General features: G+C 42.9%; 1 protein-coding gene across 1 annotated transcript; it reads right to left on the bottom strand.

Moving 5' to 3' along the window:
- Positions 1 to 26814: 26814 nt before the first annotated feature.
- On the bottom strand, positions 26815 to 98887 carry FER1L6 (fer-1-like family member 6). Its single transcript, XM_010576937.1, has 40 exons — positions 98824 to 98887; positions 95622 to 95748; positions 94943 to 94997; positions 94716 to 94847; positions 93926 to 93988; positions 89481 to 89559; positions 87804 to 87960; positions 86536 to 86722; positions 84727 to 84919; positions 83328 to 83677; positions 80045 to 80153; positions 78072 to 78252; positions 72217 to 72337; positions 70823 to 70923; positions 70091 to 70181; positions 69179 to 69298; positions 68034 to 68186; positions 66479 to 66665; positions 65787 to 65911; positions 63723 to 63857; positions 63014 to 63163; positions 59036 to 59146; positions 56680 to 56841; positions 54211 to 54394; positions 53826 to 54010; positions 52159 to 52281; positions 51988 to 52027; positions 50091 to 50206; positions 48826 to 48957; positions 47662 to 47787; positions 46504 to 46631; positions 44495 to 44665; positions 43153 to 43313; positions 39854 to 39996; positions 39190 to 39278; positions 37075 to 37173; positions 34432 to 34673; positions 33924 to 34087; positions 31285 to 31385; positions 26815 to 27041 (listed from the first exon to the last, which is right to left on the bottom strand). Exons 1-40 carry the CDS (start codon positions 98885 to 98887, stop codon positions 26861 to 26863), a joined length of 5538 nt encoding a protein of 1845 aa, XP_010575239.1. The 3' UTR covers positions 26815 to 26860.
- Positions 98888 to 144179: the final 45292 nt, after the last annotated feature.

A 144179-nucleotide genomic window follows, 5' to 3' on the forward strand; every position in this document is an offset into this window, starting at 1 on the left:
GTCACCGTTGCACTCCAGTGATGGATGAGTAGGTGGAAATCACAGCTGCATGGTTAACCATGGAATGACCCTTGACCAATATGTGAAGGAGAGCAATTTCCAGGGCTGGAAAACTGCTCCCTTTCCTGGAGACCACATTCACCGTGTTCTGAATGAAAGGCCTCGGAAAAGCCCCAGTCAGACCTCCTTACCATGCCTTTCAGAGGAACAGTGTGCAGGTGCAAACCTACCCAGGCTACAGGACTACCTGGCTTCTCTTATTAATAAAATATTCTCATCACTGAGTATGTAGTAATTACATTCAGTTCCACACTGTAATTTTTGGAGTCACCCTCAGACAGATGTAATGCCCTAAATCCAATTAATTATGATCACTCTTCTAGAGACAAATCATCCCTTTTAATGAGAAAGACGTCTATAATTTTTATATAACAATCCATTCTTGGACAGTTTGACAAAAGCAGCTTAAAGAGGCTGCCACCATCACAGTCCTTGGCAGAGACAGCCAGAGGCAATGGTCTTGGCACTGGATTTATGGCAGCTGGAGATACTTGAGATCTGGTACATGATACCTGAGATATGGCTGCATGGAGATGTACTTCTCCCCTGTCTGAAGAAGAACACTTCATGGAAATGCTTTTGGGTTATGGCTTTGATATTCAATAAAAGCAAACCCAGTAATATCGGGTTCCATAACATCAAGTGACATTACAAATCCACTTGAAGCCTTACTTAAGACCATCATTCCTGTAAATAAAACAGTCATTACTCAAATACCCTTTTTATCTGACACAAGTGCTCCAATTCCCAGGGGATGTTTTTATTCTTAGCTACTGTATATACCATGTCTCAGTTCTCAGTTGAAAGGGTTTATCTTTTACATATGTAAATGATCACTTAACCTGTTATACCATTGTTTAATTGGACAGGCAGAGATAACAAAGAAAACCCTAGAACCTTGTCATACAAGTTACATTAATTTATTGCTGGATTAGGGAAAGCAGAATAACAAAAAAATGTATTGTATGTAGGGGACGTCCCTTCTTGCTCAGGACCTCACTGGCCAAGCCTCCAGCCACAAGATGAGGGTAATTCCTGTAACATGCTTGATGGTCCTTCAACCTTCAGATCCAAGCCTCTCTTTTTACTTTGTTTTCCTTTCAATTTAAAATATTGTTAACATCCACTTGGTTATCTTTAAATGCCTTGACATGGTTAAATCTTAACTAAAGTGATTTCTGTCTACTGTTTAGGTCCTTTACTGAGAAATTTTGCATCTATGATGCTTTGTCACTTGCTGGTTGCAGTATCACATCTTTTGTTTTGCCTTGTCTCACACTTATTTGCTTACAGTATCCCAGCAACAGCAATCAGGGGTGTGACTGAATTTACATAATTTTCTATTGACATGGGGACACCAAAAACAACAGTGCTACGAGGTAATATGTCACCTGCTCATTTAAGCAACATGGAGTCTGCATACACAAAATGACATTATTTTAGCTATATTCAAGTCCACAGAAGCGGCTTTTTCTTATGAACCAAAGAAGAGAGTGCTTTATGACTGAGAAGCTGGGCAAAAGGAAAAACTCAGATTTGATTTTCAGCTACGGAAAAGAAAGAAAAAGGATTCATACCTCAGCCTTCCCCAGCTGAAGTGTTGCCGTCACAAGGTTATTGCTGCACTTAATGAGCGTTGGGACATGAACAACATCTTCCACCATTTTCCATGACAAAAGAATGTCCTGATTAAAGCATTAACTAAGGGAAAGTTTTATAGAGAAAGGTGCATTTAACCTGTCTCCTCCTCCCTGTCCCATGTCCTGCTGTGGCTTAGGGACTGCACCACTCTTATTTACCCCTGTGGCAGTTGCATAATACAACTCATGCATCACACTGAGAGTTTAGGTGTTGGGCTCAGGACTAGGGCTGCATAGATGGGGCCAGTGGCTTGAGTCCTGGTGCTGGGATGCTGTGTGCTGCCAGTTCTCTTCATGGACCTTACTCACTCATCTTTAAGACTCTTCCATGGTGAGTCACTCCCAGGGCTTGCAATATCCCATTTTTTTGTTCTTAAAAATCCCTTTAAACCTGAATTGTTATGTAGCTATATCCTTTTAATATCCACTTCAGATTTTCTTCTAGAAAACATAGCATCCATTTTACAACCAGTACGTTAATTTCTTCCACTAGTAGAAACCAGTTTCTCTTACACATTTCTTCTCTTCCGGCCTCTAGAATATTTTCATGCTGCATTGACACAGATAAAGAAACTGCAGTTCTCTGTAGAAAACATGGGAAAATATTAATCTTATTAAATAAATAATACATTAAAATAGAAATAGACTGTTCAAAAAGCTTCACTGGCTATGGCTAGTCAAGCTACAACCTCACACAGTGGAATGCTGGCATAGTTCTACTGGCTTTATAGCTGATTTACTTTGGATGGAGTTATGTTACAGAAATAAAAAGAACTGAGTGGAATTTTAAATGGGTTCAACAATCTTCCATTGACCTATTTCTGATCTAGAATGACTCTTAACTAAGTCCTTAATTTCTTTTCATTCACAGCTCTTTGGATAGCCCTTTATTGCACTGGAAGAGGGATCATGAAATAATTTGTAACAATAATCAATCTTCTGCCTAGCCTGTCACAAGTAATCCACTATTAACAGAAGTGGGAGGCTAAGTTTGCATTGGAGAGAGTCTTTGGGGGATACTGTTATGTGGTACATTTTGTGTCTGATCTACAAAGTTCACTTAATAATTGCAATCTCATCTGAGGTCAGGATAAGACATAGAATTTAGATGACATGCAAATAAGCCACATGTCTGCTCTTGGTTTCTGAAGTGTCCATGTTCTCTCTGAATCCTTACAGGAGCTTTTTTCTTGCTATCTCTTCTGTTCAGATTCTGCCTATAATAGTCCGCAAGGTCATTCTGTATATAATGATACATTGGTAAAAAAGATTTAGAAGTGCCCTGATACAATAAAGCATCTTCCATAGTTCCATGTGTTGTGCACATCTGTCCTTATGCTCCTATGCTACCCAAGCACCTTTCAAGTGAAAAGTTTTAAGAACAGCTTTATAGATCTGCTGAGATTAATGATGGGGAAAATAAACAGTTTCCTTTATTCCTTCTCCTGGGCTGGCTGCAGTACATGCCTATGAAACAGACAACAGAGTGACTGGACATGCCAACTCCACTACCTTACCCCAAGCAATACAGCTCGGCAGGTCACACCAGGCTAATTATTAAGGTGACTTTTGCAATTAGCCTACAAGGCCCCCAAGGTTTCCCTGCTGCCCTGTTCAGCATGGATGAGGTCTCAGCTGGAGCACTTGGGTCTATGCAGAGGCAGTGATGCAGAAACATTAAAAAGGTCTTGAAATACATGTCAGGTTCCTATGAGGGAGAAAGGAGTAATCCCCATTTCCACCCCATGATGGGCAGGATAAGAAGTAATCAAAGAAACATAGAAGCAGGTACAGACTGGAGAGCAGAAAACACTTTCTGTGAGATCAATAGATAAGGAATGACCTACTTGCCTGCTCTAGATGCAGGATCCTTCCAATTTGCCTTATAAGCATGTCTCCGATCACTTGTAATTTTGCTCAATTGTAACTGTTTAAGATGAAATTTCCCAGCCCGGGAAATCTCCTTGGACCTGAGCTTTAGCAAAACTTTCAGCCCAAGCAGCGACAAAGTTTCAGTTTCCACCACTTCTCTTGGTTCCAGTGCTGACTTGGGCTGGAAGGATTAGGTTTGCGAAAACTGGAGGGGCTACTTTGAAAAAACCCAAACCTTCTGTTTGTACATACCCAATAGAGACATTCGTATTTTGTGGTTATCAGACAGAAAGACTGCATTCAGGGAATCGAGCTCAGCCCCTAATGGCTCTTTAGATGAGTGACATTTGATCAAATGTTGGAGAAGTTCCTTCTATTGCTGCTTTTCACAGCGTGTGGAAGTCTCACAAGATGCCTTTAATGTATCGCATACAGATTTTTTCCCCCCTGTAAACTAAATGAAAAAGTGATGCAAGTGTGGCTACCTCTCCAAGAATTGGTATAGGACTTATCTCAGTCCCTTATCTCTGCTACCTTTAAACACTCTCCTTGAATTTGGAAACTGAGATGAAGCACAGGCCTCTGCCATCTACTTGATGTCAATCTTCCAGGGTGACTAGATCAGCTGTTTTTGTTGCTGTAGTGCTGTACAAAGCTCCTGCACCTTCATCTGCATCCTGCTGATACTTTCAGGGGAGAGGACCATTCAGATCCTGTTAGCCTTTCTGATCAGATCTGCTCCCTGCTGCTATTCATGGAACCAGCATCCAGCTTCTGGGCTGGTTTCATGATGAAATGGGCTTTTTTTTTCAGTCAAATACCTATTTGCAGCACGGTTTAATTCCTCAGCTAGTTAGCTTTAATAATAGTAATTAGCAGATTGGAAAAGCATACTTCATTTCTGAAGTCTCTGCAATGATTTTCCTGCTGATTACTTGAACAGTAATGCCCTCAACCTCGGGCAGGAGTGCGAGAAATGTCTATATCAGAACAGTTATGAAAATGCAACAGTGATACCACTGTTTGAAGAAAAATAAATAGGTATCTCATATTCTCAAGAAGAGATTGATGGATAAATGCCATGATGATAGCAGGATAATAGTATTTTCACTTGGTCAAATAAGGAGGTGAGATAGTTCCTCCTTTCTTCATGGTTATCTCAGGTAGGGTTGTGCCCCCACATTGGCTGAGGTGGGGCGATGCAGTCCATGTAAGGAGACAGATACACATGCTGGGGCAGTCGTGCTGGGCCTGCACTGTGATCTCAGCAGGTTCAAAACACAGAAAATAAGCTCTGAGGCAGGAAAGACCCAAGTGTTTTTGAAGACTGCCTAAAAAAACTGCATAAAACTTTCCATTCCCTCAGACAAGTGAGGTATGTAACAAGAGCAGATGAAGAGAGAAGGGCACCTGGAGCTGGAAGCTGTCCCTCAGCTGCTGGAGAGGGACTTCTGTCTGGGAGCTGGCACCAGGGAAGACCACCTAATGAACCTCCTTTAAAGCTCTGCAGGAGGCACGCCACCTCTTGTCCTGGGTGGCAGGTCCAGTGGTGCTGCCTGTGCACATCTCTAATTCGCCTTGTTACTGGGCAAATGTTACTTGTTACCAGGTGGCCCCTCAGTTTTAGAGTCTTCTTTGGCTGAGACTTTATTCTGCTGTAATGAGTCACACACTGTAAGATGCACTTATTGTACATACATTGTAGGCAACCCACCGTCCTACTGAGCTTTATCTCTCCACAGGGACCAAGAGTTACATCACTAATGCAGTGGATGGAGTTGTCCAAACTGTTCACTCCCACACCTGCCCCCACAGCTCTCGGAGGGCTCGCTGGGAAGTCAGTATTTATTTGTTTATTGTGCCGTGGGGTATGGGGGAAGCAGCTGAAGGGTTTTTTTATTACTTTGGTCACTACCCAAGAGCAAAACCTTTTCCTTGATTTAAATACCTATGAAGGGCTCTGTTGGCACACTTTCTGAATGCCTCAAACTCTTTAAAGAATTTTATCATCTCCCTGATACAATGTCAGATTTTACAGATGGAAACAGAAGTTGTAAGTATAAGTAATAAGGAGGCCGCACTGGAGGAGCACTGCCAACAGGTAGAGAGAGGTGATCCTTCCCCACTGCTCAGCATGGGTGAAACATGCCTGGGTGCTGCACCCAGGGCCAGGTTCCCAGTACGAAAGAGACATGGACATACTGGAGCAAGTCCAGCAAAGGGCAGTGAAGATGATTAAGGGACTGGACCATCTCTCTGGAGCTGGGACTGTCTAGCCTGGAGAAGACAAGGCTTTGGGGATCTTATCCATGTGTATAAATACCTGATGAAGAGGTAATAAAGAAGACAGAGCTGGGGTCTTTTCAGTGGCACCCAGTGACAGGACAAAACATAAAGGGCACAGTTTGAAATACAGGAACTATTTCTTCATTTTGCAAGGTCTCCCAGTTCCATGAACGGCACAGGGACTATTTGCTCCTGCATCCCCATAAAAATAAATATGCTGAAAAAGACAACCCAAAGCCAGGGCCATGTACCCGCTCAGAAAACACAAGGTGAAGAAAAGATTCAGTGTGACCAACCACATGAGGTCCCAAGAAGGGAGATGTTAATCACAGTTTAACATCTGCTTCAAAGGGACCACAAACAGCTGCCTAATGAGGGCACATAGAGCCCACTGTGAACACAGTGAGAGATGTGAGCAGGAAGGACATTAAGGACCCTCTGGACTCGGCCATTCCTCCTGTGCCTGGGAGCAACCCATCCTTGTGCAGCACTTAGAGAATGCCCCTTCTCAAAAAAACTATGTCCCACCACCAAATTTCTCTTTTTCTTCAAAAATTAGTTCACCAAAAGTGAATTTCCATACAGCAAGTGTGCTCCCTGAAATTACTGACCACCCAGAAATCCTATCTCCATCCCCTGTGCCCACCTCAGGCAGGCAGCTCACTGGGAATAGCCTTTCCCAACCTTACAAATTCTCAGCCCTTAAACGATCTGCAGGTACAAGTGTAACCATACAAACTTGATACATTTTTTAATATGGTTCCAGTAAGGTTAAACCAACCACTTCCATTCCCAGTAGCCACACAGGGGCATTGAGCACAACCCCCTAGCTACATCCTCTTCAGCTCTTCAGAGTGGATCTAAATCTTCTCTGAAAAAAATATGATGGGTTATGGAAAGATGCTATTTTAATATACATGATATTCAAGCAGTAGCAAAGTATACTGCATTCACATGCACACACACACTCTGTCTCTCTCTCCTGCTAAGGTAGATTCTTATATAAAGACTTTAAAAAATCTTCCTAAAATCCAAACTCTTGCTAGTTGTTCTCTCAAAAAAATGAATTAAGGAAACTTAAAAAACTTCTGCCAAATATAAGCCTGAGAATTAAAATTCATATCTTATTGCATACCAAAAATCAGTGGCTCTGTAGCAATATTGCTTTTACAGCACATGATTCTCTTCTCCCTGATAACCTCTCTGTTCTCCACATTTTCTACACTATCTTGCTTTCTCTTTCCTCAGGCAATATCTACCGCAGCACCTTTCTCCCCAGCCTATTAATGTCTTTCCACTTGAGAGGTACCAACCAACCACATTTCCTTCAGCAATGGTCTGATACACAGCTCATCAAACTGTGACAACTCTTCTCTGCTGTTATGTGTCTGTGAAGCTTCCTGCTTCTATTGCAGATCTGAAGAACCTCTTGTGTGCCCAAAAACTTGTCTAATTCTTCCTTTTGCACTGGTTGGTCTAAAAAGAGATGGTGTCTTAACTTACATACCTTGTCTTGACTTAAGAATTTTTATATTCTTTAGTTTTTTAAAGAAATGTTTACATAGGGATTTGCTTTAGGATGCCAGAACACCTGAGCTCGGTGCTGCAGTTTGCAGTGTAGGGAGTGACACATTTGCATCACCAACATCCTCATTAGGCCAGATGGATTTAGAATCCCTGCAGCATGGTAACTGTACTGGCATAACAGCTTTTCTGCTAAAGGACTTACTGAAAAAATATAACTGCATATAACAATGAATTACTTATTCTACAAACAGGAAATGAGGAAAAGGTAACTGATGGTAATACTCTGGGTAGGTGACTCAAATTTTGCCCTTTAACTAGTCACTTTATGCTTTACCAGTTGGGTTACGGCAAGTCAATATATAAACTTCCAGGGAGTTATGATGAGATGAGAGACTCCTGGCATGATTCTGCTGCATTTCAGTCAACAATAAGAAGTGATCAGTAAAAGCACAGCACAGATAATGGATAAAAATTAACATCCCAATGAAAATGTGGTGAAAATGATAGACGTGGTTGAAAATCACAAATGACATACTAGAATCTTCTTCACCTTATTAATTTGGTCATATTCTCTATTTTCACTCATTTTCAAACTGGTACGTTACTCATTCTTTTGCCACAGCCTAGAAATGATTGAATTAGATTCCTTTTTATCTTTTTATAGAATCATAGAATGGTTTCGGTTGGAAGGGACCTTAAAGGTCGCCTAGTTCCAACTCCCCTGCCATGGGCAGGGACACCTTCCACTAGACCAGGTTGCTCAAAGCCCCATCCAACCTGGCCTTGAACACTTCCAGGGATGAGGCATCCACAACTTCTCTGGGCAACCTGTTCCAGTGCCTCACCACCCTCACCGTGAAGAACTTCTCCCTTACATCTAATCTAAATCTACCCTCTCTCCATTTAAAACTGTTACCCCTTGTCCTATCACTACATGCCTTGATAAAGAGTCCCTCTCTGGCTTTCCTGTAGGCCCCCTTTAGGTACTGGCAGGCTGCTGTAAGGTCTCCCTGGAGCCTTCTCTTCTCCAGGCTGAACAACCCCAACTCTCTCAGCCTATCTTCGTAGGAGAGGTGCTCCAGCCCTCTGATCATCTTCATGGCCCTCATCTGGACCCACTAAAGCAAGTCTATGTCCTTGTTATGTTGGGGTCCCCAGATCTGAATGCAGTACTCCAGTTGAAGTCTCACAAGAGCAGAGTAGAGAGGCAGAATCACCTCCCTCAACCTGCTAGCCATTGGCAATTGGCTTTCTGGGCTGTGAGCACACATTGCTGGCTCATTTTCAGTGTTTCATCTGCTAATACCCCCAAGTCCTTCTCTGCAGGGCTGCTCTCAATCCACTCATCACCTAGCCTGTATTTGTGCTTGGGATTGCCCCAACCCATGTGCAGGACCTTGCACTTGGCCTTGTTGAACTTCATGAGGTTCTCACGGGCCCATCTCTCAAGCCTGTCAAGGCCCCTCTGGATGGCATCCCTTCCCTCCAGCGTGTTGACCACACCACACAGCTTGGTGTCATCCACAAACTTGCCAAGGGTGCACTCAATCCCACTGTCCTAGTCACTGACAAAGATGGTAAACAGCGCCGGTCCCAATACCGACCCCTGAGGAATGCCACTTGTCACTGCTCTCCACTTGGACGTGGAGCCATTGACTGCAACTCTTTGAGTGTGACCATCCTGCCAGTTCCTTATCCACTGAGTGGTCCATCCATCAAATCCATGTTTCTCCAATTTAGAGACAAGGATGTCATGCAGGACAGTGTCAAATGCTTTGCAGAAGTCCAGGTAGATGACGTCCATTGCTCTTCCCTTATCCGCCAACACTGTAACCCTGTCACAGAAGGCCACCAGATTTATCAGGCACGATTTGCCCTCAGTGAAGCCATGGTGGCTGTCACCAACCACCTCCTTATCTTCCATGTGGCCTAGCACAGTTTCCAGGAGGATCCGCTCCATGATCTTGTGGGGCACAGAGGCGAGACTGACTGGCCTGTAGTTCCCTGGGTCTTCCTTTTTTCCCTTTTTGAAAATGGGGGTTATGTTTCCCCTTTCCCAGCCACTGGGAACTTCCCTGGACTGCCACAACTTCTCAAATATGATGGATAGTGGCTTAGCCACTTCATCCGCCAGTTCCCTTGGGACCCATGGATGTATCTCATCAGGTCCCATGGACTTGTGCACCTTCAGGTTCCTTAAATGGTCTCGAACCTGATTTTCTGCTACAGTCGGCGGTTCTTCATTCTTCCAGTGCCTGCCTCTGCCTTCTGCAATAAAAGGACTGAAATCAGCAAAATAGGAAGGCAGTAGATTTGTCCACTGGCCCAGCCTCGCTCTGCTGAACTCTCTGGTTGTTAACCCAGCACCATCTCATAACCATGATGGTTTGATTGCTAGGTCTATTGAAGCACCTTGTTCTGGGTCCCTGCTGCAAAGCAATCTGAACTCAGGAGATCTCTCTCCACCATGACTCCTAATTGCCCCAGTGTGTGCTGTATGTTCCTTTTTTGCAGCACTGAAATGCTCTTGACTAGGAGGGTTCAATTCTGCAGCTACTGACCGCAAAAAATGCTTTGTGGCATCGCCTTCCCCATCTCAATATGTCCCTTAAGGTGTTATTTGCAGCAATAACTCATATCCAGGCTTGGAGAAGCATCTGCAGATCTCCTGGTGAGGATGGGCTGGTGAGGTCCTTGCGTCAGGTGCTGCAATGGGGGGTGGTGGGGTGAGGGCAAGCAGCTGACTGTCCTGCTTCTGCTCTGCCTCACAGTGCCTGTGCCACCATACGAGTGCAAATGGGGCATCTGATGTTAGTCCTGCCTTGATGTCTCTGTGGCGATGTTTCTACATGCCACCCACTGCTTCAGAACTGCACTCCATGATCCTGGATGGGCAAAACTGATCTCCAGGGCTGCAGTCACACTGCTTTTTTAAGAGAGGCTTGTCATTTGTGGTTTTTTTCATTTCCCCAGTCCTCATCTTGAGTCCTGCACAACAGAAGTCTGAAAATGTGAAATACTGAAGCTACTAGCAGCTTTATTATAATGGAGCATTTGATCACAGCGGCTTTCTTTACTGTGTGTTCAGTTTCCTCCAACATACAAAACTATCAGAAGCACATATATTTGATGAGAAGCAAGAGGTTTTTTCCAAAGCCTTCAGCAGCAAAGTTACTTACTCTCAATCTGTTGACCGAAGTCTAGAAATCTCAAGCCCTGCACACATCAGAAACAAAACTCCCACCGTGTTGTGCTTCTCCGTGTGATGCTTTGGTACACCAGGAGCTGAACACTGGCAGAGAGTCATTTCAGATTAATGTTTAAGATGTGCCGGGGACTGACCACACTAACCATATTCTCTGTTTGGTAATTAGCTGAGCATGAACACTCTGGCATGCCAATATTTCAGGAGCTCTGCTCTGATGGTGGGTCTCACCATGAGAGCTTTGCAAGGCGTGAGCAGGACGCACACTGGCTGCATGCAGCTCAGTAGATGACTTGCAACTGCACACGCGCTCTTTGGAGCCACATTCAGTTTGCTTCCCTTTCAGTGAGGTACGTGGTAGCAAGTACAACCAACCCACCAACCCTGTGTAAAAGACCTTATGACCCTGGGATGAAAGGTATTTTGATGGATTAAAAAAAGATCACAGTCATGCATATTCATAAGTCAAGAGCCCGGTGAAAGCTGAGTTAATGTAATTATAAGCAGCGCAATCAAAGAGGTCTCACGTATGGCGTACTTGCAAGCTGCCCCAGGTTAAAATAACATCTTTCACTGACAAATATGCCTTGCCTACTGCCTGTTTTTCTGAGACAGGGATCAACATTTATTTAACTCAGTTCCAAGAGAAACTGCCGGTGGTTTTGAATCAACCATAGCCTGTGAGAAACTTGCATAAAGACCTGCAAAAAGTACTGAAATACCATCAGACCCAGTGAGCTGAGCTGAGACCACGTCATGTAGGGGTGGGCTACAGTGCTGTCAGATGCTGATCCTGATCAGCGCCGAGGAGCCTCGGCAGCGTCGGAGCCTGTCCTCCATCACACACCCCACAGGGCACCTCAGTGCAGCTGGTAAGTCTGCTCCTGCTGTGCTCAAGCTGCTCTGAAACATGGAGGTAGCAGGACCAGCTGCGAAATTTGGAGCTGGTTCCTCCTCTGTGCTCCTGCTGTGGCTTGGGATGCACAGGAGCTGGCTTCCTGGTCTGGGTCTGCCAAACATTCTTGTAAAATGCACTTTCTGTAGCTCATTTTCACTTATTTCCAAGTAGGCTGCATGTTTCCCAGTCCCAAGGACTGCAGAGATGTGATCTACCTGCTTTTATCCTTTAATTTACTGAAGAAAGTCAATAACACAGGCTCAGTAAATAACATGCTGTGGGTACTCTGCACCACACAAAGCAATGATAAGCCCAGTTAAACCAGGTGTGCATCTACTTTTCATTGCTGGTGGAAGATAAGCTTGCTCCATCGGTATTTAAAATGAAAGAAGAACCCGCAAGGTTGCTTTCTTCCAAAGAGGGAATTACTTGTCTGCTCTTGCAGTACTGGGAACAGGTGGCACGGGGGAAAAGAAACAGGGGGTTTAGCCGATCACTTGGCAATGGTGAATGTTTAATTTTAGCAGTGAGTGAAAGCTGAATTAGAAACCTTGTTGTCTTGTGATCAGGGACTGCAGGGAAAGCCTTGTGCCCTTGAAGCATGCAGAGCAGAGGTCTGAAAGCAGGGAGTGACCCAAACATAATTAACGGGGAGGATTCATATTGCATGCTCTGTTCGTCCTTCAACCCTGTCAGATGGGATCAGTTAAAAAAGGAAGCCATGATCAGCAGGGCTTGTTAAATAGCACAGCTTTTCCAAGACTAGACTTCAATAGCAAATTGATATTTCTCTCCCCAGGTGTCAGTCCCCCAGCCTGTCTGGGGGGTCCTTGGATGCTCGTGGTGACGCCGGAGGAAATTCCTTGCAGGGGGAGCAAAATGAATGGGAGTAAATTCAGAGTCAATCCCGTCGTTTTTTGTGAAGCTACTGAAACGTAAGTGATGGCAGCAGTCAGCTTTTAGTTTTGTGTGCAGCAAGATAATTTTCTTGCCATGAATAAATTAGCATATTTGAATACTAACCAAGTGGAACAACCTTTCAGGCAGATGTCAGACCTTTTTTATTCTGTTCCTAAAAAAGGTTTTTATGCCTGGCATAAGCAGTGGAGTGTCTGGGGTCTGACACATGCCCAGATGCCACAGGGAATTCAGTCAGCAACCCAGCGACTACAGGTGCAAGTGATTTACAGGTGCAGCTTCCCTTTTTGGGTCCAGTGGGAAGAATACCTTGGATAATCTAACACCTGCTGGGAAATAATTTACCTGATGTAGTAAGAAACGGTGTTCAGCTGTGCAAGATCTGACAGCCTGGAGCATGTTTGTGGTACAGGCCCCCAAGGATTGACGCAAGAACTCAGCCTGGACTGTGCCCTTCATACAGCTTTGTGCACAGCTTGCCACCATCCCTGCTAGCTGCTGCTGGGTGGACAGCTGGCTTTGATGGCTTGTGGTCCAACCTGATGGAGCAGCCCCAAGTTCTCGTCAGTCTATGCATCCCTGTCCCTAAATCCAGCTGACTTCTCAAACCATTAAACAGGAATGGAAACACAAGCCAATCTATAAAATTTCAGCCCCAAAATCAGAGATGATCTGGGGGAAAGTGAGGTTCTTGGACATAAAGATGCTTTGGCTCTTGATCCAAGGGGGTGCGGGGGTTCTACAGTCACTGGAATTTTAGAGGGCTGTAATAGGATTTGAATGACAAACATAGCTGTTCCCAAACTTTCCCTTTTTAGCTGCCTACACAATCTTTTGGTTTACAAATGAAAAAGGCCCTGACCAAAGCCTGTGGAGTCAGTTAAAAGGGTTTGGTCTTTCCATCTTTCCTCTCCCTATCACAGATGTTACTGAAAAAAAAAAAAAATGCTCATAAATCATTGCAGCTTCACTTTTCAGGCTGAAAAACCTTTCACGTCCAAAACTCCAACAACTGGATGAGCTAATAAGTTTCTATTTCTGGAGTACATGTGTTGGCCCCACAGTCCAAAGGTCTGTTCTGGTGGGCAGTGAGCATCACCAGTGAGAGATGTTGACCCAGGATCACACAGACAGCACTGGAGAATGCAGATATTCAACTCTGTTAGTGGTCTACCATAGAATCATAGGATCATAGAATAGTTTGGGTTGGAAGGGGCCTTAAAGATCATCTAGTTCCAACCCCCCCTGCTGTGGTGTCCTGGTTTCAGCTGGGATAGAGTCAGTTTTCTTTCTAGTAGCTGGTATAGTATTCTGGTTTGGATTCAGTATGAGAGGAACGTTGATAACACACTGCTGTTTTCAGTTGTTGCTAAGTAGTGTTTAGACTAAGTCAAGGATTTTCCTGCTTCTGATGCGCAGCCAGCAAGAAGGCTGGAGGGGCACAAGAAGCTGGGAGGGGACACAGCCAGGACAGCTGACCCCAACTGGCCAAAGGGGTATTCCATATCATATGATGTCATGCCCAGTATATAAGCTAGGGGAAGGAGGGCAGATCGCTGCTTGGGAACTAACTGGGCATCAGTCAGTGAGTGGTGAGCAATTGCATTGTGCATCACTCGTTTTGTATATTCAATTCTTTTATTATTATTACTACTATTATTATTATTGTTATTATTATTATTATTGTCACTTTATTATTATCATTATTATTTTCTTCCTTTCTGTCCTATTAAACTGTTCTTATCTCAACCCTTGAGTTTTACTTTTTTTTTTTTCCCAGTTCTTTCCCCCGTCCTACTGGCTGGGGCAGGAGTGAGCAAGTAGCTGCATGGTGCTTAGTTGCTGTCTGGGGTTAAACCACTACACATGGGCAGGGACACCTTCCACTAGACCAGGTTGCTCAAAGCCCAATCCAACCTGGCCTTGAACACTTCCACGGATGGGGCATCCACAGTCTCTTTGGGCAACCTGCTCCAGTGCCTCACCACCCTCACCGTGAAGAACTTCTCCCTTACATCTAATCTAAATCTACCCTCTCTCCATTTAAAACCATTACCCCTTGTCCTGTCACTACATGCCCTTGTAAAAAGTCCCTCTCTGGCTTTCCTGTAGGCCCCCTTTAGGTACTGGAAGGCTGCTGTAAGGTCTCCCTGGAGCCTTCTCTTCTCCAGGTTGAACAACCCCAACTCTCTCAGCCTGTCTTCGTAGGAGAGGTGCTCCAGCCCTCTGATCATTTTTGTGGCCCTCACCTCGACTCGCTCCAACAGGTCCATGTCCGTGGTTCATGCTCCTGGGACAGAAAATCACAGTGCCTGGCTTCGAAACCCATCCTCTATATTGTCCCATTTTACACACCCAGTCCATAAGTGCTCCTTACAAAGACCTACTCAAGGTCCTTGTGCCAAGAACAGGAATACCTGGCCCCAGTACATCAAAATCCACTCATGTTCCCAGAACCATGAGCAAGCCCCCTTTGTGGTCATAGCTGCCAATGGGCCATCTGCATTAGCTGCAGCCTGTCAGGAATCAGTCAAAACAGAGCCTTGGACAAGCAAGCCATTTCTAAATAAAGATATTGAAGGAGGAGAAATGTGTGAACTGAGCAGAACAAGATGACTCTCACTAATCCACTGATTAACGGGTTTCTCTTATTATTAGTTTGCCTAATATATTGACTTTACTGTATGATATTCACTGCAGTTGTATTCCAAGGCTCTAAAATAGCCTTTGAAGCTGCTATAGTGTAGCACTTTCGCACAAGCTGTGCGCATCCATCTGCACTGTGACCAGCTCTGGAGAGCCATCGGTCGAAGGCAGAGCTGCTGTCTTGGGTGAAGCTATTCACACACCAAGAGCCAAGAACATAATGATGGTGTCAAGAGGCCACAGGCTTTTAAAAAGTGCTTTGTTTAGTGTTTCAGTGAGGTTTTATTGCAATGGTTAATTAAAAGTTCATCACATGCACCGAACGCAGCCAATGTTTATTTACTCTACAGTCATATTGACAGGCCAATGTTTTGTCGGTATATCAGAATTGTGTCCTTGTTTCTGGAGTGGATTAACTATCATTTATCTGTCGGGAAAAAGAAACATCACTAACAAATAAGTAAACAAAAAAATAAATACTTGTCTCTCATGACGTGCCAGCAGTCTTTGGAGTTGCTTTTGCATTTGGCTCTTTTTCCACTATTTTCCTGAAATCTGGCATGTAAGTTGCAGTGCAGAGCTAAATGGCATGGACCAGCAGGCCCTGGGCACGACAAACCTATCTGGATTTCCTTGTGCCTGAAATTTGTCCCTTAGCCTTGCAGCTGTAACCACTGCTCATGGATGCAAGGTGCTTTGATCAAGGATGAAGGTTTAAGAGGCAGGGCTTCCAAACAAAGCAGCTGGACTGGCTGTAGCCACTTAGGCTGCAGGTAGCAAAAGTGGGTGAAGGAATCCCCCTGAGGTGTGGTACGCCAGGGTGGCCAGCTGCCCTGGCTCAGGCACCAAGGGCACACAGAGACCCTTCTGGATGAGAATTGCAGAGAATGACAAAGAACTAGAGTAAAAGGAAACCACCGGAGGGAGGTGACGGCAGTATAACTGTACTGTTCAACCATCCCAACTAGCAATGTAGACATCTGAAGAGTTCTTGGTCTGTATTTTTAATATATTTTATATATATTACAGCATTTCCCAATATCCAATTGTCGCATCCCAAAGTTGGAGCAACTCAGGTTCGTGGATTTCCTTTGTCAGAATTAAGGTGAAATGACACCAGGGGAGTTCAAACATCAACATTTATTCAACCTAGCTAACCTTGCCCAAGTACAGTGAACTTATCAATATGAACCTTGCATCATGTCATTAAGCCACTGTTTGAAAAGAGAAGGGAGGTGTAGAAAAAGAAGCACAAAAAGGAACATGAAACTGTGTCAGAAGGAGATCCCTCCTGTCGAGTCACGAGGTTCAGAGTGGACCCCCTTGCTTTCTGGACTCCTTCTCAAAGAAGAGCCAGGGGTGGCTAGATCCACTCCTAGTCCCAGACTTGGTCATAGGTTTATGTTTAAAAGGATGAGGTGGAACTGTGGAAGAGAGAGAGGAAGAAAGAAAGAAGAAAAGGGTTTCACCAGTTCCAGGTCTAGTGCTAGTCCAGCCAGCCTAGAGATCCAATTCTGGAGGGTGCATGCTGAGAACTCGACCTCCCTTTCTTTACACCTACAGGGTCCTCCCCTGTGGGTGGGGGTTTGCCATCATTGAGCAAGCGCAGTGCGAGCTCAGGAGTTCCAGAAATGAGTCGGTGGTCTCAACATGCGCAGTTCACATTCCCGGGATTCTCTGGAAATGGGTCGGTGGGCTTGGGGGGGTTCATTGGGGAGTTGCTTCTCTCTCCCTGCAGGCATGACCACTTAAGATAGAAGCGCAGTCGCATCCTCTGTGGGGCCCTCTCCTCCAGGCGCATACACTGTGCTTCTTCTCATGGTCACTTAAGATAAGGAATTGCAGCTTTGGAGAAGCGTGATCCCACCCTCCATGGGGCCCTCTCCTCCAGCCACATTGTCCTGTTCACAAAACTCCAGAGCTTTTACAGAGACTGTCTTTTCCACCAAAGCTCTTTAACGAATGTTTGAGACATTGACTATAATTTGTCAGACCATCACACCAATGACCCTCAGTTTTGCCTACTAATGGATGCCAAATTTCTATACATGCTTTCTTAAAAGACATTTGGGGAAGAAGTCTTATAGCACCTGCAGATACCACCTGCAGGTCTGCCATGTTTTCAGTGCCTTAATGGTAAGGGAAAATGCAGGCTGTATGTCCAGCCGGACATGGAAATTGGAGATGGTTTCCTTCCCCTTCACTAAAGCTTCTGAGCCAGCAGTTGCATGCAGTGGACTTGCTGCTTTCCACCTTGCTCGCTGGCAGGAGCCAGCTGCTTGCAAAAAGAGCACCAGCCACCAGCACATCAAAAGTGGGAGGTATTGCTGGTAACTGACCTCCTGTGCTGGCAGGTCAAGCACAGACCTTTCAAGGAGCTGCAACACGAAAAAAGTTCTGGGCTGTGATGAGCAGGTAACTCTGAAAGGGCAGGGTGCTGGAATTAGCCCATTAATTAGCTGTCAGTGTCATCAGAGAGAGTTCAGCCAGGGCCACTCTTCAGTCAGTGGGAGAGAGAGAACAGCCAGAGATCTTTCCAGCTTGCTTTTAATGAAAGTGGCCTCCATTATTGCAGCGGAGTCCTGGAGCCATGGCAGAGGCATCCAGGAAGCAGACGCATAGTTTCTGCTAATTAATGTAGCTCTGATTAGTCTCCATATCTGCTTGCAGAGATGATTAAAAGAGACGCAGTCTGAAAGATTTTTATAAATCATCCTTTCTCCATCAGAAATATGTGAAAAGCTGTTATTTGTTTGCTTTTGAGATGGCGACTTAATTAGAAAGTGGAAGGGAGAGGTGGTTGTCATATACCAAGTGTCTGGGAGCCTGGAACCAGATCTTGGGTTGAGCTTTCACCAGTCACAAATAGCTGATAGAAAATGTATAAATTAGTCTGGAAGGAGACAGCACTCTGCACTTTGGAGCTGAAGGCAAACAGGCTATTCAGCCAAGCTCATAAATATCCCTTTTGGAGCTCACAGCCAGCACACAGAGCAATGAGGAGCTCCTCCTGGCAATCAAAAGCCATTTCTGTGACTAACATGTGGAGGAAACAAATTCTTGTATCACCTCATCAGGGGATTTGTTTCTTCCAAATGTAAAAGTCATTTTAACATAGTCATTAGTCACTACGAGACCAACCTGCTGGGTGCAGTGATGTTCGCGGGCTGGGAGCAAGGCACAGAGTATTCTGCAGAAAGCAAGTGTCACAACCCAGCCTGGACAGACCAGGGAGTCGTGTTGAGTTCAGAATTCCCTTGGGCTAAATTAACATGAAACAACACCAAACGATCAGTTAAACATTTTATTCATGGCAGAAGCAAGCTGAACTTGGGAGGCATAACATTAGGTGGCGGGGTCTCTCACAACAGGAATTGGCATGAAACCAACTCAGCAAACCATGTAACCCATGGTAACCACACACGTCAATTCAGGGAATAAGGAGATCCCTCCCGTTGGGTCACAAGGGTCAGAGCAGACCCCCTTGCTTTCTAGACTCCTTCTCAGAGAAGAGCCCACGGGGTGGCTGGATCCACTCCTAGTCCCAGGCTTGGTGAATGGTTTTATGTCTTAATGGGATGAGGTGTAGGGATTATGGAAAGGAGAGACGGGGAGAGAGACAGAGGAAAAGAAAAGAGAGAGATTTCACCAGTCCTGGGTCCAGCGATGGTCCAGTCAGCCAAGGGGTCCAGTTGCAGTGGGCGTGTGCACGTGGGGGTTCAGTTTGTGTCCTTTTATCATCCTTGCCCCTCCTTCAGGAGTTCATCATTATGCAGCTAATTAAGTGTCATGTGCGGTTTGTGCTTTCAGAACCTTTGGGAAACAGGTCGGTGGACTTGGGGATAACTTGCCCCACCACAATGTTTGAGACATTAACTCTTTCAGTCTCTCACAGCAGGGCAGGGCAGACCCCCTGCAGACCCCTCTGACCCTGCTGGCTTCACAACCCCGACCAAACCACCCTCCCAACAAACACCTCAGAAGCAGCAGCAACTGCAATGTACAAGATATTTCTGTGCTTTGTGGAACAATTCAGTGCACTGAGATGGAGATCTGATTTATAATACTCCATGTAGGATGGACACAGCTGTCTATTATCTATATGGACAGCAGAGTGCTGATAGTTAAACGTAAAAGGCTCTAGGGTACCTTTAGGTGAAGAATAAGATTTAAATGCCTGGATAATGCCTTCCATTTTCTGATACATCCTTAATATATCCTGGGTGGTGGTGACCACCCTTCTTTGTGTTGAAATCAGAGTGGAAGTGGAGGACACCTTGCACTTATTGCAAGGTGCCAGGACTGGCTTGAGATGGTCTAATGCATGCAGTGTAAAAAGGGGGACTTCCAGGGGGAAGGTGTAAAGGTAGGGAAACCCCCAGGAGTTGAACCTTCAGATAAACTAATCTCTGGAGCTATGATCACATGAACATCAACCATAGTGCCTTCAAACCTTTTCTGGGTAGGAAAGAAATCTATTTCCTGGTAAAATATCTTCAATTTGTCTTAACTTTAAAGAAAGTTTGGGAAAAAAAACCCCAACAACAAAACAAACCCCCAAACTAACAAAAAATACCCAACTCCCCAAATGCAGGAGATCCAGGCTATTTCATATTGGACTTAAAAAAACACAAAGAATTAAGTCTTCCAAGAGGCACAGAGCTGTCAAATTTGTTGCCTCAGAAGAATGATAACTGCAGGATAAAGATGTATACAGTTTGTTTTGGAGGTTAGCTTTTCCCCCTTGCTTTGCTTTGTAGGATAAATTGTTCTGCCAATCCACAAATTTAATGTTCAGTACATTAACGCAGTCTAGCTATGGATGGCCACTCTCAGTATGGTAATCCCACCAAAACTAACTGAGTATGCTATCCACAATTTCTGCCAGTCACATTGCTATCTTCCCTTTTTAAAATGTTTGCAAGAAGCTAAAAGAGTAAAAAGACTAGACTTTTATAAAAGCTGTCCCTTCCTTACAAACTGAAAATTGGAGGATACTTTTTTGAAAGCTGTCCTTTCACCTTTATCATAATTTGGGTGATATTTAGGCGTCTCTGCATGGGAATTTTTACAGATTTAATCAGTTATTCATTCTTTTCATGGTTTACATGAAAACCTCTCTGTTCCCTCCCAAAAGGCAAAGAGGAGTCCATGACAGAGCCAGGAAATTGTGTCAGATCTTTCTCTATTTGTGGTACTTCTCTATACAAAGAATTCAAACGCCAGCACTTGGCCTAACATGTGGTTATGTTCCTGTGTAGGAAAGGACTGCTTGACCTCTTAGGTAAAGCCTGGTTTATCTTGAAAGTTTTAGTCTCCCTGAAACATTTCAGGGATATGGGCCGATAGAGTAGCATGTTTTCAATCAGTCACAATTCCCCTGAATTGCTGAGCTGTCTGGTTTGCAACACTTCTGACATTTTGGAGCAGGTATGGAGGTGCCAGCTGCCACGCTGCAGCCACAGCTGTGCAACCACGGCCGTGCAACCACAGCTACACAATCACGGCTGCTGACTGATGCATTTGAGAGAGCTGTGGTTTGGCATGAGCACCTGGGGGTTCAGCAGCAAATTGGATGCTAACTGCTGCAATGGGGTGCGAAAGGGTTGGGGCAGTCAGCAAACACACGCGTTTCCATCGCACCCTCAAAAACACAAAGAACTCCATAAATGACAGCCAGCAAACCTTCCTTCTTCTGTGGAAAGAAATTAGCACATCTCTGATGGGAAGCACAGTGTGTGAGTTGCTGGAGTTGCTCCCAGGTGTGAAAAGCTCCTGCTTCCCTCCATGTCCTGCTCTTCCAGAGTCTGGGCAACGCAAGGCCAAGATGCCAGGCTGGGCTGGAGCAGGTCCTCAGAGCCTGCCAGCACCTCTCACAGTGGCTGCAGAGGCTCTCCCGAGTCCTCTGGCTTGTACTGGCAGGGAGGGAGAGGCGAGCACATACCGTCCTCAGAGCATGATGGCTCCCAGCACAGGACCTGGAAACATCGGTCCGTGAGGTAGGTTGTCAGAGAAGCCCCCCCACCAAAGCCCATTTATTTTGGGAGGGAGGCAGATGCACTGCCTCATTCACAGCAGAAGCAAATCAGCCCTTTGCCAAGATCAAACTAAGACAGGAGAGGGATGTACCTGCTGCCAAGGGGTCCGTGCCAGCGCCAAGGGGCCACACAGCAAAGAAAGGAAAACAAATCTTGAGAGCAGGTCTCTGGAGAGAATGCTAAGCTGCAGATGTGAGTGTAGCCCATCTGGATAACCCACGTACCAGCCTGGTCCTGCACACTGCCAGGATGCTACCTCACCATATGAAATGCAGACTGACTGCACAACACACAGAAACTGGCAGGGGCCTGGTGAGTTTTGCAGAAATGACTTTACAGATGATGGTAAGCGTGTCCTGGCTGGCACAGCATGAGCCTGGGCTTGGAACCTCATCCTCTAGCACAGCCTCAGGGCTGCATCTTGCCAGAGCCAGTGCTGCTTGGGATGCTGTTGTTGTCCTGGCTCTGCTGGGTGGCTCAGCATCAACACGGTTTTGGTGGGAACTTGGCTGACAGGCAAATCAGGTGCTGCTTTTCTCTGTCTCACTCAATGGGCAGGGAGGGGGAATTAGAAAATACGTTATTTTTTCCCTGATCCCTGTTTATCCTGTGGTAGAATAAGCTCCATAGATGTGTTGGCAGTGGAGGGAAGCCTATGCTTGAGTTTTCCTGAGGGTTTTGTGATGGGCTGGAATGTTATGAGTGGTAAATAGTGGATAAAGGGTGCTGCACATGGCCCCATCCTTAACTCCTAGTGAGTCTGGTGATCATTTCACACAATGGTATTTTCCAGATGAGCACACATAACCAGATGAACTTCATCAGCTAGGCTGGGGTAGCTTTTGCTTAGTCAGGTAAATGTTGGGGTTTTTGTTGCGGACTTCTGTAGCAAGAGTCAGGAACAGCAAGTGTATTCTTTGGGAGCTGCTACACTTTGCAGTGTGAAAGAAGATTTTTGTTTGTTTGTTCATTCTAATTAGCTATATGGGAATGCAAAATCGTCAAAAGAGGTCAATACTCATAAGAGTCACCTTTTACTGTCATGTACCTGGTCATCATGTAGCCAAATCAGTGATAATAGCACTTTTCTGTTCTTACAGTAGGAAATCGGGAAGATTCTGGTAAACCCTGCTGTGGGGGTACTGGTTACTGGTAACTGCTTTTACTGGCTGAGCACAAAACTTCTGCTGCTTCTTAAATGTTTCATGCTCTTGCTTGCCTGTAGAATTACCATGCCACTGTATGTTTCCGAACCGAGCCAATAGAAATGGCAGAGGTATAAATGAATAGATATTTTGCTCAAGGACTCACAATTCAGTAATCTGTAGGTGTTTTTTTTCAGTATTTTTCCCATTTATGGGAGGCCCTGACAGCAAAGATCTGATAGTGATTTTCTATTGCTTTCCTCCTGCTCTGGTAAAGTGAGTGGTTTCACATCTCTGCTCTTCAATGGCAGTAATGCTTCTTCCTTCTGACTCATGTAATAATGTCTTCTAAAGATTTCATTTTAGTGTGCCCATGAATATGCCTGGAGCTGAGATTTTTTTCTGCAGAGAACCATTCCTTTTCTAGTGGTTCACACTGTATCTTGATTAGGTTCTGCTTTGTATTTCCTTCTTAAAAGTAGATTTTCCATTTCCTTTCCTCGGATGTTCTTCAGCTGTATCACCAGAACAAGGCAGAAGTCCATCTTCCCTGGAGGGAGACTTTTTACAAGGGCATGTAGTGATAGGACATGGGGTAATGGCTTTAAACTGAAAGAGGGTAGATTTAGATTAGATGTAAGGGAGAAGTTCTTCACAGTGAGGGTGGTGAGGCACTGGAGCAGGTTGCCCAGAGAGGCTGTGGATGCCCCATCCCTGGAAGTGTTCAAGGCCAGGTTGGATGGGGCTTTGAGCAACCTGGTCTAGTGGAAGGTGTCCCTGCCCATGGCGGGGGAGTTGGAACTAGGTGATCTTTAAGGTCCCTTCCAACCCAAACCATTCTATGATTCTATGATTCCCCTTTTGCCCCATCTCTACCACTGTGCTGTTGGACATCTGCTGGTAGCATTTATAAACCTGTACAATTTCTTTTGGTGCAAAGTTTTGCCTCGTGATTGAAAATGCAGCACATCCACCTACAATGGCCACGTGCATGGGTGACACCAGGCCACTATTTGCTCTGTGTCCTCATGTGTCCTGTTGAAAGCAGCAAGGCTTTGGCACCAATACATGTTTCCAGGCTGGAGCTGGCTTCAGTCTGGTCAGCACAACCGTCTGATATGCCTGTCCCCTGTCACCCATCTTGATGTGCCCATAGGTTGAATCAGCTACAGCTGGAGCTAGAGCAGGAGGAGGTGATCAATGCCCAATTTGCTCCACAGCACTAAATCATGGTACTTTGTTCCCACTCTGCTCCTTAAATGCCAGCAGGAGGTGAGTTTATGTCTAAAAATCTGACACATGGTACCTGAAGTTGAGGACTCAGAAATTATTACTCCCCAACCTGGAGTCTGTCTTCAACAGTTCAGGCATAGGTCTCTCCCTCTTTCAGGTTTGCCCCCCAGAAGGATAACACCTGCTCTCACCTGAGAAGATTTTTGTATCCAGCAAGCAGTGTTTATTGTTGCAAGCCAAATGTCTCAAAGCAGGACATGCTTTTTTAGATCAACAGCAGTAGGCTATTATTTCCAAATATTTTGGGGATTCCTGGCTAGCCTTCCCATTCCAAGAGCACAATCTTATGTCTGTAGATCTCGTATTTGCCAATGGCAGCACTCAGCTATTTAATGAGCTATTTGTGGTCAGAAACCAGTTGATAAAACTCCAAGTGGTACCAGCTGGCCTCAAAATTGAGCCAGCGTAATTGCAGACTAATGTTGAGATAACTGCTCAGGATAAGGATCTCTTCTTTTTGTATGAAATAGGTAGGATCCTTTGACAATAATAACAATCCTTGGTATAAACCTCACTCCCTGTTAACCACAAAGCTCGTGTCACCATAAATTCACTTAAGATGCAAACCTGTCACATCTGGCATCTGTATGAGTAGTCCAGCATTGAGTGCTGCTATATTTTGTCTCTTAATACTTACTGACAGCAACTACCTCTCCAGCTACTTCGCAGCCATCTGGAAGATCATGAAAAGGTATTTCATTTAGCTTTGTCCCATAAGACAACGCTATCCAGCTCAGCCTACATGTGTTGAGTGTAGTGATAGGCAGTTTAAGAGTTGTGGAAGAGTTAGCGTGCTTGCTTTTTGGCCGCATGATGCCCTTTTTAGACCAGACTGCAGGGCTATGCAGGGGTAAGGGGACCTCAGTGTTCAGCCACACAAGAGGCTCAGAAATGGTTGTGCTGCAGGGGATCAAAGACCCCAGGGGCAGCAGGGATGAAGGAGATGGCTATTTGCACTGGGATGCAAGAGATGATGGGGGACAGGGTCTTTGCAAGGTCCAGACTCAGACTGGGACTTGGAGGGGGACATCATTTAAGCCATCTTGTCTTCACAGTGCCACTGTCCCTGTGTGCTTGATGCTGGGGTCCAGAGCCAAGGGCTTGGTCCTGGAGCTGTGCAGGAGGACCCTCCGGCAACGGCAGGATGCTCAAGCAACAGTCCAGTGCTTCACACAGTCCATGGCAGCAAGGGCAGAATAAGGACAGATGGACACAGCAGCTTCCATGCAGGATCAGGCCTACTGCCCTGACACGCTGGAAAGAAATCAGAACCATCACCTTTATGGCTGTCACAACATAATCCTGTTGTCATGATTTATCTCCCGCCTTTTACACCAAAATAATTTTATTGGCTCTTACTGGAGCTTTTAAATTGCATTTCCAAAATTCATGGTACGGCAAGACATATCAGGAGAGATAACATTTCCTTTTCTGTTTCATACAGGATCAATTGCAAAATAGCTCAAAATTGAAAAACAAGTGGTTTCAGAATAATGTGTCACACATGCTGTGTAAGCAGAGATTGCACCAGATGAGGGCCCAAGGCAGAGAGATATGAGACGAAATGAGACTCGAGAGTGATCAGCACCTTTCCACATCACTGGCTTGCATTGCTACGTATAACTAGTGCAGATTCAACCATGTAATTGTGTTCTAATTTCTTGGTCATATTGAATACACTTCTAAAGGAAAAATAGCCCAACAGTAAAACCCATCCAGTGTGGTCCTTTGCCACATATCTTGTTGTGATGTAATTACTCACATACCTAAATAACTTAGTTATATTTATTGTATATTAGAACATGAAATTTAGAAGAAATACCTAGTCACAATCTGCTGGATGGTGTAGGGATGGGATGCTTTCAAGCCTGCCTTTAGCCGTCTGCCTCTATCATCAGTGGAATGAGGAAGAGGCACTTTTAGAGCAATTCATCCCATCCAAAATAAGCCTCTAAAATGCTTTTAAAATGTAAAACATTTTCTCTGTGGAAGTTTCACTGACATCCATTTTTCAAGATAATGCAATTACCTGTGTTGTAGGCCAGAGGGGAACACAGAGGCTCATTGTACAGCCTTGAGAGGCCAGCTGCAAGCAGTACCACACAAGCTTCCCATGGAAGTGGCCTCTGAGGATGATGCAGATACCTACATTTCTATTCCTGCACCCTGAGCTTGGCAGAATTATCAGCGTTTCTGGGATTTCTTTTTCTTGCCTTTTGATACTTTAAAATTTGCAAAGGCTGCTCACACTTTATATGAGTGGAGCATGATGGAAAACACTTTTCAGAGGTCACCTTTCAAACATGTCTAACCATGGGTGAGACTAGAGGAGACTTCTGTAGCTAGTTCAAATTCATAATTACTCATTTTAAGGCTAAGTGGGGTCATTAAGTTATCAAGCCTTGCCTTTTGCATGACACAGGCTGCAGCATTTTCTGTATTCTTAAGTTGGATGAGGATTTACACATTGACAACTGTGTAAGGCTTTATTCCTTGTTTTCTTTAATCCTCCATGATTTGTTCCACTCTGCAGCCCTTCTCTTTTCCATTCTTCTTTCCCTCTGCTTGTCAAGCAGCAGGATTCTCCCTCTTCCCTCTCCTTTACAAGGATCATTTGCTACCACAGTGCCTGTGGCTGAGTCTTCATCTTTCTGATCCCTCTCCTCCAGCGACCTCCAGCACTTTCAAACTGCAGCTGTAAAAAAGTTCTCTCCACCTCTGCTTCTACCTCTCCTGTCACCGACACTTACCTTATTTATAAGTTTGTGAGATGTCTTTACAGAGCACAGAGCTCCTACTGAGATATGCAGGATGAATTCTGCATGACACCAAATGAGACAATTTAACCTTAGATATTTTATTAATAAACCTTTTATCTCAAAATAATCATGCCATTATAAACTTACTGAAAAAGAGTTCAAACAATTAATTACAAAACTATGCGAAGACTGAACTAACTTTGTGTACAGATTTTGTTTTTAATATTTAATCATTTGTCTGTAATAATAAATACTTGACTGACAAATCAGTTTCTGCATAGCATTAAAGAATTCACTTTCAAACTCAGTTTTAAGTGCAGAATCAAACTTTCATTGTCAATAAAGCTGCAGCAGTATGTTAATGATAATGTACATTAAGGCTGGGTCTGAATGAGCAGCCAAAGAAGACGTTAAAATATTCTAAGAGAGCTCCAGTTTTTGATACAAATAGTTATGTTTTCTTTTTACAAGGAAGGAGGTGTGTTTCAGGTTGATTACTTCTGTATGCCTGACTTTTATTTTTAACTGAAGTGTTTGTATATGATTAGTTACAATGAGAGCCATAACCTATGCTCATCCTACAACTATCCTATGACTGATCGCACCTGGCAGCGTGTAGATGAAGAGCACCAAGAAGACAATGAGAATAAGCAGAATTATGCCGATGATGATGTACTTCTTGTAATTTCTCCAGATCAGGTGATACAAACACTTGAAAGGATTTACAAACCAAGAGAAGGATGTGTCTGGTCGGCTAAAGGGGAAGAAAGAAAAAGAGAAAAACTTTCGTAAAGGCAGATCCAGCTATTTCCAAAGGTACCCCACTGCAAAATACATATTTGAGTCTAATAAGGACCTTTAACTCTTGGGAACCCACTAAAGAGTTTAGAGGGAACTTCCACAAGTTTCACATACTATTGGGTCACTCTTACATTCATCCCTGAGCCCGAGATCCACACACCACTCAGAATGAAATTCCAGTTTACACTTCATAACTACTCCAATTTAAGGCAAGATAAGGGGTTCAAAATTACAGACGAGATCATGAAAATCCTAAAGAAGAAATGCAGACATCTTGAACTTGAGTACAAAAGCTTTCTAATCATTGCAAGGAATTTAGCATTGCAAAAGGAGTAATGAGCCACTACAAAAAATCTGATTGCTCAGTGATAGTCACAGTGCCATAACAGTCGGAGCCAGCTCAGGCCTGGCATACGGCCCAAAATCACATTTTTTCAGAAGGAGGTTTAAAACAGGCCTCCTGAAAACAGGAGATGAAATGAAACCCAAAATCTAGGTAGTTTGCCTGGGTACATAAGGAAAAGCCACCTTCTTCTGGTGGAGAATATCTGCACTCCACAAACCTAAGTTTTTTCCAAATGTTGCCCCATGTTGTATCCTCCTCCATAATAAGGAGTTTCTTCACACTGTACAGCAAAGCTGGCTGCATACAGAGAGGAAAACAATGTTATCTTTAGGAAAAATTTTGGCGTAGTCTCTCCTCTGGCATGCCACCCGGCTTGGGAGGTCACTATGCCTTGGACTTCAACAGCCCTAACCCTGCGATGAGCTGAGGCAACATCTGTCAGCTTTGTATGATGGGATGACCTGACGAGTACAGTGGTGTGGAGCAACATTAACACCTGCAAAATTGGATGCAGGTTGTCTTTCTTATTCAATATCACTGTAGTTGTGCAGATGGTGCAGCAGTAAGGAGAATGAAATTAAGACTGAGGGTCACAAAAACCAATGGCCATGTCTCACTTCAGAAAGCTGTTTAAAGAATATAAGCAATGTCTTACTCATCTGTAGAACTCAGCATGTGGAAGTGAATGCCAATGTGACAGAAAGTCTGTAAATCCAAAAGGCCAACTGAATATCTTTTAATTAAAGACTGTTTTGTACTGAGGTGGAAATTACTCAGAAATAAATCAACAAATAAGCCCTCCAGGTTAAAAGGAATTATTAAAAAATGGATACTCTAAAGAGTAAAACTTACTGAATCACAGACTTGAGTAACAAAACCATTAGTCTGCACATTCCAACTACTTAAGGGCTTTAAAGACATGGGAAAAAAAGCCAGACTGTTGCTCATTTAATTTGTTTTCTTTGCAACGTAGGCTATAGAACTTGGTACCAGTTATAGCAACATATTTGTTCTAATAGAGTGCATCCGGAAAAGTGTCCTGTCTTGATCGGCAGAGAGGAAGAGATGGATAACCTTATGGTGTTTTGGCCAGCAGGAAATTACACTCACTGCACCTTATTTCTCATTTGCATGTTTCTGTTTAGTTCCCAGATATTTAATCTTTGGCCACCTTTGCTCTGGTACATTTAAGAGTCTGCTACTGTCTAGTAGCTCCTAGAAGATAATTTTGGTATTGAAATCATTTTGTTTCTTAATTTAAAAACTTAATTATGCAAAACAATCTGAAAATTTCTCTGCTTGTCTGTGTAAGCCTACATGATTAGCAAAAAAAAGTGAACGTACAGTACTGGCATAGAGATATGGAGGTCCTGACACAAAGCTCCTTGAGATCCACTTCTTCCTGAAAAGAACTCATTTGAAGTGCAGAAACAGTTATCTGTTATCTCTCAGTTGATTTTGACTACTCTACATGTATGAACCACATATTCCACCACCCGGGGGCACTGAGCTGGTAAACTTTAATACCAGCTTTATGGAAATGAGGCATGCAATGTCTTCATCTACTAAGTGTGTGTCTAGCTAAAATAGTATTTACTATCCACATGCTGATATTGTTTTAGTAACCTTAGGATTTATTTTGCCTAACTTTAAAACTTAGGTGCCCAGCCTGGTCAGTCATTGGCTGTCTGCATGTGGAGAGGAAGGACCTTCTGGAGGACAATTCATCTCTTTCCCCAGCTCCCATCTTAAGATATGTGTGTTAGGTAAATGGGATGACTCCCCCACCTGTATATGAGAAGCTACAAAAGGAGCCTGAATGGCTTACTTCTGAGATGGGTAACGTCAAGTGAGACTAGCCCCACCCTAATTTTATTTTAATTGAGGCATACATCTCGATTAAGAGTAGAACTTGGTTGAGCCATGTGTTGGCTGTGTCTGTGCGTGTATGATTTTTATCATAAAAACCTAGATGTAGAGCTTCTGTGAATACTGAATGCAAGATCTGGAGGAAGACTATGGGTCAGAACACCTCCAGGCTGGCTCTACAGCAGAGAAGGGGCCACCAGGCTGGTGACAACCTTTTGGCCCAACAGCATATTTGTGGATAAAATGCTCTTGAGGTAAAAATGCAGGGAGCCCTGGAGCCCCAGGCTGTCCAGGGTGCATGGGCTGGGACTGAAAAAATGAGGGGAAAATGAGACATTGCCTTTGGGCATCCTGTTGACAGCCTTCTGGACATGTAATCCTTCTGTTACACACTGCACTCCCTCTTAAAACTGCCTAGGCTGATTGCTTCCCACCACATGTACTTCAGAGCTATCGCAGTCCTCTTTCCTCTGTAAGACAGTGCTTTAGTTTCCATTATAGGGATTCTTTCAGATAGACATCTGTCAGGCATAGCTTATCTAGCCTTTAAGTAAAGATGTTGGGTGAAATGATTGATTAAAGTCTTTCCAAGGCTAGTTTTCAACAAGTCTCTGATACCTCTAATTTTCCGGCTGAATTTATACACTTTGTAGGGGTATTGGCAATTCAGTCTTTATACTGTTTTTTTTCCTTTTTCGTGTTTATCCTGAGATATATAACAAACCAACAAAATTAAACAGAATGTGCAATGATTACCATTATGACTAGCAATTGGTTTTTAGAAGCTTTGGTAGCAGGAAATATAACATTAATTTCTCTCTCTCTCTCTCTTTTTTAAAATCTAGCTCATTACTTTATTAGGACAAAGTGATTGAGGCAAAATAGATTAGAAGTAAATTTTTCCTGAATGCAAGAATCTCAGCTGATAATATTTTTTTAATGTGACAAACACTGAAAGATAGAATGCTCCTTCTAGATCATGTACCTTTGTTAATCCACTTAAAATGTCGTCATTTAAAAGTCTTATGATGAAAAATAAGCATCTTTATTCTTTGATTATGAAGTACAAAAAAATTAAAGATGGATTTGTTAAAGTTGTATCATTCCTGTATGACCTTATTTTTATGTTTCATGTGCCTTTGTCTGCAAGTGACTAATTTATGCAGAAACAACTAGATGTATGCAGAGGTCACTTTTACACCAATATGTAGCAACTAAGACACTTTTAAATGTGTGCAGATAATCCTTAGAATCATGGAAACACAGAATCATTTAGGTTGGAAAAGACCCTTAAGATTATCGAGTCCAACTGTTAACTTAACACTACCAAGTCCACCACTAAAGCATATCCCTAAGTGCCACATCTACCCATCTTTTAAACATCTCCAGGGATGGTGACTCCACCACTTCCCTGGGCAGCCTGTTCCAATGCCTGATAACGCTTTCAGTGAAGCAATTTTTCCTAACATCCAAAATTCTCATTTCCTAATACTAAGACTGTCTCCTAATGGTCATATTAAAAAAGACTGGACATATAGGAAATATTTCATACAGTCATTTTAAAGCACTTAAACATTACTGGCTTATAGTTATCCTCTTAATATAATAAATATAATCTGTCTAATCTTTATAGGTGACCAAACTGATGTGTTGGGTGTATGCATAAGTTATGATGGTTTAAGAGGTTATCATGTGCCAGGTCAGCTATGGAATGAGCCCGCCTATGAACTCTAGCTGAGGACAAATGTACAGCAATGCCATTTATTTACGCTTCCAGAGGAAGGTATTTCAGCTAACCTGGAAGGTGCTGCCAACTACGAGTGCCGGCAGCCAGGTGATGCACAAGTTGTACAAATAGCTTGCTCAAGATTACAGCAAGAAAGAGGAGAAAAGCCAGGAGAGGAGAAAGGAGACATGCTCTTCCCTGTCTCCTGCTGAATGCCCCTGCCCCAGCATGTTTAATGAGTATGCTCCTACTCACTTGGGTTTTTCCAAGGGCTCAGGCTCCTTTCGAGCTTTGCCTACTGGATTCTTCTCAGCTTCTTCCGCTGTGACTAAGTGAAACTCAGCTTCCACCTTGCCCTGGATCAGAGACATCATACATAAGCATCCAAACCTGGGTTATTATCACTAAATCACAGCAGGGTTCAGCTTGTGGAGAAATTATGGAACCAGCTGAGGGTGAAGGAAATTGATTAAAGGAAATAAAAGTTTTTGCAGTTAAAGAGAAAGCACAAAGGAAAACCCAGGCACCAAATTCCTGACTTATGCCCAAGCACTGTGAAGAAAGAGAGGTAGGATGTTTTTGTGACAGCCAGTCACAAGTGCTGGAGCAGCTGAGCTGTGGGGTCTCAGCTCACAAAAGGAAGACGGCTAGAAATGAGATCTGTGTGCAGAAAATATCATGCAGTCCTAGAGCTCTGTTCAGGCTAAAAGAATAGTGATCTGGCAGGTGGGTTCAGAGTCAATTTTCTTGATGGATGGCCAGAAGAGGATAGTTGGAGCTGTGACAAGAGGACACCTTTGTTCAGCACCAACTTCTTCCTGATAATTTCTAGAATTCAGAAAAGTCATAATGGACTATAACTGCTGGTTTACTGCTTGTTTTCATTGTGACAAGCCATTAAAGCTTGTTGAGTGACCAATAAAATATTGGCACTTATAAAAGATCATCTGCCACACCTTGCAGTAGAAATATGTAATCTGAGTTATTTGGACTCTTAGTATCAACTGTAACTTCTGCTATGGAAGTTAGAGCTTCCTAGATACAGGTTAAATATTTGGGTTTCCCTTGCATTCACAGGAACAAATCTATTGATATTTCTGTCTGTGTTAGGTTACAGAGATGTCTCTTTTCCCTGTTCATCCAGTTATGTTCTCCACTATAGATTTAATTAGGCCAAAGTTAAAAAAAATTAAGATTTCAGAGACTTAAAGATTCCAATAACAATTAAGAGTGGGTAAATCAAATCAGCTCCACAAAATCTGTGATGGATGAAAAACAGACAAATGGCTTTTCATGTATTTGTTATTTTCCTACCTCATACCTTTGTAGATATCAAAAACTAAAGTGTTAATCTATGGTCAGTGGCTGGGATTCAGCACAGAACTGGGCTGAAAGAAGGATGCAGATAAAAGGGATCCATGTGGAAGACAAGGTGATCAAGAGATGAAAGTGGACTGGGAGAAACAGAATCAATTGTACTAGAGTTGAGAAAATGGAGGTAAAGCAGGGATTTGGGAGTGGAGCCCATTCACTAAATCCATGGAAAGTACACAGTCACCTTCAATCTGAAGAAGGCAATGAACTTGAAGATGGCACTTTTTATTAAAACATTCTTCTTGCTGGAATGGACAGAAATATGAAGGAAGGATGAGGTTTAGGAAAACCCTTGGAGAATCAATGAAAGTCTAGAGAAGGAGGAACATCCCCTAAAAAAGGGCCAAAACAGGTGAATTTGTAGAGGCCTATACTACAGAAAGGTAGTTTGTAGTTCTTGGTCTGTGTCCCCACAGGGATCTGGATGCACCTAAAAAGACTGCAACTACACTAATCCTAGAACTGGGCTGCAGGGATGCCCGAGTTTCAGTCCAAGCTCCCAAAGGGCTCTGTGGTCACGTAAGCACATCAGCTTGGGTTTTCCTTCACTAGCTCACATAGCTCTGTTTCAGGTAGACATACCCCAAAGACCATGCGCAGAGTTAACTATCGGGATGTACTTCATGCCGAGATACATGCACTTCCCTTAGGAAACAGACGATCAGAGCTGTCTTTCCTTAACACTGAGGATCCCTATAATGCTGTAAGAGTACAGAGGAGCCTTAAAGTCAGGGAAAATGGAGCAGTTGTATTAAACACTGAGAATTTCAGTGTAGCTCCAGATTATACACAGAAAGTACTACAACTTTATGAAGAGAAGCTGCAGCAGAAAACCCTGAGATAAATGGCTAGTTACACGCTGAGTGAGGTTTACACCCTGCTGCAAGCCTTGTTACGCTAGAGGCTTCAGGTAAATGAAAATTTGTGTGGCAGAATTTATATTCTTCTTAGGGCGATACTTCTAACATAAGTCTTGTAGAGTTTGGGGAAAGCTGTCATTGTCCTTTGCATTCCTTATTACCAATTGCATCCTGCCACTAAACCAAAAAATATTGGCTTATTGAGCATACTTCAACAAGAAGAGGGGACCGTGCTCTTTCTACTTGAGATGTGTCACTAGCAAAGGGAGTAACGGTAGACTCCAAAATCAGTTCCTTCATCCTGGTTGAAGTGAGAAATAAATTGTAAGGAAATAAATAAGCAGGTGAGATTCCTCCCAGGATTTCCTCAGCTGACATAAAGTTGACTAGAAACACCTGGTTTTCCACTCTACCTACCCAGTGTGCTGGGAGATGAACAGTGGAAGAAAGCAAAGAAAAAGTATAAAGTGCTCTGGTTGCCTGGGGTTATCTGAACCAAATCTATGGGGAACCACTAAAGCATTTGAAGGAGCCCTATGGATTGCCAGTGCTCGTTGTTCTTCAGATGCCATACCCAAAATTAGCATCTGTCTGTCTCAGGATCTCAGCAGTGCATATCAGTCCCAGAGAAAAGCTGTTCATCTGTAGTGAGCTGCCTACCGTGAGCTGCCCAGCCTTGATGAAAGGCCACCAGCCTCTGACACGCTTCTGCTGAAATATGGAGATCTTGTTTTCTTCACTTGCTGCCAGGACTATGCCTAGGTCACAGCTCTTGGCTGTCTTTGCTGCTCGAGGGAACCCATTCAGGTTCAATTCAAGAGTGCCTGGAGGGAGAAGTAATGTGACAACACGGAGAGACCAGACAGACACAAAGGCATTCAAACAGCAGCTTCCATATGAGATACATGGAGAAATGCAGCAGCTTGGCCCCAGGCTTCAGAGCTGGTGATCTCTCTGTACTGTCATTCATTCATTTGTATTGCCCTGGCATTGTCTCATCTGAGTTCCTAATCATTCCCTCTCCAAGAAATGTGTAAGTTTGCAATGTGGTGCTTCAGAGAAAAACAAGCAAAAGTTGGGTCTCGGACACCACTTTGTACATATCTCTACAAAATACAAGTCTGGTGAGACCTCAGGTGAAGTTCAGGCAGATCCATTGCCCACTTACCCAAGAAATCATCTGAAGAGAGTCTTTCAAAGTCCCACACCTGAAGCATCAGCTCAGCAGGTATTTTGCGCTCTGTCTTTTCCAAAGAAAATATGTTTTCTCTTTTACTAACCACCATTTGTTTCTCTGCTGGGAGATAGTGGAATGGGAACACAAAGCGCCAGTTGAAGTTGCCCTCTCCTGTCAAGGAGTTGTAATGTACATCTGTCTCCTGCTTGTCCTCTTCCAGGCCCTTTATCCACCTATGGCAAGCACATAGTGGAAAACACTGCTGTCACCAGGGGAGCTTGAATTGTCGTTGCCATTTGGTTACAGGCATGATCATTTACTAATTCCTCCCTAATCAGTAAGGAGGCAACACATCGTTCAGGACTGTGACACACAGCAGTAGCCCTGGCTCGGAGGATCTTGGCCACCTCCCAGCCGTGGCACAGACTGCAACAATGGCCAGTGATGATCAAAAGCTGAGAGTGAGAACATGATTTTTATTTCAATCAGACCCCAAAATACCAGTTGGCCATTTGCTATTGGCCAAGACATCTGTCTTCTTTGGGACAGGCAAAGACAGCACCAGTCATTTATCCACTACTAAACACCCTGTATTCATGTTGTGCTACACTAATAAATTCTGTGCCAATGTCCCAAGACTGATTTCAGTGCTCAGCATTGGAGTCTAAATTGACTGCAGTTGCTGTTGAGGGGTATAAACATGGCATAAGTATGGCTGGAGAATTCTGTCTGTTTTTTCTTGTGATTTCCTCTTGGTTTCTGCTACAGTGTGCACAACATCTGATGTGCAATGCTATGGTACAAAAGGACAACACTTTCCTAAACATAATCTTCTCTTTTGAAGAGCTCCAGGTAATGATCTAGCTAGGTATGTTTTAGTTCTGAAGATGATTTATCACAGTCTGAGTAATGATCGGAATTTTTGTACTGCATCCAGAGTGGCTTTTCGCCTGCAAACCCCATTATTTCAAAAAGGAATTGAGAAAAACAGTAACAATCCCAAGCACAGCACTGCTCCCACTGCAAATCAATGTCTGGTGACAGATTCAGTGCCACGTGCTCTGTCTGAACATAATAAGATTTGTGTCTTCATTATTAAGGCACAGAAGCAAAAAGTTATCCAGTCCTGGCTTTCCCTGTCAGAACACTGGCATTGATAGTGATGTACTCATGTTATCACACAGCTCAGCACGAAGGCTGGCTCCCTAATTATTTCCTCAATTTTGTGCTCTCAGAACTACCCTGCTACTGCTCTGAACACGTTAGTTTATTGTTAACTTGGATATATCTGTGCAAACACCAGTGATTTCAGAGTAGCTCCTCTCAGGGAACTGCAAGGGGAGGTTTGCTCAGCCAGTATGTGCAATAACTGCACTTGCAGCACACTGGGGGACATATGGTCATATTAGTGCGTGCTTCTCCTGGGCCAATATCACCTGCTCCAAAGGAGTGGTACCACTCCTGTTACCCCACACAGCTTGCTCAGAGCTAATGCAAATTTCCCTGGTAAAATGCCTGTAGATATACCCTACCCAGGAGTAAGAGCTGCTACCAGACTGTCCTGTCCTTATGCTTACATTGGGCTTCTTATTATGTTCACATGATTTTCAGAACCTGCAAAGTGGAAAACATCTTCCCTTCCCTGCTCCATCAATCCCAGTGCTCCCTCCTCCAGCTCTTTTCATTTGGTCATTAGCAATACTGTAACAGGTTTTTAGGGAAATCCATTTTTCCAGACACATAGCACTCTACAAATTCAGATTTTTCCAGGACTCCACAATGACACAATTCATATTGGCATATTAGTCTCATTCTCTAGTAGTGGAAACACAGCAAGAAATCTAAGACCAGTCTTGCACCTGAGGTTTCCAATACTTTCTACTGCCTCTTATGCCATAATTTCCCCCCACCCCTCTCCGGTACCTGCATTCAAATCCTGCTCAGAAGCAGAAAGTGCAAAGCAGTACTCCAAAACAGGCAAGTAACCTGCTACGATCTCAGGAAGGAGCTGGTTTGAGTTTCAAGCTCCCCCTTCATGCTCCCTCTTTTCATTTTATTTATGTGATATGGTTTACTGATTATCCCAGTAACATCTGTGAAGCTGTGACAGATGTTTTTTCTGCAGCAGGAATGAGATGGAGAGCAGAAAGTGCCCATGTGATCTTCTCCCCAGCATGGCCATGGTCATTCACCTACATGTGCTCCCCACATGAGATTAGAAAATATTTCCAACAGAAATAGCCTGGCAAACACCTGCTTTCTTGTTTCTAATGTGATCATAATTCCCTTTTCTCTGATTATGTCAAACCTCTCCACATCTGTGTAAGCTCTTACAGTTCAAGTTCTGTAAGTGTTTGATCTCTGTTTGTCAAACTGTGGGCTTCGTTCTCTTCTTGTGCCATCTCTGCCTGAGCAGGAAGTAACGACTAGTGTCATTTTACAGTCACTTGATTTTAAGAGGGGGAAAAAAAAAAAAGCAGCATCCAATATAGATGAGCAATTTGGGCAGGCATTTAGAGCAAAGTGCAAGGTCACAAAAATAGCTTATTGGATATTCTCACAACATAATTTTTTCATCTGATTTTTGAATGAAATATTGCAAGTTCTTTTGAAGACAAGTCCTGAAGAACTTACCCTTTTACATAGATATCACTTGATTTTTGCCCTGTAAAGATATTTTCATCTTCTAGAATTACATCTTCTGTATTCCAGATTATTACCCTCAGTTCATAGCTGAAAAAGAGAAGAAAGTAGGCTTGAGTATACTCAAGCTCTGGTCAGACACTAGTGTAAACCTCTATCAAATCATGCCTTTATAAAGTGATAAATGTTGTATTTGTGCAAAACTCTTAAAATAGTATCAGCCTCAGGCCTCTTTTCTTTACAAAAGTCTAGTAATAGAGTGGGGATGGTGGGTCCTCTCAGCTCTTGGAGTATGTCGGACGACGGTGGGGTCACTGCCAGTTTTGAGGGATGGAAAATTCCTTGCTTTTTATGTGCCTGTTCCTTTTCAATTCTTTTCACAAAAATGCTGCAGTGAAACAACGCAAAGTTGAGCTGAACAACATCATGAGAGCAGCCTCCAAAACAGTGAGCAGCTTGCTAATAAAAACCAGAGCTCCCTGGGAGGTGCTTTTCAGAAGAAAGGCCTTGAAACATTGTATGTGGTGCGATCCAGTGCATTAAAAGGGAAGAGAAGCACTGTTTAGAGGTATTTTCATTTAAGCAAGTGTAATCATCTTTAGAAGCAACAGTAAAAGGAATTAAAGTTTTCCCATCCTTTCCACTTCCAATACACAGACATTTATGGTGGCCATCCAAAGCTCTAGAAGCTTGAACTGAAATAGATATATTGCAGGTGACAAAAAATTTATACTCAAAAATTTAGGTATGCCTCCAGTCATTGTATGAAATGCAGAATAAAATTAAAACAACCTATGTTTGAGAACACCACCATATGATTTTTTTGATATGATGTGTTGTCTTGGAAATAGCCTCAATCTCAGGTGTGAAACAGTTTGCCCCAGAAATTACCAGATACCCTAGGTGATGCAGCTCTTCAGATGTTGGCCATGAAAACCAAGCCTCTGCACTAGCCAAAGAAACTTTCATTTGCAATGCTCCGTCAGAGCCTTGTTCAGTCAAAGATTGTCAACAAGAAATGTTTACGCAAAGTGTTATGAAGTCTTATGGAGCCTGGAGCCTGCTCTGCTGCAGCAAATATGCATTTCTCAGCAAAATGTTTAACTTGTGTCTGCATATTTACTTTCTTTCTCATAATTAATGGTTTGACAATATTTTTCCCTGCTTTTTTAGACTACAAAAATTGCAGCGACAATTTGATTTTGTCAGTATAATTAGTTTTAAATCTTTTTGGATTGGAAAATGCTTGTTGTTAGGGAGCTTTATAGAAAGTTCTGGTTTGAAGAAAGTTAATTGTTACATAGACTCTTATTTTTGTCAAATCTTGGGTTTTGTAAATAGAAAGTAAAAGAAACAAGTTTTTATTACGTTGTTTCTTTTTCAAACATAAATAATACAGGAACAGTACCTGATGCTGCTTCAGACATAAAATTCTCAGGAAAGGCCTTGCTAAAGTATTGGAATAAAGTTGCTACAGGATGGGCTGAGAACTCTGTTGCTCACTATTGTATTTCATTTACAAACATTCAATTAGCTTGAAGAACTATGTGTAGTGTTACGTATAAAGCAGTGTAAGTATCTGTGTGAAAGTTGAGAGAAGATTATTCTAAACATATCTCTGCTATCTTTTGCTGCTTTATGTGTTTCTTGATCTTAACTTTGAACAAAGTGCTGGAAATCCAATAGGTGTCATACTATTGCATCAAGGATCTCAACGAGGGTCAAGTAAATTATCTATCTGAAAGAGCTAGTGAAACCAGAATTACTTCTTTCAGATCAACAAGTGGATGATAACATCAGAATTATTAAGGGACTCTTGCCTCTAGCCACCTGGAATCTCTATATGACAAAGGGATATCTTTCTAAAAGAGGCATGTGATAGCCCTTGATGAAAATATCACCAACAGTTCTTTGAGTTGTTTAATGGAGGAGACCAAACTAGATGCTCTCGTTTGACTGGAAGTCATGTGAACCTAAGAAAACTTTTCTTAGGATCACAGAAGTTTGTTGTGATAGTTCTTTTTATAGTTCTTTCCAGACACTTAAGAAAGACTCAGTCTTTGAGGACTTAGGCCACTGTGCTGGGGGGCAAGCATAGAGTATTACCCTTTGGGTTTTCTTGGTGAAATGTCCACTGGGGGTCCTGGCAGAGGCATATCTTTAGGAAACATGTCGACCCACATCTGTACACGACCCTTGAAAACAAAGAGATAAACATCTCCATAACTCTATTTTAGAGAGACTTAAAAGGTTTTAAATGTAGTTCTGACGTCCAAAACCACTGCTTCCTCTATAAGCACTAACCAGCTCACTATCCTGTAACTATGATTTTATCTGTAAACTTACTATACAATATATTTTTTTAATATTCTATCAGTCTCTTAGGAATTTGGTGAAGTTAGAATTGAGCTCAAACATTGGCAACCTCAAGGTGAAATCCATACTGAAAAAAAAAATAGTACTTGATGAATGGAAAAAAAGAACCGATGTCTAAGTACAGTCAGAGTTTGTGTTAACTTAATAAACTAATGCATTTAAAAGAATGGAAATATGCAGTTACACCTCGTGTGATTACTGTGTCTTTAGATAACTGGCTGTATACACACACGTGTGACAATTTCCAGGTTGATACCATACAAAGTCTCATGTATGGTACAACACTTGGATGCTGTCTCTATAAGTTTGCAGATACAAATAGAAACCACAATAACCTCAGGAAAGGAAAACTGATCCTGGGTCTACCATCACCACCACCTCTGAGCTGCTCTACCTGTTCCATGCCTGGCTTATCCTTATGGTAGAGAGGTCGAGTCTCAATGTGCTCTGGGACCAGTTTGTATCCAGCTCCAGGGATTTCTTCCCAAGCACGTAAAACCTTTAAGGAGAGATGTTCATATGATTCAACTGGCTCCTCTATAGAAAAGAGTAAAACAAAAAGAACAAAGAGAGTTGAACTATAATGTTGAATCCCTGGGTAATATGTTCCATTTATTATTAAAGATGGTCATTAAAAATTTGCTTGAGTTAAAAGGAAGGTTTTATGTATCCCAGATAAGTAAAGAAGGGTCTTGAAATTAATTTAATTCATGTAAATAAGGGTACCCACCAGGGTAGCTAGAAGATTAGCACTTAGGCAGCAGTTTATCTGTAAAACACAGCAAATCATTTCACTATTGTAGCAGCAGTTTCTAACAGGAAGATGGAAGAAACCTGTGAACTACTCTTTTTACAGAGAATTGCAGATGTGAGGCTTTTTTACAACTCATGAAAGGCAAGGAGGCTTCTATTTTTACAGAGCTGACAGTAAATAAGCACTAGTAGTTATATCTACACCTCATTTTGCTTTGTGATGGCAACAGCAAAGACCCTCCCAGAGAACCGAATCACACCTCAAGGGAAGAGGGCTGAAGTCCATGGGCAAGAACATGTCACCTCCTGACCAGCTCAGCTTGGCCACTGGAGGAAGGGAGACCCCAGAGAATGGTACCTCCAGGAAGGACCAGTGCTAATATTGAAAGTAGGGTGCATATTGGAAAGCACAGAAAGCCTTTTGAGCTCTTGAGCTTCTTTTTCCTCCCTTTTTGTGTGGGGTCCACACAAAAGGACCCCAGACTTTTGAAGAGGGATATCTCCTAGATTAGGAGAGAAGTACTCAAGCGAGAAGAAAGTTAAGACTTCTTTGTGTCAGTAAACTGTTATTACTTTTCCTACCAGCTATCTCTGAGTTGCTGGTAGGTGACAGAAGGCTTGTTTGTGATTTAAACAGTAGGTATTAAACCCTTCCTAATGACTCAGAGAGTGATGAAGGATGGTCCTGTGGTTATGAGCGCTGGTTCTCTCTTGTGTACCAACATGTGTTTGAGATGTGATATCTTTCATCTAATTTTAGCCGGCTAAAAGCAAGGTCTTTAAGCCTGACCTACTCAGTCAGGCAGCCTCAATAGCAAGGACATAGATTGTCCCATGATAACCCATATTCTTTCTAAGACATCTTTCTAAAGATTGTTTTCACCCTCTGAAGATGCCTATTTTTCCCATTGGCTACAGGTAGTCCTAGACTACCTCAGAGTAGTGGTCAGGCAGTTGGACTAGATAATTGTTGTAGGTCCCTTCCAACTGAACTATTCTATTCTATTCTATTCTATTCAACTTCTATGCTCCTAGAGCAAAGTTAAATTATTCTTCCCCTTGCAATTTAAAGCTGGATATAAGGCCCATAGGTATTATTTTCTCCACCTGTAAATTGGAAATGGTATTGCTTCCTCTTTTCAGTACTCCCCTAGAGATCAGATCTGTGGTCTTTGTTAGTTTTACAGATCCAAGTGATGACCAGCACAGAAACCCAGCAGGAAATAAGGACCCAGAAGTACTTGTCAGAACAGCAATATGGATAAGAATTATGCAGAAGACTGTATACTGTAAACTATTTATTTATAACATGTTGAAAAACTTGTGTACATAAGTACTTTGGACTTTGCCATCTGGTTCAGTATTTCCTTGCTTCTGGTTTCCATCACCTTGTCTGATGTTGGTTTGTCTGAAGCTCATTTTAGTGAACCAGAATTTTGATCAAGAGATCGTGTTGCTGGTAGTCACATTCAGTCATCTGCTAGTGAGGAAAATAAACAACAATACTGGAGCCATAAATCTCTCTCAGGCCAAGAAACCAAAAATGGATCAACTCTTCTCCCTTCAACAGTGCTACCTTAGCAGCCTTTCATTTGAGGCGTGACCTATATTTTGTAGCTGCCAGGGGGAATTTGCTCCAAGACAAATAAACACAGGTAAGGGAGTAGAGGTTTCCCTACACTGCCACAGTGTCCACTACTGTCTCCAAGTCAAACTCCTTTTGTTCCCCTGTGAAAGTCTTCATCCTCACACCCCTTTTCCTTACCCTAAGTATAAAACTGAATCATAGAATGGTTTGCATTGGAAGGGACCTTCAAAGATCATCTCGTCTAACTATACTGCTATGGGCAGGGACATAGATTTAGATTAGATATAAGGAAGAAATTCTTCACGGTGAGGGTGGTGAGGCACTGGAACAGGTTGCCCAGGGAGGCTGAGGATGCCCCATCCCTGGAGGTGTTCAAGACCAGCTTGGACGGGGCTTCGAGCAACCTGGTCTAGTGGAAGGTGTCCCTGCCCATGGCGGGGAGGGGGGACACACAACTAGATGATCTTTAAGGTCCCTTCCAACCCAAACCGTTCTATGATTCTACGATTCTATGATCTTTCACTTATAGCTCTGTCCCACTCCACCCCTATGTGATATGGACACTCAACTCCCTCATAGCTTTGACCTCTTTTTAATCTGGGAGCTCTGAAAGCAAGTTCTGTCCTGTCCTTTGGATTCATGGACCCCACAGATACCTAGATTTACACAGCACTCTGTTAATGCTTCAGAAGAGCAGTCAGAGTGGTAATAATCAAGTGGAGGAAAAAAACAACAGAGAGGAAAGCCACGTAGGCAAGGTAGGACTGGCAGGTAAGTGGCCTGGAACCTAAATGTGGTCCAACAGAGACTTGTCTCACCTTGAGTAACTCACTTCACACCTGTATTTCCTTTCCCCCTTCTTCTCACTTCTTGGGTCTGTCTATACTAGTGTTTTAGTTTAGACAGGGAATGCATTTTTGAAAAGACTCTCCCTGACTTCCCATGCTTTGATTTGCTGTGTGGAGGGATCTGAGAGCATGCAGGCTGCACTCCTTTCAGATGAAACTAAGCCAGAAGACATGTTCCAAGAGGGTCCCCTGCACTCCAACCAATCCTGGGCATCCCATCCTTGGGATCAGGCAGGAGCTAGTCCAAAGTATCCGCCAACACCTACCATGGGGATGTCAGGTCATTAGCAATAACTGTCTCACCTGAGAGATTCTCTGCAATTAAGCTACAGCAATAGCTAATATAGACACAGACTTCATCACCACAGTTATATGAGTATTTCAGAGCAGAGACAGCTTCCAGTAATCTGACTTTAGAGTGCATAGCAGCTTGGTCCCCAGATACAGCTTGGGCAGGCTCTTGATACTGCTACAATGCAGTTGAAGAATGACAAACTTCATTACCGTTCTCATCTTCTCTGAAGACTGTCTGTCCCTTAAAGACTTTTGCTCCTACTTGTATCTCCCCTGGCCGCATGAAGGGTCCACTTATTCTGTAGTCCTTACACAGCTTAGTGAGGATCTCGCTTGGTTTGGTTGCATCTCGCCACGCATTGTACCCTTCTCTGCAAGGAGGGAACAGAGAGTGAAGAGAAATGGGTGAGGTTTCCCTTCGGCAAAGTGCACAGGCAAATCAGGACTTCCCAAGCAGAGATTTGCTTCGTGGTCAGTGGCCCTGACATCTGCTCAGCCAAACTTTTCCTTTGAATTGTCCAGCACTACTTCTTACTTGAGACACCCCCTCTGTCTGCTCAGGTCCTGGGGCCAACCACTCTTTTCTCATAAAACACAGGAGAAGCTGAGGCAGCCTTACTCACAGCTTGGATAAAGCAGCCCAGGCATTGGCATGCTCCCCAAGAGGAAAAGGACCAGAGCCCATCCCCTGTTCTATCTAAAGGATTCAAGTCTACGTGTTCTACCTCCGTTTAAGGAAAAGTGTTCTGCAGCTCCCACACGCAGAGAAGAACCGAGATGATCTGAAACCTGGAACAAGTACATAAAGAAATACCTCACACTGGAGACTAAGCTGGCAAGGAAAGTCTGGGGGTTTGGTCTGTGCTCCTGCATTGCTTTTCTACATTGTTCACCCTTTGTTTGTAGATAAAATAGAGAAACAATCATAGGAGAAGAACCCCAAACCCACATCTTCCAGGTTAGTGTCCCACCCCTGGGCGATGGAGTTATTTTAGTTTGACTTTCTCTGCATTAATTGATCTTTGTGCACAATGTCCTTGAGAGTGCAGCCGTATGACAGGGAGCAGGAGTTCAGCAGCACTGCCCTGTGACTCACCTCTGTTACAGACGCCATGCCAGCAGCCCCGCTCTGCTCCCGCTCCCCCCAGTGCCATGCCAGTCCCACTGGCCTGGCTGCAATCACTCCAGTTGCAGCTGAATAATGGAGAGCAGAGTAGAGCCCTGTCATAACTTCTCTGACAGTTTTTTTTTTTTCCAGTTGCCCTTTACGCCTCTCCAAAGGCAGTTTATCGAGCAGGTACGTTATACATAGGCTGTTTACTATTTAAAATACTTGGTGAACAAACAGTGTTGTTAATTTTTAAATATCCACTTCTGACTGAGGCTGGCAGCTACCCAAAGTCACTGTTAAGCTCTTCGGTGAATTTTAATTAAAATACCTCCTGTGACGCTTTTGTGCTGGAGAAAGCAAAATGTTCAGCCACATCTGGAATTTCTCCTGCAAGTCAAGTCGTTCACTGTGTTCTGTGTTGCTGTCTGAAGAGGTACTTACATTTCATATTGACTTTGTAACCCACAGGTAGCTCGATGCCTGCTGTAGAAACGATTTTCCAAATCAATTTTAGTCTCTCCAATGAGATCATCTGTTCCCACAAAGTCATGGTCGTAGATCAGGACTGTCAGCAAGGAATCCTTGGGAAATGTAGCTTGGATTTCAAATGATCTACAGCAAAAATTGAGACCTACATGTAGTCAAATCAGTTTTGAAGACTAAGTTAATGAATACTGTGCAAACAATGTGTGGACAGTGTCTCTTCTAACAAGCAGTGGGGGTTGTTTGGTAGTGTTTTTTTGTTTCAATTAAATATCTGACCATACTGGAAACACACAGTGCAAAAGTATTTTCTTTCTCCTGCTTCCCTACCATCCCCTGTACAGTTCTAAGATTGTTCCTACCTACAGTAAACAGAGCAATGGGATGGAGCTGATCAGCTGCAATGATTTATCCTGAATCCAATAGAGGTGGAAGTATGGAAATTACAAGTCTAATGAAGCCGTATGTAAGAGTTATCACATGCTTTTCAGAACCCCCAAAAGGGACATCCGAGTCTTTTCTGTTTTCTTCCAAAAGCTCCAAGTTAAATATTGAATATAGGAATCTGGGGGCACCGAACAAAACGGTGAGGCAAAAGCTTTAAACAAGTCTCAAAAAAGCAAAGATCAGAACTCCCTTTTTACTCAGTGCATGTTTCAGTGATAGAAATTGTTGTCATTGAGATATTTAGGGAAGCTGAGAATATAAAAGTGATTTTTAAAGGGATTTGACAAATTAGTGGAAGACAGGACATCCTCATCAGCACAACACTGGCTCCAGATTTCTCCAAAGCACAGGCAAAACTGAGCTTTGTCTCCTGAAGGATGAGTTTTGTCCTTTTTCTCGAAGTGGCCAGAGTCAATTCTGTAGCAACAGCAGAGCAGTTTTTGGAGGAGAGAGGTTTGGGAATGGTCTGGGATTGCTAGAGGTTGGTGGTGCCATGCTGATCAGGGCTTCTATGATGGTGAGAGGTGGTTACTATGGCTGATGCTACTGCTGCGAGGAGTTGCTGGTCCAGTCACCCCAGTGTTGCCACTGGCATCAGCAGCAAGGACTATCCAAATGAACAGCTCATTCCTAACCTTGTCTAAACCAAATACAGTGGTGATTTCCCATTCCATTTATATGCATCTATAATGGCTGTGTTTTACTGTTTATCATAATGATGGTTCAGTTGCAACCTCTACTAAGGAAGAGCTTAAATCACAGAAACGGAGATGGCATGCTATAGAGGGACCACTCTGTTCTTGTCTTTTCTCCTTACACTTTTTTCTTTAAGTCTCTGCTTTTGCAGACAGGACCCTGGCTTAGGGGGCTTTCAGTCCAACATAGTGCAGTTTCTCTGTCTTAATATTTTACAGAATAATTCCACTCAGTTAAAAACATTTTCAACCTTCTTAAAAATAGGGAAACTTATTGGCAAAAATCACAGCTATTAGCATTAAAAATATAAATAAGTATAAAGCATTGGTAATACAAAGTTGATGTTTATTGACAGCTTGCCCCTGGCTCCCCCATTCAGAAGTCTGTGTGGGTTCAAAAAACTACGTTTTTTTTGTCCTAGTCCTAAAATGATGAGATTTATTTGGCACTCTATTCAACCTGAAATAGTAACAAAGATTGTGAAATCACACTTTACTGTGCTGATATTTATTTCACTTTAAACTTAACAATTGCATTAATTTGCACAGACAAGATCATTTGTTGCCTCTTTTCCTCTTATGCATCATTTTGCAAAACCTCTCACAGATTGCATTCCATGATGTGTTTTGACTGGTATGAAAATGAAATAATTTGTAATCATACAGGGTGACACCAATTCTCAACATTTTAACCAGTAGAGTTACAGAACATCCAAACAGGCAGAAATCAGCATATAACAAACACTTTGTAATAGTAACAGCAGTAGTGGTGGCAAGTGATAAAGGAGAAATCACCCATGAACAAGGAAATAAGCCATCACTGACCTTCCAAATACTGGGTTTAGCTGCTTGGGGATGTAGTTCTCCCTGTCTTTAATTTCCGTGTTGCCAAGTCTCAGCACAATGTAGGGATCTGACTTGCCATCTGGATCAGCTGGGCTGAGGTTAAACGCCTGTTAGGAAGAAAGACTGTGTCCTCAAGAAGCTTGCTTAAATGCAGCATGGTCACAATACAGGACTGTGGGTTTCCTGCCCAGTCCTGGGTGTTCTGGAAGTGCAGGGGTTTTGCTTGCCTCATGTAATATAAAATTTGGCATTCAGCTTTGCAGGCTACTGGGAAAAGATGATCTGGAGGAGAAAAGTTTGCAAAGGTGGAGCAGATATAAGTTCTGTCCCACCACTAAGATGGACAAAGAGATGAGCAGGAGAGGCAACGCTGAGGAAGAAGCTGGCTGCACAAGTGCATGTAGGATTCAGGAAAGATTTCCCAAAGATATTGGTCCAGATCCTTGAACAGTGCAAAACTACTCTTCAGACTGTATTTACAAGATGGCTTGGAAGTCTTTATATTCAGGAAATAAAGCAATCTCTTCCTATTCTTCTCTTCTGTTTTGTTTGCCATTGTCTCTTTGCATGCCATTCTTCCCCTCTTAGATCACCTGCAGCTTTCATTTCTCTGAAATACCATCTCCTTCTACCCCTTTTACTTCTCACATCATGCTCTCTCATCATCTTGTCTTCTATATTTCTATGTCTTTCTACACCCCATAACTTATTCACAATATCTACCACTTTGATTACATGCAATACACAGCCCTCAAAAATATGCTCCCATTTCCCCCTTACTGAGTTTTGTTTAAATGTGTGTCTTTTTGAAACAACTCTGCTAATTAAAACTGGCTGCATTTGCATAATGTGGCTGGAACAGGTTGTCCATACTATGTTGGTTATGTCTCTAGCCCTTTCAGTTTGAAGAAGTAAAGTGATTCTTCAGTCTTGTGATTCATCATGAGGAATATGTAACATTTTCTACTCTGAACACCCATTTCTACAACATGAAACATTGTCTGAAATATGTCCAGAAAAAATTCTGCCACATGGATGAGGATTTTCAGAAGCTCACTGCAAAGACAATGGAGGTAAACTGAGTTGAAAAGAAATGTCCAAGTTATTTCAAGATTAAAGGAACATCTGTCTACTTACTGCCACAATATAAACCCTGATGAGGACTTTGACAGAGTGGTTTGGTGGTATCCCTTGCAGGATGCGGGGCTGCCCTCCGTCCAGCAAACTGCCATCCTCAGGACATGGGTATATGCAGAAGGAGCCCTGGTAATACACTGTCTTTTATCTCCCTCGAAAACAGATCAAGTCTAATACAAAAACAATTCTTTGAATGCAAAACAAACATCATTCATGCAGCCTGCGCTGCAGCACATACCACCAGAGTGGTTTTGTGGTACCACTCAAAGGGAACACAGGCTTCAGTGCACTAAACATCATCTTTTAAAATGTCTTTGCTCTATAAAATGGTACTATCATCACATCTAGATGAATGCAAGAAGTACTTACATGCTCTTAGCTCTCTATTTTATTATTTAAAGGACTGACACCTGCAGGTGTTCTAAATCTAGTTTTCTTAGTATTACTATTCTAAAAATAATATTTTGTCCTTAACTGTATATCTGCAAATTGATAATTCCACTGGGTTAGTTTCACAACAGTGTGACTGGAATCCAACTTATTTTTGCAGCCACCATACAACTCAAATAAATCAATATTGACTCATGGTGCTGAGTAGCTCATACTGCCTGAAAGCTACTAGCAAGTGATTTAAACGGAAATTTGCGCTGCAAACTAATTGAGGTATCAATGAGTTTAATCAGTTCCTCTAAACTACAAAGTGCTTGAAATCCTATTAACGTTTTTCATGCTTTGAACTACGTTTTCAGATTGCCTAATGGTGCCCTGGATCAGACTGTGCAATTGTTTCCAACTGGAGTAGCTATAGGTGCCTCCATTTAAATTACTGAAAATTACATATAAGGTGCTGTAACTGATAGTGCAGTAATAAAGTTGCATTAGAAGATTCTGGACTACATAATATATCTATTCTTCCCCTTCTGTGATTTAAAACTTTTTTGTAATTCCTTGTTTCAAAACAACAGCGAACGTCTGGTGCTAGATGCTGCTTTCATCTATCAGAAAATGGGAAAGGAAAAATATGACTCTAGATCCAATAAAAGACATAATTCTATTTGCAACAGACTGTCAATGTCTTTTTCTTTCATCTGTGGTATACTTGAAATATGCATGAAAACATAAAGTCTCTAAATTATTACCCATTTAATCAGCTTTAAAGCTCACCTTAAATTTTCCTATTATTCTGTCTTCAGAGTCAGCATGAACTTCGTCATTAGATTTTCCTCTTAAAAGCTGAAAAGTTTTCACCCAGTCCTCAAAGTTGTTAAATTCACTCTCCAAGTCTCCTTCATAAATCTTTGAAAATAGGAGAATGCTTATTTTTTGTGCTGCAGTTAATATATTTATAGCAACTTTTTTTATTAGAGGATGACTAGAAATCCATTTTTACTCAAAATGCAGATTTTAATAAAACCAAGGTTTTGCAAAAGTCCTTGAGGCAAAAAAAATTAATTCCCCACTTAAAACAGGAGCGGTTTTGTCCTTCACCAAAGTCCTTCCCAACTACTGGAATAGCACATTAATGCAGCAGGTAGAAGTGGCTCTAGAAGGGCCAGAATGAACGTTTGTAAGCACTGGTGTGGGTGAAAAACAGTGTGGATGTGCTGCTCTTTGCTTCTGTTTCCTCTCTGCAATGTGCCTCTGATGTACTGACCCATTTTGTTATGTTAATGTGCCAGAACATGTGAGCAAAGCAGACAATAATAAAGTGCTGTGGGGACAGAGCTTTAGGATAGGTAAAAAGACCAGATCATTTTTAAAAGGACGGGCTTTTTTTCAACACTCTCCCCCTGTAATTTATGAAGCGTTATTCAGTGTGAAATAGAAGGCCTAGACTAGTGCCATCTCTAAAAAAATGGAAACAGCAGTTTCAAATTCCCCTTTATTCAGCTACAGTCTAATCCAAGCAGTCCTAATCTTTTCAAACCTCTTCATCTCTCCAGTCATTTTGCATGACCCATATAGTTTTCTTTGAATTCCTCCTATCGTTACACAACCAAATCTAATGCGAGCTGAATATTACCTCGCCGTCAGGGAGGATGCACTAGCAATTGCAGCAATGCTTTCCGTACTCTTTTTTAAGTAATTCTTAACAGGCTGTAATATTTCCAACATGAAATTTGGAATTTCCAAACTCAGTGTTTTACAGGTGAACAACAAACCTGAATTTTCACCTAAGTCTTTCTGGGTGAGTCTCTACTGGTAAAGTGAAGGTCTGAGGCCAAGCAGGCCACGTCCACCCTGTAAGACCATGGCTTCCTCTGGGCCCCATGTGCTGATGTGCATCATCACTATCATTTAGCGTGTTTTATTCATTTTAAAGTGTCTGAAATAAATGTAAGGAGGGTTTGCTGAACTCAGCTGCTGAGGTCAAGCTTTGGGGACACAGCGAGTAACAGCCTTACCTCTCAGCCTTACTTCTCTCTTACCTGCAGTGTTGCTAGGTTTGGAGTGTCTTTCTGCTTCCTTTTCAATGTCTTATCCTTCTTCTTTTTGTCTGGCTCCTCTTCTATGATCAATGCAATGTCGTCAGAATTCTGCTTATCTGCAGAGATTTCATGACATCATGTAGGTTTTAGTGAGCAAAGCACATCCAGTGCTTCAGATAAGGATGCAAAATACATTTTAAAGAGACACCCCCCCCCCGCCTTGCTCCTCCTCCATTCATTCTTCTACTGCCAAGCACAGGGTCCTCTCTTTTCCCACCACTCCTCCCAGGCAGAGAGGTGGCGTTTTACCCTCTCCGTGGCTAATAGTCTTCATCATGAGCTTGGTGGACCAAGTGTGATGGTGTTCTGTACCACTCCTTCCCTGCTGGCCATCTCCCAGAACACTCTTTTCTTTCCTCTCTGACTCCTCCCAGATGCAAACTAACAGATCTTAACAGCTTTCATGTAGATTGTACGGCTTATTTAAAACTGGAAGCTGCTGTTTAGGCTGACTGGTACTTCAGATAGCAGGCGATCCAAGCCCTTCTCTGCTCAAAGGTATCATAAAATAGAGCGTATCTCACCTTGAGAAAGCCTAGAAGTATGAGAAATGGGAGGAGGTATCTGGCCAGCCTCCAGCCAGACTCCAAACACTGAGAGGGGACTTCCCGACAAAAAGAGGGTGAGCCCGCAAAAATGGCACTGAGATGGTTCAGTTCTTTGCCTGAAATCTGGATTCTGCTTTCACTTTACTTTCATTTTTTGAGTTGTTCATGTGTGTTTGATATCACTAAATATTTAGAAATATATATTATATCAGTGCAGTCCTGTATGTGTAATGTTTATCATCATAGGTGAAAATATGTAACAAAAGCTATCAGAAGGGAATTTACAAGATCTGAAGTCATCAGTCAAAAACAATATGCCACAACTACCTGAATAGCATGTGGGTGGATGTCACAACGTCAAGTAAATTTCTAATTGTAAGTTAACATCACACCATTGTAGAAAATTTTCTATCTAAATATTTCCTCCATGTGGACAAGTAAGTTTCACTCAGAAACTGATCTCTGCCTCCTCTCTCAGCAGCCCTGATGATCACTGAAACACCATCAGCTGCTATTTCCAGGATGATACCATCCGACATTAAGGTCGTGTCTTCCATCCAGAGCAATCACAACACCTGCTTTAAAATAGAAATCACCTCAATCACTGGTGAAGTGCAGTCAGCTCTGGCATGGGAAGATGCTATAGTTTAATTCCAAATAGCAGCTCTGTGTAAACCGTAAACATTTATTTTCTTTCCCAGTCTGCTCAAGCAGCTACATTTGTCCTAAAAAATATTTTTTTCTAGAGCTCTGATTGTGGGAGGACCTGTTAAGCCATGGAGTATACATGTATGGAGACATATATACATACATACACACAAAGCCTATTTCTGGGTAATTCTTTTAGGTTCTTGTGCAAAAAATTTTCCACTGGAACCTGAGCTAGACACAAAGGTTTTCAGCTATGGAAGTAACACACATGACTACAGAGTCTCCTAGCAGAAGCTGTTCCTACATCATTGATTATGAATTGGTTTCAAAATTGGGAGAAGCTTCTTTTTCTGAACCTGTTACAAATGCAACCTAAGATTAGGATAATCTCCACCTTCTATCATTTAGGACTTTGACTTTGCAAATCTTCGTGCATGAGATTTGAATGACAGGAAACTCATGTTTACCCAACACTGCCTGTGAAGTTTTAACCTACCCACCATCTGATCAGCTGTAGAGGAAAGCACAAAGTATACCGGCAGTGCTCTGTTATCAGACATTAATTGCTGATGGTAAAATAGTAGAGAAGCAAAGTATTAGTTGTACAAAGTAATAGAAAATGCAAATAATTTACTTACTGTCTTCAGGTTTTCCCTCACTGGAAAAAATTCCTTTTGCCTTTCAAAAGAAAAAGATGATGGATAAACTCCTCATTATGAATGTAATACCAAAAAGGAATCACTCAACTGTAAATCTACTTTTACAACATTGCTCATCCATGAGAGCTTTGGGCATGCTGGGTGACTTACCTTTTGCATTTTGAGCACAGAAGCGTAGTATTTGGACCACCAGTCAATAACATTTTCAGCTGATTCATCTGCAATTGTTCTTTTTCTCTTCTTTGTTGACTGCCGGATGGATTTTTTCGTATCCTACCAAAGCATGGGGAGAACACTGTGGAACTCTAGAACTGATTAAAACTAATCACCTGACTCATGACATCAAGCATGAACAGATGTATATGAAGAAAATTTCAACCTCCAAGAGCTAAATAAAATGCAATAGGAATTAGTGTCTCTGTCTTTTATTCCAAGACACTTCATCATGATCATCATATTATTAAAGCTATCTCTATATTACCTACAGATGATGCCAAAACTTTGAACATTTGAGACATTGCCACAGGAGCAACCCATACAACAGGCAAATCTACACAGAGAAATAGGTAATGATGATTTAAGGCACGTGAACATTCAGATATAAATTGGTTTCTCCCACTTAAGTCTGCAAGTATTTTAAGAACTCCTGTTATTACTTTATTGCCTTTTGAAAGAAGAGTCCCAACAGTTGCTGCAGTTCAGCTGTTCTCTTCTTACAATAAGCTAAAATCTGATCCTGAAGATCACCTGCTCATGTGGCAAATCTTACTAACTTCATTCTTGCATAAGGATTGGCTCTTGTTAGAGTGTTTCATCCAACACCCTTACAGAGAGTTGTCAGCTTGGCTGGGGAAGCTGAAGCAAAGATAAATAATTAGGAATGATAGATAGGTACATGGAAATTATTATTAATATAACACAGATGGTTAAATTACAGGGTTCCCTTCAGGACTCTTTTCTTACTATACTTTGCTGTCATACATTAAAATTGTTCTGTACCAGATGAAAGATCTAAACTGTTGTGTACATCTAGGGAACAAGACATCCCTGCAGTTTCTTTGACCTCCTAATTATGAAGGATGCTGGAAACATCTGACCACTGAAACATCAAAGGTTAAAGAAGCATGCTTTATGTAGCTGCAGAAACAGCTTCTGAAATGAAACTTAGTCTTGCATCCTCTGCTTTTACTGTTGTTAATAAAAGAGTGATTGTGATGGGAGAAACTACACAGAAAGGAGGAGCACGTGCATCTGAACAAAAAATAATCTGTACAGTCTAGAGCGTATACTGTACTGTAAACGCCATGCTGAGCAGAATTGCCTTGCATTCCTGTACTTTCCTATCTTCTTCTATCCACAGACTAACACCAGTTTTATACTTTGACTGTAAGATCTTTTGGAAACAGACTTTCTGCTCCATGTTTGTACAGCATCTAACACAAAGGGGCTTTCATCCCTGCCTAAATACCACAGACACAGAAACAGCCATTCACAGTGAGAGTTTTGCGATTAAGTAGATCATTCAAGGTCAGGAAAAGCAAAAATCCTACTACTCCAGTAGTACTTGCCCGTGTTATGACCATCTAGCACAAAAGGAAAGAAAGGAAGTATCTATTAATGCAAGTGAAGAAATTATGTGGGGTCAAAGCTGCATGGCTAACTAGTTCTCTCAAGGGCCAGCAAGATAGCGTGAATGTTAACATCAGTACCCAGAATCTCTAATCCTGAGACAAGGAAGAGATTACCATTTTATAAGGAAAGGTTAAAGTCTGCAAGACTGCAACAGAAAGTTAGCTGGCAGCTTCAGCTATACCCACCTTCTGTTTTCTCTCTTTCCCTGGTTCAGAGGCAGAGTGCTCTGGTTCAGCGGCAGGAAGTGTTGCAAGATGTGGGTCTGGCTCTAACACTGTACATATACCCTGCTCCATCTCGGCATAGATGTGATCAGCTAAAAATGGTTCTTCTCTGGATAACTCAGCAGGCTGGGATGGCTCAGGTGAAGCTGAAATTGAACCTTTGCAAGTTAGGTAAGATTTTGCCAGAAATGGTATCATCACATTTGGTGACCATCAAATGATCATATCTTTAAGGGTTTGACCTTACACTCAACACAATAAAGCATATCTGCTAAGTACGTGCCTAGTGTTAAGCCTCTGAGTAAGTCCTTTGTCTTTTTATATGGAGTCAGGACTGGACATTTACCTTTCTCAATTTCTACAATGTCTAGTCTGTTTGGTGTAGCTTGAGGACCCAACTGGGTTTTACATAGGAATTGCTTAAGGCAATTGATGGTATGCGTTCCAACAAGCGTACTCCTCCCAAATGCTCTCCAGTCGACCACGCAGATGCTTAGTGGTGGATGCAAGAGTTCATTTTCAGGCAGCTCCTAGTGGAGGAGGACAGACAGCAGCATGAGAATTGCTAGAGAATATAGAACACATATAGAATATTTGTCGTGCACAGCAATAAGGCTTTTACTCTTCCCTCCCTTCTCCTCATCAGCTATTAACATCCTCAAAATGCAAAATGCATACAGCATAGGCAATATAGTTCTGTCCATGGTTTTCTGCAAAGTCTGGAGAAAGCCTTGTCCTTAAGAATACAGAGTGCACCATACAGACTGTGCTACTGAGTTAAGTCCCATGCTGTCATATATGAGTGTATTGGGTTTGTGTGGCAAGGTTTTGGTAGTGGGGGGGCTACAGGGGTGGCTTCTGTGAGAAGCTGCCCCTATGTCCAACAGAGCCAATACCAGCCGGCTCCAAGATGGACCCACTGCTGGCCAAGGCCGAGACCATCAGCGATAGTGGTAACGTCTCTGGGAGAACAGATTTAAGAAGGGGAAAAAGTAGTGGCAGGCACAGAAACTGCAGCCGGAGAGAGGAGTGAGAATATGTGAGTGAAACAGCCCTGCAGACCCCCAGGTCAGTGCAGAAGGAGGGGAGGAGGTGCTCCAGGCGTCGGAGCAGAGATTCCCCTGCAGCCCGTGGGGAAGACCATGGTGAGGCAGGCTGTCCCTCTGCAGCCCAGGGAGGTCCACGGTGGAGCAGATCTCCACCTGCAGCCCGTGGAGGACCCCACGCCAGAGCAGGTGGGTGCCCGAAGGAGGCTGTGACCCCGTGGGAAGCCCGCGCTGGAGCAGGGTCCTGGCAGGACCTGCGGATCTGTGGAGAGAGGAGCCCACACTGGAGCAGGTTTTCTGGCAGGACTTGTGACCCCGTGGGGGACCCACACTGCAGCAGTGTGCTGCTGAAGGACTGCACCGTGTGGAAGGACTCATGCTGGAGCAGTTTGTGAAGAACTGCAGCCTGTGGGAAGGACTCACATTGGAGAAGTTCATGGAGGACTGTCTCCCGTGGGAGGGACCCCACGCTGGAGCAGGGGAAGAGTGTGAGGAGTCCTGCCCCTGAGAAGGAAGAAGGGGCAGAGACAACATGTGATGAACCGACCCCAACCCCCACTCCCCGTCCCCCTGCGCCTCTGGCGGGGGGAGGTAGAGAATCTGGGAGTGAAGCTGTGCCTAGGAAGAAGGGAGGGGTGGGGGGAAGGTATATTATGATTTGGTTTTATTTCTCATTATCCTACTTTGGTTTCATTGGCAATAAATTAAGTTAATTTTCCCCAAATCAAGTCTGTTTTGCCCGTGGTGGTAAGTGGTTATCTCTCCCCATCCTTATCTCGATCCATCAGCCCTTTGTTATATTTTCTCTCCCCTGCCCAGCTGAGGAGGGAGAATGATAGACCGGCTTTGGTGGGCACCTGGCATTCAGCCAGGGTCAACCCACCACAATGAGCATCTCTTGTTAGAATAAACTGGGGGAATCAGGAACGTTCAGAAGGAATTAACACTGTTGGAACTTGTGAGTCTTAATGCCCTTGCTGCCTTGTCGAAGGCTGTTAACCCTATATGCCTCCATAACCATGATGTGGACACTGGGTGGTTACGTTCCTTATAGGATGCATTACAAAAGGGAAAACAGCTCTTTGGACATGTAATGTACAATGGAAGCTAAAAATACTGTAGCAACCATACTTCAGTATCCAGGATAGAATTTTTATACCCCTTTGTCTTATAAACAACTTCTCTCTTGATGCTAGCAACTAGAGCAAATTGAACAGATTTTTTCTTTTTTTTCTGATGCTGACCTTTGTCCACTGAAAGCACCAGCTCTTATAACCCAGTCAACAGGTGGTAATTAAATTTCCATTCCATAATAGCAAGTGTTACAATGTGAAAAGGTCCAGAGCTCAAGAGCCAGAAATTATCAATCCCTTTAATAGCCCAGTAACACAGAAAGAAAAATTAAAAGAACTGAAAGAAAATAAAAGAAACTGAGCACTACCCAGCAAAATAAAGGAGGAGGAAAAACTACTAAAAATATCCCTGTTATTGGTGAACAAATTCCAACCTATCGGTAAAAATCTGATCGCAGCATATTTCCTTGCCTACTTGAGACATAACATGAGGAACAGCATCTTCTTTTATCATACAGTTGTAGCAGAAGTCTTTTAAAGCATCTTCAAATCAGTAGCTTTTGCAAGAGAACTGATGTCCCTTAGTATTTAGTCAAGACACAGAGGAAATTATTTGGCAAGAAAGGGAGGAAATTAGTAATTAACACCTTGCCTAACCAGAGAATGGACAGGCAAAGAGCAGTATGCTGTACGCACCACTTCAAACCAGTCTGCAAGGCCACTGAAATTGGGATTTTTCTTGTAGCTCTGGATGACAGAGGATTTCACTCCTTTCCCTGCACATTCGATGAGAACCTGGGGGCGATCTACAGAGAGGAGCTGAACTTTCTTCAGCTCTCGAACACCCCAGAACAGGACCTGTGGTGGGCAGAAAGAAACATCAGTAGCCTGCAGAAACCCCTCAGTGTGGGGGAAGCCACTGCTGGGATGCCATCACCTCATATCCTTTTGGGAATGCAGGACTACCAGAAAAAACCAAATCTGATATCCAATAACCATCAGGATTAATGGTGGAAGTTAAAGCAATTAATAACACCCAACTGTTGTCAAGGAGTTATTGCCAATGGCAACCCATAATAATCACATTTCCAAAAGTTGTCTTTTCAGCAGGGCAAGGGGACTATTCATCTGAACGTCAGGGGCTTGGTTTGTTTAATGCATCAGAGCAGTTGAAGGAGCAAACAAATCCTATATAAGCAGAATTGATTAACAGAGGTTTGCCAGCCGAGCTGGCCCTCAGGTCTGCAATGGATGGCAGGAGGTCTCCAAGCAGCTTTCCTTCAAAGGACTGTGATCCTGGTCTGGAGGACAAGAAGGAGACTGGGTCTGTAAAATAGTGGTCTGCAGGAAAAATAGGACTTTATACAGCACACGCTGGGGGGCCTTGAAAGGGAGGGCTGGGGCAGCAAGGGATGGTTACGTTATGGTTGGGGAGAGAAGCCATGAGTCTCATGTACCTGAAATGAAGACTGGAACCAAAAGGAGGTGTGGGGGCCTTTGTGGACAACCTGAACGCTGGCAGGACTGGGGATTTGTTTGAGTCAGGCAGTGGCAAGGGGCAGTGGAGGGGTGTGAGGATTGGTGAGATCGTGCTCTGTTGCTGGAGGTTCCCAGTTAAAACTGGGCCACGCTTCTGTAGTTACAATGGCTCCATGACCTTTTCCACAAGTGTGAGATATAGTTTATAATATCTTAACAAAAATAGTTGTGTTCTATTCATTCTGTGTTATTTCCTTGCTGGGTACCCTCCAGAGTTCAAATTTCACTACATATACATTCACTTCAACTATAAACCTGTTCTCGTAGCAATTTAACTGCCTGGATCTGGAAGCAATTTCCCTGATTTTAAGGTGCCCGAGGTATCACGCTGAGGAGTGGAGTTGTCCTAGACTCCCTCCAGAACCAAAGAAGACAGAGATGCATTTCCAAAACATAATTTAATCTATTCAAGGTCTGAATCACGCTGGGACCGTGGCTGCCCTGTTCAGCTGTCCAAACAAGAAGCCTACAGTGAGGATGCTTCTAAGCTGTGTGCCTTAGAGCCAGTTGGGATGAATGTCACAGCAGTGTAAAATAGAAAACGTAAAAGCAGCACAAAGCAATCGTACTGCGTGGGCACTGGAAAGGCCTTCATAGCATAATACTTAGAGGGACACATAAGTTTAAGGATTTAAGATGTCCCTTTAACATCACCAGAGTAGTTCATGGGCTTATTTACCTCGCAATCTCAGGTGTAAAAAAAACACTGCTAACAAAAACTCTTTCCTATGTACAGAAAACAATAGCTTAACTAAATGATATAGCAGAGCTAGTAACTGTTCTCTCCTTTTCAGCAGCTGAATTGCTTGGTCTTTGAAGGCAAAGCTGGAACTGCTTCTGGGCTCTCAAAAGAGTATTTCTGGGGAAGGGTCACCGGGTAACATAAGCAGGGTCTGACTTGGCACAGCAAAAATGGGCAAATAAGCAGGTGATGTGAAGGCTGCAGGAAGAATGACAGTGAGTGGTGAGGCTGGGCAGCATCCAGGTGTTCCACTGACATGAAAAGCTGCCACATTTCCCTGCTTTCTAACGTAAGGGGACTTTGGATCCAAATGGAGCAAGAGAGGAGGGCAGAGAAGGGACAAACGTTTGTACGCAGGCAGAAGACGTTGCTTGGCTGAAGTTTGGGACCCAGAAAGAGCCTGGGAGGTGGCTGATGCTGAACTTCACCTCCAGCTGCAAGGGGAAGCTCTCCATCTCCTGCAGACACTTCCCGGGCTGTACAGAGCAGAGGTCCATGAGCTGTGCTCTGCCATGGGAGCAGTCCCTTCCCAGCAGGTCAGGACTGAGACGTAGCCCTTGCTGGCCTCAGGTGGAAGCACTGCCTTGCACACCCAGTCTCGGAGAAAAAATGTGATCTGAGCTTAGCACATTTATTTTGGGATCCATATGCTATTTTTACGTGATTCCTATTGATGAGGATTTTAAAATTATCATCCCTTACTGTTACGGTTCAATAAGAGAATAAAAGGAGTTGAGATTTGGAAATGGAAATATTCTAAAAGTAACTCACCTCTACTCTGTACTTGCTTAAAACAGGTCGGATGTTAGCTGGGACTGGGTAAATCTGGCCAACATCTGGTGGATCCAGTGGGGGAAGTCTGTCTGGATCTGACTCAGGAATCTGAAAAATTAAGCAGTCATAACTTAGGCTGGTTTTTGGAAGAATAAAACCAGTATCAGAAGTATCTGTGAATGGCACATAGAACACACCTATTTAATGTTGTTTTACAAGACACATTGCAGAGCAGACGGGTTGTGCTGTGAGAGGAATGTGACCTGGATTGCTATCTGTCCTGCTGTGATGCTAAAACATTTGGCAGGAAGAGTATTCAATAGAGTGGGTTGATGCACCTTTCTGAAAAAAAGGCTCCTTTGTCCTAGCAGGGCACAGTCTGCCCAAAAAACATGCATGTACTGAAGCATGGTAATTCTATTTACTAAAAATGCAAAGCATGGTAATTCTATTTCACAAAAATCCTGAGCAAAACTGCTTAGAAGACTTTCACAGGAAGTTTCTAGATCTGATTCCAGTTTAAAAAGGCTGGTGAACAGACAGTACACATCAGCTAAACCACACATTTGCCAGACAGACATAACACTCTTCAGCCACTATGGAACAGCAGTCCTGCATTATTGCACGCTGTCACCATATGAGAACTTGCAAATCGCATCTCCAGCATTAGGGCTGGGTCTTTGTGCAACTACTAAAATCTTGCGGCAGGCGGCACTTATGTTCTTTGCGTGTCTAAGCCTGTCCCACGTTCAGGAGCTTATTTGGGTGTATATGACTGCCCTGTGCCAGGTGGGTGGGAGGAGAGCGTGCTCCACCACAGCTCTGAGGCTTGACCATCTCTTTGCCTCTTGCCATGCTCCAGGCTCTGCTGCCTGTTTGGTTCACCTTTTGGGGAAAGCTCCCTGGCTTCACGTCCCAATTCCTTCCTAATTTTCAACAGTGTATTTATGACCTTCTCAGTCCACACAGGGCAGATCTGAAGCCTGGCCTGATTTAGCAAATTTCTACATAAAACAGTTGAAGCCAGCACCTGCTGATCAGTCCTACCAGAAGCTCAGGCTGTGATAGCAGAGAACAGTAGGCACACAGGTTTCACGGGTGAGGTAACAACCTACAGACACAGCTCTCCTCGGCTTTCACATGAAGTACAGTACCTAAAGCGTACTGTACATACAGCTTCTGGGAAAAAGAAACACAACTTCTGGAGTGCTTCAGCATTCCTAAGCTAACTTGTCACTGTTGAAAGGTGAAGCAGCTGAGATACAGCTCTCAAAGGACCTGTAAAATTGAAGCCTTCTGCTTCATTTAACTAGGCCATCTGTCTGTTATCTGCAGGTTTGTACAGTTGTGGGGGAGTTTAATTAGCATAAGGGAGAAAGGATGTGTTCCCTAGTACCTTGTAGGTGAAGGAGGAGATGGGTGGAAAATGTATCTTCTAGCATAGCACCTGCAGCATATGTGAGTATTCAAATAATTAACAGCAGTAATTCACATGCACATGTTTACTGCCCTTTATCAGTAAAAATCCAAAGTAATTCATTTAATAGATTTCGTGGAACTTGAGGCCAGAGACCTAGGTCTAGTTTTGTTGTTCCCCAATGTATCTGGTTTCTATCAGTCACCTCTGTGATGCTGTTTAAAAAGCCAAACAGAAACGCAAACTTTGTGAACAATACCTGCCTGTCTAGAAATCCACCTGTCTGGCTTTAATTATATTCAGAGCTTCCAATTAAATGCTTCAAAAATTTACCCCATAATAGATTAACTGGTACTTTAAATAAGAGAAGAGGCGAAGTCCACCTGAACTAGATCACATACCAGATGTCATGTCCCTGCAACACAGTTCAAATCTCAGGGTATCCACTTTCATTGCATTATCTGACCTGGGTACTGATGACAGGTGATCAAGAAAAATATATTAATCTGCATGATACAGTGATTAAGCATATGTAATTTCTAAACTGCACCATTTTTATTATTTTTTTAAAACTAGAATACACATAGCTATTTGTGTCTCCTCTTACAGCTGTGAGAAGGGATTAGTTCCAAAGTACATAGCTTAGGAGAGGAAGGCTGGTGAGATCTCACATTTGAGGACAGAATTGCCTCATAGTTTTATTAAATTGCACTCCAGGGCTGCAAAACCTAAGACTGATATCAAATCAAGATTCTCTGGATCTTCACTTTTGTTAAGTATTGCAGTTAACTGAACAGTTCTCCAATATATTGCAAGGCCTCTGGTTTTCCGGGAGTTAACAACCACTAGTGGAGTTGAGAGTGTTTCTGTATTACTCAGTGAAACTCTGTTAATTTCAATGAAATTAGGTTGGTATAACTCAGAAAGGACTTTGCTTCATGGCCACAGTGAAACTGCACAGAACAAGAGGTGAAGAATGATCTAGCACACAGATGACAGTAGAGGAAAATACCCCCAGGGTGTGTTTACAAGGGGATTTTGCTTTTTTGATTAAAAAAACCCAAATCAGTAAATCCTGAGCCCACTTTGAGCAAAATCAAGACTCCTACTATTCATTAGTCTGTATTTTTTTTAGTCCACTATTTTTCTAAATGCCAGGATGTTTTGTTATAAGAATAATTTTTTCCCTCCAGCAAGACCTGGCATAATAGCATTCATTTTGAGAAAGGAACATTCACTTTTTACACAACACTTCTTCAGCTGAACCAAACGGTACCTGCAGATCAGAGTTATCGAACAGGGTATGTCATCGGAAAGGTTGTGGGCTCAGAATGAGAATAAATTAGTGATGAGAGATTTTTGTTTCCATCCCTACACAGAGCCCCATCAGGAATACCCTGATGTTGGAAGGAGCCACTGGCACATCAGCTCTGGGAGTGCTTTGAAGCCTGGAAGAAGTTTATATATATACCTTTTCCTGAAAATTTCTTTAATGTCCTTATTGCTATTATCTGCCATGTGAGATGCTCTAGAGTATTGTCACAGAGAAGAATAATACAGAACATGAAAATAAGGACTGCAGGGTCTTTACTTACAGTTCTTGTCAACTCTCTAGAGAAGTCTTAGGGGTATATTTGGATATATCCCAGAAGCCATGCTGCTTCCCTTGTCCCAAAAGATGGCAAAACAAAATACAGTGCTCTCTTTGTTCACCAAAAAGTGGATTTCAATTTAAAAAAAGGGAAAATTATGACTAAGGTACTAGACTCTATCCCTAGGTACCCACTGTAATGAGGAAATGTTCCACATGGTGTCATTTTTCAGGTTTTCCGAGAACATAATTAGCCCATCATGCTTAAAAGCCTGTTTTGTCTTGGTAATATCTGTAAAACGTGTCATGGAGTTCCACGCTTTTCCCATTTCAGATTTCAGAATAAACTGCTGTAGGTTTTCAGCAGAGAGAAGTTTCCTCTAACTGATGGCTCTGCAAATTCCAGTGAAATTCCCTGAAATCCCAGGCACAATACACCCCACTCACGCATCTGCCAGGCTAGCCCCAGAGGTAAGCTGAATTTGCCTTTTCTCTTGCAGTTGGAAACCAGTGTAACATTTCTCTTAATACGTTAGGGTTATCTGAAAACTCAGTCTCCCTAATCCAATCTTTACTATTCACCGCTTCCTTTTCCTAAGAGTGAAAGCAGTACTGAGAGCTTTGAGGTTGCTAAAGTCAGGGCCACGTGCTACTCCAAAGAGCAAGTCATTGCAATGGCAGTGGGACCTTCACAGTTGTTTCTGAGGCCAGAGCCCAATTTAGGGCAAGTGACGGGCAAAGGAGGCTCAGCGTGCGAGGGGCTGGCGGTGGTGTGTGCACGGACGGTGGCCCCTGGCAGGGTGGAGGGAGTGACAGAGACTGCATGGGGACTACAAGGTCCAACAGCAGAATGATCCTGCTCCAGCTGCGATTTCCATTAATTCAAGAGGGTGACAGCCCTCCATGCCACGGCTGCTTTTGCGAGCCCAGGGTGTAAAAGTGTAATGGTCGAGAAAGTCTAGTTTACCTCCAGAAGCTCAAATGTAGCAAGAAGGTCTCCTCCTGAAAGATTTCCACAATACACTGGGTGGTAAGAAAGTTTAGGTGGTTTATAGTTTTGATCAGCAAGTCTCACCACAGGGGCAGCCACTGTAGACCCAATATATTCTGCCTTACCCTAAATAAAGAAGAATACAGGTGTCAAATGCATATGAATTTCACAGCTGTCATAGGACACAAGATGATTCAGAGTTTAGTGTTTGTGAAAAAAAAAAAACCTTCTCCTGAAGGAAAAAGCGAGGTAAAATGCAAGGCAGCTATGAAAATGGAAGAGCTGAGTACTTCTTACCTCTTCAGAGCACCCAAAGTTTCTGAGCTCTATATTCAGTCAGTGAGACTGTGACAGTTTGCATGGTCAGAGATAAATCCGTGTCTCCCCAGACTTAGATACAATATTTACAGTCATGTGCAAGCGAGGTGGGGGCAAGATGCTTCTGATTTCTGTAAGCCAGTCTTAGGAAGCAAGATTCATTTGGGAAAAAACAAGGCCACAGCTTTGCAAGGACATAAAGTGAGTCTCAGGGCTCTTTTCAGATGTTAAAGTGCAAACCACTCTAACAGTGAGCTCCATTCAGCAAGGTCATCCATTTAATGCCTATTCAGTGACACAGCTTTGATTTCACACTGGCAGTAAGATGGAAGAGCCCAGGTTTTACTAAGATAGATTTTGAGTTTACCACTGCATCGTCATCATACAACTCGATGACAATCTCTGGTGGGAACTGAGCGATCTCCTCTCTGTCACCATGAAGCACAATGTTGTCGAAGAGTAGCATCTGGTTCCAGGTGGGGGATAACGTCTGAGAAATGATCTAATGAAAGAGAGGAAATGTTTAATGAGCTATAAACTGGTTGCTTGGGAGTCCTTCAGCAGGACGAGCTGATCTGATGGTGGCGTTCTTTCCCACAGCCTGAACAATTCCTTGTCTGAGACACCACCTTTTTCAGCAGCTATTCCCAGCCAGAAGAATATGGTTCTTTCACCTTGAAGCCAATCTCCAGTTTCTCTATTTCCCTGTTTGCCTCACAGACCCTTCACATGCATATCAATACACAACCACCAGTCTGTGTGGACAAAGCTCAGTATTAAATTGAGAGGAAAGCTGTTGGTTTAGGAAAGCAGGCGTATGTCCAATGCTACTAAAATAAAGCCTTTGCCCTAAACCAAGGCCAGTTTTCACTTCTCCAGGGTACATTTTTTCAATCTTGTTTTTACTTCAGTGTATGACACATAACACTTTATGGAAAAAAAAAAAAAGATATTTTAATGACTCATAATAAATCAGTAGTTTTTGATTTGTTGTAATTTGGCTTATGGTGTTTCATCATAGACAATGTTTTAACTGCCTTGGCAGGAAATATATTTAACAAAGATAACATTTAAAGAGGAAAAATATGCCAACTGCAAAATGACTCATAACCTGCTATCATTCTTTCGAATGGAAATAAGGCTCTTGACTACAGTTTAGTGGCACTTGGGTGACAGTCTTCTAAAAACATGCAAGTTATTGGCTGCAATATTTTATTCAGGCAGTGAATAAACTTAACACTTCTGTGCTTATAAAATCCTATTTTTCCTGGGCCAAATTCTACTTTCCTGAATCTGGTGCATCTAAACACTAACTTTATTGCCTTCATTCACTAACTTCTATTAGAAGTTAAAATCTCATTACAGGAAAAGATCAACTCATATCCTTGAGGCAAAAGCAGCACAAACAGGCATCTACAACTTAGAGCAGAGAAAGGTTTTTGCTCCTCGCTCCCTTTGGCACATGCTACAGAACTTGCTTCATAAAAGAAGATGGTGTCAGAGGAATTTTAGAATTAAATAGATTAAAACAGTCTTCTGTGGAGTTTTTTGGGGGAGGGCCTGGATGGGGAGGTTAAATACTTTTTCTGAAGCAAGACCATATTTGCCTCAGCAAATTCTATTTGTGGCATGGGTTTCAGAACTCCCGGACCCATTTTAACTCCAGGGTAGTTGTAGAGGGCTCAGGATGTCTGAAAGTCAGTCTTCATGTTCTGTGAGGGACCATCCTCCTGCTCATTTGCCAGGGCTGTACTTCAACCCTTCTTGCTGGATGGAGCTTTGTAGAAGTCCCCCCTCCTCTCTAGAGGCTCCATCAAATGTCCATAGGAGACCATTTGCCCCTGGAGATGCCCGAGGAAGAAGTGAGACCACTCCCTATGGGCACATTTTTGCAGCATTTAAGTGGTGCAGAAAGTCTCACACCTCTGTTTTCAGCTCATTTCAACGCTGCCACTCTAAAACCACCAGCGTGCTTTGCCAAATTCCATCACAAAGAGCCATGCTCGTTTTCATGGCTACAGAAGCCCTATAAAGGTCTTCACTTTTTGCTCAATCACTGCATGCATAGACTATACGAAAAGAGAACCATGGGGGTTCATTCTCATACCAAGGAATGACAACAGCCCAAACTTAAAACATATAGAAAAAGCTGTAGAGAAAGGTAATTCACTTGCTACAAAGTCCCAGTAGCCCCAGAGAACCTAACATCTGAGCTAAAATAAACTAGTACTACTGCACCTCATGTTAGAGTAGTAGGTTACACCTAAACTTTTGCCTTGCTTGCAGTGGACTGTCAGGAGTTGCCCTTTAACAGCAGGCATCTAACTTTTCCTGCTACGTACCTCCTTGCAAAACCAAGATTTTTTCTTTTCGTGGCTTAATTGGGAAAAAAAAAGTGTTTTCATTTACTGAAAGAGACTTTGGAACTTACCTTTGTGGTCTGGCAGTGTGATGTGAAAGTAACTTTTGCAAAAGGATCGGAAAGTCCAGTGCTGTCAGCTGCAATGAGCCCCCTTGCCTGATACATATGAGCTCTCAGCTGGAAGAGGTGCGGGGCTACATCATTGCAAAGAAAACAGTAATGTCAGCTTCATCAAAATGATGCAGCACATAGGTAGGAAGGGAAGATTCATCACCTGTTGTCCAACCAGGATCTGACAAGGGGAACTGTTGCTAGTGCTGTCTCACTAAAGAAACACCTGAGACACTCAGAAATTGTGCAAGACCTCTGTATTCACTTAAAATCAATGTCCTATGTAAGTCTCTACTGCAAGGTTGTTAACTGCCAGTTTTTATCTCCCATCACTGGTTTATATACCAGGTGTTCAACACAGTAGCTTCATCAGGAGAACTGAAAGATGCTTCCTCATTGCAAGGAGACAGACCCATGGGACAGGGAACAGATATTGCAAGTGAACAAGTCTTTTCTTTCCTTGACATCTGCAAAGTGTCGGTGGCAGGATCGATGACTTGGCAATGAAACCAGCCTTTTCTGATGAAAAGATGCTGAGCCATGATCATCTTAGAACAGTTACTTTAAACAGAGGTTGTGCCACCCTCTGGATTAGAGCTTTTGGGGCCACATCTCTTAATTGCTAATACGGAGAAGAAACAGTGCCTTACTTTTATACAGCAGGCAGGCAGGTGAGGGCACCACACTGTGCCCTGAGTTGGTGTTAGATGATAATTCAGTCTCATATCCTACAGGCAAATTCTCCATGATGCTGTGGGCATAGCTGGCAGGTCCAAGCCATAGATAGATGTCCACCTTTGCCTGCACAGTCCAGCCCAGCGGGCGCTTGCCTGGTAACTGAAGAAAAAAATCCACCCATCACAACAAGCTCAAGAGAGAGAGCTGGCTGGATGCTGAGTCCTACCAAGCCAGAGTAAAATAAAGGAGCATTCACTGAGTTGATATACTGATAAATGGCATTTCTCCACAGTGAGTGGCCCCGAGACTCATTTAGCACAAGGAACTTCTGTGAGTCTTAGGGAAGAAATGAGTAGTTTGCTTGGTTGAAAGTCTATGTAAATGGCATACTGCCTGATAAGCAGAGGTTTGGGCAGGCTACTTAATAGCTGCAAGCATGATATCAGCTGCTAGCTGATATCCTACTTTTCCCGGACTTCAGCCCTCTTTCCATTTCATACAGTTTTGCTGGTCTCCAATAGTTAGCCCCATGTATTATTAAAAATATTCCTCCATTGGGCAGGTCAGAAAATATATTCCAGCATAAAACATTACTAGTCTTGATGAACAATACTATTATTTCCTTCCTCTCTGTTCCCACTTCATCCAGCTCTGCTAAACTCAGTGTTTAGCATTATCTGTCAGTGTTTAGTACTATCTGTTCCTATGGTAATTCTTGATGTTGAAGGGGCTGGAGAGTTAATTGTGGTATTTTCTTGTTCCTGCAGGCAAATAGTGCTGTGTTTAACAAGCACCTATGGCAACTATCAGGAACTTAGATATTTCTAGTTGCTCTTAGCTGTGCTCTATGGGAGTGCTCCCAGCAGCTCCAGGTGAAAAACCACTGAAAAGTCATTATATTAAGTTACTATTTTCTTGTGTGTTTGGGTTTTTCCTCACGGCCATAGTAACAATTACACTGCATAATATTCCACTGCCAAATACTACCAGTCACACTGCCTTTGTAGGAGTATATCCACTAAGGTTTTCCTTCAAGACGAACAATCCCATAACAATATTTTGGACATATATTGCACAAACCTAGCCGCATTTTAAATAGCAAGCATAAATAATTGCTGTATTACCTCTGAATACCTAGGTTTCCCTGCTATCCGAGTTGCTGCGTGCTGATCTCCTACCAGTCTCCTCCTGGACTTTCATGTGCTGCGTTCTGATGTCTTTGCCAGCAAAGAGGCTGTACCTCTTCTATCTGTTTATGTATAGACCTATAGCTAAACAATGCTATATACTTGCCATAACAAGTAGTGAGAGAATTAATTACTCATACACCAAGAGCCTGGGAATGATACAGTGCTTAAAGGACAAGCATAAATGTAAGAAGCAAATATTAATAGATGGCAGATATAAGTGTGTACACATTTTTAGAACATTACAAAGATGACCCTGTCAAATACAGTCCCTGGAAGAAATCTGAATACTGAATGGTCCCCAGGCATTACCTGTGTTTGCAGAACGCCCCAGACTTACTTTCAGGAAATAGGTTTTAATCTTCCCACAGTCCTTGCCTCTCTGCTCTTTTGCTGGGGAATAGAGTATGTTTTTTGCTGGCACTCTTGCATATGCAACTCTCTTGCTGCTGCTGAGCATCCAGATGAACACATCAGGCACCGTATTCTGCGGCTGTTAAATGATGAGGAATATTGAACTAAAGCTGAATTCTTTCTATGAGCCAACAACATTATTTTTTGTTAAAAGGCTCTCTACCAAGAGCTGATTCCCTCATGGCTCCTGTGGAGTGGCAGATGTGCACCTGTACTGAAGGAGGCTGTCATTTCATGCTTTGCAGTCCAAACCTCCATTCCTAAGCACAGCTGAAGATAAAGAGTTTTGTAGAGTGATTAAGGAGCACCCACTCCATAAATCATTTCAGGAGAAACTAAAACTAAAAATCTGGGTATGACTGTCTCAGGAAATAACTTACCCACTGATTGTGTAAGCTGAAAGTACCTCCTGTGGAAATACCATCAACTTCATCTCTACCAGCAAACCAAAAAGGACCAGGACCAAACTCAAGCACTGGCATACTATCATCTGTTCTGCTTGTGAGGATGCTCCATGGCATTGCCTTGCCCTGTCCCAAATAACATTTCCCCGAGCAAAGACTGAGTATGGTTTGAAGCAAAGACCAGCCCAGGGCTGTTCCCAGGAGGCACCGTGAGCGAGGTCACTCTGTTTTGGGAAGGAAAAGAATTTGGGCATAGGCTGCAAACCATGCCAGGCTGTTCCACATGCTCTCTGAGCCAGGAATAACCATGGCCCCGTTTAGTTTGCTAGCACAGGCAGCTCTCAGAGGGACAGCACTCCACTGGCTGGATTTTGCCCTGACCAAATATGTCCATTCTTCTGTTATTCTCAGGCTTAATAGCATGTCTAAGCAGTGTCTGCACAGTGAAGTATAGTATAGAGACCCCTGAGCTCCACACCACATCCCCTCCATACCATATAGCCCAATGTTTCCTACCCCAGTCTGTTAACAGCTTCATTTAATGCAAAACGGGATTGGGTCCAGAACTCTTTGGATAACCAGGCCAGGAGTTATTATTCACATGGGATTATGAAAATCAAAGTTAAGCCCTGGATTTTAAATTTATCTGAATTTCTGTGTGGATTACCTCATCAACCAAGAACCGAATTTTATCTATAAAGCTCTGAGTCTCATGCATCATTTCATCCAGTGACATCTTCTTTTTCTGCTGCTGAACAATTCCCTTGGCATCACTAGACATTGCTTCCTGCAGTTGGGAAAAAACAGTATGTATTTTTTATGCATTAACAAGTAGTTCGAACTGGACACAGAAGGAGGAAACAGTCTTCGATTCAAGTTGAGAAGAAAAGATGGAGACACGTGGTTCAAGGTAACAATTACCTTCTTTGTCGCAACAGAAAGTGATTTACTCTTTGGAACTGAATAACATAAAATGTGAATGTCTGCCATTTTGTCTTTGTTTGTATGTATACTGGATGTATGGCAGTCCCAAGAGACATGTGATTATCACCTAGAATCATTGGGCCTCTGTCCTGACCGAAGTCACAGCCAAATTCTGTGCTAGAAACAGTAGATAAAGCTAATAAACATTCAGACTATCTCCACCCAGTTTGGTTTCTTCTCACTGGTTCCCTGAGGAGGTGGCTAGATCCAGGAATATCAAATGCCAGACTTTACTGGTCTTGAAGTTCAGCCCCACCACAGTAATTAAACATTTAACAGCAGTGTTAATTTGGTGTTTTTCCACTGAACTCAGCATCATCCCATTTTAAGATGCATGAGAAAGAAAAATCAGCTCATTATTGAAACGTCTTATTTGTATTTAAAAACAACATATTCTGAATTATTTTAGGGTACCTTACAACTCTTTGTTAAGCACAGAGGGGTTTATTGAAAAAAATGCTCTTGGATACTATATTCATATTAATTACAAAACATTCCAGTATGGTGGTATCAAATAGAAATTAAAATGTACGCAACCAGCATGCTTTCAGTTAACATCATTGCATCAATGCTTAAAGAAAAAAAATACACATACCAGCTCTTGCTTGAATAGCAAGAGTCTCTTTTTGTCCAAAGCAGTGTAGTTCAACCCTTTGGGCTTCTTTTCAGCAATGGTAGTGAAGGCCCTAGGACACAAGAATAACAGGTTCTTTAAATGTGTTATTTTTTTAATGCAAGCCGCTAAACTACATTGGAATGAAGTGCAGTACATGAACCAGAAGACAGAGATGCTGAAATTCTCTAAAATAAATATTGAGCACTTATAAGATTCAAAGAATAGAGTCCAAAAAGTCTGCACCACATTTTACAGAAACAGGGTTAATATTTAGAAATTAGGGTTTATATTTATTTTGAGCCCAATCATGTCATCTGACCCAGAACCCACTGGATGATTTATCCCAGCATGTGGAATCCTTTATCTTAACCTTGTCCTTTTTTACAGTATGTCCATCACGCACTTTATTAAATCCTACTTATCCCATATACATTCTATTCTTAGAGTCCAGAAGGCCAAAATAATATGACAATGATTGGCAGTAGTCTACTGTCAATACTGAATATTGGAAATAACAATAAAATATTTTCTCTGTATAAATAGACATTGCAATTTGGGAAGGCCTTTGCTTTTACAAGAGAACAAATAAAATACATATCTCAGTAAGTTTACTGTACTTTTTTTTATTATCACCAGTTTCCATGTCTAGCCTCCAATTTGTAGCCAACATATAATGTCAATTTTCTGTATGCCTCTAGTAAATGTAGTTACCTGCTTTGATTGATAAATTCATTTAGGGTCGTCCTCATTTTCTCCTCAGATGCGATCTCTGAAACCTTGATCATGTCCTTTACTTGCTCTAACGATTCTTCCTATGAAAAACACATGAAAAAGCCGTTATGTAAAGGAGTGCACTTTGTCATTCTGCCAGTGTTATAACACCATTATTCACCATATAACTATCAAGAATGAGGGAGGTGACTTTGTAACCTGACAGAACAGAACCTTTGATATATCACTACGCTTGAAGTGTGCAGAGAGAAGACTCCGGCAGCATGATTTGACATTTCCCCAATCTCTCCAACTACTAGTCCAAGCTACTACTGCTTGGAGCAGCTTTGTTTTCTCACTTTGGTGAAGATCAGTCCGTGGGAAACATTCTCCACTAGGTAGGAGGAAAAACTGTAGGTCTTCTTGGTTCTGTTTCCAGCCCTGCTGCCTAAATTTAGCAAGTTGCTGGAGTTAACTTCTTAAACTTTAGTGGGCACCTGAATCCATATGCAAGGTTTATTGCAGCACCTACCATTATCATTGAGAAATGGAGTCTGTTCTTACAAACTAAAATAAATGGCTGGATTTCCAGAAAGGCCTGTGGATGTTAAGGTACACTGACAAACATATCTCTCCATATATATACTCAGATGTTCAATTTTCAAATACCTGGGTTGGAAATGTTGGCCTATAAGCCCCTGTCTTGTCATGATACAACCTTGCATGAGTATGACTTCAGTGTTGTTGCTCATGAGGTATATAAGGATAAATGAGGGATGAATCAGACTCTTAATCTGAGTGCCCCAAATTAAAATATTCAACATTAGAAGTCACTTTAAAAAAAATACTACTACTTTCTTGAGACTGTTGATAGTCAACTTTAAAAGAGGGTAGAATAAAACATCATTATGGGAAAACACTATGACTAGGGCGTCACAGTGACTGCCCATGAGACAATACGCCATTTTGTCTCTATCAATGTTTTTAGGAAAACTAAAACCAAAAAGTGTCCTTTAAAGAGTCTCCAGCATAAACACAGGTTAAACCATGTGGTCTGGGCAAGAAGATATTAGAGGAAGAGCCATAGGAGACAGAATTATTCTGTATGTCCTATTTTAATTGTTTGACTGTTCTTACAAAGAATAAAATGTTTCTGAGAAAAGAAGACAGCCCTACGGCCAAAAAACCCAAACTGGACAGGAATACTTGACTAGCTCTAATAGATCAAAGCAATTGGACAAAAAAAGAGAAGGGGTGATATCAGCTACTCTTTCACAAAATGAACAGCAAGGAATGCAGCTGGGGGTAATTTTGAAGGCCTGTTTTGGGGGACGTGACCTCTCACTGCCATACTCTGGTAAATACATGGACCTGGGAGGATGGTTGCTACTTACCAGGTGATCCGCCATTTTCTCAAGAGTGTTGGAAGAGTACAGACGAAAGGTCTGGTCACCCCAGTAGCTCTTGACACAGATACACGGCTTCCTCTCATTGTACGGCAGGTACTGGTAGTTCCTGTGAAAACAAAGTAGGGAGCAGATCATAAAGGTGAGAGAGGAGTTCAGGGGGAGGCACGGGTGTCATGGTTTAACCCCAGCCAGCAGCTAAGCACCACACAGCCGCTCACTCACTGCCCCCCACCCAGTGGGATGGGGGAGAGAATCAGGAAAAAAAAAAGTAAAACTTGTGGGTTGAGATAAAGACAGCTTAATAGGACAGAAAGGAAGAAAATAATAGTGATAATTATTCATAATAACAACAATGGTGATAAATAATAATAATATGATAATAATAATAATAATAAAAGAATTGGAATAAACAAAGCAAGTGATGCACAAAGCAATTGCTCACCACTCACCGACTGATGCCCAGTTACTTCCCAAGCAGCGATCCACCCCCCAGGCCAACTCCCCCCAGTTTACACATTGGGCATGACATCACATGGTATGGAATATCCCTTTGGCCAGTTTGGGTCAGCTGTCCTGGCTGTGTCCCTTCCAGCCTTCTTGCTGGCTGGGCATGAGAAGCTGAAAAAATCCTTGACTTAGTCTAAACACTACTTAGCAACAACAGAAAACATCAGTGTGTTATCAACATTCTTCTCACACTGAATCCAAAACATAATGCTATACCAGCTACTAGAAAGAAAATTAACTCTATCCCAGACGAAACCAGGACAGCGGGAAAGAAAAACTGTTTGGTGGTCTCTCACAGCACAGAAACTGAAGACATGACAGGATGTGTTCACATGTGCTAACCAGTAAATACTGCAAAGAACAACCACAAACATCACTTATGCTACCTGTGAGATCCCTGAAGAGAAAAAGCTTGAAGTCAATGCATCTAGTTTCAGTGCTTTCCAGGGTGAGAGAAAAACCAGGCAAAGGGACATGCAGAGGAGCTCTGAAATACTGTTAATGGTGGGAAGCAACAAGGGGAAAAGGAGCAAAGATTAAAATCTGATCACCTCTTCAAGAGCAACGGCTCCACACACTGCACAGCAGGAGAGGCATGGCAGAGTGTCACCACCACATTACTTTCACAGGATGCTTTGTTTCAGAAGAAATAGCTAGTGGAGATTGACATTCCTTAGCAGAAGCTGATCTGCAGGACCCTGCTTAGTAAAAGTGATGCCAAACTCATAATAACTCAGTGATAAAATGCTTCTGCTGCTCTCTCTTTTCTCACTTTTAATCTTAGGTTCAATTTGCCATATTGACTCTTTTTGTAATGCTGCTTTCTTTGGGTGTTCAGCTGTTTGAAGGTCTTGTACTGAAAAAAATGAGCAAGATGCCAGCATAACCAGAGGCTCTGCACGCTTTAATGCACACCTGCCACAAAGCCTGATGTTTTGACTGGAGTTGTGGTAGGCACTATGTCAAAACCATGTACTTGATAAGCACGTTGTCCTCCCTTTATATAAATACTATAGCCCTATGAAACACCATGCTCAGCCATACTGGATTTAACACTAGAGGTCTCATCATTTTCCTTACTACTGGTGGGACAGTGGAGAGCTTTTTAATGGATATGAAGCTCTATAAACTGCTTTATGTTCTTCTGGGAATGGTTCTAACCCAATGCCACCAATACACGCTCAGCAGCTGAGACGGGGCTGTACTGGAGAGCTATCTTCTGGTGCATACTTTTGTCGTGGTTTAACCCCAGCTGGCAACTAAGCACCACACAGCATCTTGCTCACTTCTCTCTGGTGGGATGGGGAAGAGAATCAGAAGGGTAAAAGTGAGAAAACTTGTGGGTTGAGATAAAGACAGTTTAATAGGCAAAGCAAAAGCCATGGACACAAGCAAAGCAAAACAAGGAATTCATTCACCACTTCCCATCGGCAGGCAGGTGTTCAGCCATCTCCAGGAAAGCAGGGCTCCATCATGCATAACAGTGACTTGGGAATACGAACATCATCACTCTGAATGTCCCCCCCCTTCTTTTTCCCCCAGCTTTATGTGCTGAGCATGACGTCCTATGGTCTGGAATATCCCTGTGGTCAGTTGGGGTCAGCTGTCCCAGCTGGGTCCCCTCCCAATTCTTGTGCACCCCCAGCCTGCTCGCTGGTGGGGTGGGGTGAGAAGCAGAAAAGGCCTTGGCTCTGGGTAAGCACTGCTCAGCAGTAATGAAAACATCCCTGTATACTGAACAATGTTTCCAGCACAAATCCAAAGTATAGTCCCATACAAACTACTATGGAAAAAAATAACTCTATCCCAGTCAAAACCAATACTACTTGCCATGTGACCCTTCAGTATTCCTCCACAGAAACTAATTCCCTAAATAATAAAGGACAAAACTACTCAAGCTTCCTGTTCTTCACGATGTTCAGCGACTGGCAGAAAAAATGGTTGCACTTGCAATTTCCTCTCTTCCGGGAGAGACTGTGGTATCCAAGAAAGGAGAGTGCACTTGGTATGGACTTGACTTCTTCCATTTCAAGGTGTCTCTATCTGAGCACAGCCAAATTTTTAGAAAATTTGATCATCCTGATCATTCACCCCTGAAATCCAGAGCCCCAGTAGGCAAAATTGCCTAAGCACGGGCATCCACCTGTGGGCCCAGAAGGGTCTGGGTCTTTCATGTTTGCTTGTAAGGATGCCTCAGATACCCTAGGTCATTTCAGATAGAACTGGACACATGTGTTTAACCACTAAGCCAAGCCCACAGAAACCAAATCATTTCTTGCTCTCCAGTGTCCTACCTGTAACTCCTAACTTCCACACATCCCTAATAGGTTTATGTGACAATTTTTCTGTTTAAAAAGATGAAGATCTTCTCTACAACTTCATATTACTGCCCTATGGGATATCAAAAGAAACAGAATTTCCCATTTACTTTCTCCTCAATAACCTACAACAAGGTGAGCATTACCCATTAAATTCAGTGCATAGCACAGCTACACAGGTCTCAGGTAATCATTAATTTTGGTGGTTTCATAAGAGGGAAAAACAATTCAACTATCTCCCGATGCTAGAACATTGTTGTGGTTTAACCCCAGCCAGCAACTAAGCACCACGCAGCCGCTCGCTCACTCCCCTGCCTCAGCTAGACAGGGGAGAGAAAATATAAAGAAAGGCTTGTGGGTCAAGATAAGGACAGGGAGAGATCACTCGACCAATTACCTTCATGGGCAAAACAGACTTGACTTGGGGAAAATTAACTTAATTTATAGCCAATCAAACCAGAGTAGGGTAATAAGAAATAAAACCGAATCTTAATATACTTTCCCCCCACCCCTCCCTTCTTCCTGGGCACAATTCCACTCCCAATTTTCTCTCCCTCCTCCCCCAGCAGCAGTGCAGGGAGACGGGGAATGGGGGTTGGGGTCAGTTCATCACACGCCATTTCTGCCGCTCCTTCCTCCTCAGGGGGAGGACTCCGCACTCGTCCCCTGCTCCACCGTGAGGTCCTTCCCATGGGAGACAGTTCTCCATGAAATTCTCTAGAGTGGGTCCTTCCCACGGGCTGCAGTTCTTCACAAACAGCTCCAATGTGGGTCTCTTCCATGGTGTCACAAGTCCTGCCAGAAAACCTGCTCCGTGGGCTCCTCTCTCCACAGATCCGCAGGTCCTGCCAGGACCCTGCTCCAGCGCGGGATTCCCAAGGGGTCACAGCCTCCTTCGGGAACCCACCTGCTCCGGCGTGGGGTCCTCCCTGGGCTGCAGGTGGAGATCTGCTCCACCGTGGACCTCCCTGGGCTGCAGGGGGACAGCCTGCCTCACCATGGTCTTCCCCACGGGCTGCAGGGGAATCTCTGCACCTGGAGCACCTCCTCCCCCTCCTTCTGCACTGACCTGGGGGTCTGCAGGGCTGTTTCACTCACATGTTCTCACTCCTCACTCCAGATGCAGTTTCTGTGCCCCCTGCATCTTTTTTTCCCTTCTTAAATCTGTTCTCCCAGAGGCACTACCACTGTCACTGATGGGCTCGGCCTGGGCCAGTGGTGGGTCCATCTTGGAGCTGACTGGCATTGGGTCTGTTGGACACGGGGGAAGCTTCTCACAGAAGCCACCCCTGTAGCCCCCCCACTACCAAAACCTTGCCACACAAACCCAATACAAACATCTTAACCTGAAATTCATAGAGCTTATGAGTCTTTTAATGGAATTTACTAAGAAAATTATATAGCCATGAAATAACTCACATGGAAGACTGAACTTTCATGTCTATTATTCCCTCTATGAGAATCTGGGGAAAGCACTTTTTTAGTGTTAGCTTATCCTTGCTATACATTTTGACATAAATGTGGAAAATTCCTGGCAATTTCATGGTGTCTGCTTTAGAATTCTTACTGCTCTGCCTGCTTCTTTAATTACTTAGTGGTTTTAATCTCCAGAATGGACTCTTGTTACTGTTTTCTATTGTTCATTTATGCTTCTAAAATGCAGAGTTTATCTAAACTATTGGCTATCCCATTAAGTACTGATTCATACTAAAAATACCCAGTGATAAGACCAGTAAGATACAAATAAGAAATGACAGTCATAAAGTCATTAGTCAGTATCTGTGGCTGGCCAAACTGGTTTAGATAGCACAGGAGGGAAAAAAGATTCAACATTTTACATAAATTTGAGGAAAAGGAATCTTTAATGAGAGAAAACTTTGTTAATATTGGAGTAAGCCAAGAAGCAAATAGCAGATTTGAAGAATGATTCATTCTTTTACAACAGTTCTTTAAATCTAAATTCTTGTTAAGGGAAAAACTAAAAATCCCACAGTCTCTCAGGGATGATAATAACCCAGCATGTACCCAAATCTGCAGTCCTGTTAATGAGGAGAGGCAACTATCTTTCTGTCAAACATTAGTTTTTTTCCCCCTTCTCTTTATTTATTTGCTGCAGAAACAAAAATTTCTATCATGGTATTTTCATTCTTGTTTTCTTCCACTAGCTCTTATTTAATCTGACTGAGCCCTTAATTGCAAGAAAGGATGAAAGTACTTTTTAACTTAAGGGAGGTACAGAAACCAAACAGATCCAGGTTGACATTTGCCACCAGGTCCTTATATCTGTAAACTGCTTGGCAATGCCTGACCTTCTAAAGAAAGAGGTACCATCTAGTCTTGGCACTCAGCATTATCAGGGATTGTTCTTCCTACCAAAGCAACAAGGAAAATATTTCTTTTTATTAGCATCTTTGAAATGAATTAAACCTTTACACTTCTGTTTATAAACAAGGCCATTTAGAAGAACTGTTCTGCATGCTTTCATCCATTGCTCCATTCTTTTTTTCCAAGGACTATTTCCTCCTACTTCAGTTACTACTTGCTATTTAAGTCTACATCTATAATTATTAGCTCTGGAAAGTGTTCTGGGAAGCTGACTCTGTCTTGACCAGATTTCAATATTTTTAATGTGTTATTCTGCTTCTGGAGCTGGTCACTGGGTGGATGTTACTTGTGATCAGAGTATGGGACCCTAAAACAGGGATAGCACTGAAGGAGTTGCACTTTCCTATTGCTTTCCAATGTATAGTTGGTATAACACGGTCTTTTTAGAAACACCAGAAGCTCAAGAGCCCATGAGGCCAAGATCAGAAGATGAGTGTAAAATGGCTCAGACCCCATTCACTTCAGTGGAGCCTAGAAAATTTACTGTTGTGAAAGATGTAGTTGAAGATTTGAAAGCCTCAATTCCACACAACCTGTTTAAAGCTGCCACGGTTCATTAATGAGTTCTGCAGGATTATAAAATAGGAACCAGAGTCCGGAATGATAAGGTTTTGAAACATAGATTCTCACCTGTTCCCACCCATGATCAGTGGCTTCTCAGGGGGTGTGGTGGATATCAGGGGTATGCCAAGGTCATGAGAAATTTCATCCTCCCCCTCATACAGCAGGCTTTCTTCTGTTTCTCTATCACGTGTCTTCTTTTTCCCTCCAGCTCCTGCTGACACCCCCTCAGTAATATTTCCGAAGTTACCTAGAGACACAGGGTTACAAGTGAAGAGATGACTAGCTTGGAGGTGGTAAATCTGAATTAGGTTTAAAAAAAGAGAAAGACCAGTCATATCAGCAGCAAATCTTGTCCCCTCCTGTTCATTAGCTGTTCTGGCCATACAACAGTTTACAAAGGTCCTGACAGGGTATGTCCATCCCGATGACTTTTCAGACTCCAGGACAGTGCTTCCTTACCTGCCCTATGTGATATATACCTAGTATAACACCCCCATCACTAAGTGATGCAGTCATCTGGTTGCTGGCCCCCAGGAGCTTCTGCTTTTGCTAAAGAAATTCAGAAGCAAAAACAATACTGCTGTTGATATTTCTGGACCCAGGAGCCCCAATATGTGTTTGATTTACACAGCAAATGCATGTCTTCTTTACAACATATGGATGATTATTTCAAAGTCTGATCTCAGAAGTGCTAAAGCTCATTTTCAGACAAGAAAATTTTGCATAATAGGGTTGCAGAATTAGTAATAACAATGCTTTGAGGCCCCAGCTTCAAGCCTAATGCCAGACAATTCTGCTAACAGTACAGCCATCTTCTCTGATAGGATTTTGCCTTGAAGGGCAATTATCAGCACTGGGGAAGAGGTGCATCCATCAGACTGGTAATTACAGATTTTATTAGAGACAGGCAGAAAACATTTCCTGCAAGAGAAGGATGTGCTGAATCACCCCATACATCCTGATCTGGACTTTTGGTTCAGCCTTTCACATAAATAATGGCCATTTGCCAAATTTGGATCAAAATTTCAACTGCACAGGTAGCTGGTGGATGTTCAGGTTCAGAATTCAGAGCCAGATTCATCTTTAGCATTAATTCTGACAAGAATCCGTGTAATTTCTTGCCCAACTATACAAATGAGTTTCTTGTCATTTTCAGCTCTGCTTCCTGCTAAGTTTCAGCAGGAATCAATATCACTCATTGATTGCCCTCTTTGTCACAGACATCTCTCCCTGCACACGTAGACCTACAGTTGAGCACACAGTGCACAGTTGAGTACACAAGCACAAAGATGGGAAGTGCCAGGGTGCTACTGTGCACTTGGACTCTAAGTGGGGCTAGGACAGAGATAAGCAAACCCCTGCAAGGGAAATGAGACCAATTCAATCTTCTCTCTTAAGGGAAATTTCTTCTGCTTTGAAAATATCTGCTCAATGTTCATCAAAATGTCTTCATTTTCTCTTTAGTCTGCTCCTGGGGACAATTCAGCTCCATCTTCAGGAGGTCCCTCACACAGTACAGTCCTGCTTTACTCAGAAGCAGGACAGGATTACCAGGAGGATCTCAGAGGACAAACTGGTGCATGCGTTTTGAGGCTTGGCTGTACATCACCCCCATACCACACTCACAGACCCACATGTAGCTCTACAGAGTTGGCCAAGACAGTCCACATGGATCCTCCTTGCAAAGGGGCTCCCTCACAACCAGGGACTAATTGCAATGGGCACCACAGAATGAACTCTGCCCCGAAGTAAATTATATGAGTTTGGCCTCCCAAGAGATTAGGAAGCTAAATACTGGGTGAATTGCTGTATTTAGTGGGTGAGAAGATTTGTATTAATAAAGGGCATCTGGGACTAGAGACAGCTAGGCATCGGTATGCCCAGCTTGACTGCTATCCAGAGAAATTATGAACAGGATTTAATTCAAATGTAAGCCCCACTCTGAAGCCAACTCCTGAGACACAGCTGCCAATAACACAAAGCAATCCCTTGCTCCTGAGACTCCCTCTCTGCTCGGGAGAAGAGCTTAACATACTTACCAATAGAAACCTCAAAGGTTATTGGCTTGTCCCCAACCTTCCTATCAATCATTGTGGCTTCAAAAAATGTCCCAAAGAGGAGGAATTCCTCAAATTTCTCTTCATAGATCTATTGGAGATGAAGGAGGCAGGAAAATTACATTTATTTTACCTTCTACTCTTTTTTTACAGCACAGAGGAGTCTTTATAAGTCTCTAGCAGCTGTGTTAGTGTCATAGATCTATCGGTCTGAGGTGGTCAGTGAGGCACAATTTGTAGAAGAAGTAATACCTCTTCTCTGAGAAATTGAGATGATTGGAAAAAGAGATAAGCCTGTGTGACTTTGGTCTTGTCAATATTATCCATTATATAACTGGTTACAGAAAAGTCATTATCCCTCACTTCATACTCTCCTCACCAGTAGTCCCTATTAAATGGTTTCAGTATCTTCACATACTCTTACACCATCATTCAAACTATACGTCTATGGCAGTTCGAGGGCATTTTAAGGCCACTCTTTTAGTGCAACAGCAACAAAACACCGCCATCCCCATATAAGCCATTTACCAGTGAGTATGGCAGTAGTCTTCCTTTGCATCTCAACAATAAATGCTGCCATCATCATGCACCCAGACAGGGGAGTGCTCGCTCAGCCCTGCTTCCCCCAGGATGACTTTAGCCTACTGCCCACATGTCGGTACTATCAAGACTTTGACCTTGCTCGAAGTCAAGACTATGACACTCAGCTCCCAGTGACACTAGTAAGACAGAAAGATTTCTGGTATCCACCTTTTAGATGGCAGCTCTGTGCAAAAGCCTACTGAAACCAAGCAGTCCTTTGTTTTTTTATCCTGCTGTGTTTTAAATCACAGGTCCAAAGGTGGGGTCTCAGTGCGGGGGGTGCAGTCCTTCACGCTTTGCCTTCCCTGGCATCACAGCACAGAAATCAGTGACTCAGTAACCTTGTTTTCAGCTTTTGACAGAATTTGGAAGCACAGGAAGCAAAGGGTCTCAGCACAGCAGCACACCCTGAAAAGCGTAACGACCTTTTCTGGAGTTTTAAGGCTCTGCTAGGCTCTGTTTAAACCTATTACAGTCCCAGCATCTGATTGTCCCTGGCACACAGTCTCACTCAGGGAAGGCCAGCTAACACCTCTAGTGCTCTTGGGTCATTAACAAAACAAGCTATTAGCCCCAAACCAATACTAAGCTCAAAGGAGATGTATTTTCTGGTTTGAGCTCTTCCCAGATTTACACCCTGACTGCCACAATCTCTCCAATGCAAACCCTACTCATTTCACAGCACGGACACCAGCATACTAAAGCCCATTAGGCAAGACCAGTGCTAGCTTCTTTTGCAATGGAGTGAGGCAATGCATAAAACATCAGCTGTGTATGAATATTTGTTTCCCTGACTTTTGCAAAACAGAAACAGCTTTTGACACAGCCCATGATCTCTTCATTTTGAAAAACCTCTGCTATACACAGTAAAAAGACATAGGCCTTCAGTGAAAGGATTAGCAGCATCACATATCAAAGCTAACACCACAAACAGATTGGAGCTCCAGAGTAGCTTTAGCTTCCCTACGCCTTGATTATTTTCAGCATGAACCCAGAGCACAGGGTGCCTAATAAAACTGAGGCTCAGAGACTACAACACATGCATCTATCTCCCATTATAAAGCAAGCATATTGCAAATGTTTAATGTCTTCTTGCTGCCGGAATAGGTCAATAAAGTTGTGCTGTGGCATTGGGTAATTTGTGTTCATTGTCTCAGAGGCTCTATGAGACATTTTTTGCCTTATTTGTAATGTCTCAAGTTCCTGCTTTTCCTTTCAGAGAGTTGTAATACAATTACCGCACCTACTGCAGCATGAAATATTGCTGAATGTCAAAATCAAAAGAATATCAAGCGTCACTGTATTATGTTGTTGCCTTTTACTCATTCTGTATTTGAAACTGAGGCACAGTAGTCAGAAATAAATCCTTATTATTACCATTAATATTTATTGGTGTTACAGCAGGGTTTATTCCTCTACCTGGAGTATTTAGCTAGCACCTAAGACCATAGTGTTTGAGCCACTCACAAAAATGGATTTCTTCCATATAAAGGAAAATCTATATGGAAATAAATTTTTTTCTTATGTCACCTCTGTTACAATCTTCAGAGAAGAACTAAGGGACAGAGACAATTTACAACTATATAAGGCAAGACCAGGGCACAGGCTCGCACAACTGGCTTGCAATTACCCATGCCATTTTTCTGCTAACACACTCCTTGACCTGCTTCAGCTAGCACTCCTGCCAGCAATGCCAGGGCACAGGCCAAGGAAGAGCACTTGTCAAGGCTAGGCCTCAAGACCAAAGAACAATTTCTTCTCTCCTATTTAATTGTAGAGATGGAGTCAAAAGACCAAGAATCAGATCTAATAAAGGACATGAGTGCCTTAAGCACTGAGGTGGGACTTCCACTACAAAAGCCAAAATTTTGATGACACTGAAGTGGGAAGAAAATTGGTTATGAGAATAATTTTCTTCCTATTTATTGGGTAAAAAAAAAATAGACCTTGCATATGCATCGATGGGCTGTTGCTCCCAGACAGTGATATGACAGAACAGAGAATCAAAGCTCAAGTATTGGCTCAGCACCTGAGCCCACATGCCCTGCCACAACTGCACAACCTTCTCAAAGTATCGTAGCATGGATCTTTCTATGATGTAACCCAGTACAACAGGTGGAATTAGGAAAGTAACATCAGTTAACACCAGTTGAGACTGAGCACATGATTTGCAGCCCTTCTCCTAAAGAGGTTAGCAATCTAAAACTGCATTGACAATGTGGGGTTAAAGGAGTAGAGTAAAACAGGCTATGCTGTATCTCTGCATTTGCACAAATTCTATGTCAGTGATTCCCTACTGACTTCAATTGACAGCTACCGATTTTCTCAAATGAATGCAGAAAATCAAACCCCCATTGGCTCTCTGTCACTTAGCAGATATTACATCATATAAATTTCTAGTAGGAACACATGGATGCAGCTAGTGCAGAAGGGACAATAGGACAGGAGAATAAGTTTTATGGAAACCAAGTCCTACTTGGATTTTTTTATGAGTTACAGGTACACATTAATGCTCCGTTTGTGCTGCATTATTATGGGAAGGTCCCAAGACTATGGAGGTGTGGAGAAGCTGTAGGGAGCACATAAAAGCAATGTTACATGACCTGAACCCAAATACACACATCAGTGCCATCCTTGGAGGTTTAGGGACACATGTCAGTCAATCTCTTAATATCATACCCACCTCTGAAGGCACATCGAATGGCTCAACTTCCACCTCAGTTGAGTTCATCTTATCTGAAGGAGAAGCTGACTTTTGATCCTCTCCTGCTTTTTCAGTTTTGTCTTTTCCTTTGGGTGCTTTGAAGTCTTTATCTTTAGATGGCAATTTGATATCCTTGACAATACTTGAAAACTTCGACTCACGGGCTCCTCCTGAAAGTATCTCCACAGCAATCTCAATGAAGAGACGTCCCCTGAAGGAGACTCCTTCTCCAAAACCTTCATTAAGCTCCTGGTGGTCATCCATGAGGCTGTGGCTCCTGGGTGAGCCATAAAGATTGATCCAGGCAGGCCCAAAGGTAGGCAAAAACCCTGGAGATAAAGCATCTTTTTTGGTATTTCTGTTAGGTGTTATCATGCTCTCCTCACTGTCTGCTCCAAGAAATCTTGCCTCTTGCACACAAAAAGCCAAACCTGGACCCGTGTCTATGCAGGTGGGGACCACCTCATATAAAGCACTGTTTTGCAGGGCAATTCTTAGGCACCACGGAGCCTCCTCCAATACCCAACCAGGGACTCTGCCAGCATGGAGCTCTTTCTCAGAAGGTGTTTGTACCACATGTGCTGGGGTATGAGGCCTATTGCTCCTCTTGAAAAAGAGAGCTTGCTCCCATAGACTGAGGGCTGGGACATGGTGGGAGAGGAATGGAGGCTTTCTCACCTTGTCCCAACTGTTCCCAAGCTCATGTCACTAGTCAGTTTGTATGATTTATCTTTTATTTTCTGGTGAAGGACTCAGATATACATTTGAATTGCCAGGTTTAAGGAGTTACTGTGCCTTTGCTGAGCTCTGATAACTGACCACGTTCCACACATAGATCACACAACATAAATAAGGCTATACACATAGACTCAAACATCAGTGAAAAGACTCCAGATAGTGACCTTTACCTCACATACATGAGAACAAACATACTAGTCGAGGGTATCTCCTCGATCTGCAATAGCACCCAGCTGAGCCTTACCTAGATATGCTCTTACTGGGCAGATCTGAAACACAAGCCTGCTCTGCCCGTGATTTGCGCTTTGTGCTTTCATTGCCCGACAGAAACTCGCACAAACTTTAAACCTACATCAGTCAACCCTAATGGACTAGAGCAGACTACTGCCACAGTCACAATGAAGGTACCAAATTATGTAGCAGCCCTGTAATAAGAAAGGCAGTGGCAGACCACCATGCACCGAGCACAATGTTATAAAACTTCAAATTAAGCAAGAGATGGTCTCTCAGAACCAGCAAAATCTACAGATGTTCATTTGAGCTCTGGGGATTCCTAAAATGGGATTAGCCGGTGCCCAGATCCCAAGCAAGTAGATTTTACCTTAAGGGCATATTCTGGAACAGACGTTTTCCCCTTTACCTTTGTCACCGTCTTGTTCATTCGATATTTTCTTCAAGTCAATGAAGTGGGTGGCTAGGGCCACATCATTCATGCTGCCTTCATCCCAGACCTGGATTTTGACTCTCCGGCAAAGTGGAGGGAACATTTCCTTGAAGATAATCTGTTCGTGCCATACTGGATCTGCACAGTTCTTTTGCACTGTTGTTCGACCCTGAAATCAAAGTCCAGCAAATTTATCCCCAGAGGGGTCAGACTCTGGAGAATGGCAATTAGTATAGCACAAATTGCACTTAGCAACATCTCTCCAGTCATTTTTAAAGCACAAGTATCCTATCTTGAAAGTACTTCAGCTTTTTTATTGGCTTGTTTATTTTCCCCTCCATATCTAATAAAGACCACATGGCTAAAGAATTCTTACCTGCTCACAGCAGAGCCTGGAATAAGATCTAATTCTTCAGGGCTCTTATGCACAAAACATAATATGCAAAGCTAGACTTTGGCATTTCTGCTACAAAATGCACATCTTCAAATGGCTTTGAAATACCTGGGTACTGGTAACGGAGCGCAGTTTGTCTCATAGAAGATGAAATTCTTTACAGCTGCCAGGCTGCATGTACCAATGAAATTACCTTAAATGAGGCAATTTGTCTAGTATAAAATATGATTACTGTGGCTCGTGTTCTGGGCATATGCCTGCGTGCTAAGGATGTAGAGACTGGAGTTATTCCTTCTAGCCTGAAGGAGGTGGCAGGACTGTATCACAGTCCATGCAGCTGCAGGCCATGGCAGGCCTTCTGCTTTCACATTTGGTGGGGAGAACCAAGTCAGGAAACCCACCAACAATACCTCTAAACCCGTATTTTATACACCAGCATGATAACTCACATCAGCGACCGATTCTTATGTCCTCTTCAGCAGCCTATTAAACCTGAAGTAGCTGCATGCATTTGACCATTTTAACCCATACTAGTTTGAGATGTAATACTTTGCAATTTGGATTCGCAACAAAACGTGAAATCAGCACCAAGGGCCTCATTCTCATGCCTGAAACATCTGCAAAGGACTAACTGGAGTTCTCCCTAAGGCTTCCTTGCACACAGAAAGCATTGCTGCCTTAAAATTGTTTCTAGTTTGATTCTTTCCTTATTTACACCAATAATCAAGACAAGCTCCCTGACACGGTTTTCATGGGTGTACCCCAGAGGAACCAGCCCCCCAGACCTCCTCTGCAGTCCTCTTCTACCAAAGTCAGAAGGCCCCTCTCAGCAGCTCTCCGTAGCACCATATTTGATGTTGAAAGAACTCCCGGAGCAATGAAGCCAGGCAACACTGAGACAGAGTCTACTCAAATGCTTCCTCTTCTGCTACCCACAGAAAAGCTGCAAGGGTCCTGTATTACAGCAGAGTAATTCAGAAGTCAATCACAGTCCTAAAGTCCAGATTGAACCATCTTTACTGATTTTAGCCCTGCTTCCTTTTTTACTCTAGGGAGACCAGAACATAGCACTTACTTACCTAATACCACACTGGGTAATTCACTGTCTTGTAACTTGATGTTTTAGTAACAGATCTACAGAATTCCCTTTCCCCTCCTGCTGCCTGACTTTAACCTACTGCTGTGAGGCTGATACTAGGTCTGCTGGCATTAAGTGTTTCCATCACTTTGTTCCTGCATAATTTAAGAACTGACAATTTTCCTTCTGATGACAGAAGTGTGTGTCTTAATTTATATAATTATAAGTTAAAGGACATCAGCATAATCACCTGCCTGTAGCACAGGTAATAGGAAAGAAGGCCTACATTTGTGATCAAGAGGATCCCAATTACCATTTGACCTGCAAACATGACCACCACATAGGGATCCACAAGGTCCTTACTGTCGCCTATGAATGCTTTGGTGACATTGGCCATGATGCTAGAATTCATCTTCGGAAGTCCTTCTGCTTTGTAAATTCTCACATAAAATCTGGCCCATGGTCTTTCAGATGGAAAGCCTTTGGGGATCAAGAGGTTCCTGAAATAAAAAAGAAGCCATTTCCTTGAAATTGAAAACTCAAAAAATGAAGTGATATTTAAAAAAAAAAAAAAAAAAAGTCATCTCAAGTTAGCTTGCATCCTAAGAAGACAGAAAAAAGCATGTGAATTTGCATCTGCATCTAAACCAAAACATTTTCTGGCTACCAGGAGAATATGACACAGCATTATGTAGCAAACTTGTCTATGTGATATAGAACCAGGTCCAGTTAGGTCAGATTACTCAGGACCTTGTCCAGTAAATTCTGAATATCTCAAAGGATGGAGATTCCCCACTCTCTCTGGGCCCCTGTTACATTTCACCACCTTCATGGTAAAAAATTTCTTGTATCTGTTCTGAAAATCTATTGTTCTAACCTGCCTCCAAAGCCTTTCATCCTTCTACTGTATTCCTCTGAAAAGAGTCTGGCTCTGTGCTCTTGGTGTAGGATGCTGCTTAACTTGCTCTTCTGAAGGGTCAAGAAACCAAAACCCTCCTCCTTCCCCCCACACACCCTTTTCCCTGTAGACCATGTGCTCCAGCCCTCCATCATCTTCACGACTCTCCATGGACTTGGTCCAATATGTCAGTACTGACCAGAAACATTGTTCCTGTAAAATTTAAAGTGTGCTGGCAGCATGCTTTACCACCTTGAACTTCTGTATTTTATAAGGAGAATGCTAATGCACTTGAGTTTATCTAAGGATATAGAAAATATCCATGCACTCACATCTGATGCAGGAGAAAGAATAGCTTTTCCTCATATTTTTTCTTCTTACTTCACTGCTTTTCAGAAATATTTAGCTGGTTTCAGGTGAATGAACCTTCTGTTAGGCATAATCTGGCACTTAGCCACAGGGCATGGTCAATTCTATCAGCTGCAGAGAAGTGACCCTAACATGCCCTTCAATTTAGTTGAGATGATTGTAAAAACTCTCTTTGAGCACATCAGAACAGCCAGGTGTACAATGCTATTCTGCTGTTAACCCTGAGTTAGCAAGGAAAGGACTGAAAGGAGAGTAGAGGACTCTTGAGGTACATAGTAAAGAAGAAAGCAGCAAAAAAGAAACTATTGCATTACTTTTCAATCTGCTCCTCAGTATCAGCTGTTTTCTGCGTAGCTTGTATTGCATCACCTTTCCCAGTCACACTGATGTCACACTTCAGGTATCCCTTGGCTCCTGTCCTAATGTCAGCAGGGTCTGTGAGAAGCGCCCACTTGTCACAAAACTGATGACCTGTAAGATGGACAAACTTAAACACCCAAATAGAAGATGCAAAAAATGCAAATATTTCTCCTCTCCACTTCCAGAATGGGCACTGCAAACAACATTTGTGCTTTTAGGAGACTCATGCTGAAGTACACTTGTTTACCAGGCACATCTAGAGGGTCCAAATGTTGCGTGACCAAAAAGGCAAATAAAGCATTGATCTAGAGCTCATCAGGAACAAGCACATTTTCATCAGTGGTTACTGAGATCAGTGACTAAAGACCAGTGGAAGGTTAGGTGAGATTTCAGCAGCTGAATTAAGGCTGAGGCTTTATGAGGAAAGGCCAAATTTTTATGAGAACTGTCTGAAGAGCTCAGAAGTCTCCAGCAGCAAAACCCTTGCTGGGAGCTGTGGCCACGTGTAACACTGGCAGCCAGCTGAGAAAGGGAGGAGGGAGGGTGCACAGCCATCAGAGGCAGAAGTAGCAGCCAGAAGCAGGTTCATCTCCATCTTTCCGGCGGGAAAATGCACAAGACAATTCACCCACAACAGCCCTTGCTGGAGCCCTGCTTCAGCAACTCCACTTGAGCAAGGTCCTAAAACCTTACATTGGCCATCATCTTGGGTGTGTAAAGGACTGGGAGGGAGAGACCAGAGTGTACCAGGGATACGAGCTCAAGATCAACCCTCAGACACCATCCTCCTGTAAAAGTGTGAGCAGGAAATACAGGACAGAATTCAGAGACTAATGAAGTCTGAGTATGGACGTAGACTGCTCATTTTAATTAGGCCATTTCTCTCTACTGGCTCTTGCAGAAGCCCTGAAGAGAGGGTGGTCTGAATGACCATACACTTTTGCCGTAACTGGGTGACATCTATAGCAAGTGGCCTAAATACGCACATTCCCGAAGACGGAGAAGAGACCAGGACCTTGAGTAATTATGGAAGAGAGAAAGATACGTGGTTTGTGGATGGTTGTAAAAACAGGCAAAAAAAGGAAGAGGTGATCTTTTCTTAGCTTCAAATTTCAGAAAGCACTGGACAGCTCTGAAGATGGCAGGTCAAGTGGACCCATGGTCACCTCTTTGTCATCTCCTTCTCTCTCCCTTTATAGTTTGTTCCTCCTCTCGTCTCGTGGTCTCCTCACCATTCCTTCCACACTCCATCCCGCTCTCCATCCCTCCACCCCTTCTACCCCAACAAACATGGCAGAGCTTTGAATGCTCTGTAACAAATGAGTGGAGTTGGGTTTTGTAGAACATTCAGCTGCCCACTCTGACCCCCTAAGGAAAAGCCATCCTTGATAAGTGCTTCCCACCAATGGGCAGATTGTCAAGGGGGTTTCAGTGTTGAACTTTTTTCCAAAAATTTGGCTCGTATTCTGGTATCCAAATAGGAAAACAACCCTTCCAAAAACCATGTTAAGTTTATCTCTTGGCATAAACCACAAACATCTAAGTGGAAAAGCAGCTCACCTACCTCTCCTCTCCTTCCCTGCCTCACACCTCATCTAACAGACAAAAAGGACAGAAAATGCATCACTTACCTGGCTGACCATACACCGTCCCCAGATCTACTTTAAAGGAGCCTACCAGCACACTCCCAATCAGTTTGTTGTGCATAACCTGTTAGAAAAAGGCTGGTTAAAAAATGTCACTACCTCTCTTCCCAGACAGCATAAGAGCAATCCAAAGTACACCATTGGTTCAGAGGTAATAGGCAGCGACATCCAGCATCACCCAAAACAAGGTGTACATAGCCACAGCAGATACAGCAAGCATTTGAAACCTGTTCTTTACCCAATATTGTGCCAATTTAGAAACCAATATAATTGCATCCAAGTGGAGTCACATAGGTTCATCCTAGGTCCCAGGATTATATAAAGCGGGAATCAGATGGATGTGTCTTCAGATCAGATGCAGTTATATTACTTATCCTGGCAGTTTTAAATAAATCATAATGAATATAAACACATGGGGCATAACTGGTTTCAAACTAGGCTGCAGAAATCATTTCACTTTCTGTGCAATAGCTGAATTGCCATAAGAACTGAGTACACCCAGAGGAGAAAGAATTAGTGTTTCTTTGCAACATTTCGAAGTGCACATAAACCAAGATACTCAATTCTGATTTCCCCCCCCCGCCACCAATATTAACAAAATCAGAGAAGTGATATAGATGCAAATGAGATGGCAAGCAGGCCCCAGCGAGTCTCTCCTTATCCTTCCTGCCAGGTAATGAATTTAATTTAATTAAAACTTAATTAATAATTTTCCGTTGTCATGATTCCTGGAGCTATGTGCTTCTGTGTACGGTTTTCAAATGCATGCATGTGCTTCACTTTACAGACAAGACAGAGGCTAGTGATGTCTTCTAGGGGAAGATTGGCTCTAGAACTGTACTTCTCAAAAAATGTATCTCACCTGGTTTCACAATAGCTTAAAAGATTGAAACCTATTCCTTGGTTGTGGAAAAGCTTCTGAAAGCAGGCTGAATTGTCTGGAACACCTTGGCCAAACTGCAAAGAGGAACTAAGCCCATGGGATTCAAGTCCACAGAAGGTAAATCTAAACGTTGGAGCTAAAAAAAACAAGGCTCTGAGAGCATTGTAGGAATCTGGAAGACATCATACCCTGGCTTTGGACCTACACATCCTAGATAGGGATACAAGACTTCTGTGATTTTTGCATTGGATTAGTCATGTGACTTCATTTTGTGCATTTTTCTTCAACACCAGGAGACATAGATTCCAAAGTAAAGATCACTGACACCTTCATGAAGATTTACTAGAAAATTCAGGAGGTTTCTAGTTCCAACATAATGTCATTCCCTGTTAATGGCCTGGGACCACTGTGCCCCTGTGATTTGGGGAACACACTCAGTTGTTCTTGGTACTTCCTCACTTCAACATGGAAGGAGTTTCTAGGGCTGAAAAATCAAAAGTGGACAAAGGAGCAGTTTTATTTTACTCTACTATTAAAGCGTAAAAATTAAGCAACCTTCCTGTGGGAGAGGAGCCAGTGTGAAACCAACATTTCATGCACTGGTGCTGCTTTTCCTCAGTCCCTGATGCTGCCAGGTCCCATCATAGCACTGGACCCTCTCTCCTATGAGGTTGGACTAGGGCACATGGGGGTGGGCAAGAAGCCATGAAAACTGGCAGGTTTCATCCTGAAGCCAGGCAAAATTACAGCTTTGGAGGAACTACATGGAAACAGGAGCTTGCCCAAATCAGCTGATCCAACATGGGATGGACTGAAGGGGGAAGAAGGCTGTAGTATTTCGGTAGCCAAAAAAAAAAAAAAGAAAGGAGTTTCTTTAAGCCCCAGAAACAAGCAGAGGATATGTGGTGAGTCCAAGGTGGTGTTGTCTCACTGCTCTTTGCATTTTCTCTCCAGAGCATGACAGCATATTCAGAGAGCATTAAATGTTAAATGTATAAATCACACTTCTCTGTCCTTGAGATTTGCTGTGTGAAATGTGGTATCCTTGGGTAAATGCCCCCTGTTCCCACTGAAATGATGGTGGTTTCCACCGCCTGTAGTACACATGTTGCTTTTAACTGCTGAGGAAATAACTCACTGCTTCTATTAAATGCTCTGCATCTTTCCTTGTACTTTTTTTTTCAAGTGTATTTTTCCTAATGTAACAAAGTGGGTGAGCGTGAAGCTTACAGTGAACAACTCTTGTCTTTTCTGAGAGAGACCATCATATCTACATCGTATCTAATTAAAGGTTTGTGTCTTTTCACACTTGATTGACTCTGTAGATGACTAAAGGATTTTCTTCAGTTTTTCTGAATGAGGACAAGCACACAGTGTTAAACTGGGGAATATTTCAGTACTGGAGGTACAGGTTTAGCATGAAAGGGGCATCTCAGTTTTACTATGTCATTATTACAATGCTGCTGGAATGCACTGGAAGATATTAATGAAGAAAAAAATCTATTAATTAGCAGGTGCTGAGAAATTGAAAATCTCATTTTCCCCTCAAATGCAGGGTTTGACTAACTGCTGAACTGGTAGACAATGGCACTAATTTTTGTTTTTCTTGAGCTTCCATAGGCGGATGAGTTCGTTTTCACAGATTAAGCTAATTCACTGTATGAATCATTGCTGGTAATGGAGGCTGCCAGTCCTTGTTTCTTCTTAAGGGAGATTCATGCTAAGCAAGTGCTGTGAAACTTTCCATCCCCCAGGGTTTCCTTCACTCCCAGCACACATATTTCCTCTATTTGTTTCTATTCCCCTGATACATCTCTTTCTCCAAAACTGTGTTGCAAGGTAATGAATCTCGGTTTTCAGTAGCATACATGAGCATTGCACTGGGTTAGTTTAAAAAAGTCATTTTTTATCTAGAAGACCTTTAATTTCTTAGTGTTGTACCTTCACCAGCTATAAATCAAATAAGTTTGCTGAGCTTGATGAAACTATGCAGATTCACAGCAGGTAATGGTGACATATTTCCCCACACCCCCAACACACTCAGAAAGCTGGCACTCTCCCCTCCACCACTGGATATACAGAATCCTTATCAAAAGAATGTGAGATTGGAAAGACTAGCCATATCTTGGAGAAAAATAACTATACATCCCCAAGTAGCAGTAGCCCAGAAGAGTTGATGCCTCAGTACTGCGCTGATCCTAACCATGTCAGAAACACATATAAGGGCCATACACTGTGATATAAATCATAACAGTGAGACGGTATCTACTCCCATGCAAAAGATGGGCCATTGTCAGCCTGTAGTAAACTCTGTCCTCAGGGATAAGTGAAGGTCAGATCTGCAGATGCCTTATGTAGGTATGAATTTCATACATTTGAGCTGTGCATGCGATATAGTAGATCTGAACTGGAGCTTAGGATTCAGGCAGTCAATTTACTACCAGCATTGAAAACTTAGCTGCCCAGCTGGCCATGTGTAAATGAACACTTTTATTTCTGTAGCTGGGAAAAGTCACTTCATTAGCAGCTCAGCAAAGCAGGTACACAGTGAACATCTCTGAGAGATTTTGCACAGATGTTTCCTATAGTTCCTGACTACTGCCTGTCTCTGTCAAGCACAACCAACACAGACCCTTTTTTAAATGGACAAAGCACTTCAGGGAAAAAAGAACATTTCCTGGGGCAACAACTCACTGCTCATTTCTCTGGCCAAGTGGTGGGACTTTTGGCAATAGAAATGCAAAAAACAGCTCATGAAGGGCGCTGTGATATTTCTAAGTAATACAAATACAGCACTGTCCAGAGTCTTGTGAGAGTCTTCCTTAATTCCTTAGCAGCTTTGCTAAATGTGGTAATGAACCTCAGGAGCCTCAGGTAGGATAATTAGCATGGCTCCATAGACTTGGCCTCCCAAACTGCAAATCATTATCTAATGCCCCAAGTCCAAGAGCACGTGTGTCTTCCATCAGGGCTGTTCTGAGATGTCACGTAGCTTCACCGGGACTTTACTTGCAGCAAGCAGTAGGAGCAGCACTGAACGCTTGGAGCCCACTCCCATGCTGATAGCAACCAGCCACTGACACTCCCGGACAGCCTGAGAGCCACTGCTGAGGATAAGGTACCTGGATAGCTGAGTTAAAAACAGTTGTATCTGAGGAACTGAGATAAGCCAGAAGTTTCAACTCAGTCTTTTGAAACAAGTGGTGGCTTGAAAATTAGAGGGATGGAGACAATGCTGACAGGAGTTAACTAAGCTGAATTTTCTCATTCTAGCTTGCAGGTTGCCAAGCCAGCAATGAGTGTCCCTGAAAATGCACACTTAATATTCCTTTAGGGTTATGTTCCTTCAAATCTTTGCCAGCTGCCTTTCCTCCTTTTCCTCTCCCCTATCCATTCTCTTTCCTATACTTCATGCTGACTTTATAGCACTCTTGCTACCCAAAATTATTTCTCTTTTTAATTACATTAAGAAGAATCATTTAGACCCGAAGTGACACAAACAACAATTGACCTTTACTTACTGTGTTAAGCTTTCCTAGGTACTTACCGATATGTTGATTATTTTGTCAAACAGAAACACCTGCGGTCCAACAAAATCAAACACAAAGTACTGTGGGAAAAGGGGACAGCAGATCAGAATCATCCTTGTGCTGGTAGCCGGTGCTGTCAGCAGCATGGTTTAGCTTTTTGGGTTACCGCACAGAGCACCGGTGAGACACTGGGGGTGCTGGGGAGTTGGTGGTGGACACAGCAAAACCCTTTCCTTGCTCCCTGGCTCATGTCTGCCATGGCCCAGACCTGTTTTCTACTCTCCTCTTTGCATGGCTGCACAGGACTGCCCATTGCAAATTCCCTTGGCCCTCACTTTGCATCAGAGGGTATTGTCAAAAGGAACAGGAGGCATAAGGAAACCCAAAGGATTGGTTTGTTAGGGGAGTTGTTTTGGTCTTATTTGTCAGCAGCTGGGACAAATGCATGTCAAGGAAAGGCTGAAACAGTGAAATGGTAGAAAAGGGAGATTGGGGGGGAAGTTTAGACAAATCTCCCAAATGCATCATTTGAAAAAAAGGAAGAGGCAGTGGTAGTAGGTCAGTATGTGGTGGAGGAGGTGGAGAACGGGGTGGACAGAGCTTGAGAAGAGAAAGATCAAAGAGAGCTAAACCCAAGGGACATATTGCGGGTGCTTGGCCAAACTTGAAACTCAGACAGCTCCTGGACAGACCTCCCTGCTCAGACACGCAGGTGCTACAAACTTAGTTCATCTTTTGACCTATCAAGTGATGGACACCACCCAGAGCCATAGAAAAAAAGTGCCCTCTTCAAGAGAAAACACTTACCTCATTGTAGAAAGGGGCATTTGTGCCTTCCTTTACTGACGTTTGCTTCTTCTCATCACCTATCTCAATGACCACCACAGGGTCGATGTTCTCACCCACCAGCTGCCTGGCCTCGATGATGGTGATGGCAATCTGTGGGACACAAGGATACCATGCGTACTCCTGGGTTCAGGTCCAGCCCGCCTGGGGATTTCACAGGCACATGAGGACCATCACCCCCTGCTCACCTGGTAGTGCTGGGATTTCATCTCCTCTTCGTGAATTCTGGTCACCAGCTTTGCCCTGTTTAAATGACAAAACAGGTCATTAGGCATCTCTAGGCAAGAGCTAGTACTTGGACACATGTTGGAAAGACTTCACATCACAAAGCAAGCATTTTTTATGGCACGTAGGTTTGTTGTGAACCGTTAGGCTTGATTTCATCAGCAGAGACCGTCACTGCCTTTCTTATATACTTGGTAATAGGGAAATGTTTTGCATCCACACAGACCAGTGCAGCTACCTGCCATGCATGGGAATGATTTCACCTGTTGATCCCATCAAACCTGATTCCATTCCTCCCCTGTAAGAAGAAAACCACTACACAAGCTCTTGGTTATAGAGATTGCTGTCCCCTTTGGCTCATATTCATTAGTAGAGTTCATTGGCACAGCTGAGGCACTCTCAGCATCCATTTCAATCTCTTCCTGCGCTGGATAGCATCTAGTGATGATCTGCCTTGAGCTGATAATATTTTGCTGACAAGTACATCCCACACTGTCATGTGGGAGAGCAGCAGTGAAGGGATCACTGCTGGCAGCAAATGGATTTTCTGCCAGCAGACATATTGTCCTAGGGTGATGGCATTCCCGAGAAGGATGTAAAAGGTGTTTTGGGGGATGTTAGGTAAGGTATGCCAAGGAGCACCTTTTCCTCTTTGGGCTTAAGGATCCAAAGACATTGGACAGTGCATTGCTGTTCATTAGGTCTTCCTCTCCCGCTTCTTGTCTTCCAAGAGTGTCATGGTGAAGATTTGCACTTTCATCATGATCACCTGATGAAAGAAAACAATCAAGAAAGTAAAACCCACTGCTGATTTGTACTAGCAAAAAGCTAACTTGGAGCACAGCAATGAATTCATCAGCATGAACTGAATATTTTTTTATTTAGGTATCACAGTTAGAGATACAGTAGTGGTTTGTATTGAGCAGCACTGATTACAGCAGCAGCTCCCCTCCCATGCAAAATCATATACCATATAAATTGTGGCTGTAGCTGCTCTCTTCACACCATATGCACCCATAACAGGCACATGCACACTAGTCATATCTGACTGCCCCATCTCTCGTCTGCTAGAAAGACAGTGGGACAGATTGTTGCTGGGTTTTGCACCTATTACTTTGCAGCAGTAAGTCTGCCATCCATGGTTTGTTATAACAGTCTGACACACTTCGGTCCCTTCCAAGTAACCAAAGCGGACCCTAGCTTAGAAATCATTTCTCACCTTTCCTCTTTACAGAGATGATGAACTGGGAGATCAAGGACAGAAAAAGAGAGATTAAAAGCATGATTCATGGGATCTCTTCTACAGAATTATACTCAGATGAGACAAATTGCTTCTAGAAGTGTTTATTTTTCTTCCCTACCATAAAGATAATCTCAGCAACTACCTTAGATGTACACATCTGCATTTGGCCAGAGAAGCCCTTCCCACTCTGCTCTGCTTTGTCCTTCTGGTCTGACAGAAGTCCTACCAGCATCTCTGCCCCATGCCAAGCATGTCTGTGTTCAACAACTGCCTTGGGAAGGGAGCCATGTGGTTTAGGTGAAGGTTTAAAATTTGGGTGCCTGTAGTTCATCCCAATAATTACATTTATAAGCAAGAAATGTTCAGTGACTCTGGACTAGATTGGATTTGTTTCTGGTCTAGAAGCTGTCAAGTGGTACCTGCAACAGTAAACATGACTTGCCCAGCAATACTCAGGGGCTTAGGTGACCTTATGGATGACCTTGCATCAAATGGAAGGAAACACATCCAAGTGCATTTTCTGCAAGTACTCTACAGCACTGTGCTCCCACTACAAAACTAGATGAAGGGTTGTAATAGGGCTTCCTTGTCTCTTTGAAAAGGTATGGTCACTTGAGGGGTGTTTAGAAAATGGTGATGGTAGCAAAGGGCCATTCATTGTACAGTAAAACTCACTTGGATAGGTCTCATCAGGTCTGAATGTTCCTTTTCCAGCTGGCTTCCACAAGCCTCTACTCTGAGGGAAACCTCAGAGTACAGACACAACTTTGCTTGTGTTGCAAGGCAGCCAGGCATGAGCCAGCTCCATGAAGGTTCCTCCACTAGCAATCTCATATAACACGTATGCTCCCCGACTGCCCCCTAGCTCTTGTCCAACCTCCCTAGAACACAGGGAAGGTGAACTTGTTTCTGTATCCATGTAGGCACAGCCCAATTTTCAGCCCTTGAGGCAAAGGCATCTGTCTATACTTTTGCATCTGTAGCACCAAGTTCCCATGACTACCCTCCATATCCTGTTTACTCTAGAGCATGGTGTTTGATTATGGGCTTGCAGTAGTCTGTATTGTTTGCTCTGAGGCTAAAGCAGATAAAATTTCCCCCTGGTTAAGGGACAGGCGTGTGTCAGCGTGACGCCCTGCCTGGACTACTTTTTGTGAGTTCCATGTTGTTTCTAGTGAGATGTAAACTCTTTGCAATGCTTCTTTCCCTTTATAGCTCCATTTATTCTGACATTTTAGTGTCTGAATCGCTATCCTTTCAATAACCGTATGTATGTTATGCATAACCAACCAGCAGGAATTATTCCCCTGTATGGATCCAGTGACAGAAAATGCAAATGGTTCCGTGAATGACAACATTCCCCTACTGCACACTTCCCCGATAGATCTCCTAAGCCAAAATCCCAATCAAGACAAGAGACAACGGGTGATTGCTGTATCTTTGCTAGTTCAGACTTTTCAGCAACAAAGACACTAATGAAATAGTAAGGACCCCAATCTATCCAATGATTCAAACACAATCATTTGAAATAAACAGAGATCTGAATGCTCACATGGAACACTGAAACAAACTATAGTATAATGTATCTTGTAGAGCATGGTACATTTCATGGAGCATAAGAAAAACTCCAACATATCTGTAATTAGTAAGAAGTTTAATGGTCTTTAGTTTTCTCTGCTCCAAAAGCCCAAAGCCCTTGCTGTAAGGACTAGAGAAGAATCTTTTTAAAAGTAGTGCCCTTTAGCTAAATAATGCTTATGGCACAAAATATGTATTGCTGTTTCTGCCCAACAGTGAGTCAAGACACACATGGCTGGTTTATTACAACACTGTAATTCAAGGGCTGCACTAAACACATAGTAGTCCATGTTTTAAAAATTCCATGAAATCTGAGGCATGAGACTACAAAATAAAACTACAGAAGGCGAAGACTTTGTTGTGGCTGAACTACAGGTTTTGGTAAACCGGAGGACTATGCTGATATAGGAGAAAAATGACAGTGGTAGGATGTGCAGGGGAACATCTCCTTAGCTTGGAAACCAATGGTGTGTTAAGGGAAAGAAATAGGAGACTCTGCATGTCTTATGGATGTAGCCCTATCTGTTAAAAATAAAAAAATAATTCTTAAAAATAAAGAATAAAACAACTGCTGTACACTTAAGAGGAGAATTGCTACTAAGTAAAGCTCCCAACTTTATCAAGCCAGCCAATCCAGCCATCTGAGCCTGCTCAGGTTGTGTTCTTATGGTTTCTAGAAGAAGCAGATCTTCTGGAAAAATTACACACCTGTAATGAATTATCTATCTCTAGAGTAGAAAAAAACCTTCCAAATGTGTTGTATCTCTATGGTAAAAGTCAGGCTGACATTTTTTTTTAACTCTACCAGATACAGCAGTCTGAACTCACAGAATCTCTAGGTGGACTTAATGAAACAGTTAATGTAAAAAGAATTAGCTCTGTTTACTTGGGAGTGATGAGTTTACTGCCAGTTTTATCAATACTAAGCTCTAAGATGCAATTCAAATGAGTTCATATGGAATTAGATATAATATAACCCCCACCTGCTCTTCCCAGTTTCAAGATTGATTTATGAGGCCTTACCCAGTGCATCTTTGTTTGCAATAGTCAACCCTTTCTCGCCTTTTTTCTTCTTCTTCAGCTTCATGCCAGCAAACAGCCCCTTTCTGAAAAAGTAAAGAAAAGTGATCAGTGGAATATCTTCAAGCCTTTTCTGTGCTGGACTCTAATTTAACTCAAGGAGCTGTTAAGAGGCCGTTTTGATTTCCAAGCAAGATCATTATATTCTGATTTTCCTTTTATTGAAAGCAAACAAGAGAAAGCTCTGGTTTTATGCTTCATCTAGTTTTGTTTATTTTTAAAATTTGGCCATGTACAGGCAAACATACTGAGAAGAGCCAAAACTTCTTTTCAAACCAAGACAGCAAGAGGCAAAGAAAGACAATCCAAGTTAAGCTTCCAATCTACTGACTTCCCACACTGTAATTCTTATGCCTATGACAAGACCACAGATAAAAGCTTCTGACAAATTACAGGTTCCAGATAAAAATCAGGTTTCCAGTGAATTAAAATTTCCGTAAGCTTCCTTGGTGAGGGCACCCACTGCATCAGTGGCACATTCACCACAACAGCTTTTGCCTTTTATTTAGTTAGTTCTCACTCTCTTCCAGCACCAAAACCATGAACAGGTTTCTCCCCAAACTGTCTTACAGAGATGCGTCAGCCCAGCACCGACCCCAGCTACCACTGCATGGGGCTTTTCCACCTCCCACTTCTTCTTATAGTGGATTAGGGAATAGATCCAACTTAAAACTAATCAACCCAGTTAAAGCTTGGTGAGGTCATTTTTCAGATCATGCCTGGTTAAAGTGGCTCTAGCCTCATTAGGGCTTCCCTATTCCTTGCATTCAACTCAGTTTTAGCCACAACTCCTTGCCAGGAGCCTGCCATAATCATCCAGGAATGCGGTGCGTTCATGAGGTGAGACGCAGGCAGGGAAGCATGGCCCTGGTCTGGTTGCCATCACAGATAAAACACGTCAAGACTTTCAGCAAGGACCTAAGGTGCAGTCCTGCTTCTTGGGAAAATGAAAGCAAAACTCCCTGTGGCCCGGAGGTGGGAGTCCGTACAGTTGCCAAGCTAAGATAAAGCACCTCTCACAGCGACAGCACAGGCCCAGATGTCTGTGCTGGTTGTCCTTTTCCTATTTTACTCTTCTATTGGTCCTTCAGGTCTTCAGTTTGTAGAGAGAGTAGAGAGAAAGAGCAGTTTTACAGAGTTGGTTTTAAAGAGAGGGCGAAAGGAAATATTTATACAAATGTTGTACAGTATTTTCCCCTCAACAAAAGGTCACCTTTTTCTTCCCATAGCCACCAGTCCCTCCTTCTTGGTTGCCAGCCAGCCTCATCCCACCAAACTCTTTGTTTGCCCCATGTCGGGGTCCAGGAGCAATGGTCCTGCAATGGGACACTGATGTTGGGCTGACATTTTGCAAGCACAGAACAAAGTAAGCCTACAAGACTAATAACTTCAACAGTCTCCAATTCACACCTGACCTACTGCTCCAACTTCTACTTTGCCATACCCTAGAGCCAAGGCAGGAGCCCTGCAGAGAAGGGAAGCTGTGGGAAGAAGATGGGACTTCTCCCCCTTGCCCCCGAGCAGGGCTCAGCACAGCATCCATTCTGAGCAATGTGGAAGAGAAACACCATTTTCTGCATTGAAGCTGTGCCCAGGAAGACCCTTTCAACCCAAGATGTTAGAGAAGGGGTGGGAAGCAGCCAGCTGTCCTGCAATTGCCTCCCTGAGAAATTAAAGTGGGGAATTTAGCACATTTTTCCTTACACTTTGGGAAAGGACTGGTTATTTTCTGTTTATCTCTCTTGTTTTGTTATCTTTTCTTCCTTTTATAAAGTGTATGTTTTTAAGCCACATGATTTATCATTCAAGAGGGGGTTGGAGAGTGGAAATCAAATCTCTGAGCACTGGAGCGTGCAATTAAATTTTTCCAAGTTTCTGAAGGTTTCTGGAGGCTTGAACCAGTGTTTAATAATGGCCCTTAGAGTCTGCATACGTCTTTTCTTGCTGCCAATCAAGGTCTGGCAAAACAGTCACAATAATGCAGGAAACACACACAAAAGTTCTTCCTTAAAGGTAAACTGGACAGTGGTCGGAATAGGAGTGGGCGATAATGGACCCTTGGCTTTGAATGCCTGAACTAAAACAAAATAGAAAAAATGGAAAAAGAAATCATTAGAACCAAACCAAGCTTGAGAGGCTATTTTCATCAAATAAAAGCCTGTGGACTTATAATTTTGAATTAACCAGACAAGCCTGACCTATACTCAGAAATCCAAAGTCATTGCAAATGATTCTTGGCTTTATTTGATGGTGAAAATGTAAAACCCATTGTTGCAGATCTTACCTGCTTGCTGAAATCAACATAGTTCAGATATCATGTTATACAGTAGTGAAATACGTGGTTCTGTTTGCAAGCAATTTGGTCCTTTTCAATTTGAAATGTCAAGAAAAACATTTCAGCATATCTGAAACCTTTCATTTTGAAATGTTGAAATTACATGTTCGTATATTTTGAAAATACACTTCTTTACACCTCATTTTGAGAGCTGAAGCATTCACTAAATCCCATGCAAATTTGTGAGCAGTGGTGGATTTCAACCCACCTAGAACTTCACTTTTATTAGTATATTACTCTACCATTTTCCCAATTATTGGTCACATTGGTTCAAGAGGAGCTCTCCGTGGGCATGCTTTCATACTACAGTTTTTCCAAGGAAACAAACATGCCACATATTTCAGAGGAAGAAACAACCTATGCTGCTCCAGAATTTGTGCTATTAACTACTGACAAACCAACCAGGGGGTGAAAGTGGAAACACAAATGATTTGGTATAATGGCAACATTTTTCAGGTTCCCTGTTCGCCACAGGGATGCATTTAGCACATTTTTTTTTCCCCCATCAGAGGACTTGTTTGTCTAAATTGCTGTAGGAATAAAAACTTACCTGGGGAAACACACAGCCCAACTAGCCCAAACAAGCAGGCACCTATGTGCTGAGCAAACCTGATAGCAATAAGTGCTCAAACATCTGAAGTCACCTGCAAAATCGAGGTGCATTTAGCTATGGAGGAAAAGTTCCCACAAACAGGAAAGGGGAGCTGATAACGTTTAAAAGTTGTATTCAGAGCAAGCAAATAAAGTTTACTGGCCAGGCCCGGGAGGAATGTCAGCAATACTGGGCACAATCGCAGAAAATGCATAACTTCTGTGTGCCAAAGAATGCCAAAACCCAACCAGTACAAGTGGAAATGTAGTACCAAGACAAAAAATGGCTCGAGCAAAGCAGGAGTCAGAGGGCAACTGAAGGGAATGGCCATTAATAAAGCCTGATGTGGAAAATGGGCCATCTTCCATTATTTTTATGTTTACATAACACCAAAAGTGCTTAAAGTCAGAACTGCAGAAGGTGCTGCGGAGTGACAGAAAGAGAAACAGCCAAGCTTGAGAACTCCACAGGTGCCAACAGCAAGATCTGCCTTTGAAGCAAACCAGATTTCAAACTCAGCTTTTTATCCTGCCGGAGGTTCAGGCACAGAAAGGCATCAGGGTGCACCTGAGCTATCCTGCACCCCTGGCCCCACCAGTTACCTCGGCCAAAGGCAGCTGTGACCACGCAGAGAAGTGTCCCTCAAAAACACTGGAGAGGCAGCAAGCACAAGCCACTTGCAAGGCTCAGCTATGGGAAAGGAGAAGAGCATGGGGCTGTTCACCAAGATGGCAGAGCAGCATTCATTACACGTGGGATTTGCCAGACAGAATCTTCTCTGTAAAGGTCTAAGCTAAGTAAATGAAGTTTTCAGGGAACTGAAGGTATTAAGCCCTCACAACAGAGAGGCTCCATCACTTTGATATGTAAACTGCTTGTCACCGAGTGACAGTGTACGTGCTCCAAATATTATGCACGTGGGCAACATCCATGATGCTTAATAAAATCATTTAGGCTTCTTAAAAATGTTCTGCAGATAATCTTTTTGTGACAGAAAGATTGTCCTCTTGGAAAGAAAAAAAAAGTAACCTTTCTTCAAATTTCCACAAAGAATGGTTTTTTTTCACCACAGCTTCAACATAAATTCAATCAACTGCTGAAAACTTGAAAATTACTCCTTCCTCTCACCCTGGGATTGTGAAAATTTTCACAGGGAAATGATGCCACCAAGGGAAAGTTTCAAGCTTCCCTGCAGTTTCACCAGATTTGATAATGTCCCCAAAGTTATTCACACCCGTTTGTTATCCCTAAGCCCGGCATAAACCTGTGTGCCACCTCTAGGTAGACTCCAAAGATGTCATGAGGAAGTGTCGCCCATGTTCCCCACAGGATCTCCTGGCTTTCAGCAAGGCACTGCAAGAACCTGGGAAATCAGGAGAGACTTGGGGTGCAGAAAAATTCTTTCATCTGTCTTGGACCCATGGTGAGGTTGGAGGTTGTTAGTATTGTAGTAGTATGGACAAACTTCAGTGAAGATTTAGCCCCCCATATGCTATGTGATGCTCAAATACAGATAAAAATTTTGTTCCTTCCTGGATCCAAGCAGCTCATTTAAGATACAGTAAAACAAATTCGTGTCCAAAGAGAAGGTGGAGGAAAGAGTTCCTGCAGGCTACCAACAGGTTTCCTGTTGTAAGTGCCTTGATTAGAAGCAATTAAAAATCAGCCATCTCAGCTAATCAAGGACATTGCTTAGTTCAAAGAGGACTGAGTGTCCTAGCTCCTTCCACATGGGTATTGTAAAAAAATCTGGAGTAAAGACAACTCTTTCTCTTCTGCATAAGTACAGTGACAATGTGGGCCCTCGTTTATGACTGTGATTCACTGAGTTTTCCCTGATATAAATAGTAAATAAGAGTGGGACACCAACCATACCTCAGCATTTGGCTATACTCAGACCATGTTGGATTTGCACCAGAAATCTGTAAATACAAGGGTTCATTTCCCATTATCGGTGCCACATGTCCACTTGGTCTCTGAATTAATTTTCGTATTCTTTGAAATGTGAAAAAGGCTCACAGACTATATTTTCTTCTCATCAAGATTAATCCAGGGCAGCTTCCAGCTTTCCAGCTTGTTAGCTTTCCAAAAAAATCCTTTCATGACCTTTCTTTTTCATTTAAGCTGTCCTATCATCGCAGAGGCTTCATGATCACTTCTTGCACTGGATAATGTTCTCTCAGATACACAATAATTGCAGTTTGCAGTCTAATTTAAAGGAAAGCTGGCAAAAAAACTCAAAACACTTCAGAGCTGTCAGCAAGAGAGTACAAGTGACCTTACTAAATATTCAATCTCCTTAGAGTTTCTCCATATTGGTGAAACTTTGTTTCTTCTTCCAGTAAAATCCTTCCAGAAGTCTGTGTGCTCAGAGAATTGACATATGAGGAGAATGGCTTCTTGCTGTGGGAATGGTCACACATCATCCAGAGACAAACGGGCACTTCGGGGGTGCAGGTTATATACTTCACTTTAGACACTTTACTGTAGGACAGCAGAAATCACTTCTCCATTGGTTATAAAGTCAGAAGAATAACCTGAGCCATCTAAACACAAGCATGTGTAGCTCGAGGAAGGACTTTCCGTCCCTTTCCACAAGTCCCCCCTCTCAGTGCAGCTTTCTACCTCTTGTTCAAGGAAAACCCAGCCTAGGGCTTAACCTGCATTAGAACAAGATGCTTCTCAAGGTCCGTTTTTGTAGCCATGAGCCTTGGGATGCCCTTCCCTAGTGCTGGCGTGTGAGCCATGCTCCCGCTGGGCACAGCGGAATGAAACCACAGAGCGAGATTTGGAAACACAGAGGGCAGACACAGAAACAAACCCTGTTTTATCCAGTACGTCTCCTGAGACCATCCAGAAGTCCTCAGGCGGACAGGGTGAGTGAGCTGCCAGCGTGGTCCTGGCAGCAGAAAATCCTTATTGGAGCAGCTGCCCTGCTTTTCTTCCCCCCAAGTCCCTTCCTCCCTGGAAGCAGCAGTCTCAGCAAACTTTTTGGCACCATCAAAATGATTTAGTTCAGGGATGATCAAAGGTTTGTGTGGCTCAGATCTGAGCCAGCTCCAGTGCCTAAGGATTGTAAAGCTATGGGTATGGTGCCTTGACTGAGAAAGCGTTAGAAATTGAAGAAAGAGGAAAAACAGCCTTCAGCCTTCTCGCACATGAATGTAAAATTTGTTAGGTGGGTCTCTATCTTTGCATTTTGTTATTTGCATTTTGTAAGGCGGCTTGTATTTTTCTTTTTTTTTTGCGGCTCCTTAAAATTCTGCTTCTTTCAACATAATGTCATTTTCCAAAGAGTTTTGCAGTAGATCAAACTGTATTGCACTACGTGAATAATTATCTCCACATGATTAGTTCTAATTTTCATCAAATAAACACAAGCAAAAAGAACGTAATTCTCTAGGTTATAAATGTTTTCTCTTTCCCTTTTAAATGCAAAAACATAAGAAAGGCTCTTGACTAATTTTATCACTTCCACAATATGTACTGGTCAAGGAAATTGAAAGGAAAATTAAATTACCTCATAATTTATACCACTCATTTCAAAGAGTAAAACGTAATTACAATACAAAGATGGGGCTTCAAAATAAAAAGCCTAATCAATCTAAAACTATAACGTGAGCGTAACTGGTTAATTAAGAAACATTTTTTTATTAAGCTAGTATGTCATTTGTGGTAACAAATGAAGTCCCAGGGAAGAAATTTATTGCAATTACATTTAATTGTCAAAGAGGCCTGAATAAAATAAATTCTGTGTTCTTGGACATATGGAAAGCAGAAAACATCTTAATGAATGTTTAATGATGTACTAATTTCATGCCTTCTTTTCTCAGGATTACAGAAGTTAAGGGAAGATTTTGCCTGTTTATTCATTTAATTTATCTCCTTTGCTAGCGCAGTGTTGCTTCGTACAGTATATTGTCAGACACTTTACCCTGATTCAGTAATGAGACTCCCTTTATTCCAAAACCCATTATTTCTGCTGTGGTTCTTTCACAGCCCGGAGCTCTCACTAGCTGTCTTAACTTGTTTTCATTTTTCCTGATTTCCCACTGGTTCTACTGTTTTGACAGGTCCAAGGATTTGCAATGGAAAATCTTCAGCTCCTCAAGAAGGTGAATACATAATCCCGTATGACAAGCTGCTATTTGAAAACCAGCTGTGGCACACACACAGGTATGAGCTCTGAAGCTTGGGGTTTCTCACATCTATGTGACACTATGACATTATATATCTTGTATCAACTATTAATATCCCATCAATAAGAAAATTGCAAGGTGACAATATGGTGGTCAATATTAATTGTACACTAACTCTGTACATTCAAGAGCAGGCTGTAAATTAGCTATTACAACTCAGGAAAAAAATTCTTCTGTCTTTGTGGATAATTCTCTGTATAACTTCAGTTTATTGCACTACAGCAGTCAAAAACTGAAATCAGCCATCAGGAAGTGTAAAAAATGAGATAAAAATATGACAGGGAACATCAGATGCCACTAAATTACTGCATTTTGGCCACTGCTGGCTGCTCTGATTGCTCGTCTCAAAAGGCACTCAAACCTCAGCAATGTGCAGAAAACACTGGTAAGTGATCAGAGGAGGATAATGGCTCCTGGCAGAGTCTATTCAGCCTGGAAAAGAGATGATAGCCTGTGTTTTTAAGGTGGTGCAGGTAAAATAATTACCTCCAGTCTCCAGATCTCAGGAAAGATAATGGGGTTAGAGGAGGCACAGAAAAAGGGTGGGAGAAGCCACCTCGTGACAGACTGAAAAAGCTGGGACTCTTCATTTGGAGAAGGGATGACTAAGTGGGAATAGGGTCAAAGTTTACAAATTTAAGCTGGTGAATAAGATGAAAGCAGAGTTGCTTGTTACTCAGCAAAACCCACAACACTAGAATGAGGATGCACTTAATGAACCAGGTCTAAAAATACTAAAAGGTCCAGACAGGGATGTATCCATTAACACTCATGATAAAAATGTTCTGGATGCTGGGGGGAATGAACCACAGAAAGCAGCCAGGCTGGTGTGCTTTCCCTGAATATCAACTCCTTTTGCCACTGCTGGAGACAGAGCACCATCCCAGATGGATACTGGATCTGACCTCATAGGGTATTTCTCACGTTCCGGTGGTTCCCTGATCATAAATACCAGATCTGTGCATGGCTGGGTCACCTGGCAGTCGTGCTAGATTTGAATCAGGTATGGGTTCATTATCACATTTCTGTCAAAATGATCAAAGCACACAACACAAGCTTTCTCCAGAATTATACCTAGTCCAGCATAAAGCCTCATAGTGAAAAGCTAATCCATGCCTGGAACACTGTTGAACAGGAGAGTTCATCCCCAGTTATCACTGCCTCATACAAACACCATGTTCTTGAGAGGTGCCTGGATTTACTGTATTGTCTAACTGCAGCTGAAGAGGTGTTTGGAAGTGATCTATAAAATAACAAGTGACATGGAGAGATGAATAGAGAAGCAGTCTCTCAGTTTCAGTCCCCAGACCACAAAATGGGATCACTCAGTGACATTATCAGGCAACAAGTTTAAAATAAATGAGCAGAGGTGTTCTTCAGTGAGATACATAAATCATAAGACACGTTGCAAGGAAGGTTGTTGAGCCCAAAGAATTCAAAGAGATTTCAGGTAAATTTATGGAGTTTGGGGCCAGAGGGTCCGATGTCCATCCAGCTCATAAACTTCCTAACTGCGTGAAACTGCTAAGGGCAGGATCCCTTGCTCATACCTATTTCACAGACTCTTTTCCCAAATATCCACCTTTGGCCCCTCTTGGGAGGCAGAAACTGGGGTGAAGGAGCCCTTACGGTTTGACTCGGTTGCTTCCATGTTTTTAGCATTTTAATTAAAAAGTATTACTTCCCTAGAAGCTGTTTTATGAAGAATGACTAAAAGATAATCTGGAAGAAGAAATACCAGGTATAATCAAACACACTCTGAACAACCTATAATTTGAACTTTCAAATTGTGCACAGTTCTGCCACAAATGATCTTAAACTCCAAAGCTCTGAGAAGGCTTCAGAGACAACAGCAGCACAGCACGGAACCTCTGCAAACACTGGCCATTTACACAGGCACACACAGCCTTGGTTCTTTCAAATATTGTCCCTTCTGCAGAAAAGCAATGACTTTTTATTGACACATTTAGCATCCTTATACATCATGAGTCATAACAGCAAAGAAGCCACATCCTGAACAGATGCAAATTAGTGGTCATATTCAACAATTTTTCTTATGTTAATGCACAAGAGCTGCGTAACAGACCTACTAAATACTAACATGACTACAAAATAAAGAATGCAGTTATTACACACAGGGAGTTAATTTCTCCTGTTCCTGCACCTCTTTGAGTCCTTTCCTCCCTCCACAGGGAGCTTGAGCCATCACCCACTGGTCTCAGAAAGTCTTCCCTTGACTTCGTGCAGGTACAAATTATTAAAGAAAGTACAGGGCAGTACAGAATAGATAAATACCAGCAATAATAATCACGTCTGCCGGGAGCAGTTAAACAAGCGTTAAAGGACTTGTTTATTTTCTTTTCTTTCAAGAAGTTTTTAAATATAATTAGCTGAATTTAACTCAAACCTTGGAAGAATTTCCTGAGGGTATTAGACATACCTGTGGGCTTGAGGTGCCACTGCTGAGGGCTCCATCCTTCTGTTTTTCTTCCAGTCACTACCTTTTACATTGGGAACAGGCTCTCCAAGCTTACATTTGCATTTAAGACTGCGTTTAAGTTTGCTACTTGCTGGTAGCAAACATGGTGGCTGGTTAGTCAAGTTGGTAAACACTGAACAAGAACAAAGATTTATCCCTGTGCAAACATTAACTCCTTTTGCTCTGCAGAGGCCTGTAGGACCAAGTCAGTGAGCCACGCCTCCAAACTAAAAGGACACTGAGATTTTCATACCCACTAAGACACTTTGAAAAGGTTTAGATTTCAGACAGACTGAGCAACCACTCTCTGGAAAAATAGGCTTATTTTAAGTATTAATGTATTTACGCCCACTTATTATTTAATAAGAACATAATTTCTTTTTCTCTATTTTCTCACTTTTTCCACCCATAACGCGTCTGATGTCCCTATTGCAGCCTAGCGTACAGGGCTCTGGATTGTGGTTTCCCCCTTCTACTTCTCCCATCTCCCCAGTTAAAAGGCTTAATATGTGTTATTTTTAGTTAGTGCACTTTCACATTATTCCCAACTCTTGCCTCCAGTCTTGTATGTACAGCTACTTCCTTAACATTTCCTCTTGGGCATACTCCAGTCCTTGCTGAGAACAGGTTACAGAGGCACAAGACCTCTTTTGTTCTGCACTTCCCACAAGAACATTTTCACACTGTTCTTAACCTTTGATGGGAACTGACCTATAGAGAGGACAGTCTATAACCATGAGGCTGAATGTCTCTTTAAAGACACCTTTGGAAATAAGTATTTGAACCCCAGCAGAGCAGGGAGATTCATTCTGCCCAAGGTACATAATTGAGTTCCCTGCTGTGATGAAGTACCCATAGCATGTGAGGCATCAGTAGTTTTACTGGAGTGAGAAATGCATCAGAGAAACGAAATGACATTAGACAGCTTAACCCAAGCGATCAGCCAGGTTCAAACTTCTGCATCCTTTTGGGTTTTGGGGGTGACATTTGGGAGATGGCTACCTCTTCAGGTCAGGCTTATTTGCTCTGCCTTGGTTCATCAAAGTACAAGCTTCCAGCCTAGCTGTCCAGAAGCTAACCTGCCCTTCACCAGCACCAATCATACTCTTGTTTGACTTGAGTGGTTGGGCAAAGCTCTGCTAGGAGGATAAATGGTAATTAAATCAGATATATCTCATACACTCCTATATTTTTAAAAAGCATGTGCAAAATCCCCTTTTCTCTACTGGAACAGAAAATTAAATGCCCTTTTTTTTTTCATTCAGCCTTCTGAAGTTCACAGTTAGGCCCAAGTTCTTATTCTGTTTTTTTTTCTGGGGGTGTTTTTCTTCAATTTCTTTTCTTACTTTCTCTCATCTTCCTTCTCTTTCTAACACAAACACCGCACCATAAAAAAATAACAACAATAACAGAAATCACCAGCAGCACAAGCCTTAGGTTTGGGTGATGATGTGCCTATGGCCCAGGTGGTTACTGTTGTTTTAGTGTTCTAATTCCCTTAAAAGGCTTAATAGCTTTTTCAGTGAAAAGCATGAGCTACACTAAGGAAGGGTATAGCAACACGTATAATAGCACATAATAGCACACCTAGTCCAGGCAGACTTGGCTGACAGCAGAACAATGTGGTCCCTCGAGACATGCCATACAACACTGCAACTTCAAAGCACATTCACCAAAGCCAGGTTTTAAAGCACTCTGTTTCTAGATGAAATCCTAAACACAGTGAGCAGTCACTGAGCCCTCTCAGTGGAGGGTTGCTTACAGCCTGGTAACAATCCTCCCCCCCCCAAAAAAAAAAAAAAAAAAAAAAAGAAAAGAAAACATCAAATTTTTCATTTCATGACTTCCAGCCCATCTCTCTTGCAGGGCTGAATTCAGAAATTATTCATGACCAATACAGAACAGTTTCACTACCTTGCCCTAAAATTTCCAACTGAATAAGCTGAACTGGCAGCTCTGCAGAAAAAAGGCTGTCGGGGAGAGGCACTCCTGGGTACTCTGAGTACCCACCAGTGGATAATTGGTTTTGCTCACCAACATCCTGGCAAGCAACCAAACTTTTCTTGCAAAGGCTGAGAGGCTGCAAGCCACCTACACCATCTGAGTCCCAAACAGCTTCTTTCCTAACTGTACAAAGCTTCCTATAAGACCTGAAACAAGCCAGCAAGCATCTCCTTTGCTCAGCTGGAAACAGTGGCTCTACAGTGAGCTCCTAATTAGTACTTGAGTAGCAAAAGCTGAGGTGACACTTCAACAGCTGTTCTGACCTAATTGGGACTTTCTCTCTTTCTTTCTTTCTTTCTGTTTCTTTCTTCCTTTCTTTCTTTCTTTCTTTCTTTTTGAGATGGTAACAAAAACAGGTTGTGATTAAAAGAGGAGATACTTTATTGGGAAGGAGAAAGTAAAGAGTATGTGTGTCTTGACTGCTTCATTTTGTATAGGAAAAGTTTTCAGACTTATGGACTTTAACAGTCAAGGTTCAATGTGCAAAGAGGTGTAAATCAGCCCCCAAGCCACATGGGATGCCTGCCTTGAGCTGCCTACAGGGCTTTTTTAAGAGAAGGTTTAATGCTGAAAGATGGGGTTGTAAACATGTACACTGCTCCTCAGTCCATGTGCCTCCACACTGGCAAGACTTGGCATGGAGGAGAAGTCCCACTAGCTGTTTTATAACTAAGTGCTGTAACAGCAAGGAAAGGCTGCGAGGGTGGTATCTCCTGTTCTTGTTGCTGGGAAGGACCACGTTCCAGCTGCAACTTCTGCTCGTGTTTTCCAAAGTTTACTTTTCCAGAGCTGCTGTGCAACAAGTAGGGTAGGAGCAGATTCCATCTATGTGCCTACCCATACACTGGAATCAATCCATGTTTGCAGAGCACCTGGTAAAATGCAGAGCCTTGCCCCAGGAACTACCCTTTCCATTTATTATTAATCACTAAAAAAGTCATAGCTGCTATATAGAAGATATGTGCTGAATTATTGAAATCAGTCTGTGATGTTTCCTATCTGTGTGACCATTGTACTGATAATTCCTTTCCCCTCACCTTTTGCCTGTCTTCGCTAGTGAAACTAAAAGCTCTTCACAACAGAGACTGTCTGTGCACATATCCTGGCCCAAACACAGTGAGGTCCTGACCTCTACCTGCCATTGTATCAAGGGCAGTGAAAAATGTCACCAGAATAATTCTGGCTGTTGCCGTGGCACACAGTAAATCCTCACTGAGGGGCACAGTGTCCAGGGTTGGGATAACAGGCTTCAGGGGGTTGGTAGCCAAAATTGAAGCTTTCTTCAGCAGGTGGTTAATGGCATCCTATTGAAATTGGTGTAAAATAAGGGGGGCTGGTTCTGGCTGTGGTGTTGACACAGGAAAGCGGCAGCAAACAGCCCCGTGGGCACCCTGCCATCACCAACCGTCCCTCAGAGAACACTCACATCACAAATCACTGCCTGGGGGGTGACATCTTCCTGAGCCCTGCCTCTTTTCTCCCCTCCCCTAGTAAATCCATCCCTGCTAATATTTGTTAAACTCATTTTTTCCTGCTGTGCTCAAAGGCCAACTGTGCTTTGCATCTCCCATTGCCATCCAGCAGAAACACCTCCCGCACCAGGCTGCGAGAATCAACCTACCAGCCACAGCACCGATGCCTTCGTGCTGGCTGTGCAAGGTGGCACAGGGCAGTAATCCTTCTGCCCAATGAATCGCTCTGTGCCACGGGAACAGGTGAACAGAAAGTACTGGGGTTTTCATTTTATGAATCTGAGGCTGAACAGAAACTCCCTTGTATTGACAAAGAGGGTGTTTCTCTGAGCTGCCTGATAAATCGAGGTGGGAGCTGTGCCCAGCACCAAGTTATAGGATGTTGAGGAGTGTAAAGAAATAGAAAGCTTACATAAGGGGAGGTTTTCAATAGTCAATACGTTTAAAAAGTGACTCAGCCCCTCTTCTCTCACAAAAAAAGTAGACCAGTCCTGGGCTAAGCCAGGCCTCCAGTGGAAGGGAAGGAATAAGGAGAAAGTCAGGATATAGAGCCTATTTCCAGCCTCACTCCTGCCATATCCATGAAGTTACATAGCTTTGGATGGTCTGTTCGGTTAATGGTTTTAAAACATTTACCTGTCCCATGGGAAGAGCATCAGGAGACTTAAGTGTTGTTTGAGAACTCCTCTGATCGAAACCACGGTGTTTATAGAGATGGGCCAGTGCATCTAAGGCTTGAACAAAATGGTTCCTCACAACTACTATAGGCACTTAGTGATCCACATATTTTGTTTTCAGTTTCTCTAATGGGGGCAGAATATTGTTCTCAACCACCTTTGAAACCTTGAGGGACCCAGTGCCTTTTGCTCCACTGAGCCATAGGAACAGGTTGCCCAGAGAGGTGGTAGATGCCCCATCACTGGAAACATTCAAGGTCAGGTTGGACGGGGCTCTGAGCAACCCGATCTAGTTGAAGATGTTCCTGCTCATTGCAGGGGGGGTGGGACTAGATGACCCGTCAAGGTCCCTTCCAACCCAAACCATTCTATGATTCTATGATTCTAATTGGTCCCAAACTGGGCATGTTACTGCCAAATGCAAGCAGCTATAAATAGGAGTTAATTCATTTTGTGGTATGTCAGAGAACATGAACTGTAAATCGTCTGCATCGGGGAGTCCTCAAAGCATTGGAGCAACCTTATTTGAGAGAGAGTAATACTTGGTTAGAAAAACTGAGAAGCTTAAATAGGCCATCTCCTCAGCAGGTATAAATTGGCGTGTTATCTCAGTGACTGGGTGGCCCTAGAAATGGGATTACTGTAATTTTTAAGGGAAGAATCCATGTGTTAAAAACTATGCAGAAGCATCTAGCTAATGATCCAGCTGAAAATAAGAGGTTTGATAGAGCCAAGTATAAAAAAGCAGGATTTGACTTTTGTAAGTGATGCTGCAGAGCTGATCATGGGTCAAGAGAAGTGCCAGTATGGAAGCATCTTGTACATGAAGTACAGGACCATAGCAGGAGCATTTTCCCAATGCTTCCTGCAGCTTCAGGGAGCGTGTTGCAGGGTAGTCAGCCAGGGATGCAGAGCCAGAACTTGCCAACCGCTGTGAGACCTGGCTGGTGTGGGGCAATTCTGTGGGGTTACCCTCAGTGAGTGCATTTCTTCCTGAATATTGAAGTGGTGGATGCTTTGATGTAAAGGAAAAGATTTCAAATTTGAAAAATAAAATCAATGTTTTGTGGAAGTGAAGTATTACATTCAGAGCCCTACCCAGAGGGACCTCAGCTTTGTGATATCATCTCTAACTCAAACTTTTTGCACTTGCTTTACTAGAAATTTTTATTTTAGAATGAGAAAAACATACAGAAGTGCAGAGGGGGTGGTACTCGGGAGCCCTGAATTGTAATCCCAACTTTGCTTCAAGGCAGCAGAGCAGCTGCCGGCAGGTCTCCGTGCCCCTGCTTCCCCTTCCACCTACCTGCTTGTACAGCGGGTGCTGCAGCACGGCTCAGGCAGCACAAAGTGGCTCAGACCCCTGCTAATGCCTTTGGTTCTACTTTTGCAATGTCATTAAAAAACTATCTACAGAAGTAACGAAGCATCAGTGACAGGCTTGGGTCTGTGCCGGTCTGCAAAAGAAACCCGCTCAGCTGGCAAGGCAGAGAGAAACCTCATTGCCAGGTCAGCCAGGAGAAGTCTATAATCAGCACTGACACCTCACTTACTTAGTGCCCTGTGGGTGTAAAAACAAGCCTGGGTCTCCATCCTGGACAGGAACCGTTCCTGCTTAAGCTTTGCTCCTGTGAGGTCAGGCAGACAAGTATCCCTTACCGAGCCATTTCTCAGAGGCAGTGGTTCAACCCTTCACAGTCGGTGCCAGGTCTCAGCATTCAAGCCCATGTTTTGTAGCTCAGCTATGCATCCCACTTCTCCCCAAGGGGCTTGTTATTTTACAGTACTCACAACATAATCTTCAACTTTCCAAAGACTGTTGGCAAGATTTGTCAGCAAAATACTGTGGAGCTAGAAGAGGACAGGTATAATAAGTCCCAGCTGGGTGGACTTAGTGCACAATAATATGTAACGTTTGGACATGGTTGTAGGATCAGTCCCAAGTCAGAAGTTAGTCTCTTGTCAAGGTGTGAATTACACCACAGTGGTTTAACCTCTCACTCCCTTCCCCATACACACATTCCCAGTCTTTGAAGGCTGCCTGGGCCATGGATATGAAACATCCTTAGGGCTGCCCTACTTTGTACCAAACCCTGTCAGTCCCAAAGGCAGTCATGAGCTCTCCCATGCTCTGATGGGGAAACAAGGCTCTGCCTTCTGCTCTAGTACAGCTATTAGGACTCATTGCCCCAAACTACAGCTCACTAGTACAACCTCAAAACTCCTGTCTCTCCATCACTCTCCAGTGATGACGTAAAATATTCTGCAAATGACAATTAAGCAGTGACATTTGCAAAGATGCTTCTGTTTTATCAGCATGTTGTTTGCACTGGAACCTAACAGCTGGCTGTTCAGCAGGGAAGTATTAATCCCAAATGCATCCTTTCTGGCATAGGAGCAAAACCAGACTGTTTGCTGTGGGAAGTGCTCGGCATCTGAGCTCATCACACACATGGTGAGATTCTCCACCAAGTAGACATGAAGTTTAAACACTGTTCAGAAGGCTAAGCGTGTTGGTTTCCATAAACAAAGGGGCGTCTGAGCACAAAGCAGCTCAGAAGTTGCTCCATCTGGCAGAGAGCCTTTTTTTTATTCCAGCCTCAGAAAGGTTGTAGCTCACCTTACCAAGACAAGTACAGAGGTCCAGCAGCAAGAGACCTGTTGGGCACACGCAAGGACCCTGATGGGCACATGTGGACAATAAGGGATATAGGTTGCCCTCCCAGAATTTCACCAACAGCTCCTGCCAATTCTTGAGCACATAATACAGTTCTCTATTTACAGCTGCCTATGTATGAGATTAAAGTAATGATTTTTGCATTGCCCATGTGCTGACAACACTTTTTCACGTCCTATGTCCCTGTGATCCTACATCACCAACATCGGTTCTCTTTCCTTTTTAAATCTATCCTTCCATCATAAATCTGTTCTTTTGTGCCTACTTCAGTCCTAGTCTGAATAAGTAACAAGACAGTCATTGACCAACGTAAAAGATGCTCCTAGAGGAAGAGGCTAGTAGCAGGTGTTTCTGACATTTCTTGAAACAGGGTGAATATCCCACTTCCCTTAAAGTGCTAAGAATTCATTCATTTCTGGCTCAGTGGGGCTGTGAGATGCTAGAGCTTAACAGTTACATATTCCAGAACAACCTCCTGTTCTGCAAAACTTTCAAATTAATCTTCAGTATGCTTTTAGAGGATTATCTTCATAACAGACTTATATCTCTTGAAAGCCAGAAGAGCAGATGCTGCCTTCAGCCTTTCTATAGATATCAAGTTTAAACTGAGCATTTTATGAAATAGCTGGTACAGTAATTGTGTCCAAGTTCAGACAGCAATCATTGCAGGGTGATTCGATTTTCACTCTGGATAGTCTGTACCCTGCCAGGACAAATAAACTTCTTCCTTCTCCGGTCCTGAACTAGACATGAGAGAGAGAGAAAAAAATATCACCTTGAATAATTATTTGTAGAGCATTAGGTTATTGCCCAAGCCAAATCCCAGGGAGCTTCCAAGGGCTACAAGCAGGACACAGGGCTGCTGCCACTCAGCACCAGGTGACCCGCTGGAGGTGCTGATCAGGGGGGTAGCAATGGCCAGCCACAAGTACATGTGCTTTGTGCTGATGCTGCCAAATGCCCTTAAATTGGACTGGAAATCAATCTCCACCGGTGCTGCAGCAATTCAGTTTCCATTTGCTACCAGAAAACCCAAACTTGTAAAAAAAAAGTGTGCAACCAGCCCAGACTTTCCATAAAATCACCCTCTCATTCAAAGCCAGCTGTATCTTTCAGATGAGAGGGCCTGCAAGTTCCCCAAACATCTCCTCTCTCCACTTTTATCGTAGCCATCAATATAGCATCATTCATCAGTATTGCTCCTTCATTTTATTGGAGTTGGAGGGAAGCTGTTCAGGCAAAGGCTGTATAAAATGCCTAGAGCATTACCAGTGTCTAAAATGAACATCTTTATGCCTCAATATTTTTTCTCATCAATGTCCCTGAGAGCATCCTGCCTTCACAGGGTTCAACTCAAAGGAGCTTGCTGTTCTGGGGTGTGATTCACGCTTTGTCAACAATCAGCACATTTGGTTGAACAAAGCACTTTCAATTACTGCGGTATTTCTCAAGGTGTTTGGAAGCAGCTGAGTTCCAGCAATTGCCACAAGCATTGTTAGTATCAGAGATGGAAATAGCTGGTCAAAAATAGCTGTTTGCATAGTCTGGCAAGGAGCCTGTCTCCAATAAAAGTTTGGAATGAACCTCCTTGTGAAGGATCAGGTCTGCAACCCTTGTGCTTCAAATTTCATTTGTATTTTACTGGGACTATTTAATAAAGAAGAAAAGCAAACAACCATGAAATAATGTACAGATTATTATATGAAGAAAGATTGTTGGAGGAATGACTAATATGCCCCCTTCTATATAAACATACAGAGAAATAATTAATCTTCTATTCATAGAATCAGAGGAATCATAGAATGGTTTGGGCTGGAAGGGACTTTTGCAAATCATCTAGCCCAACCCCCCTGCCACGAACAGGGACATCTTTCACTAGATCACGTTGCTCAAAGTCCCATCCAACCTGACCTTCAACACTTCCAGTGATGGGGCATCCACAACTTCGCTGGGCAACCTGTTCCAGTGTCTCAGCACCTTCATCATAAAAAATTTCTTCCTTATGTCCAATCTAAACCCACCCTCTTTCAGTTTAAAACCATCGTCCCTTGTCCTGTCACTACAGGCCCTGGGAAGAAGTCTCCGTCTTTCTTATAAACTCGCTTTATATATTGAAAGGCTGCAATAAGGTCTGCCTGGAGCCTTCTCTTCTCCAGGCTGAACAACCCCAACTCTCTCAGCCTGTCTTCGTAGTAGAGGTGCTCCAGGGCTCTGATCATTTTTGTGACCCTGCTCTAGACACACTCCAACAGGTCCATGTCCTTCTTGTCCTGGGGACCCCAGAGCTGGATGCAGTGGTGGCAGGGGACTCCAGGTGGGGTCTCATGAGAGCACAGTAGAGGGCAAGAATCACCTGCTGGCCACACTTCTTTTTATGCAGCCCTGGACACGATTGGTTTTTTGGGCTGTGAGTGCATATTACCAGCTCATGTCCAATTTTTCATCCACCAGTATTGCTAAGTCTTTCTCCACCAGGCTGCGCTCAATCCGTTCATCCCCCAGTCTGTACTGATATTGGGGATTGCCCCAACCCGTGTGCAGGACCTTGCACTTGGCCTTGTTGAAATTCATGAGGTTCGCATGGGCCCACTCCTCAAGTCAGGGTCCTTCCGGATGGCATCCCTTACATCAGGTGAATCAACTGCACCGCTCAGCTTGTGTCTTCTGCAAACTTGCTGAGGGTATTCATATTACTCCAGGAGAAAAGCAATACATCACTGAAGTCATTTTTCATACCCACTATTTCAAAAACATTTCTTCCCTAGCATAATTGATTTGCTTTTCCTTGTGCTGCAGTCCCTAACAGAGCTGCTGAGCTGTAGTGAATAGGACTATTGCCCCAAACTTGCAATAAAAGTCACCCACTATGTTCACCATTGCAGGGGTCGAGGAAGAGAGGGTCCCACTGCGTATTAGCAGGCAGGATCCTCCTAGCAGACCAGTGGAGACAGACAGGCTCTTCCAGACAGCATTTAACAGCAAAGGCTTATCTGGTATTATGTGAATTGCTGTCAGGAGGAATACTTCCCTCAATGACAAGAAGCATCCTGGATCCTATATAATACCTAAAATTAATCAGAATAATCCCACACAGTCTCCTATTGCCTTTCTACTGTGCTAAGCCCTTTTCAGAAGACACTTCCTTTTGTTTATTTTAAATGCATTCCTCAGTATTGCAGCAGAAATATCTATCTGATAATAACTAGAAATCCTTCCTTCTGAGGATTTCAGAAGGCTTTGCAAGGGCAAGCATAGACACATTTTAAAGACGGCAAAATCAAGGAACAGAGAAGTTAATGGTCCTACAGGGGCTAGGCTATAAGTCATAGCTTGCAGTTCCTACCTGCTTGCCCAAAAGGCAGGATTATTTGGGCTGTGAAAAAAGGTGAGAAGTGAAGCTGATGTTGGCTTTAGAAAGGATTACTTAATTTTGTCATAAGCAATGCATTACAGCAAGTCTCTTTTTTATCTTCTATAATTCCTTGCCACCAACAAATCCCCAGTATGAATGAACATTAGCTGGAGCAATGTGAGTCTCTCGGAGAGGCAATACAGCCATTTGCTCTCAGTGGAGAAACTATCCTACAACATCTCTGTCCTGGAGGAAGCCACAATGCGCAGCGGATTTTGGACCCCTTTGCCTTCAGCAGGGACACACCAAAGCCTGATAGTTTTCCATCTGTGGAGTCCATTGTAAGGGATGAGCCTTTTTTAGCCACTTCTACTAGGGCAGCTTTTCTGACGGTGCTGGCTAAAACCATTGTTTTAGAACTAGCCAAAGCCCTGAGTTACAGCTTGGAAGAGACACAGCTGATGAGAACAGGGTTCAGGCACAACTGAGTTGTCTTGTATCAGTATAAATCACTAACTGCACGAAATGCCAAGTAATTTCACTTAACATAAATGTCTGTTGTTGCTGGTTCAATTCAATCAGATTATCTCCTATTTTCAAATAGAAGCCCAGAGTTACTACTGATCAGGCACAGCACGCATGGCTCAGCCTTGGTCTCCATGGGCAGGTTGGATAATGGTTCTTCCAGGATTTTTACATGGCTCCAGCCTGCACAGACAGAAACACCAAATTTTAAGATATCCATTGTCACTTAAAAGATTGTGTTCTTCAGAAATGCTATAAGATGCACAGAAAATCCACCTCATCTCCTTGGGAGGCAGTAAGAGTAAGGAGCTAGCAGGAAAAATACGCTTTACTTCAATTTTGATATTTGCAAAGGTGCAGCTTAAAAAAGAAAAAAAACAACACAGGAAACAAGACTTTCAGGGCAACTTTCACATCAAAATAAAGCAGGAAATATGGATCAACACTGACAGAGAAATTTAGGCCAGATGTTCAGTTGGTGTCAATCAGCACAGTCCCTCTCACGGGTTCCCCACTTACACCAGCTGGATCCAGCTCAGCCACCCAGCCAGCACTTTCATCAGAAAGCATGAGAGGATGAAGACATAAATACCCCATCTAGTCACAATATGGGGTTTATGTGAGTGTCATCTGTTGCCACACATCTAGTTGCCAGTGACAGATTCATCTCACCTAACTTCAGACATCTAGAGGTAGGCTGCTACATCCCAGCCAGTCATGCCAGGTAATCAGTATCAAGTAGACATCAGAAATACATCCATATGAATCCGGCACCAGAAGTGTCCATTTCTCCCCATCAACTGGGAAGGGAGTCTAGACACTTGAGACATCTACATTTGTCCAGATTAATCCCATCCCCATGTGGCAAGCTTGAGCAAGAGGGTGTAAAAACAACAAAAAAGGGTAGATCAAACTTTCTTAATGAGACAGAGAGAGACTTCAAATACAGAGAGATTGTGTAGAGTGTTTTGAGGCAAAAAAAAGAGATGTCTTTGTAAAATCCAGAGGATTTCACTTGAGAAGCCCAAATGTAAGGGTTTCCCTGACCTTGCACTGACCCCCGCATGGAGCACAGCCCATCTTTTTGTGAACAGAATCAGTTTAGCTCTACCTCAGGGCTCTGCACAAGTAACTTGATGTCAGCGTTTCTCTGGGTTGGTGAAGGGGAGACAGCAGTGCAAGTTCTTTTCCACTCATGGCTGGAGTCACCAGATCTCCCCACTGCCAAGGGGGAGAGATTATCCATCACCCTGTCCTGATGGGGGAGTAAGTGACACTGCAAAGCCTGTCTGTGCCACCAGTGCTTTGGTCCTCAAATCCCACCTGGTGGTGCCTCTTCGAAGCCCTGTCGGGTCATTACAGGCATCCTTTGAGGATGAAAAGGGCTGAGTTGTGTCCTGTGAGCAGCAAGCTTTCTGCAGGAATGCAGATGTCTACAGTCCTGGTCCCCATTGGATGTATTTATTTGATGGGCTTGTAATAAAGAGTTTAAGGCAGAAGCAAACATTAATACAAGTAACGTAAAATATAACAGAAAAGGAAGATGGGGAAAAGCTGCATCAGAACTAATTCAGCAAAATTTCCCTGAGGTGTGCGCAGCACATCACGTGTGCATTTGCAGGCAGGACCCAATGCTGGTGTTACACACAGGAGTCAAAGCATGTTTTCCAAGTCCCATCCAAAGACCTCATCATCAGTCACCTTTTCTATCCATGCAGTTCATTTTAGTCAGGTGAAGTTATTCAGTGATACCATTAGCAGCTTTAGGAGCAAGACCTGAATGCCAAATTCCCAGAGCTTTTACAGTAGCTCTGTAATAAACAATAAAAAGGTAACAAAATGAAAAAAAAAAGAAAGCAATAAAGAAGTAACAAGGAGTCAGGAAGAAGAGGAATGACTTGACTTAAAAAGCAGTGGTTTCACCTTTGGCAGGGGATGTCCCAATGCGTCACTGTCACTGCATGTGCAGCAAGTTGCTGGTGGTCACAGCAGATCACAGATGATTTCCCACATTCCCAAGGGGAAAGGGAACTGGAGAAGATCCCTGTCTCCAAGGGCAGCTTTCTCCATCTGCAGACAGTGAAACCAGGACCTTCCTGCCCCGGATTTCCCAGGTCACCTGCTGGAGGCACAGACTTGCTCTCCAGTGCCTGTACATCACCCTGACCCATGAAAATGCCAGGAAAAAGGATTCAAGGCATGTAATAAGGAAAGAGGAAGGCAGCTGCAATTAATGCATCCTTGAGGCAAAAAGTGTGCTGGAGGTATTTGCTTAAAATACTTCAGAGTGCCATTGATTTTTCTGTTGTTTGTTTCTCAGTGGAGAGCACTTTCTGGGTCTCCTAAGCTGCCACACTTTATCTAGGTGCAAAACCAGAAGCAGGAGGTTTCCCGCTGGGTTTACAGGCTTAGCACCAGGAGCTACTTCTACACAGACAGGTGATACAACCCTCAGGCTGGATTTTGCCTTTCTCAGCAAGCAAAACTTGCATCCATAGCTCATGTGTTGCTATGAATTAAGGGCATCTTGAGCAACGGCCCAATACTCAGAGCTCTAAATCTGAACTCTCAAGTTTTTCATGTGCCAGGACTTTTACACATGGGAGCTGGAGATGTGCTGGCTTGAGCCAAACTGCAGGCACTGACACATCCAAATCGCATGCTTGGACATAGCCACCATGTCAGGAGAGCTCAACCCATGACACTGAGCAATGGAGCCCCAAGACGCCAAACACCATCATGATCCGGCTAAACACGCCAGCACCCCAGCAGATGTTCATTTCATGCTCACATGCCAGTACTAGATTGTGCCATGAGGCACCAGGTTGACGAAAGCAAAATGCTCCCCAGGGAGCTCATGAGGGGATTCTCCCTCTCTCTGCCTTTCCCTCAGCAGTGGTACAGATGATGATCCATAGCACAGGGCAGAAAAAGGAGGGATTACAGATCCCTGAGCGCTTACAGAAACTCAAACCCTCCTCCATAGCAGTGTCAGCATAATCAGGTGCTTCTTGCAGCTGCCCAGAACTTGCTAAGGGGGGGTCAGCTCCTTCCTTGCTGCATGTTGTGTGGGTTTTCTGAGAAGCTTCCCGTGCCTGCCTCAGCCCAAACCTGCCTTGCGATGTGGGTTTCTCCAGTGTTGCACCCAACACAGCTACATGCCAGTAGCCTCAAAGAATTCAGACTATAGGGTGGCAAAGAGATATACACAAGTGGGAACAACTGTGCTTTGTTTTCAATTGTAAAATGATTTTTGGTCTCATTTGTAATAATTGTGCATTTACACCTTAATAAATAGCTGAAGTCGCATAATTTATTTTTAGTGGATTAAATCCTGCTGTCAGGTATGCTGATGGAAACACTGAAGCAATTATTTATTTCTCTAGAGCTATCTCAGAACACGCATCTGAGATAAAATCAAAATAAATAACTAGAATGTCAGCTCTAATATTACCCATATTTTCTTACTACTAATAGAAACCAGGTTCACTTCTGAAGTTACAATAACAGTACATAAGAAAACGAGACCATGGACTGAAAGAAATACTAAATACTTCAGCATCCTCAAAGTGAAAATCTATTTATGTCAGAAAGATCAATCTAAGCAAAGGACCCACAATAAATTGGTATTAATGTTTTTTAGATCATGCCATTGTGCTATTTCACATTTCCCTGTGAACAATTAAAATTCCTAAGTAAGTGCTTTAGCACTGCTTGTTTACAACGCTTTGCATTGTTACAAACTATGGTTTCTTGAAAATCAACTACATCAACTGAAATGGGGTGTATCTAATCCATGAAAAACAAACTATTACCACTTTCCAAAGCTAATAAACTGTTTAGAGTTAATTTTAAAAACCCTGAGCTTGGGAACTCTCTGGTGCAGAGACTAATCCAACACCCCAGGCATCTGATGGAGAAGATTTCTGTTGTCTGCAGGATCAGACCCACAGAACAGTAAATCACTCAGACTCCAAAACCATGTAGCTCTCTCAGCAGAACAAATCCATTTCGGTAGAAGAAACAGAAAAGTTGATCTAAATCTTACCAGAGCTAATGCTACATTAGTTTTAGGTACACTTTCTTAGACTGTTTCAATGAAGGAAGCAAATTATTGAAACAAAACACATCTTTTGCTTCACACACAAAACCTTGTGCAGTTGTCCTAGAATTTAGGGCAGGCACAAATTAAAATTTTTCACTCCATTAAATTATTTAACCCCTACCATTTATTTACTATTTATATGAACTAATTTATGGTAAATTCTCAGGCAACTCCTCTAAGAACTTTGGCCAAACTTTGGTGTCAGTTCCACATCTCTGAGTCTCTAGAGACGCTACAAAATCCATGAAAAAGTTCTGGGATTGGTCTACTACAGCCAGGGCAAAACTTGTTTGCAAGTACCACATTCAGCTCTACTGCAAAAGAAGGTAGAAAGAAGAAAATACAGAATAAGCAGGACATCCTATTTAAATAATCTTACAGTAAACAGAAATACAGAAACATACGAATAAACATGGATATATGCATATATATATATATGTATACACTCATAGGCACAAACACCCATACATTCCTCTGTTCTCTTTCAGCAAAAAGCCAGTATCCTCTCCTTATGAAAAACAAGCACGTCACAAATTAGAGCTAATCCTCAGCTCATGAATTGGATTGATTTCAGTAAAATAAGATGATTTCCAGCTGCTGCACCTGAGCATGAAAAGATTTAAGTGTCAAATTTTGCCCTTAGGTGCATCCTATTGAAATCAAAAGAAGTTCTCACTGAGTAAAGTGAAGCCTACATACATCTACCTATGAAACATGTCATGCTGTTTCTACATACTTCTTCAAGGCAGAATCACAGAACTACAGGGAGAGATATCAGTTGTGTTAGACCAACTGATGCAGCCATAGAAAGCACTCTCGTACATTCGAGCCCCAAAGCCCCGGACCAGGGCGTTCCGAGTGATTTCTGGTCTCTTACTTGCACTGCTGGGCTGATGCACACCAAGCGTGAACCAGGGTAATCCCAGATACTAAACTTCTAAAAAACAGTGGACAGGAAAAGAAAACCCTAAAGACACAAGGGAATATTCTTGCCAGAGACATTCATCTCCTCCCATTTGCAGTTCAGTAGAATTAATGATCTTCCCTTAAAGACTTTTAAAGTATAAAAATAATAAATACAAAACTTGCTGACAGAAATGAAACCCTCACGCAAGCACCTCAATGTTTAAATTCTAAGTCTTTAAGTATTTCTAAACCTCATTTTTCTTGCTGCAGAATGTCTTACATTTTCACTGCCAAAAAAAAAGGAAAAGTAAAAAAGACATTACCTTCGCTTTTTTTCCTCCATCTCCTATACTTTCCTGTTGTCCGCTGTCAAGCTGGCCTTCAGCAACTCATCCAGCACCTGCAAGACACACCACTCTTCTTCTCTTGGCTGCCATAGGGATTCTGCTTGTGTTTATGATTAACCCACGGAGATACCTGCCACAGTAGGGTGAGGCTGTTTAAACACTTAATTATAATCATGACTCTTATTCTAGATAAGGTTTCCCAAAGCACTGAAGTGTACAAGTGTAGTTCACTGCTTAGTGAAGTCTTGCAAAACTCTGTGGTTTTGGCTCATAGTGCTCCTTTACAGAAACATTTTTTTCCTCCTCCTGCCACGAGTGGGTTCTCCCCGCTGCTGTGGTCAGGTGGAACCAGCTTATGACTCACCCAGCATTTTGGCTCATAAAACAGCTCCAGAAACACAATAGCCTGATGTTCTGGGGTGCAATGATGCCAAAATAGGGTATGCATTTCCCTTCACAGGGCTTCATGCAGTTCAGGTGTTTGCTGCACTAATACAATTTCTGCTCCTTCTCCACATGCACAGACCCTCTCTCTAGACTTGCCAGTCCAGACTACTCTCCCCAGTGTACAAATACCCCAATGAAATCAATGGCAGTTTGGCTAAGACAGAAACTGCTGGAGTGGACAGGCTTGGCAGTTTTGTTCCCTCCAGGGTTCAGAGATATTGCTCCCTATATGTCCTGGATATACAAAAAAAGTGTTTTCATAATAAGGACAATCCAGCACCAGAACAAGCTGCTCAGCAAGGTTGTACAGTCTCTGTCCCTGGAGGTTTTCGAAACCTGGTTGCACCAAGCCTGAGCAACCTGGTCTGTGCTCATGGCTCACCCTTCTCTGAGCAGGAGGTTGAACTGGAGACCTCTCGAGGGCCCTTCCACACTCAGTTCTCCTGTGATCCTGTTCTATGATCCTATATTCTGATACAAGTAACGGTGTGCACAGGTATATCAGAATTTACAGCATGGGTTGAGGATGAAATCTGCTCCCTGTTGCAATGTTGATGTTAGTGTGACCTCACAAGTCATACACACTCTCTGAGCTACAGCTTATGCAGCTGCAATGTGGGAATGATTCTGGTTCCTTATTTCCCTAGGGCATTTGCAAGCATAGTACAACAATTTTCAAATTATTCATACAGCAAATGATGTTCTACAGTGTCACAGGATTACAACAAATGCAACATCTCCATTAGTCCTTGGAGCAACACAAAAGTAAACTTTGGGACAAAGCACAGGCATATTTTAGGCAATGTCTTGCTTAATTAAACTAACCGAATATCAATCTGCTGACCAAATACAGAGTGTTAACTAGCTGATCATTTGATCTCTCATATCAAAAATATATACACGTTCGGCTGTGCTCCACAGTTCTGCAAAAGTAAACCTGTTTCATGTATTAAAAAATGCCATTCACACAAGAGGATAAACAAACTGCTGCAATTAATACAATTAGCACAAAATGAGGAGACCTGGCTCACTGTGCAGTACATCGCATATGCAGTCATTTTGCTACTCAGTTCAGTAGCTTTGCAAGTCATGTTCAAGTGCTGCCAAAGACTTGTGTTTAGGAGCAAATGGTGAAGAAAAGCCCGATCTCTTGGTAAGAGGAATGTCTTACAACATGAAGGTTAATTTGGGTCTTTCCAAACAGAAACTGCTCTCCATCTTGGTTAAAAACAGGTTGTGTCAGAGGGACACAATAAAGAGCATCAATATTTGTTAGGATTTTTTAATTTTATTTTTTAGGGTTTATGACTGTTTTAGCACTTGCCTTGTCAGCACTGATGTTCTAGGTGCTAACAAAAACACACAGGGACACAATCATACCACCTAGTTTAGACATTTATCATTGGTGGGGTTTCATGCAGTGATCGGAATCAATTTAACAGCTCCCTGCTGCAGAGGTGGGATGGGGGCATCGCTCCCCTTTACCAATCCCCTCTTCTGCTCTCAGCCATGGTCCTGATGCTTGTTATGCCAACTGTAGCAACACTGCTCTGAGCCAGTTTAACTCACTAATCCACCAGAAATGAGTGGGCAGTTTGGAACTGTCTTGCAGGAGGAACCAGAGAGTCTGGAGCCAGGAGGAAAGGAAGGAGAGCCATCACACAACGGGGAGCAGGAGGAAGGACAGGAGAGAAGATGAAGCCATCAGGTTGTCTAGGTGGGTGCTCATCAGGACAGTAACTGGAGACAGGAGAGGACCCAGGTTCAGAAACAAGGATGCAAAGGGAGCAATTCTGCCTCCACAGGGGCACAGTGCCATCTGGGGCGCTTCAGGGCATCCCGCTTGGTCTCCCTTCACTGCTCCAGAAACATGTGGGTGTCCTATGGATCTTTGCTATACCTGCCAACCCTCATGGGTGACTGAGCTCCGTAGCATCTCTAATGACACTAAATACCTGTGTTCATACAGTTCCAATTTTGCTTGTGATACAGCAGATTAGGGGAACCGAGTGTGACCCACTAGTTTTCAGTAGGTAATCCCGCAGGGCTGAGTTCTGAAAACTGATTCAAATAAAACAGAAGATGGAAACTCAATTTTTTTGAAAGACATTCCGAGCTATTCTGGGTGAACCTCAATCAGTCCAGCTCCCACATTGAAGAGTTTGCCTTTCACAATGCTGAGCTTTCACTTCGTAATTATTTGGGGCATTTTTCTGGAGCGCAGCTAGCTCAGTAGATATTATAGCTGCCACTGATCGTGACGTTACAGAACTGATGTAGTTTCTTTCACATTTAGGACACTGACCCATCTTAAGGAGGGAGAATCATCTCATATGGTGCCAGACATCCATTGGGGTCCAGCTGCCCTCAATTCAGTGCTCCAGGGCACTTCCTAATGTACCTGTCCAGAGGAGGCCAGCAGAGCTGCGCCTCACTGCTCTGCATGGACTGGAAAGGTGCTTTATGAGATTAAGTGACACTAATCTCACCCTAGGTATTCTTTTTTTTTCTAATTCCCTGGAAGATGCCAGTCTCTCGGCTCTGTCGGAGACCACTGACAGACCTACTGCACAAGGGGCCCAGAGGATTTAAACTGAATTAACTTTTAAAGTGGACAAATTCAACTGCATTAATCTCTGTGTAGAGACACATGTTCAGAATTACCGTCTCAGTAATTTGATTTGGTTTGCTTAAGTTTGGAAGTGAAATAAGTGAAAGTGAAATGAGGGGCACTTCAGTGCCCTGGAGGAGGTCACCCAGGAGTTCAGCAAGGTCTGTCTGATCCGCCTGAACACCATGGGGGCAGAGGAGGCTGCAAATTACTAACTGTGAGCTGAAAAGCAGTGACTGCGCTGATGGTCTGCTGTCTGCGGGGAGGAAAGGAAGAGGAAAAGCGTGTCGATACCAGGCTTTCACTCTGCCAGTATCTTAGCGTTAATACACACTCATAGAAATGGCAGGGTATTTTTGTAGCACAAATAGATTTTCCAGAGAGATAATAATGGACTCTATTGGGAATACACTGTGGGGCTTCTGCTGTCCTCCGACAGTGGGATTTGGGTTCGTATTAATTGACACTAATAACTCAAGAACAACACATCAACATTTTTTTCAAAACAGCTACTCAGTGATTAAACATGGAAGACTTTCTTGTGTTTCAATAGGGGGGAAAAAAAGGCAAAATCAGGTCTGTCTGCACCCACATCCAGCGATGCAATGCCGATCAGAGAGAGCTCCCTGCCTGAGGGATTACGTGAGCCTGGGCACTTTCCTGCTTCCCAGGCAGGTGACTTCTAGAAACCACCGTGACTCATAAGTGTTTACCCAATAATATTTCCTCAAGCCCTGACGAGGCAAGTTGATTAGAGAGTTTAGATGAGAGTAACAAAAAGGTGTGGCTAGCTTTCATTATACAGCTATCATTAATAGTTTGAACAGTGCCATTGTGCTTGCAAGGGAGGGTTTGAATAATGTAATCTAGTGCGTTGAAATGCCGAGGAGAAGCACAGTCCGGACAAAGCACATTTCTGGACAGAAATAAGAAAACAGGCAATGAGGAAAAGGGCTCCACCCAGGCAGATGCAATGCTGGCAGAGGTTCTTGTACACTTCAGAAGGAAAGGGGAAAGACAAATGGAGTCATTTATTGTGAAAATTCACTTGGGGATTCCATTACAAGGACATTTTATTTATGCAGTGGTCATGTCTAAGAGTCCCTGGCACCACGAAGCATCCATCATTTCTTCATTTTGTGACAAAAAGTATTATGCCACTCTATACACCTAGTTTTAATATTCTGTACAGTCTAATATTCTGTGCAGTCCTCCCAAAAGAAGACAGTAGAAACTGGCATGGAACAGAGGAGAGTGACTTAGGTGACCAAGAGCACGGAGTAGCTTCCAGACAAGTTACAGCTACAAAAATTAGGACGCTGATGCTCGGAAAAGACAAATGGGTGGGATACATTAGGGCTTCTAATCATTAGCAGAATGGCAAAGATGAGCAGGAAACACTTGTTCACAGTTTCTTGCTGTACAGGTATTTTGCATAAGATACATAACTACAGTGTGGAACAGATGAAGCAGTTCAGCTGTTGCTACTTAGCACAGGACCAAGTAATGTTGATATACCAGAACAAATTCAGGGTAAAACTACTCCATTCAGAGCACAAAGGACAAGGGTCTCAAATACAGTAGGTTTTTAAAGCAAAGGTTTTTTAAATCACAATTAATAGACCATCATCTTTGGCTTGTCTAGCAGTTCAGACTTCTCAGAGGAAGTCACTGGGTTTTCATGAATAAATTCAGTCCTGAGAAGATGGTTATTGATGTAAAAGGATTGGAACAGACATCACGCACAGCTACTATAAAAAACATTTTCCATGCACTGAAATGGAAGAAGAGTTCTCATGTAAATTATCTACAACCTGCCATAAAATTTTGATGTCCCCTTTCTCTCTGCTTTCTGAACAGCAACCCCCTCCCGCCCCCAGGCACACAGGTAACATTTTATGCTGCCTAAGTGAAGCTGGTGTGGAGTCTGGAGCATACCAGGGAGGCTGCAGCCCGTTTCTGCCCTGCCACAGCCTAGGAAAAGTGTAAGCCTGGGCCACCTTGTCCAAGAAAATCTTGTGCTAGAAGTTGTTCAGGCATGAGGTCTCCTGGAGGTCCAAGCCTTCCAGAGAAAGGGAGGTAAGGAGTGGCTCTGCTTCTTTTCTCTGATTAGTCGGTAGAGATAGAAGCAGTTATGGCAAGAGGAATATCTGCTGGGAAATGATGGCAGGGCACACTCCTGAGAAACCCTGCTAAGGGAGCCAAGCCCCTCCAAGGGTTGGATTTTCTTGGTCTGTAGCAGCTGAATTGAGAGGGGAGAGAAGGAAGAGCAAAGCACTTCACTCCAGCACCTCTAGCAACCACAGCTCCCCAGTGCCACCTGCTCCACAGCTTGCCTAAACCTGATGCCTAAATCTTGCCTAAACCAAACATTTTTTTGTTTCAACACTGTCTCTTAGTGCAATTGGTTGGCCCAGAGTTTTGTGTTGGAAGAGACAGCGAACATGATGTCCACCGGCCTCCCCTCTGGGTTTTATAGACCTCTACCGTGCCCTCCCTCATCTCTTTTTCTCTTCAAAAAGTCACAAAACTCTGTTGTTCTCAGCTGTTTCCTACCCTTTGGCTTATCAAAGCCATTTTCTCTGAAACCTCCCTGCTTCCCTATAGCCTTTCTGAGGGGGGGAACCTTCAGCTTCCCCCACCACAGGGGTTTTAGGAGGGACCACCCCCATTCACTAGCACCAGCACAGCCTGACCACAAGGTAAGACATCTCTATTTCCAAATGCACAGCAAAGAACAAACCAGGCATCTGTCACACAACTGAAGGATGCGAGTTGCCGCTGGTGCAGAAGACGACCATGGTCAGAGAGACCACCACAGTCCTGTCCTCCTCTGTGGCCCCACTCTCCAGCACCCACAGTAGCATCTGTCCCAAGCCCCACAGCAGCCACGTGGCCACCAGGACGCTTGGTTCCTCCATCCACAGGCAGCTATGTGTGAGAGCAGGTGATGTACCTGCGTACACTGTGGCACCTTACTCATCTCAGCAGCATGAAGCCCACTCATCCAGCACAAGTTATGACAGGGCCAAGGAGAAGGGCTGTACCACTGTGAAATCTGTGGGCTGGAGCACATGGGACTGCTCGGCAAAGTCAGCGCCCAGGGATTGCAGTGGGACTGTGGGTGCTCAGCACCTTGCAGGCCTGGATGCTGAGCACCCATGGACATGGGTGCTATGTAGTCATGATGTTACTTTGGGCACATTTCTGACTCCCTGACATGACAGCCTTAAATGATCAGGTTTTTTTCCCCCTGACTTGCTGTGTTTATGCACCAGGAAACAAACATGGTACAGATCTGTTATCTCTGTAGCCCATGCTGTAATTCCTACAACACTGGTATCTTCTCTCACTCAAACCCACCTACTACATGATTGCCTTTACAGCAGGAATATTTGTAATTCTGCTGAAAGCACACACAATATTAGTCTCCAGAATACTGTCAATTTTGTAGACGCAGAGGCTCCCTTTCATTTTACTTCACTTATCAGCATAGCTTCATCTTAAAACAATCCATTTCCCCTCTTACCAACAAACCTAACAAAAAAGGTGCAAAATTAAGACAGCCATGCACAGGCCAACTCTAACATAAAAGGAGGAACTTGAACCTGCTGCCAAATTTCCTGTTTTTCTTCTGCTGTTTTCTCTCCTCTTTTCTCTGAGAAGGGAGTTGTGTTACAAGTCACACAATTTCCTAGGTCATGATCCATCCACCTAAGGTGGATGACAGAGGTGAGATCCATCTCTCCTAACTCCAGATGTCTGCAGACTAAATGTTCACATGTGACTCAGTCACATAGATCCTCTTGGTCAATGGAGGTAAAGAAGCATTTTGAGAACTTGGCTGACCTAACACACTTCTAGAGAGCTCATGCAGGTGTGGACATCTACCAGGGCAACCCCTTGAGCTCTCCCAGCATGTTCAAGTTTAACATTTGCAGCCATGGCCCGGGACAGAGGGTGGAATAAAAGACCCAATCGTCCTTCCCAGTCTTGCAGTAGTAAGATTACACTTACTGGCATAACAAGAAGACATATCTAATAACTAACACCATTAAGGGAGTAGCTCCTGTACACATATTCCCATCAAGCTCAAAACATTGGACCACCACAGTCTTGGTACAAATGCAGCCTCCCCATACCATATTAGCTGACACCACCCAAGAGCTCTGCAATGTTGATTTTGGCATCAAGTAGAAAGGACATCATGCAAATATGCACCAGACTCACCTGCCCTGCAGTGTCATCACTGACACCTTATCTGTCTGCTCCACAGGCAAAGCTTCAACCACGTCCCTCACCTAGTTTTACATAACAAAATCACATGTAGCTTAAAAAGGCTTGTACCTGGATCCCCCACTGCTGTTACATGAGCACTTCCCAATGGTTTCAAGGTATCATAAAAAGAGATGTCTCTGCTTCACATGCATCCCTTCCTCACTTTTACTTACAGTATGGAGAGACTGGAATTTAGATGGCCAGATTTCTGCCATGCTAATCAAATAACATTCTTCTCCTCATTTGCATTCTTACAGCTTCCCATGCAGCTCAGACATAGATGTTTTGGTTTCCCTCTGTGATAAAATTCTGTAAAAACCATTCAAACAGTCGTGTCTGCACAACTATAGTTAAAAACATGATAAAGTCAGTTTACTTACTTCTTCAGCTGTGTTGCATTAGAAAAGAGAAAGAAAATTTTTTTGGAAACTGCACTTCTTGGTATCCCATATAGATATGCTCTGTTGGTTTATTTAATCCACAACAAGTTTATTCATTTAAATTGAATCTGGAATCCTGTGGGTGACATTTTTATGTTCATATGTCAGCAGATGCCTGTTTTGCTTTTTTTACTTCAACAGAAACAAGTTTATACAGAATTTTCTCAGCAGTGTCCATAATACAAATCCTACCTCTAGGCAAGCTTCCAAGCCTCAGCTGCTTGGTCATATGCATGAGGGAGTGTTTTGTGCTTTTAAAACCTCACACAGCATTGCCCACAGTAATATTTCATTCTCCTTTCCAAAATTCATCTTATCACCCTCCTCTGTTGCCCCTGAACCTAATTTTCTACAAACAAGTTGCTTTAAAGTTAACATTGCCTATAGAATCATTTGTATACCTTCTCCCCTTTTGCATGACCAGGTAGTTATTGCATCTATAACACCACGTGCTTCTTCATTTGTTTAGACCTTATTCCATAGTACAGGCTTGATAAGGCAAAGACAGCTATACTTTTGAAATGCTTTTGATTTTGGCGAGTCAGACTGAGCCCCTGATTATACCCAATGATTCTTCTCCTTTCTCCTAATTTCTGTATTAAACAGACTTAATTACTTCTGTTAAACACTAGTGAAACAACCAATTCTTCTTTTTAAGTTAGATTGCCATTAATTCTGAATTTTCCCAGCCTTGTCTTTGTCTCTCTGTGTGTATAGTTATGGATAATACTTTGTGTCAGTGCCATGCACAGCCCCCCCGTTACTGTCCCAGCCACAGCTTTGTGAGCATTGCTTGGAGTATGCATTTTTATCAATTTATGGACACCTGCCCACAAATTTCCATAATAGACACAGGGCTTCTAAGCAAATCCGCTGCTAATGGATTTGGAATTGCTCTGTGTATTTTATCTGCACCGCTTTGCCTTCATAATACCTGTGGGATTATTTGTAAAGCAGTTTTTATATTATCTCCTTATTTAATTTTCTTCTGTGATGTCTCCAGCCAGAATGAGACCATAATGGTGATGTCTTCATATGGCTCTGCTTCAAAGCTGCATGCAGGTCTTAAACAGGAGATTACAGCAGTAATAGGTAGCAGTCTCTCTTCCTGATGCCCTAACATCACTGCAGACCAGCTCCAGAAACCAAAATACAGGAGAGGGCCAGATGCAGACAGTCTCTTCAGCCTCCAGCATAGGTACTACAGTCCCTAAAATGCCCAGTCCCCCGAACACTGTAATTCAGAGCCCCTAAAATAATGCCCAACACTGTTGATAATGACTCCTCAGGTGTGGTCGCACTTACCAATATGAGGTGCCACTTTCCTCCTCATTTGATTTTATAGGGAGGCAAATGCTCCCCCATGCTCCATAATACTGACTGTGCAGCTGACCTGGGCTAGAAAACACTGACGCTGCCTCTGAATTGGCAACTGTTGATTCAGCTGATTCAGGATTGAATTTCTAACCAAACAAGCTTTCCAAATGATTATGTTAACTTTTGGGCATGGTAAACATGTTCACAAATAGCCACACTGGCACTTCTGAACATGTGATAATTTGGCCCCGATTTAGGCATCCAGATGGTGTTCAGCTCTCATTAGTTCTTGCAAACTACTCAGTCAGTACTAGCTCAATTCAGTTAAAGAAAATGAGGGACAAATGTCGCATTTTCTGATATCGAAGCAGCAAGTCAGAAGGGGTTTCTCCTAGTGGGTAGGGCACAAGGTCATTATTTTGACAGGATCAATGCTAGAAATTTTTCACAAATATTTCCATAACCATGTTTATCTTGATTTTACCATGATTTTATCACTAGAGGTTTTGCAAGGTATCACAGTCTCCTTTTGTGTGTTTTGTTGTGGTTTTGGTTTTTTTTTAATAGCCTGAGCTGTTGGAACAATATCACCTGAGGATCTCAGCCTTTTCTTAAATATTCCCCTCCATTTCTAGCATGATTTGGCTGCAGAGAAAAACCCATCCATACATGCGGCAAAACCACCTACAGGCTGAGAAATCAAGGAATAACTCTGAGTCTTACCTGTTGGGGCACTCCACCCCCGGGTGGTTTGCAGGTTTAATGTTCCCACATATAATGTAATCATTTCTAAGAGATCAGAGAATTTGACACAATTATTGCAAATTATTCAGGCATAGCATGGAGAAGAGAAAGGAGATGTCATGCAAACTCCCATTTACAGTTCTGCCAATGGCACTCATTTTTTCTCCTTGCAATGGCTGTTTTTCAGTTCTTGGCTTCCTTTTGATTGTCAGCCCGTTGAGATCATTATGTGGTGCAGCTTTTATAGCAGGTATCAAATGGTAGGCCAGGTACAAATATAAAATTGGACTATAACATGGAGTTTCTGCCAAGTAGGCTGGTGTGTCAACACTCCTGTGCACTGTGTGCTCAGACCAGTTTGAGTCAATATCAAACATACAGCTACATTTGAGGAAGTATCTTGTTATTTCAGTGCTGCAGCCATGAGAATTTTCCTTGTGCTTTTGGCAAATGTGTATTTACACAGTCATGATTACAGGTGCAACTTCAGATCAGAATATGCAAAGCCAGGATGGTGGTTTCTCTGGCTCCATGGACTTACTTCCCTTATGAGGGCATGGAGGAGGTCATGTAGACATCACCCAGCAGTGTCGTCTTTGTGGATCTCACCAGCCTTGTCCCTGGTGGGTACATCCTGGCTCCATGTTTGCACTTCACTTTTTCCCTGGTCACTCAAACCTCTTCCTCAGAAATGTGCTGCTGCTGTTGCCCAAACACAAGAATTTTACATCTCCCTGAATGGCCTCAGCAACTGCTAAGTGCTTGTGAGTGTCTCTGTTTTAGCAAGAGTGATCACTCTTTAAGGACCCCACTTAAAATTTAGGTGTCATCACCTTAGCACTCATGCAGACCTATGCAGAGGGATAGTTCCTGCCCCCAAAAGCCTAAAAACCTGAGCAAACAGGGCATGCTTCAGTAAGAGCACTGCCCTATAAATAGGCCCTGTGGTATGGCTTTCTCTTCATTGGCTTCGCTTTTCATATCACTTTCATATCACTCCCATATAAAACTGATTTAGAAAATGACAAGGTGGAAGAAAGAACTCTATTTTACTAAAAAAAAGAGCTCAGGAAAACAGGAGGTGGGTAAGGTGACACAGATTGAGCCCAGACCACTCAAATCCCACTTTAGAGAATGAATGAGGCAACCCACAGCTCCGTACTGAGTCACAGAAGATAGCAGTGCAAAATGGAAATACCAGAAGCATCAGTGTGTCCCCATGGCAGGTCACTGCTGAAGCCCTTGGAGATGCCAGCAAGGGACAGTCAACCCAGGCTGTGGTCCGTGAACGGTGGGACAAAGTTGGGACAGAGACTTCCCCTTTGCTTTGCAGTACCCAAAACCTGCCCCAAGGGACCCTGACCCCCAAAACCCTGACCCTTAATAGGGATAATTATAATGACCAGAATCCTGTTCATTCTCACTCCACACAATTTTGTTCTCTCGTTTTGTGATGGTGATCTTTAATCACTGGCACAGAGCTGGCTGAAACACGGGTCTGAGCTCCCTCTGCAGAAGCATCTTTTCCCTATTGCGAGTTCAAAGAATGGACAAGAGCGTTTTGGCCCCAGAGCTTTAATCCAGAGTTTTAAACCTAAGCCAGGGGCTGAAAGGAGCTTGTATGTGGCAGAGACTACTCCATCTCTCCCCAAACACCAAGTATGCAGTCTGGTTGCAGGATGACCTGGTTTCACAGTGCGAATTTGACATCTTCATTCTGATCACTGCCTCAAACTATACTAAAAATACAGTAACCACGGAAGGCAAAGGTGAAAGAAGAGGAGATGATTCTTTCTTATAAAAGCCACTTCTATGTTCCTTTTATAAAACTCTGTGAGATGTTAAAGCCAACAGTTCACCAAGCTTGGTCCAGACTGTCAGAGACAGAAAAATGTAGCTGCTGCCTCAAAGTACCCGCTATCGAGGAAAGAAAAGAGCACACGAGAGATGAAGCATTAGGAGGGTTTGATTTGTAAATGGGAGGAAATACGCCACCATTAAACTGACTTTCCACACTAAATACATGCTGCACAAATTATAGCCCTTGTTAAACAAGGAGACACACAAAAAGCTGCATTGCTTCACATCAGTTATTTTGCACAAAATGAAGTTAGTGGTAATATTCACTAATCTGAACTGCCTTAAGTCACAGTGGAGATGTCTGGTCATTGAACACACCAACATTCTGCCAGGATCAACACAGAAACAACCCACCTCGTCAGAGCATCAGCACAGGTTAGTGAAGCTGCTGATGTTGAAGCACATTTGTTGGCCTGCAAAGGAACTGCTTTATTTTAAGCAGCAAAAATCCACTGCATTGGGGACTTGAAAGCCAGATAAAATAGGCATCTCAATAAACATGAATTAAAATCTTTTTTTCAAGACATTTAGGTTAGTTTTGTAAATGGCACTGTGTAGGCTGCTAGCCATGCTTTTCAATTTTAATTTAGATATTAATATAATAAAAAAATACTCACATGAATTTGAGACATGCTAAAACTTAATCAGTACAAAGGAAACCCAAGCAGCACTGTGATAATCATTGAAATTAGAAATCCAGCTGCCAGTCACCTGTGATATAACTAACTTACATCAGCATCAAGCAGTACAGCCTTTTCTTTTTCCAAAATCTCTGTAAAACACAGACCTGGATTGTTTTCATACTGGGCTTCATATCCAGGGGTAGTTTATCAAACAACTTATATCCAAGAAATGGGCTGATTAAGAAATTTATAGCTGTCCCCAAAAGCCTGCCTCTTCTCTTCTCTGTAAAGATCCTTTTAAATAATTAGCTGATCCTTCATGAAAAAACACTGGATTTTAAAACACTGTCACATTTACACGAAATTTTTTTCCCATTTGGAAATGGGAGAAAAATGACTCCAGATGGAATAGAAGAAAATACAGGATCTGTGAGATTTCTCTCTTGAAACAGCCACTCGTTTCTGTGTGCAAAAATGAGCAACTGCATGTAGGAATCATAGATTTGCAGAGCTCGGTATTTGTAGGAGTCTCTGCAAGAAAGCCTGCAGGGAAAACGCTAGACTTTATTTTAACTCCTCTGCCTTCTCCACAGCTAGCGTGTTTTATGAAAGATTTAACAAAGCTCATTTAACTGTCATTATGTTTTCACACAAACACAGAACAGAACTGGAGGGAAGAAACCTTGATGCTTTTTTGCGAAGTATAACCAAATCCTTTGTCACTTAATTGCTTGCTTTCTGACTAAAGAACCATTTGCAAGCAGAACCGGCGCCCGCCTGCTCTCTCCCTTTCCCCGCCTCGAAAGCCACAGCAGCAGAGCCCCTGTCCCATTTCTTAGAGATCCATTTCCACCACAGCTACAGAAACTCAGCTGCAGCATCAAGAACACACACAGAGCTCTGACCACACGCTGCAAACAATGCCGTATCTTGGAGCATAATATATCTATTCAGGAGCCAAATATCCACTTATCAGAGGCTGGATAAAGCCAGGTACTAATCTGAAATGACATTTGTTTCCAAAAACTCTAGGCGTTTCTCCTAAAATGCCTGTACAGCAATCGAAGCTTTCCATGATAAAGCCTTGACACTCAACACCTGCTAAGGTATTTCTATAAAAATGTGGGAAGTGCCAGCTCAAGCCAATGTCTGACAGAATCCCGACCAGAAGGTGAGCCTTCTGCATCCTGCCTGGACGTGCTAATCGTGACACTATGAATTTAGGGGAAATGAAAAGAGAAAGGAAAAATGAGTCTCTTTCAGTCTCTCCTGAACTTGTTCTTCTGCTCTATATAAATAATATCATATTAATAGGGCAGCCAGGGAGGGGGTCCCCAAACCAGCGCACACACCGTACAGCCTGTAGCTGCAGCAGCCGCAAGCTCACCGCCCTCGGCTGGGCTGAGTCCAGGCTGGGTCTCGGAGCTGGCAGACAAACATGCTCTCCATGAAACAAAACAGAAAATAAAAAGATCTCAGATCTCTGCCAGCCCCATCCCTCAGGTGCTACATTGCTGTGGCACAGGATCGCCTGATCCTGGGGCAGCCCTGGAAAGCACTATGCCAGCAGAGAACATGAACAGGCAGTCAGGTGCTGAACGTCGAGCAAATGCACCCTGGAAGACTTTGAGGAGTGGTGTCAGTGTTTTCTATTTTATTTTTAGGTCAGCTATTTCCAAAACCAGTTTGCCTGCAAGAAAGATACAACCACCTTTATTTTTTCTCATGGCAGTTCCCAGGTTGCTGGAGCTTTCCCATCCCACTTTAATCCTTCTTGGGCTGGTTCTTAAGGGCACATTCACCAGCACAATTCTCCAGATTTGTTTAACTGCAGGCTGTTCCCATAAAGCAAATCCACGGCTTGGGAAACCTTGAACCATTGCCTGCTCACATCTCTCTTTCCAGAATGACTGCATCTACTTTACCTCCAAAATCCAGTAGCAATCTCCTTGGCAGAGTAAAGGTGACATGTATGGTTGAAGACCAGTGTTACCTGGTCTCTTGTGGCTTTAAAAGCTCCAGCAGATTTATGATATTGAGATAAATTAAGCTTTGAATCTTGCCAGCAGTTGCCTAAACTCAGGACTGCAAGGGTCCCTATAGATACAGGTCAGAGCAGCTAAAGCTAGACCTTGTAGGTATGTTATCTGTCCCGTTACAATGCAATGACTGCAGCATCAAGTTCAATAACATTTGTGGGGTTTTTACCCTGATTGAACTACACATCAGGAATAAAGTCCCCATTTTGGCTGACTGTGGGATAAAACTCTACTGCAATCAGGAGTAGGGACAGGCACCTGGATTTCCACCCCTGCGACCCCCCCATCTTTGGAAACATCAAACCATTTTGTCCTCTAACTTGCAATGACAAATCCTTAGTGTCAACAATAGCAGAGCAGGGCACTTTCCTAACAACATCCATTTACCTAAATATTTGCCAGAAAGGCAGGCCACGGTGCATTTTGTGTGTCTATTTAGAAATACACTTACCCTCTGCCAAAGAGCCGTTTCAAACTATGCTATGCAAACACAGCTGTGTTTGAAACTACCAGACACAGGAATTTGCAAGCTATTTTTAGAACTAATCTGGTGCATTGAAAGACAAGACATTTTGCCTCTTTTTTTGTTACAGATCACATCACCTGAGTTGCTCCTGGTGAACTCGTGATTGTGCTTACCATACTGGCTTCGGAGTATTTCAGCAATCCTGCATTCAGCACAATTAGGAAATAAACATTTATTCGATTCAGTGTGATGATGTGGATCTCTGCTCTTCTCCTCTAAAATAAAAGGAATTATTTGACCACCACAATACCATACATAAAATTGATGTGATGGTGAATCTGATGAATGAGTCAGTCCTAAGAGGCTGGTAGGGACCACTGTAATTAGGACATCCCTTCACTTCTGTCCTTTTATTTTCAACCAGGTGTTTACTCCTTATTCCAAAGTGTCATTGTTCCAGGTATCAGCCAGATGACACACAGACACAGCACTGCTGCTCAGCAAGTCAAGAAAATTGAGGGATCACCTAGAGCAAAAACGTTTTTTGCCCTTTACATCTCTCCAACAGAAAAACCTATTGACATAGATGGTTACAATCCCACTTCAGCACTTTGCCTCCTGTTTGCGGCTGCTGTTCTGTCAGGCATGGGCACCATGTGGGTGCCAGTGGGACAGGGCACGGCAGCAGCCCTGGCCGAGCATCCCTCCATGCAAGGATGCTCCCATGGTGGAGTTTGAACCAAAAGGGTTTGGAGAAGAGGAAACTGCGCCCACAAATTTAATGCAGTCTCTCATCCCTTAAAATGCAGCAACTTGTATAGATCCATACAGTAAAATGTGTTTGTGCCTCTAGATGTGTCTGGACTCTCCCTGGGGGAGCAGCCGGCACTGATCTCCATCGGATGCCAGGGAACACACGGCGGCCTCGTTGCTGTCTCACATGTTGTGTCACCGACCGAAAGGAGAAGACCAGTTCGGTTCTACTGGTGAGGTGAGGAACACAACCTTGATCAGTTTGGGATTGAATGAAATGCCTATTTTGGCATTGGGGTTTTGGGGGTTTTTTTTTTTTACTTTTCAAATTTAAATGTAGGCAAAATATCTCACAATGGAATATATTTAGATTAAATCAGCAAATAGTTCAGCAAAAAAAGCCTGTTCCATTTCCATTTTTTCAACAGGTAAACTAGTTGTAAAAATATGTTATTCAAATAGAGTGTTTCAGCTCCAATCTTAAGCTTTAACTGGCTTGTTTCATCAGGAAGTAAATGGAGTCATGCTTCAGCCTGAATTTTTAAAAAATATTATGATGATTCTTTCAGAGATGATCATAAACCATAACATACCCCTGTAAATAAGTACTTTGCTATTAGTGTGACTTTTTTTTTCATTTCTTATATAAAATTGCCTCAACAATTTTCTGTTTAATTTCATTTTATGCCTTGTGTTGGAAAAGATTAACTCCATTTCTCTACAAAATACCACTTACCTGTATTCTTCAAAGTGAGTGATAAAAACGAATTAGAGCTTGGTGCAGGCATGGATCTTTTTGCCATCCTACTCCTTGTACAGGACTGCAGATTGGTTTGCAAATTTTTTAATCAAGTGAGGGTGAAATCTCTAGATAAATTTGAGCAGCAGAGGACAGGCAATTCTTTTTTTCCTGCTGTCTGCATTCATCCCAAGGAAAAGCTGACAAAAGCAGAGCCTGCAGAGCACACCTGCGAGAGGTATGCAGTGCAGCAGAAGATATGCACGGCACAGCCGCCGAATCTCCTCCTCTGTAGCCAGCCATGCAGATGTAAAAACTATTCCAGTTTTCAGAGTTCGAGATGGCAGGCTGTCAAAGCGAAATTCTACCTATTTCAGAAAAAATAAAATACAATCAAAGGAAGACATACAAGTAATTTTTGAAGAAGGGCTCACGGCACATTGAAATGAAACATCTGATATTCCTAGGCACAAACTGTCTTGACCGTATTTCTCTTACAAGACCTTTTCAGCCCTAATTCCCAAAACAAGGAATTACGGAGGGAGGAAGCACAATTAAAACACAGACTATAGGATACGTGTATGTGATGCTGTCTCATCCACTGCTTCTTTCTCACGTGAGGACACTAAAAACATCCAATGGGCATCTAGCACATAACACCAGCAAGAGGCCATGCACGTCTTGGCCAATAAAACATTTGTGTGTTTTGCTCCAAAACCCACCAGAGAAGTTGGTTTCTCCTCTGCTTTGCCCCAAGGCAGGCAGCAGCCCAGGCTCACTGCAGATTACCCTGCAGTTTGCACCGCCTGTAGGCTGGAATCAAGCTCAAAGTGAGAGCTGGGGAACATCCCCACAGGAAGAATACAAACCAGAATATTATTTCTTACAGTCTCAGTCCCTGCCTGCACCAGGCAAATGAATGAACAGCCCCGTCCCCGCTGGAAACCCTGCCAGCTGCCCTCTCCGTCCCCTGCCAGATACCTCATCGTCTCCCACACCTCGTTTCTGCGTGCACATGAAATTTGGGATGCAAACAGGGTTGGGTGCTTTCCTCTCCGGCCACGACAATGTTGGACCTGAAATACCTTATGTCAGAGAGACAGCACTGCATGGGGATGTTTTAATTACCATTTCCCAGGGCTGACATCGCAGTGGGCAAGAGCCCGGCGCTGCCGTAGCTCAGCCCATGCCGTGAGCAGGGCGTTAACAGAGCTGTCACACCGACTTTTCTTTCCCACATCATCGCTCAAGATGTGACATTCAAGTATGTAAATATACTTCAGAAAACCTCTGTGCTGAAAACGGCCTTTCTCACCTCAGCACTCACTGGAAGCAAATAATTACTATTAAGTAACACTATTGCCAACAGACCTTTGACTGTGACTCAGGTTCCCAAACACTTTTCTATGTTTTCAGTGCTGAATACCTGCTACAACCACGTAAGAAAGCTGCTGGCACAATTTGCAATTGCATCTCAATAAGTTTATAAAAATTGAAAAGTTTTGTGTCTAACTTAAAAACACTATTTGGATTTTTTTTTTTTATGTTGTTGTTCAAAATACAAAAACTGCATTATTCTTAATATTTTCATCTCAGGTAGTTCTCTTTTTGGAAAAAGCAAATGTCAGACTCAAATGATCTGTAAAACTAGGAACAGCTCCTCCAGAGTCTAATTCAGTGACTTTTCAACCTCTTCTGATCAGATAGCTAAAATCCATTTACAGAAACGCCAGCACCCTGCACAGCTCTTGAATACTTTGTAGAGAACTACTACCAGCATCAGAGCCAAAGCTTTATGGCCAGCAGGTGTTAGGCAGGGATTAAACACCATGGGGAAAACACGCACTTCAAAATCACTCTTTTTGCAGGCAAATAATAAACCCTCCAATCCCTTCTGCTTTACTGTTCCCATTCTCAGAAGCGCAACTCCATCCAGAAGCTGCTAACACAGATAATGCCCGTTTATGCTCCTGTGCATAAAATCAAGATACAAACCACACTAAATCCCTCTGTCTACAACAGTCTAATAGGTTTTAAAGGTATTGTCCTGGCTTCAGCTGGAATAAAATTAATTTTCTTCTTAGTAGCTGGTACAGTGCTGTGTTTTGGATTTAGTATAAGAAGAGTGTTGATAACACACTGATGTTTTAGTTGTTGCTGAGCAGTGCTTACACAAAGTCAAAGACTTTTCAGCTTCTCATGCTGCCCAGCCAGGGAGGAGGCTGGAGGGGCACAAGAAGTTGGGAGACGACACAGGTGGGACAGGTGAGCCAAACTGGCCAAGGGGATATTCCAGACCATGTGATGTCATGTCCAGTATATAAACTGGGGGGAAAGCTGGCCAGGGGTCACTGGTCAGGAACAGGCTGGGCATCAGTCAGTTGGTGGTGACCAGTTGTTTTTCATTTGCATCACTTGTTTTTCTTGTGGTTTATTTCTCTCTCTTTTTGTTATTTTCCTTTTCATTACAATTCTGTAGTAACAGTAGTAGTAGCAGCAGCAGCAATAGTAGTAGTAGTATATTTCAATTATTAAACTGCTCTTATCCCAACCCATAAGTTTTCTCACTTTTACCCTTCCAATTCTGTCCCCTATCCCACCAGGGTGGAGTGAGCGAGTGGCTGCGTGGTGCTTAGTTACCAGCTAGGGTTAAACCACGACAGGTATAGTTACAGTATGACTATGCATCACATATTTGTTTGGGGTTTTAATTCCCATTAGTTTGCCATCAGAGTAGTCTGATGAAAAAATATCAACTTGAGTCTAGAGTGGCTGGTTCACAAAATCACACTGGGAAGTTAAATATTCACAGTAAAAAAGCAAATGTTAAAAATGACAGCAAAAGCCATGAAGCTCAGCTGAAGTCTGTGGAGACTATGGTAGACTTTCAAATTACAATGACAAAATATTGTTCATGAATCTGGCATCCTCAGTCCCATATTCAGACAAGTGTTTCAGATCCACTTCACGCTTTGAGCACCCCTGCTGCTGTTCAGCCTGGAGAAGCTCAGCTCAGTTTTGGTGACCTCCTTGCTGCCTTCCTGAGCGCTTTCAGCCAGATCCATTCAAAAGCTCAAAGGCTGTCTCCCTGACCTGTCTTTTTAAGAATGTCACACAGACATCTTCGCAACTTTTCACTTGTTTCTTCCTTCATCTCATTAAAATATAGACATCTCAACTCTGCCATTCAGGAACTTCACAGGTCTGCCCTTCTCCACCGCAACATGGATGAGGTTAAATTTGCCACCTGATCCTGAGACAACATCACTTGCAAGTCTTGGACAACCACAAAACCCCAGCACATTTCTGACA

The sequence above is a fragment of the Haliaeetus leucocephalus genome, unplaced genomic scaffold, assembly GCF_000737465.1.
Source record: "Haliaeetus leucocephalus isolate CR32 unplaced genomic scaffold, Haliaeetus_leucocephalus-4.0 Scaffold555, whole genome shotgun sequence".
Classification (NCBI taxonomy): domain Eukaryota; kingdom Metazoa; phylum Chordata; class Aves; order Accipitriformes; family Accipitridae; genus Haliaeetus; species Haliaeetus leucocephalus.

Coding starts and splice junctions, on each gene's coding strand:
- FER1L6 (XM_010576937.1), bottom strand. CDS start 98,887: ATGAAGCTGAAGAAGAAGAAAAAAGGCGAGAAAGGGTTGACTATTGCA. Junction 65,912..66,478: donor TGCCTGCCTGCTGTATAAAA/GTAAGGCACTGT, acceptor GCAATGATGTAG/CCCCGCACCTCTTCCAGCTG. Junction 39,997..43,152: donor CTTCAGAGAAGATGAGAACG/GTAATGAAGTTT, acceptor TCTTTTCTATAG/AGGAGCCAGTTGAATCATAT.